At 36.9% G+C, this 144,179-nt stretch overlaps 3 protein-coding genes across 7 annotated transcripts in view; 2 read left to right on the top strand and 1 right to left on the bottom strand.

Annotated features, from left to right (window-relative positions):
* Positions 1 to 51,201, bottom strand: part of RBM27 (RNA binding motif protein 27) — a 63,726-nt gene extending 12,525 nt beyond the window's left edge. Inside the window, exons 1-16 of one of the 4 annotated variants that reach the window (XM_045551125.1) lie at positions 50,929 to 51,201; positions 40,537 to 40,655; positions 35,641 to 35,765; positions 31,128 to 31,219; positions 30,271 to 30,464; positions 29,255 to 29,518; positions 27,521 to 27,808; positions 24,644 to 24,778; positions 16,517 to 16,681; positions 13,314 to 13,463; positions 9,897 to 10,041; positions 9,171 to 9,324; positions 7,113 to 7,409; positions 5,630 to 5,770; positions 908 to 1,027; positions 1 to 2 (exon numbers count right to left, since the gene is read on the bottom strand). The exon at positions 1 to 2 is cut by the window's left edge and continues 73 nt beyond it. In XM_045551125.1, the coding sequence (XP_045407081.1) occupies positions 1 to 2; positions 908 to 1,027; positions 5,630 to 5,770; positions 7,113 to 7,409; positions 9,171 to 9,324; positions 9,897 to 10,041; positions 13,314 to 13,463; positions 16,517 to 16,681; positions 24,644 to 24,778; positions 27,521 to 27,808; positions 29,255 to 29,518; positions 30,271 to 30,464; positions 31,128 to 31,219; positions 35,641 to 35,765; positions 40,537 to 40,655; positions 50,929 to 50,987 (2,450 nt within the window). In that variant the 5' untranslated portion in view covers positions 50,988 to 51,201. The remainder of the gene's footprint in view (positions 3 to 907; positions 1,028 to 5,629; positions 5,771 to 7,112; positions 7,410 to 9,170; positions 9,325 to 9,896; positions 10,042 to 13,313; positions 13,464 to 16,516; positions 16,682 to 24,643; positions 24,779 to 27,520; positions 27,809 to 29,254; positions 29,519 to 30,270; positions 30,465 to 31,127; positions 31,220 to 35,640; positions 35,766 to 40,536; positions 40,656 to 50,928) is intronic. The other 3 variants (XM_045551126.1, XM_045551128.1, XM_045551127.1) reach the window with 3 other exon arrangements.
* A 14,974-nt stretch (positions 51,202 to 66,175) lies between these two features.
* On the top strand, positions 66,176 to 124,080 carry LARS1 (leucyl-tRNA synthetase 1). Of its 2 annotated transcripts, XM_045551122.1 has the most exons (32): positions 66,176 to 66,440; positions 74,585 to 74,703; positions 77,846 to 77,933; positions 78,332 to 78,412; positions 81,117 to 81,254; positions 84,100 to 84,261; positions 86,548 to 86,660; positions 87,592 to 87,655; positions 88,949 to 89,016; positions 89,126 to 89,351; positions 93,163 to 93,250; positions 93,333 to 93,409; positions 93,901 to 93,954; positions 94,858 to 94,998; positions 96,567 to 96,644; positions 98,248 to 98,333; positions 98,419 to 98,484; positions 98,582 to 98,664; positions 99,397 to 99,535; positions 100,486 to 100,698; positions 102,257 to 102,314; positions 104,047 to 104,110; positions 107,588 to 107,771; positions 109,228 to 109,318; positions 110,182 to 110,322; positions 111,207 to 111,347; positions 111,583 to 111,693; positions 113,887 to 113,997; positions 116,618 to 116,722; positions 118,100 to 118,195; positions 119,567 to 119,699; positions 123,689 to 124,080. In XM_045551122.1, exons 1-32 carry the CDS (start codon positions 66,435 to 66,437, stop codon positions 123,892 to 123,894), a joined length of 3,531 nt encoding a protein of 1,176 aa, XP_045407078.1. In that variant the 5' UTR covers positions 66,176 to 66,434; the 3' UTR covers positions 123,895 to 124,080. The 2 variants fall into 2 exon arrangements, with proteins under 2 accessions (XP_045407078.1, XP_045407079.1); XM_045551123.1 differs by lacking the exons at positions 66,176 to 66,440; positions 74,585 to 74,703; positions 77,846 to 77,933 and having other exon boundaries at positions 78,398 to 78,412; positions 81,178 to 81,254.
* Positions 124,081 to 127,879: 3,799 nt separating this feature from the next.
* PLAC8L1 (PLAC8 like 1) lies at positions 127,880 to 143,837 on the top strand. The gene is made up of 4 exons (XM_045551124.1): positions 127,880 to 128,029; positions 132,881 to 133,017; positions 141,699 to 141,835; positions 143,568 to 143,837. The coding sequence occupies exons 1-4, from the start codon at positions 127,908 to 127,910 to the stop codon at positions 143,706 to 143,708; spliced, it is 537 nt and encodes a 178-aa protein (XP_045407080.1). The 5' UTR covers positions 127,880 to 127,907; the 3' UTR covers positions 143,709 to 143,837.
* Positions 143,838 to 144,179: the final 342 nt, after the last annotated feature.

Here is a 144,179-nt window from a genome sequence, read left to right as displayed (position 1 = left end):
TCCTGTATGAATATGTAAAGAAATTAGTTAACAGATAACAAAACTGCCAATGATACATAACGGTCCTATACTCAACTCATTTCTTCTGGGTCATCCCTATCCAAAACAGATTTTCCTCATAATCAAAAATTAGCTGAAACCAGAGATGAAACCTTTGAATATATTTTCCCCAACACTTCCAATACAATAGAGTTTACATTTATAACTATACTCAAAAAATATTTAAAATACTGGACACTAACTAGCTTTATCTATGAGGTTTACTGACTGCAATGACCTGAATGTCTTTATGAAGAAAAATAGCTGTTTAAACTTGCCAATAAGCCAAATCCTTATTTTTGAAGTTTAAAGTTTAAAAATTTGAGATGCAGCTATAGATTAGAAATGATAGCAAAATCTATGGATTTGGCCACAGAAATTTTGCCTACCACCCTCCTGTTAATTAAATCTCTAATTATACTGAGATAATATATATAAATATTTTATCTGAAAAACCCTATGTGAACTTAAATCTGACAATAAAACTCTGAACTGAATCATGTTAATACCTATTAAAACATAAATGTTACACTTTATGTGAAACATTATTTAACTTACAAAACCAAAAAGGAATTTAAAAAGAAAATAAATATTGAAAAGTATCTGCTTCTTTTCCTTGGAGAAATAAAAACATGACAGGAAAAAATTTTAATCCTTGTGTTTGATGTGGCCACTGAACGGCAATTGTGAAATACTTTTTCAGTATGTTCATCCTTTTTTTTCAAGTGTACATTAAATAGAAAAGAAGCTAAATAACATTATGATGCAGTTTCACAACAACATGAATTGATTTAAAGTTGTTAACTTAATCACTTGAGAATTCAATGGGTCCTTTCCTCTGTAAGGCAAGAAGAAATACGACTGTTACCTGTTTTTTCTTAAGAACTTCTTGAACATCATGAGTTTTAGACCCTGAACAAAGTTTTGAAGGTGTCTTTAAGTTTGAGGAACTGTAAATCATTTTTTGATGGCCTGGAGATGCAAATATCTTAAAAAAAAAAAAAGCACAAACAAAAATAAATTTTAGAAATGCTTAAATAATTTTTTAGAAAGACTGCATATATTTCTACTCTTGTTAGGAGTTACATTTTCTTTTCACATTTAAAATGGCATTATAAAAACTAGTTCCTTATATATAATTCAATTGTTAATTAAAAGATAAAAGCAAAAGTTATTTTTAGCAACATTTTGCTTCTGAATGCAATCCCACATTTTTCTTCTCTTTAAATTTTATTTTATTTTATTTTATTTTTGGAGACAGAGTCTCACTCTGTTGCCCGGGCTAGAGTGCCATGGCGTCAGCCTAGCTCACAGCAACCTCCAACTCCTGGGCTTAAGCAATCCTTCTGCCTTAGCCTCCCGAGTAGCTGGGACTACAGGCATGCGCCACCATGCCCAGCTAATTTTTTCTATATATATTTTAGTTGTCCAGCTAATTTCTTTCTATTTTTAGTGGAGACAGGGTCTCGTTCTTGCTCAGGCTGGTCTTGAACTCCTGACCTGGATCGATCCTCCCGCCTTGGCCTCCCAGAGTGCTAGGATTACAGACATTAGCCACCACACCTGACCTATTTTATTTTTTTAATTGCAAGAAAAAGAACAGCAGTCCCTGGCTGGACGGTATCATTGTTAGTTATTTTCCGTAAGTGAGATGCCAAATAAAAACCCATGCTTCCCATAAGTGGAAACCCTTCTAAGATTTAAGCTACTTTACAATCATAATCTCAATATTGTATTTAATCAAATGCTATGAGTTTATATTCAAATATAAGACAATAGTTGGTTCACAGATCTGACTTTGCAAGCAACCAAGAGGTGGCCATTGTCCCTGTGCTGGTTTTGGTATTTGGATTCCTTTCTTCTTTTGAACAGATGACTCTCCAATTAATCTCCCGTGTCTTTAAGGCACAGTAGAGCTACATGGTACACTACAATCAATCCAGTTCAAGTCTTCCCTATCATATTCTGTTCTTTTTTTAACTTTTTATTAATAATTAACTTTGAATACATGATACAAAAAATGCAGAAAATAGTATTAAGAAATTCACGGAAAATTCAATCACGTAAACAATATATTCAAATATAAGGTCTTCTCTCAATCACTACAATACTTAATTATCCTCAAAATTAAGTTACTTTGGCTAGGCACAGTGGCTTACACCTTCAGTCTTAGCACTTTGGAAGGCCGAGGTGGGAAAACCGCTTGAGGCCAGGAGTCTGAGATAAGCCTGGGCAATAAGTGAGACCCTGTCTCTACAAAAAATTTAAAAATTAGCTGGGCATGGTGGTATGCAACTGTAGTCCCAGCTACTAGGGAGGCTAAAGCAGGAGGATCACCTGAGCCCATGAGTTTGAGGTTGCAGTGAGCTATGATGAAACCACTGCACTCTGGCCCAGGCAACAAAGCAAGACCCTGTCTCAAAAAAAAAAAAAAAAGCTACTTTACACAGGAAATTCCCTCAAGTACTGTAAGAACTCTGCATAGCTGATGTTCGTTATTGTTTATTATTAAAATTAAAATGGCAACACCTATAATTTACTGAGCACTAATTATTTGCCAAGCATTTCTCTTTTATGCTTTACTAACATGAAAGTTTTAATCCCCATAGCAACTCAGTTTATGAAAATGAAATTTAACCCAAGTTATCTAACTAACATAGCTAATAAGAGGCCAAGTCAAGTCAGTCAGGGCTTTCTTCAGTTCAAAGTTTGCAATCATTTTTTTCTCGTTTTTAATAATGAAATTTTTTAAACAGACAAAAGTATAGAGAATTGTATAAAACACTTGATATATCCATCATCAAGCAGCAACAATGATCGATACATAAAATAATCTTCTTCTACTTATATCCTCAAAACTACATTCTTACCCCAAATACCGTATCAACTGTAATATTTCAGTTGTGTCTCTAAAAGATAAGGACTCCCTTCATTTTTTAACATAAAACATAATACCATCATCACACTTAAAAGATAGTAAAACTTTTTAAAATATCATTAAATATTCACATCTCTAGCTTGTACTATACTTTTGTAAACAATTTTTCCCACTTGTCTGTTAAGGTCCATGTAGTGCGACTGGTTATGTCACTTTAACGTCTCCTTTAATTTGTCTCCTTTAATTCGTAAGTTTCCCTCTCCATCTCTTTCTTTTCCTTGTACATTATTTATTTAAAAAACCAGGTCACTCTTGCAGTAGTATCCCCCACAGGATTCTTTGGTAACCCCTGAACATGTTTTTCTGTCCCCTAAATTTCCTTTAAATTGGTGGGTAAATCTACAGCCTTAATGAGATTTGTTTTTCTCTTTGACAGGACTCTAATAACCTTTGACAACTTGCTGGCTTTCTGGTTTGACAAAATATCTAGGTTCATCTGTAACACTTCCAATCCCAAAGCTGGAGACAACCATTTCTTCAAGGATTCCTGGTTCCTCTGAGTGGTAGGGGTGCTCATTGCTCCTGGGCTGGTCATTGTTTCTAGATCTTTTCCGTGAACAGAATTAGGAAATTTGGGGAGTTTATTTTGTCACTTTTTTAAAAAAAAAGATAAAATACAACTTGAGTTTTTACTGATACTTTAAATTCAAATGCAGGACTGCAATGTTTTTACCTAATCTCATTTATCTTTCATCTCTCTTTTCAACCACAATGAAAATCTCAGTTATCAATGACATCACACAATTTCTCATTTGATTTATCCTACGATGCTCACAAATCAGTTTCAGAATACCAACCACTACCAACAACATGACAGCTAAAAAGAGCTTTTTTTAAAATTGCTTTTTGTCTTCAGGGTATATTCCATTAGAAATATATAGCCGAATTACTGAGTTTTAAAGCACTCTCTATGCAGATATGCCAGTTCACTTGTTTCATTTTTCTTTTCAATTTCTAGGGATTACCTCTATTTCATTTAATTTTATTTTATAATTACATTCAGTATTTAAATGATTCTAAGCCATATCTACAAAACAAGACATAGTCAAAAGTTGTCTAACTTCTATACTTGCCATTACCACCATATATAAATTATATGAATTATCTTTTTGGTTTTTCTATTATAAGCCAATATTTGTATTTGTTCACTGCCTCTACTTTCGCTTCTTTACATCAGCAGTGCCCCGCTATACATTTTCTTCTTCCAATTTGCTTTTTTTTAAATTTAGTATATCCTGATAATCATTCCATGGTACATATAAAAATGTTCCTCATTCCTCTGTAAGGTAGCATATACTCTACTGTGTGGATGTATTACATTTTAAGTAACAAGTCCCTTACAGATGAGCATTTGGGTTGTTTCCAGTCTTTTGCTATTATAGAGTCTACACTTACTAGCCTTGCACATATGTCTTTTCATATTTTGGCTAGGATACCTTTGGCATAGATTCTTAGAAGGAAGATTATTTTAGAGTAAACACATACATAATTTTGCCAGATATTACACTGCCAAATTTCCTTTCACATGGGTTGTATCATTTAGCATTTCCATCAGCATCTAAATCTCAGATACATTTGGAATTTATCCTGGTTTATGATGTAATTAAAAAATGGATCTAATTTTATCTTTTCCACATGGCTATCCAGTTATCCCAATATTATTTATCAAAAAGTCTATAACTTCCCCACTGATTTCGGATACTCTGTCATGATTTAATAAATTCCTATTTGCAGTCTATTTCTATAATTTTATCTTCTGTCTCACTGCTCTATTCATGTGTCAATATCCAATTGTTTCAATTATAGTAACTACATAGTATTTTTGGGGCTAGCCCCCATTGTTGCTCTTCCTTTTCAGGATTATTTTTAGCTCTCTTGAAATAATCACCACACTCAAGAGTCACTGTACAGATATATTACTAAAAGCAAATGTAACTGCTTAATACATATTTCAAAGTTTGTTTTATTATGACAGAACACACCTTCACTACATTCTTAACCATATTAAAGAATAACTAAAGAAATGGACTAATAAAAACATTTATCTATTAATAGCTAAAATTCTCAAAGTCCTACTTCGCTTTGAGTAGAAAAAAAATTTATTTTTTTATTTTTTTTTATTTTTTATTTTTTTTGAGACAGAGTCTCACTCTGTTGCCTGGGCTAGAGTGAGTGCCATGGTGTCAGCTTAGCTCACAGCAACCTCAAACTCCTGGGCTCAAGCAATCCTACTGCCTCAGCCTCCCAAATAGCTGGGACTACAGGCATGCGCCACCATGCCCAGCTAATTTTTTCTATATATTTATATTTTAGTTGGCCAGATAATTTCTTTCTGTTTTTAGTAGAGACGGGGTCTCGCTCTTGCTCAGGCTGGTCTCGAACTCCTGACCTCAAGCGATCCACCCGCCTCAGCCTCCCAGAGTGCTAGGATTACAGGTGTGAGCCACCGTGCCTGGCCGAAAAAGAAATTTAACTAGCAAATTTCTGACTGGAAATTAGGGAAGTTTATATGCCACACATAGGTCAGCTATCACACTTGTCTTGATTAAGGAAGTAAGACGTTACAAATCTGGATGATAATCAATTTTGTTAAGTTCCTTGTTAATTCACTAAACGACTCTAAATATATTTCAGATTCACAGAAGTGCATACCTGGCAATCCTCTCCAGCACCACCAGACTGATTCAACAAGTGTGACGCATCACTCTGGTTACCACTTGCATGACCAAGACGATGTTTAACAGGAACTTTATTAAGAACATATGCACCCGATGTCTGTGGTTTGTTAATTATCTGGATATACAAAATAAACACTTATATGGTGAAAGTTTAAAAGCAAGCCTAGGAATGGTATAAATTTAGGGTAGTGATTACCATGGGGAAGAAGGTAAGAAAATGGGAATGGGAGGGTGCTTCAATTATCTGTAAAGTTTAAGTGAGGTGGTGATTATATTATCCATACTTTTTTGGATGTCTAAAATATGTCACAACTGCATGGATATATACGCGTAAAAATTATTATTTTTTAATGTTCCCTCTAATTTGTAATGTTCTGAAAGAACTTAAGTAAGAGGTCTTAATTGACAGTAACTTAATAACAGTATGAAATGACCACCTCAAAAACATAATGCAATCTTGGGGTGCATTAACAGTACATAGTCTAATAATCACAGAGGTGATGGATGATATTACTCTTTTCTACATTATGTATCCAACATCTGGAGGAAGCATTCACCTCTGGGCTCTAACATGAAGTAGGATACAGACAAAACTGAATGAAAATTTAGATGTAAATGAGCAGGATAATAAATGGAGTTGAGGCTATGTACTAAAAGGAATACTTTTTTAAAAAAAGATCTAAATGTATTTAATCTAAACATAAGAATACCTAGGTGGAAATTATAATTATTGTCACTATCTGAATGGTTCTAATGAATAGTGATTTGTTCTTTCCTTCCTTCATCTTTTCATGCAAATCTATTCATCTGAGTAGTAAGTACCAGGCATTGTTTTAGGCACTAGGGATAGAATGAATACAACAGTCAAAATCCCAATTATCTTGGTGCTTCTACACCAGTTTTAAAAGGAACAGAATTTTTCTATAGGGGAAAAGTAGGATACATGGGTGGATACAAGGGAGACTGATTCTAACACAAAATAAAGAAGTAGTTCTATATCAGAGTTGTTCAGTGGTGGATGTTACTATACTTAGTGTCCACAAAAATCACTTAAGAGTACTTTTTAAAGATGTACATTATAGGCCCCATATCTAGAGATCAACTATATAGGTTTGGGAAGGTGAGGTCCAGGAATTTGCACCCAGGTAAGTGATTCTGAATAGAGTAGCACTTCTCAAATTTTGGGGTCCATAAGAATCAACTGCAGAGCTTGTTTAAACACAGATTCCTGAGCACCACCCATAGGGATTCTGATTTAGCAGGATGAGGTAAGACCCAAGAATTTGCATTTTTTCCCAAGAATCTGCATTTGTAATTAGCTTCCAGGAGATCAGATGCTACTGGTCTGCAGATCAAACTATGAGCTCTGATGTACTAGACCTAAGGACCAAGAATTGAGAAATACTGACCTAAAGGGCTGGATGAGAGGAACTTTTATTTCCAATGAATCAGATTACCTTTTGGATACCTCCATGTACCGTTGAGGGGGTAGACTGGGCCACCAGCACCTGCTGCTGATGAAGATGCTGTGGCAGGTGATGGTGCTGCTGTGAGAGGTGACTAAGTGTTTGCTGTTGTTGCAGGAGCAGCTGTGCTGGGGATTGTAGTGCTGGTTGCTCATTATTTTCCCTATGCCACAGAACTCGAATGAATCGGTTGTTTAGAACTGCTTCTGTGCTAGAGATGGCTTTCCTGGCCTCCTCGTTGGTAAGATATTGAATGAGGGCTGCTTCTGGATCACCCTTAAAAGCAACCTTTAAGAAAATAATAGAAACAACATAAATTCCCAACAACAGAAAATAGTTAAATAAATTATGGTCCATTGCTATGTAATAAATTGTGTCCCCCCACCCCCAGATTAATATGGAGCCCTAAACTCCAATGTGACCACATTTGGACATGAGCTTTTAGAAGGGAATTAAGGTTAAATGAGGTCATAGGGATGGGGCTCTAATGGATATGATTAATGGTCTTAAAAGAATTGGAAAAGATCTCCCTCTCTGTCTCTCTGCCACGCGAGGACACAGTAAGAAGCCAACTGTCTGCAAGTTAGGAGGAGAGCCCTCATCACAAACTGAATTGCCCAACACTTTAATCTTGGACTTCCCAGCCTACAGAACTGTGATAAAATAAATTTCTGTTGTTTAAGCCACACAGTCTGCCAGTCTATGGTATTTGTTATAGCAGCCCAAGCTGACTAATTATACCTAGCTACATTAAGCTATCTAAATTTTTCTAAATGCCATAAAGAATTATGACCCATGAAAACTTTAAGAGAAAATAGATATAGACATTTGGGATGATTATATCTTTTATATTTTTTAAGCATGTGAAGCATTTTTTTTCCTGTGACTCCACTGGGAGCAGAATGTGAAGCATTTTTAAAAAGAGAATGGGTAAGTATATACATTCTTCCATATAAATACATAAAAACATATGTCTTTTAATTAAGAGATGCCGGTTACTTGGTAGGCTGAGATGGGAAGATCACTTGAGGCTAGGAGTTCAACACCAGCCTGGGCAACACAGCAGGATCCACAAAAATGAAAAAAATTAGTTGGGCACAGTGGCACATGCCTGTAATCCCAGCTACTTGGGAGACTAAGGCGGGTAGATCCCTTGAGTCCAGGAGTTCGAGACTGCAGTGAACTATCATCATGCCCCTGTACTCCAGCCTGGGCAACAGAGCAAGACCTTATCTCAAAAAATAAATAAACAAACAAACAAAAGATCAACAGTCATTACTGCCAAGTGGCAAAATTTGGGTGATTTTAATTTGTGTTTAATGTATTTCCAATTATTTGTAAAACTAAACATGTACTACTTCTGCAGTCAGGAAAAAAACTGCATAAAAACCTCTCGAACACTTTGGTTCAATTCTTTGAAATACCAAGTACCCCAATACTACCTTCTTAAACTAAGATACATTTTGATTTGATGACAACACTTAAGTATAAGGGGTAACTGAAATTCCAACTTAATCTAGTCATCAAGTACCCTCAGTTATAGCATAATACCCAACCACAAATTCATAAATTCAAATATCTAACTAGCAGACAGTGAAACATAAAAGTTACAATTTATTTGATCTTGCATAACACATTACACTGCCTAAAATTCTCAAGATTAGAATCATCCTCAACAAATTACTATTTCACACAATATAAAAATCAGTCAGAAATTACCAAAAATCTCAGCTACCTAGTTATTAGCTACCTAGAATATTAATGCAGGTTTAAAAAAAAAACCCATTTGTTCAAAGACAGAACTCTGAACAAAAATACAGGAGCTAGCCCAATGTCTTTCAGGAACAGGTTGCAGAAAAGAACCAAATGAAGGCAATTTAACAATTTCATAATAAAGGTGGGTATACAGATACACAGTGGAGTTTACAATACTTATCAGAGATAATCAGAATAACGACTGACTCATTTGAGCAAGCTAAGCTGATACAAATACTTTTCAAGACCCACAAAATGCCTGGATTATGACACAGACATAGCCACATTTTTTACCTGGATGTTAACAATAGTTCCAAATTTGCTGAAGTGTTCATTGAGCTTGGTAATGTTGTTTAATTCCTGAGGGATTTTCTTGACTTCTAATTTGGTGTTTGTATACTGATTCTTTCGCAAGAACCCTGGTTTATTCTGATTGTTATTCCCTTGCCTGAAAGGAATATTAATAGATCTTGATTAATTCCCCACCTCATGCCTAGCCAAGAGATACATCAGCAAAGAGTGTAAGTTTATATTTATTTAAAAGTACCTTTCGTAAGCTCTTTAAGATTCTTAAGATATTACTAAGCAATTTTCACATCATTCTTCTTATATAGGAATAGAACAGGTAGGAAGAAAAGAGGTCCAATTGACAGCAAAATTCATATGTTAAAAAAGCTACCACAATTATTAAGGAGTCTAATATTAAAGTAAGGAATGACCAGTCTTTTTCAACATCTGCAAAGGTACAGAACTATTTTTCTTCTTTTCTATTTATTTTCAGTTTCTTAATAATTTTTAATATTAGGTTAGGTGAAGAAATACATAGGTACAAATTACAAATATCTATTATGAATATTCTGTTAATTTTTAATTTTTAGGACATTCTAAAGATATCTCCTGGAACCCTAACTTTGAGACACATAGTTTGAAAATTATTGATTAGTGACAACTCTTAATTTTATGAATAATACAAAAACCAACGACACCAATTAGACGTTACTAATTAGCAAGTTATCTTACTTTCCCAGCCAAGGTTTCTTTGTGAGCGGCCCTTCCAAACCACTCATAGCTCTTTTTCGGCTATCTGGTTCAAGAACTACTCTGGTTATGTTGCTATTAATCGAAACAGGAACTGGTGGTTCAGTCTGGATCACAATGTTAGCAGCTGTTGGAAAGAAAAAATCACATTGTTGGGTTTCTGAGGAGTTTCAAATGATTAAAATATTTAGTCTAAAAGCTAAAAAGAACTACAAATAGCTCAACTGCTATCATTTCCTTTTTAGAAATGCCTAACATTCAGAAAAAATTAACAAATGTCTCCTTTGCAAATGTCTTTCTCCTTTTTTAAAAATATAACTCCAAGTTTCAAAACTTAATGGTAACCCCAATGTAATAAACCGACTCAGGCATGGATCAATCAATGGATGCAAAAAATTACTGGCGAAAGGCTGTTGGAGAATAACGTATTTATATGGTACCAAAGTACTACTCCATAAATTACTTACTTTTGCAATGGAGAGATCTAAATTATCACCTTAGGCAAGCAATCAAACTTAGCACCATTAATAGAGGGACATTATTTGCCTCCTGATGTGATATAACAAGAAGTTCACCACGTCATAAGGATTAAATATTATTATGGAATTATGATTTTCTTATGTGTGACAATAATACTGTGCTTACAATAATACTGTGCTTATACAGGACTATCTTATTCTTTGGTGTAAGCTAAAGGACTTAAAGTATTACAATGTCTACCACTTACTTTCAAGTGGTTCAAAAAAAAAATGTGAGGGAAGGAGAGGGAAGAGAGAGACAAGAGAGAACACAAGCAAGCATTCATGACCAAAGGTGACAAAGTATTAACAACTGAACAACTGGTAAATCTAAGTGAAAGCATTCAGCTGTTATTTCCAAACATAAAAGTTGGGAAGAAAATCCAAAGCCAGTGCTACAAATTAGCACATTTCACTCACAACAGTTGAGACTAAAATACTATAAAAAACTGACTTTTTAATAGATTACCTGTGGGTAGGGAGAGGTGTATTGAACAAAAAAGTAAATAACAACACAAAATTATACCTCTTATGCCTGAGTATTTCCCCTAACTTTAGCAACTCAACCAAGCAAATAACAACATATGCAGGGCTGGACGCTGGGATAGAGACATGGTGGGGAGCAGTCTGTTCCATTTCATCTGTGTAACACAGTCAGGGAAATTACTATGTAAAGATTCATTCATTTAACATTTTGCTATTTTACAGCTCAGCAACTGTAGTAGACCTTGGGTATAAAAAAGTGAATAAAATAGACATGATCCTTGCCTTTGTAGGACTTGTGTTTTTAGAAAGCTAATGGATGAGGTAGAAATTGTGATGGCATAAAGCATTCTAGAATTTGAGATGCCATTATGTCTTTCTTAAATAGTTGTTAACACTACCACTTCATATTGCCTAATGCTTTTCTTTACTGAAGTACATTATTAAAAAGGAAAGACATATAGCTAGAGGTTAAGTGATTTGCCCAAGATCACAAAGCAAGTCTGGAGAATATACAAACCACATGACCTTCTATACGGAGAGAGATTATCTAGGGATTACAGTGTATTAATGTACAGATAAACCAGATTAGTGGCAAAAGGAAGACTTGAAATCATTGAGAACATGATCTTTCCACTAATTTCAGGTAATTCAGCAACAATATATGCATTACAGCATAGAAGGTAAGAATATATTCTTTGGAATTAGATTGGGTTCAAATTCTAGTTCTGCTACTTAATAGCTGTGTGACTTTGGGCAAGTTCTTTAACTTTTCTAAGCCTCAGTGTCTTCACTTGTAAAAAGAGAACAAAAATAGGCCGGGCGCAGTGGCTCATGCCTGTAATCCTAGTACTCTGGGAGGCCGAGGCGGGTGGATCACTTGAGGTCAGGAGTTCGAGACCAGCCTGAGCAAGAGTGAGACCCCGTCTCTACTAAAAATAGAAAGAAATTATCTGGCCAACTAAAAATATATATAGAAAAAATTAGCCGGGCATGGTGGCGCATGCCTGTAGTCCCAGCTACTTGGGAGTCTGACGCAGTAGGATCCCTTAAGCCCAGGGGTTTGAGGTTGCTGTGAGCTAGGCTGACGCCACGGCACTCACTCTAGCCCAGGCAACAGAGCGAGACTCTGTCTCAAAAAAAAAAAAAAACAAAAAAAACAAAAATAGTACCTCTTCTATGGAGTTGTAAAGATGAAAGATAATATAAATAAACATACTTAGTGTAGTCCTGACAAAAAAAAAAACTGTTATCTTATAGTTGTAATAGTATCATTAATGACAGCAAAAAAGAGTGAATAAAGTCAGGATAGAAAAGAAGGTAAGAACAGAAAAATGTTCACCATGTGACTATATCAGAAAACTATTTTCAGTATGGCCCATTGCCAATCACTCAAATTGGAATTAAATATTGGAAATCTAACTATAATAAGTTACCAAAATGAAATCCCATCAAACTTGTTAACCACTCCTTTTTGTGGGAGATGAGGAAGGAGGTTATCAACCTATATTAAAGGTAAATGCTGGCCAGGCACAATGGTTCATATCTATAATCCTAGCACTTTGGGAGGCTAAGGCAGGAGGATTGCTTGAGGCCAGGACTTTGAGACCAGCCCTTGAGATCAGCCTGAGCAACAAAGCCTGACCCTGCCTTTACAAAAAAAACAGAAAAATTAGCTGGGTGTGGTCATGCATGCCCGTGATCCCAGCTACTCAGGAGTCTGAGGCAGGAGAATTACTCAAGCCCAGGAGTTTAAGGTTGCAGTGAGCTATGATACCATAGCACTCTAGACCAGGAAACAGAGTGAGACTCTGTCTCAAAAAACAAAAACAAAAGTTTGCATTTAATCTTTCTTGGTTTTGTGTTTAATTTTAAGGTTTGTGCCTAAGCTTTGTAAAAGTCCTAGCTAACATATAGTTGCAATTGTAAGTGTTAAAAATGGTCAAATGATAATTTTATTACAATGTTTTAGGTTCTCAATATTATTAGCATGAAGCACAGCTCTCAAGATACAAGGTAGGCACTGAAATGATCAGTTCTTGGAGGGCAAGGGATCAAGGGAATCAATGGATCAGTCATTTCATCTTTCTATACCCAGTATCTAGTACAGTGCCCCGCACAGTTAAAACAGCCTAAAATCCTACCAAGAAAAGCAATTAAATAATATTAGTATTATTTGTATTTAAAAATAAACATATTCTAACTATAGCTTTAAAATGAAATTTGGAGACAAAGTTATTTAAAATATTTGAGATAATTATATGGCACCTTTCAAAGAGATGGTATATAAGTAATTTAGACATTAATTTCCTCAAGCCAGGTCAGAAATGCAAATGTAATAACTATATCAAACTATTACACAACATTTAGCATCCAAAAAAGCTCAATGCATTTTTACCTCTTGGATTTGCATCCATATCTCCAGATGTTAGGCCAATCAGGTTGGGGCGCTGTGTCTGTGTTCTTGAAAAGAACTGTCTGTACTGAGATCTACCAGAACTGGTAATACTAGGAGCTTCTGGGTTATAACCATCTGGTTCATAGGTATCTGAGGGAAAATAACAAAACACATAACAAATCAGTCAGGTTAAACTATTTCTCAATGTTATAAAATAAACTGCTAAAAGATGTATATTCTTCAATAAAATTACATCAACTCATACATATATAGCCATCCCTCACTATCTGCAGGGGATGGGTTTCAGGACTCTGTGCAGATACCAAAATCCATAGATGCTCAAATCCCTTATAGAAAATGGCATAGTATTTGCATATAACCTATGCACAACCTCCTATATACTTTAAATCATCTCTAGATTATAATACCTAATATAATGCAAATGCTATATAGTTGTTATGCTATATTGTTTTTTAATTTATATTATTTTTTATTGTTGTATTATTTTTTGTTCTTTTTCCCCAAATATTTTCAATCTGTGGTTGGTTGAATCCGCAAATGTGGAACCTGAGGATATGGAGGACCAACTGTATTTCTCTTTGTGTTACAGTACATACATACACATTTTGGAAGTGGAAAAAAATGCTAATATTACAAAACACAGATACATGCATCCATTCTTAAATATCAACGTATTTGCAGATTCATTCACTCAGTCATTTCTACCCTGTGTATTAAACACCTAATCCAAACTTCAATGGACATTTTTAATATAAATTTTCATGTACGCAAACACCATATATGAAGAGTTGATTGAATTTCCTTGGTTATCTATCATGTCTCACCAATTTCTACACACTTTTTTAACTAAGGGGAAAAAAACCCCAATCTATTCATTTGGTTATTTATACTTTAAACTGGCGAGGTAACAGCTAGTCTCATACATAAAATATATTTCAAATAAAACAGCTAGATAAGATAAATTTTATATCTATAAATGTAACAATGATTTTACCACCACTCCCCTCATCAATGCACTTTTATCACATTTCCTGTGTTTTCTCTCCAAATAAAAACTTAATTTTTAAAATTCTAATGCTAAATAACTATTTCGTTAGTGTTTAAAAAAATTCTGAAAGCATTTCTCTCCAAACAGTATACAGCCTCTTCATCCCACATAAAATGAAAGGGTTAAGATTGACTGAAGACACTGATTTTTCATAACAGTGATTCAGAAGTCCTTCCATCTGTTTATTTTTCTTAATGGAAAAATTCTTTATGGAGTTAATATTAAGTTTCAGCTAAAAGATAAGGTACATTCAGATCTTTATTACTGGTCAGTCACATCTGTGATTCAGAGTGTAAGCTCAGAAAATTATCCACATTTATGGGACCTTCTGGGCCACTACAGACATTTAACTCTGCTGGCTAAGTAAGCACAACTAGGATTCAGAGAAGTCCTCAATCCAGCAAATTTCTCAGCCTCTTAGATTAAACCTCTCCCCAGAATACTGTACTTCCTCTAACGTTAATGAGTGAACAGTCCTCTTGCACAAAACATCAACAGGCCACCACAAAGCTAAAACAATAAAACGCTATTAAAAGCACAGGCGATTCTGGGATATTTGGTATCAGAACCAGAATTGCTGATCAGCATTCTCTGGTCCTCCCCAAACCCTCATTTTTCCCCTTTCTTCTTGTTTTTGAAAATAGCTCATGGAATTGTATTAATATATTAAAAACTGTTTCCCTGTAATAAAATGTTAAATGATGTTGAATATTAAACACCAGGGCTATTTGTGCTGCTCTCCTCAGAGGAGGATGGCTCAGGAAATACAAGAAACTATTATCACAATGATGTTCCTAATATAGATTTTTTTTTTTTAAGAGACAGAGTCTCATTACGTTGCCCAGGCTAGTCTCGAACTCCTGGGCTCAAGCAACCCTGCCACTTAAGCCTCCCGAGTAGCTGGGACTAGAGGCCCACATCACCACATCTGGCTTCTATTATAGATTTTTGTATTTTCATTCCCAAGGCTCGCGCTGTCTCAAAGTTGCTTGATGATGATTAATAAAACCAAATAAAGTCTTTCACCTCAATGGTTATAAGGCTATGCTTACAGTTTTCTGCCAAAAAGTGTTTTTTGGCTTCCTAATTATTTCAGCTTTTGTTCCAACACCCCTCTTTATAATACTTATTTAAGACAACCAGAGACAGTATTTAATCATGAGCATACCCTCCTGATGAAAACATGCACTGTAATGATATGCCTACCTTAAAAGCAAATCTAATATACTTATTAAATTTAAATGTGTTTAAGGCTGATATGATTGGAAGTGATATATAAAATAACAGCTTCCAGGCTTATTAATGTCACCTCTAAAATTTATATGTAGTATAAAATACAAAATAAATGCTGCTTCATTTTTTAAAAAAATTATCAGCAAATTATGACAAAAAAAGTTTTCAATTACCACTTGGTACTCTTCACAGAAAATCTCCAACTGTTTAGGCTGCAGAAAGTTTTAAAGAAGTTACATAATTAAATGACCTTATTCTATAATTTCTGGAAATACAGAGAACTCCAATCAACTTAAAAATCCTTTAGTTAATTATGATGAACTGAAATCTAAAGGCAAAGTGAGAAATATTAAAAAAAAAATTCATGTGACATCCACAGAACAACTCCACAATCTTTGAAATACACATGTCAACAGGAGGAGAGTTTTCAAGAATCACTACATCATATAATAACTAGTCCATACAACAAGGGGCAGAGGGTGAAAAGGACATGTTCATCCATGATCAGCAAGAAACCAGATGTTTGTTTTTGTTTTATTTTAAAGAAAAATTAACCTAGTTTTACTTGTAATGCATAATTAATTAATTAGAAAATATTCAACTAGATATTACTTTCCTATCTACCTGATTAGAAACTAACTCAAGGAACTAGCATGACTTTGTTACTGAGGCACTGAGAGTAAATATAGAAGACACCAGAGATGACAGACACACAGGAGGCCTAATCATCTAGCAGCCACTAGGGACAAACCAAAGAAGCAGAGGAACAGAAAAATAAAACTACCTAAGAGCTTTAGGGAATCTGTGACAGCAGATCAGGATGCCAGGTCACCCCTTAGGCTGGGCCAGCTTAAGGTACAAAAGATCAGTGAGGTGGGTGGCCATTTGTAGCAAAGCTTACCTGGGACCAGAGGGGTGGGGCTGGAGACTGAGGTATGGTACCCAATGGAGGATCCCATGAGGTTGCGAGGTGGCACCAAACGAGCTGCCAACAGAGGAGGCGGTGTCCCCAACTGAAGTCGCTCAGATGCAGCAGCACCATGTTCACGAGAGTACATGGGCTGTCCTACAGAGGAAAGAATAGGAGGCCAGCTGGGAATGAGAGTCACAAGCTTCTCTTAGGTAATGATGTACTTCCAGAGACTTTGAGCCAAAAACAGAATTTATATCAACAGAAAAAGTAGTTGAGAAAGATGTTGCTACAATTCTAACTCAAGAAAGAATAGACATGCAACTGGTGAGGATGCATTTAGGTGCAAAGAAAGAGTAAGAATTAGGTTGTATGTATAGTCTCCATCTTTTATGATCTTAAATGGAAAAAACTATGTGCCAATTTTATTCAAAGTTGAACATTCAGTCACATCAAGTTATTAGGCAAAGGAGCCTTGAGAATTCATAGAGAATTTTGTATCCAATGAGATATGCAGGTGTGAAGGTGGTCATATCCATTGAAAAACCCACCTTCCCAACCCTGCATAATTTCAGGTTTACATATACTCCTACATCTGGCGCAGAAAAAATAATGATAAAAGCATTAAAAACAAACAAGCCACCATAAGCATACCCTCACAGAGAATAAGAAATATTCAAAAAAAAAAATTAAACAAGATAGTGAAAATTTGTTATCCCTATGAGCAGATGGATAACAAGTACAGAGAAAGGAAAAAAGGACAAAAACCCAGATCAATAGACCAGCACTGGACACATAAAATTATCCCAGATATAAAGAACCACATTTTGAAAGAAAGCAAATCTAGGGTTTATCTATATATGCGGATGTAAGAATGTAGACACAATGAAGTCAAATTCTGAAGTACAGAATTTTAAAAAGACAAAGTATCAAAGAGAAAAACCTCCCTTTGGTTGTCCATTTAATAGTATCTTTTTACTGACAACCTCACTTGAGACATAATTAAAAGACTTAGTTAATATTTTATATTCAAAGTCACACATTCACTATGAGATACAAGACAAAATAAAGTGAATTTAGAATTTTATTTACATCTACTAAAATGTCCTTAAAAGTTATAAAATTTCTCAAGATTTTAAACAGACTTTAATAGGACAGGCTACAAAGCAACCACCTGATTTTGTATTAAATGTTGAGGGAAAATAGATATGCTAAACTTTACTACCTTTCTCTTTTTACATATGGGGCAAAGGAAGAGGTGACATCATACTGTATAGCAGACCACGTAACTGTGCAATTAGCACCAACCCTTTTAAAATCTACATTTAAAAGGATCAATCATTACATTGCAAAAACAATTTCACATATCCTCAGTGATCTGAAAATAGCTGTAAGCATGACCTACTGCACAGAATTACTTATGACGAGCGACCTATGAGCAGAATTAAGTAACGTACAAGAGAAAAATGGGAAGGACATACAATCTCAGTCCATATGATTACTTTAAATTTATGATACAGCACTCAATGTACCAAATGTATCTAATTAATAACTGTCCCAAAGTAAGCTGGAAACTAAAAAGCTAGTTTGCTCAATGTCTACATTGATACAAACCAATGACAAAGAACATGCAATTCAAACACTCCAGAAAGATGACTGTTTATTCAAGTGAAGCCAAATTTTCTTACAAATGACACCTACTGAAGTCTCTAAATACTACTTCTAAAAGAAATAGTGTTGTTTAAACAAAGGGCTGATTCTAGAACAGGGCAAAAAATTTATGAGCTTGGTACACCTTGGTATACCTTGTCCTTTCAGAAGCTATCAAAGACTGGCACCTCAAAAATAAAGAAAAAACCATCAGGAGCCAATAGGAAGAAACGTCCACTGATCAAAGATGAAACAATCTGAACACCAAAGACTGTAATGGCCAGGTGTGATGGCTCATGCTCATAATTGCAGCACTTTGGGAGGCTGAGGCAGGAGGTCCACTTGAGGTTAGGAGTTCAAGACCAGTCTGGGCAACATAGCAAGACCTCATCTCTTGGAAAAAATGACTATAATGGAGTGAAATGTATCAAACATGTTAAAAATTCATGAGTTCATAACGATACTTAAAAAAAATTACAGTGGTCCCCTTTGTAAAATATTAGGGATCCAATTCTTTCTAAAAACTGATAAATGAAAGGAAATAAACATCTATCTTGCCTTTTCTGTAAAAACTGCATTTCAGGTTAACCAAAGGGTTGTTACTGCCATTTTATGGAATGCTGGCAATAAATGCAGAAAAAATTATAGAATTAGAGTATAACATGAAACAAGAGATCCAGTCACTGACCAAAAAATGGTGGCTGAAACCACGAGCAACTTTTAAAATGGACAGATCAGGATAAAAACACTTGTACACACTGATCAATATTTATAATAGAGAAAAGAGACAACCAGACATCATAAGCATTACAATATACTGCGTAGGAAGTAAATAACCCAATCTATAAAATGTTCTTACCAAAAAAAGAAAAAAAACCAAATGTGAATCTAATTAAATACCTAGACCTAACTTCAATTTATAGGAAATACAGGGAATAGAGGAATATGTTAAATGACATACAAAGGGATGAATCTGCCAAGTCCAGAATGTGAGAAAACTCAGGACAAATGATCTGTTCCTTCAACAAATAAATGTGGAGGAAAAAAAAGAGGTAAAGGAAATTGCTATAGATTTCAAGACTTAAGGAACGTTTCAACTAAATGTATAACTCTGTTTAGATATAGCTTCAAATAAACCAGCTAGGGAAGGACCCTTCTGATACAAATGAGAAATACGAACACTATCCAGATATTTGACAATCAACAGTACATTATTATCATTTTTTGGGGGGGTGTGGTTTTGTATATGTGTATGGTTAACTCTTAACTTTTAAAGATAGGTACTTAAGTTTTCACAGAGGAAATGTTATGTTTGGGACATTTTCTAAAATAATCAAGTCAGGCATAGGTTATAGATGAAGCAAGATTAACCACATATTGATAATTTTTTTTTTTTTTTGAGACAGAGTCTCCCTCTGTGGCCTGGGCTAGAGTGCATGGCGTCAGCCTAGCTCACAGCAACCTCAAACTCCTGGGCTCAAGCAATCTTCCTGCCTCAGCCTCCCGAGTAGCTAGGACTACAGGTGTGTACCACCACATCCCAGCTAATTTTTTTTTTCTATTTTTAGTTGCTCGGCTATTTTTTTTTATTTTTAGTAGAGATGGGGTCTCATTCTTAGTTAGGCTGGTCTCGAACTTCTGAGCTCAAGCAATCTTCCCACCTCAGCCTCCCAGAGTGCTAGATTACAAGTGTGAGCTACTGCGCCTGGCCCACATATTGACAATTATTGAAGCAGGAAATGAGTACACAGAGATTCACTACACTATTTGCTCTCTTTTTGTGTATATGGTAATTTAAATTTTCCATAATAAAAAGTTGTTAAAAATCAAACAGATAACAACGGTAAAGATGAACCTCTCAGAATTTATATTCATCCAGTTCAGTTTTGGTCAGTATAAAGAATGACTGTATAATCCCTAACTGCAAACATCCCATGTTCATGTTCCATTTTAAGTTGTTCATATACCTCAAATGTCTGATGGTAACATTTTCACATTCTTAACATTAACTCTAATCAGTTGAAGACAATCTTTATTCAAACTTTCAACCACTCTTTGCAATTATCCTGATTTTGTCTTTAAGATTACTCACAGGGGAGAAAAAGAAAATCTGTAAGGTAAGTTTTAAGATAACAGTTCAAATCTAAAAGAAATAAAAAGCTACATCTTCCCAATATCGGCCATATTTCTCATGGGTCTACTCTATTAGAATACAAGGTCCCTGGTACACTTCAGAAGTTCCAGGGCCGAAACAGTGCCTGGTGCATTAGAGGAACCCAAGTCACATAACGAAGGGATAAAAGCTTAAAGTACCCAAATAACAATTAAGTATATCTTTGGATGAATAACTATATGTTGAAATAGATAATATAACAACTAATGTGATATGAATACAAGTAAAACACAAGGGGGAAAAAACTCTAGACAATATACAAGGATTCTATTAGACATTGATTCATTTTTCTGGACATCAAATCCATTATTCCATACAGAGAAATGTTATGCATTCACAAAATTAAAAGGGCAAAACTCAATGGTAGGAATATAGTGTAGTGTTTCAATAATTTTATATAGTTAATAATAGGAAAAGTATTTTCTGAAAGATAATTTATTTGAATTCATATGAAGATTAAACAAATACCTTCAACCTAAGAATCAGTCTCTAAAATCTAGAATTTATATACTATTACATTTTCACACATCCAGTACAACAAGCTTAGCAGTTATAAAATATTTCTACTATGTCTTCTTCAAAGAAACAGACCAAATTCAAGGCAGAAAAGACAGTATGTCTCACTTAATGACGGTCTTTTGAAAGCCAAAGAATATACATTGAATTGGTGACTTCAAATCTGGGTAAAATGTTCAAGTACTTCAGAGGAAAAACTGATTTTAATGGGTGTATGATACTGCTGTCTTTCCATAAAACTCTAAAAAACACCTCAATATTTAAGTCATTTTCATAGCATCTATGACATTTTAACTTAACAAAAACAACAAAATTTCAGAGAGTTTTTACTAAATTATAACCATTTGATGTTAACTTTTAAATACATTATCATGAACCATGTATGTCCCATCCCGTTTTATAATAGGGCAATCCTTTTTCTTCTTTTAACATTTAATTGTCCTCTTCCAAAACAAGTAATAACTGCAGACTAAATGAACGCTTTATTTTTGACAGAATTAGTTCCTTTTGTTTCTGAGGCACTCTATTCACTTAGCTATATTAGCAAAATACACTGTAATTGGTTTTTGTGGTTTTTTTTTTTTTTCTAACATTTCTTTCTCACTATTAGACACTTAGGAGATGAATCATTTCTTATTTATCTTGTATATCCCCAGTACCCAGCATTGGGCAGACTCGAACTCCTACCTTCAAAAATCCAGATTTCATTTTTCGGTGTTTATTCTGGATCCCTATTATACTCGTTTTGGCAGCACATATACTCTGGGTCCCTACAGACATAATTTTCACAACCAAATACCACTTGATATGCTGTTTTAAACTACATGTATTTTCTGTGCTGTGAATTTTAATAGCAATAAAATATCCATAATTTTGGGATAGTTCAATTTCTCTATTGCATTGCAAACATGCATATAGCTTTTTACTTCATTTGAACTGAAGCAAGTTCTAATTTATTCGAAATTACCATTTATAGTACAGGTTGAGTATCCCTTACCCAAAATGCTCAGGACCAGATGTGTTTCAGCTTTCAGATTTTTTTTAGATTTTGGAATATATGCATTACACTTGCTGGCTGAACATCACAAATCCAAAACCCCAAATCTAAAATGTTCCAATGAGCATCTCCTTTAAGCATCATGTTGGTGCTCAAAAAGTTTAGAATATTGGAGCATTTGGGGTTTGGCATGCTCAACCTGTATCTAGAAAAGTAAATCCAAACAATTTGAAGGATTCAACATATCTGTCTCAAAGACAATAATTTTTTAAAAAACTATTTTAAAATCAACTGAATAGAAAGATTTTAAAAAGTTATGACTGGCCGGGCATGGTGGTTCATGCCTATAATCCTAGCACTCTGGGAGGCCGAAGTGGGAGGATTGCTTGAGCTCAGGAGTTTGAGACCAGCCTGAGCAACAGAATGAGACCCCATCTCTACTAAAAATAGAAAAACTAGCTGGGCGTCATGGTGTACACCTGAAGTCCCAGCTACCCTGGGGGCTGGGGCAGGAGGATCGCTTGACCTCAGGAGTTTGAGGTTGCAGTGATTTACAATGACGCCATGGCACTCTAGCCTGGGCAACAGAGCGAGACTCCGTCCAAAAAACAAAACAAAACAGAACAAAAAAACAACCAACAGCAGACCTACATGTACGTATATGTCATATATGTCATTATGTAACACATGCTTTTTGGTTCTGTAGGAGCTTAGAACAGAGCAATAACGTTTTCCAAGTATTTAGAAGATTTGGGCCTTCAAAGACTAGGAGACAGAGCACACTGTAGGAGTGAAAAAGGTTGAGTCATTAATAGGAGCACAGAGAGAATATAATTGGCCTGATCAGAGAAGGTGCATGTTTGGGAACAGTGAAAAAAAGATTACGAAGAAGGGGGAGGCAGATTACAGAAAGAGTTAGAAGCCCCATAGAGAGGTTCACTGATGGTTCACAAGGAAAATGGTGGCCACTGAGGAGTTCTCATGAGGAACTGTCATGGTTGGTTTTCTCGGGAAAATTAGCATAGCAGCATTATATGGTATGACTTGGGGGAGTGAAAAATAAAACGTAACGGTGTCAAGAAGGTTGTAGCAATAATCCAAATACCACGTGATTCTAGTGTGGATGAGAGCCGAGGACACAGAAGAAATAGAAAGGGATACTTCAAAGAAAGAGAGAAGGGATTTTTAATTAACTCAATTTAAAAAAGCAAAGCAATGAGTCAGTCCTGTGAAGGTTTCAATTCTAGACGACTAGGTAGGTGTTATTTCCATTCACACAGAGAGGGTTGGTGGAAGGTAGAAATTTAAGTAGAAGATAAAAGGTTTGATTTCAGAGTGGTTGAAATTTGAATAGACAGTCATAACTATATTAGTATAACGAATCCTTATAGCCTACTAGTGCCAGACAATTTTTAGATGCTTTATATGTATTAATTCATTTATTCCTCTAAACAATCTTAATGAGATAGATAATACTATTACTCTCATTTTAAAGAAGAAGAAATTGAGATACAGAGAGATTAAATAACTTGCCCAAGGTCACAAGATAGTAAGTGATGAAACCAGGATTTGAACCTGGACTCAACTAGTTTGCTGAATAGCCTCTCATAACATGAAAGAGATGAAGACACGTTTAGGAGGCACAATAAACTTAAACAATTATGTAAAAAATGAACATATCCATAAAGTTACCTGGCTCTGTACAGACAAACTTCATAATTTGACATTTTTAATAACCAACTACCTTTTTTTATGTTTTGAAGAAAGGAACTTTTTTCCTTTTTAAAAAATTTTTTATATGAAGGGGTGGGGGGTTGTGAGGAGGGGTGCTCAGTTGCCTTGTTTGTTTTTGTTGAGACAGAGTCTCACTCTGCTGCCCTGGGTAGAGTGCAGTGACATCACTATAGCTTACTGCAACCTCTTGACACCTGGGCTCAAGCCATACTTCTACCTCAGCCTCCTAGGTACCTCGTACTAAAGGCATGAACCGCAACACCCAGCTGGGTTTTTTTTTTTTTCCTTTCTTTTTGGTAGACACGGGATCTCACTCTTGCTCAGGCTAGTCTCGAACTCCTGAGCTCAAGGGATCCTCCTGCCTTGGCCTCCCAGAGTGCTAGGATTATATAGGCGTGAACCACAGCACCCGGCCACCACGCCCGGCCAGAAAGGAACTTTTAAAAAAGCTTTAAGTAAACTAAACAACAAAAACACCTAAGAAATAAAAGTGAACTAGGATTCAATTAAAGTGCATCATCACAATTAAACATGAATGTAACAAATAGCTAAACCACTAAATAGTACAATTTAAATGATGCTCTCTACCAATCTCAAGTGTGTGTGGAAAATTTATATAAAATAAAAAAAAATAAATAAATGATGCTCTCTATCTCGACTTCAGCATGCAAGTTGTTACTAGGCATATTTTACCCAACTTTTTGTGCACTTCTTAGATCAGTCTAATGTTTCAAAAATTCAATCAGAGAAACAATTTTTTAACAGAAATTATACATGCATTTCCTTTAGAGAAGACTCAGTGTTGCTACTCTATAGCATAAAAGACTTCTCCAAAACAGAAAGGCTTCTCTTTCTCTCCCTGATCACACAAAGTTAACATATGGCTATATAACATAACCACACAGCAAAGTGCATTGTGAATACAAATATAAGTTTTATAGTTAGAGTCCACAGAACAGAAATTATTTACATTTTTTAAAAGGGTAACACTGATAAAGTTGGGCTTTTCTCTATTTTATCAATTTCAAGTCAAGTATCATTTACTTACGTTCTGACACTGTATAAAGGAGGTTCTGGGGTAAAGGAGGAGGTAGTCTTGCTCCCACTGGTGCAAGATTGGGCACCGCACTTGTCCCAGGCTGGTCACGGCTGTTTATCAAGCTTGACTGTGTTATGGGTGGTCCTATAGATAACAGAAAGTGAAAGGGACAGCATTAATGTTGCCTAATAAAAATATCTACTATACTAGTACTAATTTGGATATTCATACTTAAATTACCTACTTCGGCTTTAAACAGAATTAAGGAATTTTGAAGGAGAGTAGGAGGAGGGGGGCAAAAACCTACCTAATGGGTACAGTGAACACTATTTGGAATGATGGGCACATTAGCAGCTCCAACTCAAGCATTATAAAAGCTATCCATGTAACAAAAACATTTGTACCCCCTTAATGTTTTGAAATTTAAAAAATAAAAACAAAACAGAGTTTTGTTAATAGTGGAAATATTATTTTTATTAATGTAAGAATAAAAGATTCTAATCTGAAAATGTATCCAAATAAAATTTTTAAAATGTTAAAAAAAGGAATTTTATATATGCAGACTTAAGCACTGTGAGTTGTACCATTAATTAAATGGACATTCTCAGTTCTAAAACAGACAAAACTAATCTAGGGTGAGAAAAGCAGAACTGGCTGCCTCTACGGGTAGAGGGGAAGAATGACTGGGATAGGGCTTGAAACTTTCTGGAGGATGGTAAATTTCTATAGAACTCTTAAGTTAATGATAAGCATGCTTAAGTGTACTGATGTCTGCAACATACTGTGAAAAGTATCAAAAATTAAAATGGAGACATGGAAAGATATGTGATAACGCAAATATAATAAAATGCTAACTGTAGAACCTAGATGGTGAGTATATGAGTACAATTCCTTCAACTTTTCTGTTTGCTTGAAATTTTTCATAGCAAACTGTTGGGGAAATGGAATTATTGGATTTAACATTTAAACAGATATGTTCCTACATTGAGATAACATCTTTTATTGTTAGAATTTTGATATATAACGATGCTTCTTTATCTGGAGAATAAAATATCAGCTTGAGCTTCACAATTACATTGTTCACGTGGTAATACTAAACATTCACAAACATTAAGTTAAAAAAATATATTTCTATTGACCAAAACTATGCATTATGTTCAATAGGGCATAATAAAATGTAGATCTATAGAGTACTTTACTGCAGGGAAGCCAGATGATGGATACATGGGATCATGCTAAACTATTTTTATAAGATCTTGTGATTCGATAATTATTTCAAAATAAAATGTAAAAAAAAAAGAAATTGATAAAAAGTACTGCTTAAGGAGTTTGAGGTTGCTGTGAACTAGGCTGATGCCACGGCACTATAGCCTGGGCAACAGAAGGAGACTCTGTCTCAAAAAAAAAAAAAAGTACTGCTTAAATAAACTGAATGGCAATAAATTTTTTAACACATTCACTGCCACACTAGAAAAAATTTTTTTTTCTTTGGGCCCTAGTATTTTATTATGAGAACAGAATAAAAACTTTGAAAATAAAATGATCTTTTCTAATTTAATGAAATTTGTTATTTTTTATTATTTTCTGTGAGTTATATGCAACTTGAAAAATAGTTTATACAGCTCCCAAGGTGAAGAGACATGTGAGTTACATATGCTTCACAAGGCCCCGGACTCAAAACTAGCGTGAGTTAAATAGAACTCACATGGCAGTTAATGTATTCAATAATAATTTGCCATCTTTTAATAATGTTATGTCTTCAAGTAGATATTTTTTATAATTTTTGCATACATGTAAATAATTCATTCCATATTTTTTTTCAGTTACATTTTAAAAATTTAGTCTTACTTCTGTTTCTGCCATATTAGCAACTATTACTGTTTTATACATGACCATTTCTAAACATTCCTCACTCTTGATTTTAGTAGGTATGATAATAGCATATTGATTATTATTTTTAAAACAAACAAAAACAGTCCTTATCAGTAACGAGATCCACACTGAAGCACATACTAGTAAAATGACATTCGGAATTTATTCCAGCAGAAAACAAATCAACCCAAAAAAGTGCATGGCGGGGGAAAACAAAGTAAATGAGACAAAAACAACTACTGAAGCTGTTTGATGTACACTGAGGGTGGATGATGTACATGCAGCACATATACTATTCTTCTACCTCTAAAAATTTCCTTAATAAAAACTTTTAAAGTAATATTTCAGTGTTCCTTAAGAGATTGTCTTCAAAGATTGGGAAACTTCATAAAACTACTGACATGTTCTTTGACATCTTAAAAACTGGCTTTCTTTTTTTTTGTTTTTTAAGAGACAGGGTCTTGCTCTATTGCCTGGGCTAGAGTGCAGTGTCGCAATCACAGCTTATTGCAACCTCAGGCTCCTGGGCACAAGCAACCTCCTGGCTCAGCTTCCCAAGTAGCTAGGACTACAGGCATGCACCATCATACTCAGCTAATTTTAAAAGTTTTTTTGTAAAGATGGGGATCTTACTATGCTGCCCAGGCTGGTCTTGAACACCTGGCGTCAAGAGATTGTGGCCTTCCAAAGTTCCAGGATTACATGCATGAGCCACCACACCCAGCCAAAAACTATCATTCTTAAGATGCTATCAAATAGCAAGATTTTGACAACAGGTCAGTATAGCTTAGGCCACTATAGATAAAATTTACACTGAGAGTAGTAGAAATAAAACCATGTAATAATGGATGGAAAAAAAGAAAGAACAGCATCTTAATTATGAGAATATATTCCAGATTCTATTATTATTTTTCAAACACTTTAAACAGAGTGTCAAGTTAGCTAAAAGAGATGAGGTTCTTCTAAATAGAATTCTCCACTAAAGAATGAAAAATTCAACCAACATGTACTTACTTGGTATGGGAAGCACAACAGAAGGTGGAGGTTGACCATGTCCTTGGGGAACAGGAAGTCTCATACTATGGCCAGGACCTGGGCCTGGGCCTGGGCCAGGACCTGGGCCAGGACCCGGGCCTGGGCCTGGCATTGGAGGCATTAACATTCCAGGAGGTGGTGGAGGAGGAAGCCCAGGCGGAGGGGGTGGGAAAGGAATCATACTTGGCAGAGCAACTTCATCAACAACCAGGGGATCATTTCCATGATCAAATTGACAAAGGTCTCCAAGTACACAAAATCCTCTTTCTGTAAGAATAAAAAGAGAATCTTGTTACAATCTACTTGAGAGTTCAGAAAACAAATAAAACATTTCCCTAAAAAAACCCACCAATCTGATTTCCAAAGCGGTTTCCTCTAAGGAGTCTAAAGCCTTCTTAGTGTTATTCTGTTAATCATCATTATCTCTCTGAGGTAGAAGCAGGTATATTCCCTACTTTGCATACTATGAGATTATGACTTGTTGAGATAGCAAAAAACAAGGTCAAGAGGAGACTACTAGCCACTATTAAATTAACTAATTTGCTATTAAGTTTTCAAAATAAAAACTCAGATACTTTAAATAAACATTGATTTAGCAAAGGCTGGGGGGAGGGGGGAATAAGGGCATTGACCTAGACGATTTAATTTTAATGATCTACTCTCATTATTCTAAAGCAATTGTTCTTGCTATATCTGGAAAATAAAACTATAGTTTAAAATATTCAAGTGGACATCATGTACAAGGTTATTCACTGCAGCACTGTTCATAAAAGAAAAATATTAGAAACACCCCAAATATCCATCAATAAGAAACAGGTTAAATACATTTTTGTACATAAAGAACGCTAAGAAGCTTAAATAAATATTGAGGAACCTCTTTACATTTTAAATTATAGGAAATACGGCTAAATGAAAAAAATATTATGCAGAAGTATGAACAGTATACTAGCATTTATGTAAAAAAGTGGGGAAGAATATGTACATATATTTGTTTATGTATATATGCATAGACTATACTTGAAAAGAAAAACAAGAAATTGATAATATTAAGTTGGCCTTGGGAAGAATTCTGTGGGCAGGAGATCAGGATGAGAATGAAGTAACACTTGAATTATGATCTGACTCTATTCCCCACTTAAATAGAATATAAAAATATATGCATTCTATATGTATAGAAAAAAAGTTATGATGTCTATTATTTGCTTGATATAATATTAATACAAGCCAGGGACAAGGGGATGGGAGTGTAGATAAAAACAAGATTGCCCATGTAACTGTTAAAACGAGGTGATGTATATGCTGAGGTTAATCATATTATTTTGTTAACTTATTTCCATAATAAAAAATTAAATACACACATACTGATTCATTTATTCAAATAAAGTCAGCAAATCAAACTTCTAAGGTTATACATGTTTCAATTCCCAGCACCAAACACTACAAAAAGAAATTACAATTCCTACTGTCCATCAATTTTATGGTATGACTATGAGTGTTTGAAGGAACAATGAAAACAACAAAAACAAACTAAGAGTCAGATTTAAACATTCCCTTGAATGTTACACCATTAACTCAAACATATGCCAAAAGAGATTCTCTTCCTCATTCATCGCTTTTAACAAAATCTGGACTATAATTAAAAGGCATGCAACATACGCAACATTTACTTTACTAGGACTTTTAGGTACAAAATGAGAAGGTGGTGATTTTTACCATCATAATCTCTGCATCGCCTCTTTGGTGGTGGGTTTCGACCAAAAGAATTGGAAGAGCTATGATTGTTATAGTAATTAGACCAACTCTCAGTCGTGTTTTCAGAATGGTGAGCAGGTGCGATCACAGTAACAGTGCTGGGAATAGACTGCGCCCCGGAGGAATACTGCTCAGAAGAGTTCGGAGGTGGTGCAGACGCAGGCACGTAGGAACTCTCCAGGTCATTCCTCTCACTCTTAAACTTTGATCTCTCCCTGTGCTCTGCTTTAGAGACAAAATAAAAACAAGATACAGAGAGATGAGACATTTTATGTTCTTAAACTAGGTTTATTTTGTCACGAAAACAGAATATTGCTTAAACTTAATGAGCGGTCCATATTTCAAACTGTCATTATTAATATATCCTAAAAGCAGGAACATCAACTGTCTAATATATCTTGACCAATAACTTCTGCAAAATCATCTTTTGTAACAGCAGCATCATTTACATTTAATGAAAAAGGTTCAGCTTCTCTATTGATATTTAATAAGAATCTTATCTAAGAATTGACTTCCAAGCTGACATATCTCAGGAGATGAGTAGTTGGGATCCCAGAAATCTACTTAAACTTTTTTCCTTTTTAATTTTAAAAACTTTAGAAAACCTTATTAAGCAAATCAATTACTTTTAGAACACAAAACAAAAAATGCAAAAGCAGACAACCCTCTTCCTTAACTGATAGCTTTGTTGATTAAAGGACATTTGTGTCAATTATATAAAATGAGTTAAGTCTAGACATGTACTATAATACACTTACAAATACCTTCTTTTTAATCAAACTCCCTTGACTCCATCCCAAGAACAGAGCCCTGTCTTTGTAACAAAATCAATACTGAGTTTCTTGAGACAATTCCAGCTTTTATAGTGCTTAGACATAATAAAGGTACATTTACCTTTAAGGGAATTACTTGTGCCCTCATGATAGAAAAAGATAAGCAACTACAGAGTTTTTAGGGGGGATACTTCATCTACTCACCAACATTCCTATTTGGATCCCGGTCTTTGCTGCGCCCCCTACTTCGGCTTCTACTACGACTCAGGCCTCGGCTCTTACTCCGACTCTTACTCCTGCCTCTTCTCCAGTCATACTTCTCCCGGTATAATTCATTCCGCTCATAGTACCGGTCGTAGTCTCTCCACTTGCCATCTTCTCTTTTTTTCTCACGTGTTCTATAATACACAGATATAAAAGCCATAGAAACCACGTCTGCAAACAAATCTACAGTATGAAATACTCTCGAGTCATCAAAATGCATAACGTCTATGCTTTTTTAGAAAAGTTACAAGACCACCACATAATTCCTCTAAGCCAGTATACAAAAAGGAAAAAACATTCCCACTTCAAGTACACTGGGTGGGGAGGAATGAAAAAAAAGAGGAGAATCCAAAGTATGGGAAGGGGTAGAAGGAAAACAGAAATTTAGAACTGGAAAAGAAAAAAGGTTCAAAACAAAGTTCTCTTAAACAAAGACAGATATTTTTGACGGTAGGTTGATGATTCAATACACAAACTGCACTACTTACAAAATGACATGGATGATTTTAATACTGAGCACCCCTAACCAAATGGAACATTTCATTAATATTCTCTAAGGAGACTGCTCCCACCCCTGAGCTCTTGGGGAAAGCACATAATGATGACTGTTTATAAAAGCAACAGAAAGTAAAACAAAGACAAAAAACAGAGAATGGAGGGAAGAAAGGTAATGTCCTCTTTTTTTAGAGTTTAGAAAGAGAAGCATCAGTTCATATGTTAAAAATCCCTTTAATGCCCTTGCAAGGCAATGGAAAAGCAAGTTATCAATGTCTTCCTAATTAAAGATAAACACAAACCTTCGTTCACTAGATTCTGAACGAGACTTCTGGGGACTAGGATATTTCTTTTTTCTGCCATCTCGTTCTTCCTCCACTGGCTCCTGAAATACCTAAATGAAAACATTCATTAGAAATAAGATCAGAAGATACCAAGAAACCAACAAAAAATTTTAAAATTAAAAAAAGAACAGTTCTTCTATAAATTATGAAAAACATTCACCTAGTATTTCTGGCATGAAAGAAGGCACAAATAAATATGCTGGAATACTAAAGTCAAATCACATTCAGAAGAGTTAGACATGAACAACAAAAAAGATGCTCAGGTTACTTTAACAAGCATTGTGTTAATTTTTAAACGTTAATTTAAGGTAAGAAATGGTAGTGTAGAAAAAAACAAGCAATTCATTCTTTAAGTTGAAATAGAAATAGCAAATCTCTAAGTATCAAAGGGTAAAACAGTTTATATTTTCCTAATTATGAAATACATTCACACATAAAATTCATTTGAAGAACACTTAAGATTTAATTCACAGAAAAAGTTTTGGAACAAATGGTTAGGTTAATAAATACTATAAAACTATTTCATGTAAATTATGGAAAAATGTTATTAGAATTAGTGGAAATGTTAAGACTTCTCTTAATGCCTAACAGTCAAGAGGGACCAGGAATTTTTTATTTTTATGCTTTTATTGTTGTCTTTAAACAGAAGTTGATCTCAAACCAGATATATAGCCTTTACTAGAGAAAGGTGAAATAAAGTCATTTGCAAAAGCTAAACAAATGTCCATCTAAGGGAGAAGCTCACTTACAAATACCCAAATCAGGAAGTGAATGAAGGGACCAGGAGACAACAATTTCAAAAAATTCAGGCAACATAAAATGGCAGCCACAATATGACAACCATATGGTGTTGGCAAAAACACTACACAGTCATTAGACTGTATTTAAATACAAAGGATGTATTACTCCACTGTGATGCAATCAGCAAAATCCAGATAGTAAAAAACTCTACAAGACAAACAATTGGGTTTTTCACAAAATAAAATTTAAGGAAAAAGAAGAGGTAAAGAAAAGAGGAATGGACGCATTGTGCTTCATAAATCATGGCACATATCTACCAAGTTGTTTTTCTGGCCCCAGGATGAGTTGTGCCAGTGATTCAAATTCTCTCACCTGGCTCCCCTTGTGACCAGTAGTCTAATTATAACACAACTGATGGAACAATATAGCTGAGGATCAAGGAAGAAAGTTAAAATGGATAGTCCTTAGACAGATTTGCTCCTCCATATCCTGTTCTGAGCAACTGTATCAACTGAGCACAGACCAGAAAAAGATATTTTAGCCAAAGATACGTCACCTCAAACTCCCTTCCTTCCACATGATCTAACAGAATTACTATAAACTATTATATTTATGCACCATTAAATGAACTATGTCAGTAATTAGAATTAAGTTATATAAAAAAATCTTAGAAAATGAGAAATGTCAGAAAGCCTCAGTGGGGCAGCTCTACACAGAAACAGGTTATTATCCATTTTTCACAATCCTCAAAATTAGGATTTACTACAAAGATACAAATAAGATACTGTTAACAATTTGGGTTTTTTAAAAACTGTTCTTTCAGGCTGGGCCTGGTGGCTCATGCTGTCATCCCAACACTTTGGGAGGTCAAGGCAGGAAAATCATTTGAGGCCAGGAGTTCAAGACTAGCCTGAGCAACATAGCAAGACTCTATTTCTACAAAAAAAATAGACAAATTAGCAGGGCATGGTGGTGTGTGCCGATGGTCAGGAAGATCACTGAGTTTGAGGTTGCAGTGAGCTATGGATGATGCCACTCCACTCTAGCCAGAGCGACACCCAGTTTCAGTCAGTCAGTCAATAAACTGTTCTTTCAAAACTCAAGATAATGCAAATTTTCTCTTATATTTAAATCAGCTGCCTTTCAAACAGAAACCTCTAAACCACTGAACTTCAATGACTGTGAAGGACAACACACACATGCTGTAAAAATTCTAATTTATTATAAAAGATTTAGCCTATACTGCAGACAAAAATTATATACTATAAAGTGCCAAAGAAAAATTTCTATAAAGGTAACAAAAAGGTTTCTTCCTATTTCCATTACTTGAACAAACATACAAGCAGCCTCTCCTATTAAATTTTATTAGATAAGTATAGGGCATGATATAAAAACAAGAGAGCGCTGATGATAGTGAAAGTGATAGTGATTACTCAGCTGATCTTAATTAAATATAGCCACATTTTCCTTTAATGTTAGATCAGTTCAATCAGCCTACCATTTAAAAATGAATCAGAAATGGCAACTAAATGAAATGTAATCCTTAGAATGAATTGTAAAAATGGATAATATGCTATAAAAAAGAGATAATGTTGGGCCAATTGAAAAAATTGGATGCAAACAGATTTAAGTGTTATACGGATGCTAAATTTACTAAAATTGGTAACAGTATCATAGCTCCCTAAGAAAATGTCATTATTCTTAGGAAATACACACTGAAGTACTTGGGAGTGAAAGGAAAAGATGTATCTGACTTACTACCAAATGATTCAGAAAAAAATAGTCATGACTACGAACATACAAAGAGAGCAAATGGGACAAATCTTCAATAAGTAAATCTAGGCCAGGCAAGGTGGCTCAGGCACAGGCCTGAGCACGCGGAGGCCAAGGCAGGAGGATTACTTGAGTCTAGGAGTTTGAGACCAGCCTAGGAAATACTGAGAACTGGTCTCTACAAAAAATAAAAAACTTAACTGAGCATGGTGGTGTGTGCCTGTAGTCGCAGCTACTCAGGAGGCTGAGGCTGGAAGACCATTTGACCCTCGGAGTGGCAATGATGACACCACTGCACTCTAGCCCAGGCAACAGAATGAGACCCTATTTCAAAAAGTTTTAAAAAAGGAAATCTAGACAGATGTCTTATTATTCTTGGGTACTATTCTTGTAATTTTTACGTAAGTTTAAAATTATTTACACGGGAGGCTGAGGCAGGAAGACTGCTTGAGCCCAAAGTGAGGCTGCAGTGAGCTATGATGATGTCACTGTACTCTAGATGGGGCAACAGAGCAAGACTCTGTCTCAAAAAAAAAAAAAAAAGGCTGGGCATGGTGGCTCAGGCCTATAATCCTAGCACTCTGGGAGGCCAGAGGACTGCTTGAGCTCAGGAGTTCAAGACCACCCTGAGCAAGAGTGAAACCCCACCTGTACTTAAAATAGAAAAATCAGCTGGGTGTGGTGGCGCTTGCCTATAGTCCCAGCTACTTTGGGAGGCTGAGGCAGGAGAATCGCTTGAGGCCAGGAGTTTGAGGTTGTTGTGAGCTAGGCCGATGCCATGGCACTCTAGCCCAGGTGACAGAGTGAAACTTCCAAAAAAATCATTTTGTCTTGGCCGGGCGCGGTGGCTCACGCCTGTAATTCTAGCACTCTGGGAGGCCGAGGCGGGTGGATCGCTCGAGGTCAGGAGTTCGAGACCAGCCTGAGCGAGACCCCGTCTCTACTAAAAATAGAAATAAAAATTATCTGGACAACTAAAAATATATATACAAAAAATTAGCCGGGCATGGTGGCGCATGCCTGTAGTCCCAGCTACTCGGGAGGCTGAGGCAGAAGGATTGCTTAAGCCCAGGAGTTTGAGGTTGCTGTGAGCTAGGCTGATGCCACGGTACTCACTCTAGCCTGGGCAACAGAGCAAGACTCTGTCTCAAAAAAAAAAAAAAAAATCATTTTGTCTTCAGAATAAATGTAATAAAAACAAATATTAGAAAATATTTATGTGTCAAGCACTAAACTAGGAACTACTTATATGTATGTACATAAAATCTCATTTAATCCTCAATAAGTACTACCATAATTCTCATTTTACTGATGTGAAAATGAGGCAGAGAAGTAACTTGTTACAGAGCTGTTATTTTAACTCATGCAAACTAATTACAGAATACACATTCTCATTGTATACTATATTGTCTGTATATAGAAAGAATTACAAATGAGCTCTAAAATTTTCTTCTTGGTTCAAACAATTAGGTTACCATCTATAATCATGTTTTTATACTTTAAACATTATAAAAACACTTTTTAAATTTTCCTTCCAATGTTCACAGTAATGCTTATAATTCATTTAACTATTTTAAAAACTGTACGGTTAAAAAGAGTAAATGGTTTCTCCATATACATGAAAATGTGTTACCTGATGATTTCTCTTGAGGTTTCATTAATCCTTTACTTTCAGTTAAGCGTCTATATTTAACAAAGTTTTCTTTTTCTAGAAGTCACTGGATAAGATTTCTTTGAACTCTTCAATATTACTAAAATATTTCTTAGATTTCTAAACAAGCTATCTGAAATTTTTCCAACTCTGTAAGTCCAAGGAACTAAAAGAATCATTGCCATACCTAAAACTAAGAAACTTCAAGCAATAGACAATTGCTTCTAAAGGGCTCAGCTTCCAACTAAGGCTACTGGTGATAAGATATAAGAAGCCCTCAAAAGCACAAGAAAAATTTTGCATTACCTCTTCTTTAATTTCTTCTTTCTCTTGGACCAGTGGTTTTGGCTCAGGCTTAACTGGTTCCAAAGGTGGAAGGTAGTTCTTAGTATAGAGACTTTCGAATAGCTTGTCCACAAAACCTGAAGTTTCTAAGTAGAAAAAATAATATTTAAGTGTTACACAAAAGAAAACAAATGTTTGACAACAAAACTGTTACAAAACCTTAGGAAAACAGGACATCTCGTACACTGCTGGTGGGACTAAAATGGAGTCCTACATTATGGAAGAGAAATCCATTTGCAGGTTTTTAAATCCTTCTAAAATACCTGCAAAATGATATAAATGTAAGATTATTTGTTGGAGTATGTTATAGCAAAAGGTCAGAAACAACTCAAATTTCCATGAATAAGAGTCTGGTTAAATAAATTATGGGACAATCATACAACAGAATAAACAGCAGCCATAACGAGTGCTGATAATCCTAAACCTCAAAGGATATAAGTAAATATGTGTGTTTTTATCTATATAAAGAAACTGAAAGGATACAGAAACTGACAAAATTGTGTACTATAGGTGGGAAAGGGGCAAATGTGGAACAGGTAAGAGACTTTCATGGTGTACGTTTATATTGTTGGATTAAATGCACTGCCTACCTACTCAAACAACTTAACTGAAAACTATTAGGTCATTAAATATGAAATGTCTGATTTCAAATTAAAAGTGTAGTTTATTATATCTCAAAACAAGAAGCAGTACAATTAATCAAAGTATGTGGCCAAACTATCAGCGATTTTGCCATCTTAACAGTAGCTTGTGCTAGCAGCGAAGAAGCCTACAGAGTGGCAATGAAATCACAAAAGGTGTTCTCCACAGCTTGCTAAGAATTGAATATTTTTCCTTGCAAGAAGTGGTCCGAAGCCCGAAAGAACTGGTAGTCTGTTGGTGCAAGGTCTGGTGAATATGGTGGATGACGGTTTCAAGTCCAGCTTCTGTAGTTTGAGCAGCGTTGTTTGTGGGACATGTGGTCGAGCATTGTCTTGCAAGAAGATCAACCTGTTTCTAGTGACAAATCTCAGTTGATTAATCGCAAGCATCCTCATCAATTTTACCCACTTGGTTGCAGGAGACATCCACTGTAATCGACTGACCAGATTTCATGAAGCTGCAGTGGATGATACCAGCACTGGACCACCAGACACCATTAGGTTTTTTTTTGATGAATATTCAATTTTGGACCATGTTTCAGCACTTCATCTTTATCCAACCATTGTGCCAAATGCTTGCAATTGTCAAAAAGAATCCATTTTTCATCAGACGTAACAATACGGTACAGAAATGGCTCACCTATATGTCGTGACAGCAAAGAAAGGCAAGCTTCAAGACAATTTCTCTTCTGACTCTCCTTTAATTCATGCAGAGCCCATTTATCCAGCTTCTTTACCTTGCTAATTTGTTTCAAATGGTCCAATATTGTTGGAATAGTAATGTCAAACCTTGCTGCTAATTCACGCACATAGGTTGAGAAGGATTCACTTCCACTACAGCTTTCAGCTCATCATTATCCACCTTGGTCTCAGGTCACCTACATGGCTCATTTTCAAGATCAAAATCACCACAATGGAACTTCTCAAACCACCAATGTACTGTACATCCATTTGCCACATCCTTCCCAAACACTTTGTTGATGAATTTCAAGCTGTCTGCGCTGCACTGGTTCCAAAACGGACTGAACTCATATTAGAAAATAATGTGAATTTTTTTGACTTATCCATGCTTTCACAAAAATTGCTCTAAAAATATTTTGAAAGATAATCATAAGCTAAAATCTGCATTTGTAAGACTGAAGATGTCCCTTCACAATAAAAATAAAACAAGAAATGTCAAAGTGAAACGTCAGATATCAACTGTCAAACTTAGTACTTAAGGCAATCAGACATTTCATACTTAATAACCTAGTATATTATTTTTTTTTAAATCAGTTGAAATATATATTGACATGAAAATTATATGAAAGTAACTTTTTGTGTTTTACTTCAAAGGCTGCACTACTTTAAAACTTTTTCATACTAACTGAATGGGAGAACCACATGAATTTACTAAAAGTATAAATGTCAAAATATTTATACTGTCTTATTAAAACCAAATTTAAATAACTTGTATTGGTCCTAACCTAAGGAACAGCTAAACAGTATATTAAAAGCATAACACGGGCTCTACTCATACTGCAATTATTACACTCTCTACATAAAAGCTATTTCTGAATTACCTGCTCTTCAAAAAAGCATCTTCTTATACACTTTACACTACTAATTTGTGTAGTAAGCATTATTTCATGATTATAAAACTGTTAGCTCTTATTATATATCTTAAGACAAAAACTTAATCAGGCCCTTCAAAAGCCTTTCTAATCAGAAGACTTTTTTTACACTTCTTTATTTAAAACAAAATTTATAACATGCATTACTTTTGTAATTTGGAAGACACACAGCCCAATTTTTAGAAAATCAAGAAAAACATCTAATACATCTAACATTAATATTCAAGATATACTATTAAGATTTTTAAAAGCATATTAAAATAGAGTGTATTCATTTACCACTACCTTTTTTTATTTTATTTTTTAAAGAGTCAGGAGGTCTCACACTCTGTTGCCCTAACTAGAGTATGCTGGCACAATTAGCTCACTGCAGCCGAACTAGGCTCAAGCAATCCTCCCACCTCAGCCTCCCAAGCAGCTGGGACTTGTACAGACATGTGTCATCACGCCTGGCTAATATTTTTATTTTTTGTACAGAATGGGTCTTGCTTTGTTGTCCAGGCTGGTCTTGAATTCTTGGCCTCATGTGATCCTCCTGCCTTGGCCTTTCTCTCAAAGTGCTAGGATTATAGGTGTGAGCTACCTTGCCCACCGCTAATACTACTTTAAAATGTAATATAAACACAGGTATAAGTCTAGAGCTTCACTGTCCAATATGGTAGCCACTAGCTGCATACGGCTCTTTAAATCTCAGTTTAAAATTTAATTTAATTTAAAATTAAATTTAATTAATATTGAATTAAAAAATCTGTTTCTCAGCCATATTAACTACATTTCAAGTGCTCAATAGTCACATATGGCTAATGGCTACTGAATAGGAAAGTACACATACAGACCATATCATTGCCCAAAGTTCTACTGGACAGTTCTAGTAGAGAAAGACATACACAAGCAGATAACAGTGACTTTGTCTCTGGTGGCTAATTGATGATTATTTTCTTCTCCTTTTTAAAATGTATTTTATAGTTCTTCCTCATTTACATTGCTTTTGTAATTAAAAAATACTAAAAACATTTATGGCTTTTTATCACAGAAATTCTTAGATATCTAAACATACATTTGCCTCTTATCCCAAGTATATTTACTATGTTTTGCTTTTTCTTTTTTCATGGCTCTACATTTCACATTACTCAACTTTAATGTAAACTAAGTAATGTTAATTAATGTATTTAGAAAAGAAAACATTCATTTGTACTGGGGAGAAATTCTGTAAGTATTAGCCATTGGTTTTGTTTTGTTTACAAAGAAAGGCATAAGATCCATGAAAAAATAGGTAATCCTGTGTTTTAGATTAAGAAGCCATATTTACTCTTTTGTTCTGCAGTAAAGGATATCTTCTCATCACCAACAGCTCGTTTTTTCTTTTTTTTTTTTTTTGAGACACGGTCTTGCTTTGTTGTCCAGGCTGGAGTACAGTTGCCAAATCATAGCTCACTGTAACCTCAACCTCCCGGACACAAGCAATCCTCTCAGCTCAGCCTCCCAAGTAGCTAGGAAAACAGGTAAATGCCACCATGCCTGGCTGATTTTTTTAAATTTTTTTGTAGAGATGGGGTCTTGCTTGCTGCCCAGGCTAGTCCCAAACTCCTAGCCTCCCAAAGCACTGGGATTACAGGCATGAGCAATCACATCCCGCCACCAATAGCTAGATTAACCAATAATTATTATTCATATTCTTGTTCATCCATTCAATAATATTTACTAACATCTTCTATGTGCCAAGTACTGCAGGTTCTAAGTCTCCACTCTCAACAAAAGGAAAGACAAACAAGGGGGGTGGGGGAGGGGCAGATAAACAGGCAAATAAACATATGACAGGAGTGACAAGTGCCATCAAAAAAAACAAAACAGAGTTGGAATGAGAAAAGAGTGAATGGAGACATGGGGTATACTATATTGCATATAGGGCACTCAAGGGAAACTGCTCTGAGAAGATGACATTTGAAAAGAGACCAGAAAAAAGCAAGGAAGGAATCCACATTTCAGGCAAGGGTAAAATGAGTTCAAAGGCCCTGAGTTGGGAACATGTTTGCCTTATTCAAAAAACAGTCAGGTAGTCCAATGTGGCTAGAGTGAAACAAGTGAGGGTGAGTGGTAGGAGATGAGGTCAGAGCAGCAATAGGGAAAACTTCAAGAAAGCTCTCTAGACCACAGAAAGGACTTTGGTAAGAAGATGGGATGTTAAAGGCACAAAGAGATGAAGATCATGCCCATCTCTTCTAAGATATCAAGAAGCCCCAGCAAAGAAGGGAAAAAATAGATGGGTCCATAGTCTTAATGAACAGCAAGAATAAGCAGCTTCATTATCCTTAAACTGTTAGCCCTCAACTATCAGGTAGGCTCTACCAAAAGCTGCAAATAACCTAATCACCTAAAAAGCATCAGAGCTACCACTGCCTCAATATAGGAAAGCAGCAAAGAAGGGAAAAAATCAGTTCTGCCAAAACACATGATAAATAATTAAGCACGAGTGGGTATATTCAAGTAGTCAAAGGACCCTGACTACCTTCTTTCCTGTCAAGGTTTTATCTTCAAGACTTTTCAGGAAGTTTTAAATTCAAAATCTTTACCTAAATACTTGGTTGAAGGCCCATAATAATTACCTTTTTGTAAAAAGACATCAAGTTGATCAGCACAAAAGGCTTTCAATTCTTTCTCAGGTTTGTCCTTCTTGACCAGTGCTACAACATAGTTGGCTAAGGCTGAAGGGTCAGCATCACATCTATTTAGACAAAGAGAAAACAAAAATTTAAAAATACATTTTTTTCAAACAGTGATATCATTAATGAAGTCACTCCTATTTTGGAAAACCAAAGATCAAAACTTTATTTTAAAAAGTGACTGCAAACACAGGCAACTAAAATAATAAACAGCTTATCTATATGCAAGTGAGATTTTCCTTTTCATTCTACAAAATAACTAGTCTGTCTCCCATTTTTGAGGTTCTCATTAAACCAAATATCATGGACCAGGTCTACATTTATTTGCTCTCTCAATGGTAGTAGGGAAAGGGTGGTAATTGACCCCTACAGGTTGCTGTTTGGTTCCCAGCCTCTAGAAGCACTGTCAACAACACCTTCAGGAAATACCTGTTCCATGTGACCAATAAGGAAAAAGCAAGGGGAGGTGATGGGACAGCTTTCCCCTCTCTTCAAGGCAGGAGCATCTAAAAATGGCTATCAATACCACTGCTAATCTCTTAATGAGTATCTTAAAGATCCTTTTTAAAAGGGAGAACATGAGAAGGATGGCATCTTAAATATTACTAGGAAATGCTTTAGCAGCTGTAAGTAAGAAAGAAAACATTTAGGGATTAGAAACAGAAAGGAGAAGAGAAGTGGTGAAAGGGAAGCAAACATAACCTTTATCTACCTCACATTTTTTTCAGTCAGTAGTGACCTATGACCTAGGTGACTTTGATGCTCAAAATCATCTCCCATCCCAGGGCAGCACATGATCTTTGGGTTGTCAACTCCTGATGTATAGAAATCTGTCAGACATTTCATCTACATCACATGAAACTAAGTTTTCATGGTGTAAATATACATTTACATGTAATATTATATTATATATATTTAAAATTCCAGATTTCCCCATAAATGCATATTTATCTAACATATATCCTTTATGGCAACGGTCCCGAACCTTTTTGGCACCAGGGACCGTTCTCATGGGAGAAATTTTTCCACAGACTGGGGAGGGGGGATGGTTTCAGGATGATTCAAGTGCATTACATTTATTGTGCACTTTATTTCTATTATTATTACATTGTAATATATAATGAAATAATTATGCAACTCACCATAGGTTGAGGACCCCTGCCCTTATGGCTTCATAGGGTTGTTATGAAGGTAAAATTTAAAAATTCAGAATGACAGTAAATAAAATCATTATGCAAGGAAAGTGATTGTATCCCTATAAAACACTATTCAAATCCAACTAATCTTGCTCTATAATCCTTGGGCCTCCACTGTCAACCAGAAAGTTAAAAAGTTTCAGCTCAAAGCTGTCAATCACATTTCCAACAACTTTACGAGATTAGTAAATAAAAGAAAAACCAAGCACCAGCATATTTATTACTTCCTTCTAGTTTTTATCTTTAAAGTTCATAATTCAACAAAACAGTTTTCATTGCCAATATTAACACTGTCATGGCAAAGGCTGGCTCTTTAAATGTTCAAGCACCAAATTCTAACAGAGAGAAAATGTTAATGACTGCCAATTTTACAAAACTCAGATCTAATTTAAAAAAATTATGAGCAATGGTCAAAGTGTCAAAGATGATGAGTTATATATTAAAAATATGCAATTTAAAAGGAAGTCAAGATTTTTCTTAGGTAAAAAATATAAATTACATTTTGGAGAATTATAAACAGATCACCTTAGTAAGTCCAAATGCTAACTTTTAAAAATCAATATATACATATTATATAGTTGAATTTGCTACAAGTATAGATCTTAAGTGTCCTCGCTATAAAAAAAATGGTAACTATTTGAGCAGATAAATATGATAACTAGCTTGATTGTAGTAATTATTTCACAATGTGTATATCAAAACATCACATTGTACACCTTAAATATGTACAATTATTTAAAAAGAAAGCTTTTAATTAAAAACAGAAATAGTGGATATGTAGCATTTCTATCTTTAAAAAATATTACACATGCTATGCTCACTTTGGCTATTCTATAAACACCTTAAAATAGAGACGTGTAGGTAGATTTAGTTTTACTCCTGAGAAAGATAAGATATTTGATCAATATAGTTCTAATCAACATTCATATGCAGGGGAGAGGGGGGAAAATCACATTTCCACCTTTAAGTAAGTTCAGATCCTGGATAGAGATATTCTACCATAGAAGAGGATTTAGAAAAATAAATAGGAATGGTATAAAATGGCAGTGTTATTTTCTTTGGTGTTGTAAGAACCTTCAAGGAGTCTCATGATCTGGAAGGTATAATGCTAGGTATGGATACAAAACACAGGCAAACATCCAGACTACTAGATAAATGGAATGGTTTTTAACAAACCCAGATATCTTTTACATATATTTAGTATTCAGACTCTAAAAATTAAATGCAGATTTTGGTTGCTTCTGATGAAATACATTCTGATGTGATGGTGTTAAAAATCAAGATGAAGAGTTACAGGAAGGTAAAAGAGCAGAAAAAAGACCAGACTCCAGAAAAAAAAATGATCACAGAATCTAAACATTTGTTTAATGACTGTTACTGATACTTAGAATTCTGCACCAAATACAAAAGCATGTTGACAGGCAAAAGAATAGGACCATTTAAATTTAATAGCTCCTAACATGTATCCACAAAGTGCACTATGAAGAAAATCATCAGTCTAAAATAGTAAGTCACACTAACTGAATGATGAAACTTAAATACGTTGGGGAATTCTGTACCGTAATTTTCTAGACTTTTAAGATTATTCTTACTTATGCTTTCAACATACTGACCTCTTCCTATATAATCTTTAAAAACTAACAAATATCATACTGTAGTTATGGTACTAATGCTAATATAGTAGCTCAACAAGACTTCCAGAAGTGTGTCACAAAAATCTGAGCATAAGACCCTTGGTAGAGTACAAGACAAATGCAAGACTGCTTTACTCCCTCCAAAGTCATCACTTCTTACTTCTCTTACCCAAAAAGAAGTATTCAAGAAGAGTACTTAAAACCTTTTAGCTATTTATTTGGAACCAAGGCTCACTGGAATGAAAGAGATTTTCAAACTTTGGATCCATGTTAATTATACATGTTTCTAGACATGTACATGTTTCTATTATAAGAAAGAGATTAGAAAAGGTAATAATACCCATCTTAAATTGCTAATCTACTATAGAGTCAACTAAATTTGTAAATTTGTAAAGATAAATTAAGTGATCCTCTCAAGACCAGCCACACAGCACACCTGTGGAACTAAAACTCAGCTGCAATTCCACACAAGTAAAATCTATTTTATAACACATACGTGTCTCCATGAAAAATTAATGTATCCTAAGTTTCAACTAATAGTTGAAGAATCAACAAAAGAAATTTCCTAAAGCTTAATGTTAAGTTACAAATGATTCCTTAATATTCACATCTTGTATAATAACATTATAAGAACATGTTTCAATTATCTTCGAAGTTATTTAAAAAATAAAATCAATTAGAATGAATTTTTATTAGGGGAAGCTGACAGAAATACTGCCCTAAAAATGCCTTATCAGTACAAACCTCAAATTTGTCTTTTCCCCCTTTTAATGAAATCTCCATTGCACATATATTACACATCTGCTGAACTGGCACATCAGCTTTACGGAAGATTTCAGATATATATTCAATCCTAAGATCAAAGAGTAAAGGTCCTACCTTTGGCCCCAAGCCAAGAAACACTACTAAAAAACCATTATAGTCTATTTGGTTTAGGAAAAAAGCCAAGACGACTTAGACCTTTTTCTCTTTCAGAAAAATTTACCTATTTCTGAATATGGGCCAAATTTTAAGTTCTTAGTGTGATCTTTGTTTCAGAGGTGAGACAACTAATAAATGTGCTAATGAGTCACAGAAAAAAAAAAATCTCCTGATCCTAATATGTATCAACAGCCATTAAAAATGTCCATATTCTTTGGTCAGTAGTTACATTTATGGGAAACTAGACTAAGGAAATAAAGGCAAATATAGGAAATACTACTGGCACCTTCAGACACTAAAAAATACATATTCATTGTATAAAAATAGCATTACTTTTAACAAAAAAGTACAATCAAGATAACCATTCTCTTATTGTTGGATGTTTGTGAAATATTGGGCATCCAAAGTGATGGTTATAAAAGCCATACACAAATATGAAAAATGCTTCTGACGTAGTGTCAAAGAAATTAAGATACAAAATTTTACACTGAGTCCAATGATAGATTCATAAAAGTCCACACACGGAAGAAAAACTGAAAATAAATATCCACAAATAATTTTCTTTTCTCTTTTCTGTATTTTCTGTAATGCAATAAATGTAATAAAGGTAATGTAATACTTTTATTTTTAATTTAAAATAATGAAAGTAAATTTAAAAAAAAGTCTGACTCTGAGATCTGTGTTCAGATTATTCCCTTGATAAGACAGTACTGGAAAAAAATAAGTGAAAATGGACCTGATTTTAGAACTTGTTAATACATATTAAAGATATTTAAATATTGGTACTTCTATTTCTTTTCAAATGAAGGTTTTCTGTCTTAGTCCATTTGGGCTGTAATAACAAAATACCTTAGACTGGGTACTTTATAAATAAAAATTTATTGCTCACAGTTTTCAAGGCTGGGAAGTCCAAGATTAAGGTGCTGGCAAATTCAGTGTCTGATGACGGCCCATTCCTCCTAGATGGTTCCTTCTTTGTCCCCATATGGCAACAAGCAGGGGTGTCTCCAGTCTCTTTTACACAGGCACTAATCCCACTCATGAGGGCTCTGCCCATTGATGACCTATCACCTCCTAAAGGCCCTACCTCATTTTTTCTTTTCTTTCTTTTTTTTTTAAGAGATAGTCTTACTATGTTGCCCAGGCTTGAGTGCAGTGGCATGAGCATAGCACACTATAACTTTGAACTCCTCAGCTCAAGCGATCCTCCCACCTCAGCCTCCTGAGTAGCTAGACCTACAGGCATGTGCCACCATGCCCAGCTAATTTTTAATTTTTTTGTAGGGACAAGGTCTTGCTATGTTGCCCAGGCTGGTCTCAAATTCTTGGCCTCAAGCAATCCTCCTGCCTAAGCCTCCCAAAACACTGGGCTCACTGGGAGTGAGCCACCACGGCTGGCCAGAACCTTACTTTTCTAATTGTCAACTAATCTAAATATACATATGAAGATGTTCATTTAAACATTTACTGAGTGTTTACTAAGTGTCAAGCATCTTGCTTGGTAATGGAATTACTTTGAGTAAGACAGACCTTGCCCCGTAGTCATGTGGCCAAGAGATGGGTATGAAGACAAATAATTACAGTACAAACTAACAAATGGTATAAAAAGAGATTAATAATGAAGTAAGTAACAACATTGTGAGAGAATAAGAGAAGACAGTGGTAAGAAACATAAGGCTATAAAAGTAACTCTGGCTTCCAGCCTATAACTATTGGGCCAGGAAGAATGAAGTCAGACATATTTAGGAAACAGACCAAAGGACTGAAGAACAAATATGTTCTTAACTTAGTAGACTAAAACTTGCCAACTGGTCTTCTGGCCAAAATGTGTCCTTTTCTAAGAAAAAGTAAATGGTCTCCTTAAACAAGTCCCATAGCACTTTAGAAGCATGTTAATTCTTTGAAGCCACTAAGTACACTTTAGTAAATTATCAGTACTTCTCAATCTTAAGAACATGCCTCCAAAATACTCATTTAACCCTAGCAGTTTATTTATCAGGAGGCCAGGTCTAACAAGTGCTAGATGGTGATTTTTCCTCCCATTTGGGCAACTGCAGAAATTAGTAGCCAGAGTTTAACTTGGTAAGAACTGCTAACCTATAGTAGCATGTAAACTCTAGAGTTCAACCAAAGTATACCTTCCATGACCACTGAACCAATAAACATGAACCAAGAAAATAATCTTAGTCTGTGAACTTTACTGCTGCTCTTGACATCATATACTTCAAGATGACAACATATTCTATCTCCTAGTGTGCTTGCAAGGACCCTGATATGGCTAGGACTCACAGAAAAAAATCCTGCAGATCAGGTCTATGACTTTCACTACCAATTCCTATTCCTGCTTTTAGGACCTGCACTGAGATTTTGGATCTGTCCCACATTAGACTATTATTTTGTAAGTGGCAGTGGTGCTTAGTATTAATTAGCAAAATACTTTCACAGAGTTTAATACATTTTCATATTCCCAAAACCATAAAATTTCATTTATATTTATAGAATGATTCTGAGGTACACAAAGTATTTTTTATAGTCTGCATAATTAATACTCATACCATATTTGCAAGGTAGGTAAAAGGCTAATATAATTTAGCTCCGTTTAAGAGAGAAAGGCTAGACAATTTCTCCAAAGTCACACAGTGAATCAGAGACAGATATGGAACTACAAACTAAATGCCCTGATTCATACAATGCCCTAGTAAAATAGACAGATAGATGCAACTGTCCACAGAGTTTACAAACCCCAACACTCTTTTTAAAATATACACCAAGACAAATTTTTACAATAAGCCAAACAACTCAGCAGTGAATGATACATGTTTACATCTAATTAACGTATATACAAATAACTTAAAATATTCCCCATTAAATAAAACATGCTTTGGTAGAAATTCAGGTTTGTTATTGAAGAATGCTTGCCTGAAGTATTCCTAAACTTGCAGAAATTTCTTCAGTGATTCATTCATCCTCTTGATTTACTTAGAACCTTACTTTTAAGGCAGTAGTCCCCAACCTTTTCAGCACCAGGGACCAGTTTCATGGAAGACAATTTTTCCATGGACGTGGGGCGGAGGATGAGCTCTGAGGCCCTGTCCCTAACAGGCTGCGGCCTGGGGGATGCGGACCGCAGTTTTAACGGGTTCACATACTTAAAACAAGCAGTCATTTCTGATAGAAACCACGACATTTCCAAATTGTGCATAATCTCTACATAGTCTCTACAACTATCACATCTAGGATATTTTGAAAGAGATAAGGACCCCACACAAGAGGTGTAAGGTCTAGTCTGTTCACACAGCTGTAGGGAAAGAGACATAAATTTCTTGACTGAGATATTGGTTTCCCTCATTTTACTGTACTGCCAACAAAAATGGTGGTACTGTTTTTATTTTCCCAGCCGGCTAGGAGTCATTTCTTCCAGGCTCCCTCATTCTGTCTTTTCTCTAATAAAAGTAATAGATATGCTCCACATCTACAAAAGGAGTGGAAGGTACTAGATAAGCTCTAATAGCCCATGACATTTCTAACTTGTCTATGGGGAATAATCACATGTAAACTAGATTGGTTTAGAAATACCTCTTGTTGCATGCCTTTGTTTCACCAGTGACAAGATGTAACATCTTAAAAATCCCCCCAAATTGAAAGCTTTTATAAATTTAATCAACTGTAAATTAAGCTAAATAAGAAAAAGCGACAGGAAATCATGTGCACAGCCATACTTTGATTCCAACCTAGCCACTGCAACTACATTATCTCAAAGCCTAACAACTGCTCTGAAATGCTATGTTGTAGCAACATGCCAATCTGCTATGAAAATTTTCTTGAATCTGGAATATGCAAAAAAGTAAATTTACAAACACAATCCACTTTAGCATAGCATTTATTACACTTTAGGATATCTAAACAAACAAAAAATAGTTTACCATAATGACATACTAAGGATGGGAATATATATGATATCTGTATTTGCATTTTCTATTTATTAATATCTCCATCCAAAAACATTACTTATGTGAGCTAAAAATAAGTATTTTTATTTTGTAGCTCTAGGAAAGCCACCTACATTGTTAAATTCTAGTGCTTTTAGGCCTTTTTTTAACCCCAAATGAGTAACAAAAATTTTTTTAAAAGAAAAGAAAAGAAGCATATGTGCTTTAAATTGAATATATAACTCAAACGGAGAAAATAAATAAGTAATCATTTTCAAAGACAATTTTTACTTTTGAAAATCACAGAATAACACTTAGCGATTAAAAAGCAAGCAAACAAACCAACCAACCCTAGCACAAACAGCCTTAGCAAGATGAAGCACCTACCCAAACTAAGTTTTTACATTAAGAAAAAAAAAAAACTACCCAGAGTAAAACATTTTAGGGAGTTTAAAAAAAAAAAAAAAGAAAAAGCAAATAAGTGTAACATTAAAAGCTGTTACCTTCTACTCAAGACATAAAATATATATTTAATACTTCTAAATGGATCTCTACCAACAAACAAAATCACAGCTTGTGTGGAATATTGTTGAGGAAAAAAAAAGGCAACAGGAATAGCAGGTGTACAAAATAAAGAGTTAAGTCTTTTCTTTTTTAGTCTTAAATAACAAAGACAAAGAATTTTTTAAATATACAGACCTTTTTCTTTTGTCAGCCTTTTCCATATATGGTCAATTTCACTATATCTATCTTATTTCCCACTTTTACCACAGTCCACTTCCATCTTTGTGTCCCAAAACTTTTTATTGTAAGGAGAAAAAAGCACATTCAAGAGACCCATACACATAACAAATACATAACATATACCAAACTTTCAAGTGTGCCCAGAAGTCATTTTCACTTTAACTAGACCACCACTAATCTAAAACTCAGAAGCCCTTAGTACACATTCATTCATTCATTTATACCTGTGCTCTACTCTCACACTTCTCATCCTTAGAATGTAAATGCCACTTCAGACATCAAAATTCCCCTAATGCTGCGTCCATCCCTTAGGCATCTTGTCTTCACAAGGCTAACACACTAGACTATATAGATGACTCTCTTCCTCTATGCTACCTTCCCACCCAAAGAAACCAAAGTAGCAAAAAAAAAAAAAAAAAAAAAAAACCCAAAAGTTAATTAACAAGGTTTCTCAGAAGAACCAGGAAATAGATGACAGGGAAGTACCTTGACATTGTCTCCCAAGAGCTCCAACTTCATCATGCCTCCACATCTCCCAAATTACTCCCTATTTTCACCTCTGAAAAACACTCAATTTTTCCACTAATGCGATCTAATCTAATGAATCAATGCCTGCCCATCTTTTCATCTACCCCTTTTCTTTCAGGCAGAAAACCCTAATCCCCAGTAAGAGTATAAGTAAGAAACACATATGTGGAAGGAGCAAGAAATGATCCTTTCCCTTCCATTCCCTCTTTCCAAAGAGTTGGTTAAAGACATCTCTCTCCACCTCATCATCCTCCAGTCTTTCCTCTCCCCTACCTAGGAGATCTGTTCCAGAAACTAGCTATACCCCAGATCCCCTAAATCAACACTCCACAATCCTACATCCTTAAAATGGTTATACAACAAACAGAAAGTTCCTATCTCTTGCTACCCCTTTCAGGGGTACTTCCAGTGATACTTCCACAACTATCTAACATTCCTCAAAATATTTTAAAAAGACAGGTCTCTTTTCAGCCCTTAACAATAATCCTACACCCCAATTATCTTCAGCTGTCCTCTAAAAACCCTTATTCTTTCTACTACTCCTTTTATTCCTCCAAAATCTGTATCTAAAAATCCCCAGATGCTCCAAGTATACCCCTTCCAAACACCACCAATAATATTACATACCAGTGTAGCCCTTTGAACCCTCAAATAAACTTATAAAAACCTCAATTTTCTTCCCAACGTCCAATGATATCTAAAGACCGCCAGTTCTCCTAGCACTATCAACTCCTCAGTAATACTTTAAAATCCTTTAATATCCTTGCTCTCATACTTATCAGCTCCCCGATAATTTCTAAAACCCTTCAATGCCCACACATCCCTTTCGGCCACCCCATGGTATTTTTTAAATCCTTCGGTATTTTTGGACCCTCAGAGCTCACCAATAATTGCTGTGCAGCGTCCACGTCCCTGCCATCCCTGTCCGCCCTAATATTTAGAAAGGGCCCTCGATACTCTGCTTCTAGATCCAGACCTTTTAGTGCAGGAATAATACTGTTTGTAAAGCACTCGATAGTCTGCTATTCCCTTCAAGATTCCAATATTCACGTTAAAAAATACCTCGACAGCCCGCCACCCCTCATTCTCAAACAGCAATATTTTAAGTTCCCTCACAATCCCAGCCACCCCTCCTAGCACCCCAATATTTATATTTAAAAAGCCCTCGCTGTCCTTGCCCCCCCCCAGCCCAACATCAACACCGCCTTTACGTCCCCAGCTCTCCCTCCCCCCCACGACGGTGCGAGTACTACACAAGACGTCGCCGGGACCTCCGCCCCGCGGCCCCTCAGCACCGCCCCCCGGGCGCCTCCCCTCCCCCCACGCCCCCGCGGGCCCCCAACGCCCACGTTCGCCCGCCCCGGCCCAGCCTGCCTCACTCACATCGGCTCCAGTAACTTGGCCAGCCAGGACTTGAGGGCATCCACATCCTCTATGAGCATGGTGCAGGGAAGGCGGGCTCGGCCGCCGCTCTTCTTCAGGCCTGCCGTGGGTCTTCACTCGCCGCCTACTCACGCTCTCTTCACAGCTCCCGGTGTCCCAGCCCACCGGGCATCTCAGGAGACTTCAACCTACTCCCCCGGCCGGGGCCTAACAGGAACTAACCCAAGAGCCCTCACTCAACCTAGCCCGAAGGCTCAGAAGGGCGGGAGAGAGCGCCGAGTGGCGGGCTTGGGAACCAATAAAAGAGAGAGGGCCGTGCGCGCACGGCCAATGAAAACGCTCGCTCGCCCCGCCTGCTGGCCGTACCCAGTTAGGGAGGAGGGGATATAGCAAGGTAGGTGGAGAGCTTAAGTGAGCTCCTGGTGCAAGATGGTATCTTGGAGAAGGTGCTGTGCCTCTTAAAGGGGCCGCGGCGCCTTTTTTTGACCACGCCGCCGCCCGCCGCGGAATACCGGTGTCTGCTGCTGGGAGTGCCCGGGGGAACCCGGCGAGCCCCTCAACCTGGTTTCTTCCTCTCGTTTTTCCTGGAAACACACACTTGTGTCCCGAAATGACTCAGCTGTAGTAAATCTGCAACACAAAGTGCAATACGTTCACGTTCGACACATTGCACAGAATGTAAAATTTTACTTTTTTTCTTTACACGCTCATTTTGATCGGCACTCACGCTTGTATTTTTTGCGCTGTGCTTTCATTACGCAGAATGTTTCTGACAACCATGCCTTGGAATCCAATAACCGTCATTTTTAAAACGTGGCGCACGGATGTAAAAGCCAGAGGCCGTTTCAATTTTACTAGTATTATTAATAAATGCTTTATTTAGGAAGAACAATTATTTCAATGGGTTTTTTTTAAAAATTAGCTTTTCATTGCATATCTAAAATTTAGTGAGGTTTTGGGAGGTTTTTTGATCAGAAAAATTTTAAAAATAATCTTTTTTTAAAAATTAGAAATTACCAAAATGGGCAACTTAGTTTGAACTGGATGAAAAATCCTTTTTGGAGTTTTCAAATCACCAACTTAGCATTGATGTGAAAATGTTTATCCCACAACAAATACTGATTTGTGCCAGCACTGTGCAAGGTACTAGGAGTCTAATGGTGAGCAAAACAGTGCCTCCTCTTAAGAAGCTGAACATTTTATGGGGTTATGAATTCTAATAATAACATTTTGAAAAATACCTGATGAGCACACACTTCATATAAAGGAGATGGATCAACCCCAAATAGGCAGGTATACTACGTATGTATAGAACAGGTGTGAGCAAACTTTTTCTGTAAAGGGTCCCATAGTAAATATTTTTGGTTTTGTGGGCCTTGCGGTCTCTGTGGCAACACTCAACATGCAATCTCTTGGCATGAAATTGGCCATAGACAATGTGTAAACCAAATGACTGTGGCTATATTCCAATAATACTTATATAAAAATTTCAATTTATGTAAATTTTCACATATCAGAAAATACTATGCTTTTAAGTTTTTTTCAACCATTTTAAAATGTAAAGCCATCATAACCTTACGGATGTGCAAAAACAGGTTCCAGCTGGGTTTGGCTTGCTGGCCAGCGCAGTTTGACACCCCTTACATACAGTAATAAAAGCAGAAGTGCACTTAGAAATCATCTAATGAAACTCCCTCCCTAACACTCTCCCCACAGCTTTGCAAATGAGGGGAAGAGCCCAGAGAGACAAGTGTTTTACATAGAATCACACATCTGTAGATGGAGCATAAGTAGTATCCAGAGCTTCTGACAAGAGCTTTCTCACATCCAGCCTGTCTCCTCCCCTCTCTCCTCCTCCCCTCCTTCCTTTATGCTTATCCACATTTTCCCTCCAAAGGAGATGAAGTGTTACCCCCCTAATGACAGAAATTTAAAAAGAGAAATGTGAAAGTGTCTTGCTTAGGCCTAAAGCTAGGCAAGAACTTGATAAAAATGGAACAGAAATTGCCTTTATTACAGTAAATTACTTCTCTGCAAGAATTTTAAAGTACTCTTTAAAGGTATTTCTGGAACAAATTTTGCAGGCCTTATTTCAGAGATGAAAACACTGAAATATCGACTTCCTAGTGACCAAGCACATTACAGAGAGTAGAACAGACATGATTACAATGATGAGATTTGGGTTCAGGAACCTTGGGTAATTTTGTTTTCTTTTCTCTATTTTCAAACTGCAATGTTATTATATTGCTTTTCTGAATTGACTACATTATATATATGTATATATATATGTATATACAGACTATTCCTTTGAATGTAGATATTATATCCCAAACTGTATCTTGAAGAATTAGCTTTTGTAGAAGAGTTGTTTGTGCAGAAGTAGAAGTGGGATACAATATCCTACCTACTTCCATGCCTGGCTCACTCCATTTACTGAATGTTTCATATTTGGTCAGTAGCCATGGGCCAGAATTTTACCATGTACTTTATTCAGTAGTATTCATTGTGTGCACAAAATTGACTCATCTGCAGTCCATGAATGGGGCAGTGATTTCAGCCATACAGTTATTAGGCTACCCTGAATGCAATGCATATATATATGTATTAATTCAATACTCATAAAAAAATAAAAAAAAATTCAATACTCATATACTGAGTGCTGGTGACTATATGCCAGATTCTGTGCTGGAGCAAAGACAAATAAAAGTTGGAAGTTATATCCATTCACTGCATTTTGGGAGCTCAGATTCTGATGGCCTAATAGACATTGGAAATAATAATCATAGCTAAAATTGCTTAGCACATACTCTGTGCCTGCTCTATGCTAAGTATTTCAGTGCATTATTGCCTTTCATGCTCACACTACCCCTATATAACGGACACTATTCAAAGAAAAGAAAATTGCATCCCAAAGAGAAAATCGCATCCCTAAGCTAATGAATGGAGGGGTCCAGCTTTGAATATACCTGTTTGACTCCAAAGTCCACACCTCTAGCATTCACTAAAACCATCTCACTAACATTGAAATATGAACTATGTGATTTTATTCAAAATTTATTCAACAAATATGTGTTCAGCCTATTACCATCTGTTAGTTACTGTTCTTAGGTCATAGAGAGTAGGATTGATTGTAAATACATTTTCTTTCCTTTGTTAAGGTGAAGGTTAAGGTGGATACTTAACAAAGAATGACTTAGAGTTCTCGTAGTTTTATCTTCACAGGGACAAAGAGAGAAAGATGCCAATTTATTTAAGAAAAGAGAGATTCTTTTTTTTTTTTTTTGAGACAGAGTCTCGCTGTGTTGCCCGGGCTAGAGTGAGTGCCGTGGTGTCAGCCTAGCTCACAGCAACCTCAAACTCCAGGGCTTAAGCGATCCTACTGCCTCAGCCTCCCCAGTAGCTGGGACTACAGGCATGCGCCACCATGCCCGGCTAATTTTTTCTATATATATTTTTTAGTTGGCCAGATAATTTCTTTCTATTTTTAGTAGAGACGGGGTCTTGCTTTTGCTGAGGCTGGTCTCGAACTCCTGACCTCAAGCAATCCACCCGCCTCAGCCTCCCAGAGTGCTAGGATTACAGGTGTTAGCCACCACACCTGGCCAAGAGAGATTCTTAATAAGGGGCATTGAAAAGAGATGACTATGAGAAAAACAGACATCTAAACTATCCTCATTCAAACCAAATTCTTGTCTTCGCTTGAAGGTAACTGGGCCTAAACCAGGAAGAACTGTCAATGTTGGGATTTTATACAAGGGTTGACAGAGATAAAAAGGCCTTCCAGAATCAGAGTGGATCATGCTAACAAATTGACTTTTTTTTGTTCTTATTCTCCACCCTATAGCTAAAAGCTGACCCAGATGTCCAATAAGAGGAGTTGAGGCCGGGCGCGGTGGCTCACTCCTGTAATCCTAGCACTCTGGGAGGCCAAGGCGGGTGGATACCTCGAGGTCAGGAGTTCGAGACCAGCCTGAGCAAGAGTGAGACCCCCATCTCTACTAAAAAAATAGAAAGAAATTATCTGGCCAACTAAAAAAATATATACAGAAAAAATTAGCCGGGCATGGTGGCGCATGCCTATAGTCCCAGCTACTCGGGAGGCTGAGGCAGGAGGATCACTTAAGCCCAGGAGTTTGAGGTTGCTGTGAGCTAGGCTGACGCCACGGCACTCACTCTAGCCTGGGCAAGAAAGCGAGACTCTGTCTCAAAAAAAAAAAAGAGTTGAGAGTCATTTTTGAGTTTTCTCAGTGAAATTAATAGTCACAACATGCTCCCCTTACATGCAGTTAAACTAAGTTTTGATAGGATTTCAAACTAGGAAGCTCATGCTTATAAAGAGACCCTCTCTTGTCTGTGCATTTGTGTATAATCATTGAATTAAACAACATATCCATTAAAACATCAATGTCTCGTGAGTCTGAGTCACCTGGAGCAGCCTATCTGGGTCAGAGGAAATTCAATAAAAGCAACTAGAATCTTAGTTACAAAAAGGCAAGGTGAGTTGACAGACATATAGTGAGTCAACTTGAAGAGTCTCTCTTCATTCTGGAAATGTAGATTTGTTTTTCTAGGAGACTTGTGTTATAAGGGCTTTTTTTAAAAAAAAAAAAGTTGCTTCATACTACATACATATAAGGATGGCTAATAAAAAAACTATTAATAACAATACTGAATGGTGGTAAGCATGCAAAGAAACTGGATCACTCACACCTTGCTGGTGGTAATATAAAATGGTATAGCCACTCTGAAGACCAGTTCGGCAGTTTCTTAAAAAACTAAATCTGCACCTATTATAGGACCCAGAAATTGCACTCTTAGGCATTTATCCCAGAGAAATGAAAACTTATGTTCACACACAAAAACCTGTACGATGTCCAAACACAAAAACTTCCACACAAATGTGCATAGCAGCTTTGTTTGTAATAGCCAAAAACTGGAATCAGCGCAGACATCCTTTAATGGGTGAATGGGTAAACAGATACAAACCTATCATGGAATACTACTCAGCAATAAAAGGAAATGGACTATTGATACATGTAACAATGTGGATGAATTATATTAAGGGAAAAAGCCAATCACCAAAGGTTACATACTTCATGGTTTCATTTAGATAACATTTTGAAAATGACATAATTTTAGGAGTGGAGGGTAAAGATGGGAGTGGGGGGCGACTTCTGAGTTTAGGCCATAAAAAGCATTGTAGCTTCTGCCCTGGATCTTTTGTTCTGGGAAAGCCAGTTGCCATGTCGCAAGGCTCCCATGGAGAGGAACTGAGACCTCTAACCAACAGGGGGAATGTGGGAATGGTTATAAAAGGGCAACGTGTGGAATACTAGTGGTGTTGGAACTGTTCTGTGTCTTGGCTGTGGTGTGTGGTGCTGGATGCAGGAACTACAGGGGTGATAACATTGTATAGAACTAAACTTATATATAAAATTGAGTTCATAGCTGGGTTAAAAAAATAGAACTGAACTTATACACATATGAGGGAACTTCAAAAAGTTTATGGAAAGATATAATTAAAAGATAAAAAATACAGACTTTACTTCTCAACATAAGCTTCATTGAGTTCAAGATACTTTTGTAAGCATTGATACCAGCCATTTAGTCCATCCTTAAGGAATGGATCAGGGCCCTGGGAATTTAATCATGTCAATGCAGTCTTTTTTACACTATTAACTAACGAAAAATGGGTGCCCTTTAAAGAATTTTTAAGATCAGGAAACAAAAAAAGTCAGATTGGTCTCAGTGCAGTGGGGGTTTACAACTAACTGATCATAACCAGTTACAGATTTCTTTGTTCCTTCTCCACTCCCGCTGTTTCACTTGACTAGCCTTAAAAAAGAAAAAGGGTCAGAGTAAGACTATAAGGTGGATGCCTAATGATTTCCCATCAAAACTCTTGCAAAATTGCCCGTTTGATGAGAGGAGTGCAGGACAATGCAGGAGCATTGTCAAGGTGGAGAAGGACTCTGTTGAAGCTTTCCTGGGTGTTTCCCTGCTGAAGGTTTGGCTAACTTTCTCAAAACACTCTCCTAATAAGCAGATGTTACAATTCTTTGGCCTTCCAGAAAGCCAACAGACAAAATGCCTTGAGCATTTCAAAAAACTGTTGCCATGACCTTTGTTCCTGACCAGTTCACTTTTGCTTTGACTGGACCACTTCCACCTCCCAGTAGCCATTGCTTTGATAATGCTTTGTCTTCAGGATTGTACTGGTAAAGCCATGTTGCATCCCCTATTACAATTCTTCAAAGAAATGCTTCAGGATCTTGATCCCACTTGTTTACAATTTCCACTGAAAGCTCTGCTCTTGTCTGCAGCTAATCTGGGCACAATAGTTTGGCATCCATCGAGTGGAAAGTTTGTTCAACTTTAATTTTTCAGTCAGAATTATGTAAGCCGAACCAACTGAGATATCTACGGTGTTGACTATTCTTTCTGTTGTTAATCTTCAGTCCTTTACAATTAAAGCACAAACAAGATGAATTTTTCCCTCACAGATTTATGCGGATAGTCTGCTGTGGCAGGCTTCATCTTCAATGTCATCTCATCCCTTCTTAAAATACGTTATCCACTTGTAAACTGATTTCTTTGAGGCATTGTCCCCAAAAACTTCTTGTAAATCATCAATGATTTTACCATTCTTCTACCCAAGCTTCAGCGTAGATTTAATGTTTGTTCTTGCTTCAATTTTAGCAGAATTCATATTGCTCTGATTGAGGCTCTTTTCAAACGGCTGTCTTATCCTTCTTAGTGCCTTAAACTAGATCCTGTTCAGATATGTTATAACAAGTTAGTATGAGTTTATTTCGGTGCAAAAAAATTTAAAATCCATGCATAGCTTTTTCATAATAAGCATTCTTCATGAGCTTTCTGAAGACCCCTCATATGTGTGTGTGTGTGCATCCTAAAGGCATATGTATATATACACACACAAATGAACACAAATAAAACTTGTATCAATGTCAACATTCTGGTTGTGATATTACGCTTAATAATATAGTATACATTATGCTATGTAAATATAATAAAAATATTTATTCTATAACAAACATATTTATTATATTTTATATTTATATAATATATGCATATACAAATATAATAAACATTTGCAAAATGTTGCCATAGGAGGAAACTAAGAAACCAAGAAACCAAGAAAAATACGCAAGAGTTCTCTGTACATTATTTCTTATAACTACACATGACTTTACAAATATCTCAATATTTTAAAAAGTTGCTTCATACATTGGGAGAAGTGTCACCAGGGAGAAAAGGTTGAAAGTGGCATTTCTGGGCCTGTGGCTACTGGAAATAGTCCTTACTCTATTCTCCAAGGTCTTTATGGGTTCCCACTGGACCTGCAGATTAGAAAACCACCTAGGAGAAATATGCAAAGTTCCACTATAGTAGTGACTCTTTTTTTTTTTCTTAAACACAAAACAGCTACGGTAGTGTACTGACCAAACTCCAGTTCCCTCTGGTTATCCTTCTGATGTTAGAAGAGAATTGCCCACTTTTCTTTGGATTAAATAAACCTCTTAGGATTTGGACACATCAAATAATAATAACTCATGCTCCTTGTGTGCCCGGTACTCTGCCATGAAACTTTTCATGGATTAGCCTTTTTCAGTTCCTACATTCAGCCTTTCTTTCTTTCAAGGAATATTGATTGAAAACCTATCATAGGCAAAGCGCTGTTATAGGCCCTGGGGATATAGCAATGAGGAAAATTGACATTCTCTTGGAGATCCATTTTAGCAAGAGGAGAATAATGACAAACAAACAACTATATAATATGTCAGGTGGGATACATTCTGTAAAGAAAACCAAGGTAAGGTGATGGATAGAGAGTGATGGGGAAGGTAAAAAGACTGAGCAGTGGCCTAAAGGTCGTGAGGGTGTTCGCCATGTCGATATCTGGGAGAAGAGCTTTCCAAAAAAGTGCAAAGGCCCTGAGGCAGGAGCTGGCTTGGTTTGTTTGAGGAAAGGAAGGAGGCAGTGGGGCTGGAGCACAGTGAGGTATCACTATCCGAGTAAGGGTAAAGTAAGAGAGGCAGTTAGAGGCCAGATCATGAAGAACTTTGTCATGGTAAGGACTTGGGATTTTAATTGAGTGAGGCTGGAAGACACTGAATGTTTTAAGTAGAGAAATGAAATAATCTCACCTACTTTTTTTTTTAATGGGATCACTATGGCTGTTTTATGTTTAGTAGACTGGAGGGGGCAAAAGTAGAGGTAGAGAAACCAGTTAGGAGGCTAATGCAATAATTCCAAGAGATGATGGTGGTTTGGACTGATCTCATGGTGAGAAGTAGGATTCTGGATATATTTTGCAAGTAGAGTCAACAAATTTTGCTGACACATTAATTATGGGTATGAAAGACAATAAGGAATCAAGGATAACACCAAAGTATTTAGCATAAGCAAGTGGCCCGAGATGGGGAAAAAATGAGGGAGGACAGGTGTAGATAATGGCCGGTAGATCCGGAATTCAGTATTGAACATGATAAGTATGAAATGGCTCTTCGACGTTGTGAGAGCCGGCCTCAAGATTGCCCCAGTGATCTTTACCTCCTAGTATTCATACTCATGTGTACTTTCCCTCTCACCCTGGATTAAGGCTAGTCTGTGTGACCAATAGAATATACTGGAAGTGACAGTTGGTGACTTACAAGAATAGGTCTTAAAAAGCATTGTAACTTCTGCCTTGAGTCTCTTGTTCTACGAAAGACAGTCACCATATTACAAGATATTCGAGCAGCTCTGTGGAAGGGCAAACACTGAAATAAACTGAGAACTCTTACCAACAGCCAGGACTAACATTCCAGCCTTGTGAGTGAGTCATGTTGGAAGAAGACCCTCCAGCCCCAGTCGAAGCTTGAATTGAATGTAGAACTGGCCAATACCTGACTGCAACCTCCTGAAAGCCCCTAAGTCAAAACTGCCCAGCCAAGCTGCTCCCAAACCCACTGAAACTTAGAGATGATAAATGATTATTGCTGTTTCAAGCCACTACATTTTGTGGTAATTTGTTAGGCAGCAACAGAGAATTAATACCAAAATCCAAGTGGAGATGTCACGTAGGTAGTTGGATCTGTGAGTCTGAAGTTCCTAAGAGGAGTTGGGCCTGTAGTTAAAATTGGAGATTCATCAGCATATACATTGTGTTTAAAGCCACAGGCCTTTTCTAGCCATCAAAACTACAATAAATAAATACACCTAGGAAGGGAGTATGCCTAGAAAGGAAAGGCCATGAGAAGAAAGGTGAGGAATATTAAGTAAACTGGAGAGGCATGGCCAGTGATGCAGGAGGAGAACAGAGAGAGAAGAAATTTGTCTTCAGAAAGATGGAGTTTGCAAATGTCTCAAATGTAGTTAGTTCACAGGACAAGTAAGATGAGGACAGAGAATTGACCATTGGATTTGGCAGCATGGATGTCACTGATGACCTGGACAATTCCATGAAGTGGAGGAGGTGAACACTTGACTTAAAAATGTTGAGGAGAGAAAGGGAGGAGACCAACTAAAGAAGGTATGACAGTTTCCCTGAAGAACCTTATTGTAAAGCGGGGTAGAGCCATGAAGGTACTGGAAGGTGTTGTGAGATAGACAGGGAGAAGGATGGGATTTGTTTTCATTTTGTTCTGTTTGGTTTTGCTTGCCTGTCTGCTTGCTTGTATTAGGTTAGAAGATAGGCGTAAACTCAGATGAGTATGATCTAGAGAGAGAAAATCTGATGACGTAAGAGGTGAGGTGAACAACTGCAGAAATAAAACCTTAGTGGGCAAAACACAATGGGATCTAGTACAAATGGAGTGTAGGTCTTAATAGGAACCCTGATTCTTGTCCATCGTAAGTGGGAAAAAGAGCGCATGTTAGTGGACAGAGGCACGATGGTAGTTGCAATAAAAGGAATTTGTGGAAGTTCATTACTGATTGCTTCTATATTTTCAGTGAATTAAGAAGCTATCATCAGTTGAACATGAGGAGGGGACGTTTGAGAAGAGAGACATGAGAAAGTGTATTTGGTTTCTCAAATATTTTAAGCTCCTTCCCACCTTGGAGCCTTTGCACTTGGTATTCCTTCTGCCTGGAACTCTTTCCCACCCATCTTTGTACAGCTTGCTTTTTCTTGTCCGCTCAAATATCATCTCCTTGGGAAGGCCTTCACTGACTATGCAACCTAAACTTACACCCCATTTCCCTCCCTTAGTTAATCTCTATCACATCATCCTGTTGTATACTCTTGAGCATTTCTTACTGTCTGAAATGGGCTTTTTCATTTATTTGTGCTCTCTGCCTCACCCCCATTAGAATATAAATTTTCATGAGGTCTCTTTCTGTGTCTGCAAAGCCTGGGAGGTCCTGGCCCGGCTGAAGATGTCAGATCTCATCATCCCACACCCTTCTTTGCTCCCTAACCCCAGTTCCCCTCAATAAAGTGGTTTAACCCTCCTCCCCCTCAAAAAAAAAACATGAGGCCAGGGATTTTTTCTTCCTTGTTAAGTTAAATTGGTAGCACTGAGAAAAGAAACCCCTAGCATACAATAGATGCTCAATAAATATTTAATGAATAATATAATCATCACAACAATATTACTAGATAAGTACTATGATTATTATCATGTTACAGGCCCAGACAGGTCAAGTGATTTGCCTAAGTTCACACAACAAGTTGGGGGTGGGGTGAGGTCCATGATTCCAAGTCAGGCAATTTGACACCAGAGCCCCCACTCTCAGACACTATATGAAATAACATCTAGAGGAAGATACTGGACTTCTGGCTAATAAGATGTTGAGCACATGACCAATTAATAGGAAAAAAAAGGGTGTTTCTCCAACTTATATAGTTTAGACCAGTCTAATCTCATTGAAACAACAGAGATAGGAATCTTAAATATTGTAAATGCACAAAATAAACTTTTAAAAAAGTCATTGAGATTGGAATCTCAATAATATGTGATTGGTTGTCCTTGCCTGTTTTTTTCCCCTTATTTGCTTTCTTCTTTTGCCCCTTTCCTCCCTCCCTCCCTTCCATGTCTTACGGAACCTTTGGACAGCTCCATAATGGCAATGGTGGTGGCAATGTGGGCAGGTAGGCTATTTAGGAACCACAAGCAGTGTTTTGATGACTCAGCTGTCACATTTCCCATATGAGCACATGACACAGCCTTGGATGCTCTGTGGAATGTTGATGAGATGGTAGCCTGAATCTTATGGAGCCTGAGTCTGGAGCAGTGTAGCACGAGTGACTGATTTTTCTTTTTTTTTTTTTTTTTGAGACAGAGTCTCACTCTGTTGCCCAGGCTAGAGTGCCGTGGTGTAAGCCTAGCTCACAGCAACCTCAAACTCCTGGGCACAAGCATCCTCCTGCCTCAGCCTCCCGAGTAGCTGGGACTACAAGCATGTGCCATCATGTCTGGCTAATTTTTTCTATATATTTTTAGTTGTCCAGATAATTTCTTTCTATTTTTTTAGTAGAGACGGGGGTCTCGCTCTTGCTCAGGCTGGTCTCGAACTCCTGAGCTCAAATGATCCGCCTGCCTCGGCCTCCCAGAGTGCTAGGATTACAGGTGTGAGCCACGGCACCGCGCCGAGTGACTGATTTTTAATCCTGGATAATCACAAATACACCACTTTAGGAGAAAGCTAGATAACAGGACTTTTTTGGAATTTTGACACCTGAGAGGTGCAACTTCAATGATTTGGTTACATTTGTCTAAATAAAAAAGCTAGTCTCCTAGCTCATGTCAATCTGACTTAGAATTTTCATTAATAAATTGACCAACTGGTTTCCAGTGGTCTCCACTTTTCCTTGCTCCTTTCATTTCTCTCTCCCTCTCCTTCTTTCTAGCTTAATATTTTGTGAGTACTTACCCCATACCAGGCATTGGGATAATCACCTTGCTTGGCATAGCTCATTTTATTCTCACAGCAAGCCTAGGAGATGAGTATTATCATTAACTATATTTTACATCTAAGGACCCAGAGGTCCCAAGATTGAAGGAATTCGCCTAAAGTTATAGAGCTAGCATGGTGGAGAGCATCAATTCAGATCCAGGCATCTGACTCCAAAGCCTGTGAACACAACTACCACACACCTGCCTTCTTTCCCTGACCTGTTAACTTTGTCTGAAGTTGCACACAGAGCAACTCCCAGCATTGGCTAAGCCCATAAGGCCTAAAAGGATTCTGCCTTCTTCTCTTTATATTTCTAATCTTTCATTTCTTTAAAAATGAAATCTGTTTACCATTCAGGAAGTGTGCAAGTAAAGGTAGAACATGGATGTAGGAGAAAAAATCATTTAAAAACAATAGGTGCCTAATAGGATAGGGAAGTAATAACAATATTCATTGAGTGCCATACGCCCGTGGAACAGAAGCAACCAAAGAAGTGCCCACACTTTTTCCTCAGAGGATCTTGTCATCTAAAGGCAGAGAAGTTAGGTAAATATGCATGAAAAACAAACACAAAAGGACATGGAGACAAGCTGAAACTAATTATAGCCTTATGGATCTAAATTTAGAAATGCTGACAAATTACTGAATTGAGTAGAGTGACCAGTGGGGTGTGTTTGGAGAAAAAAATCAGGGAGGAATTGAGTTCTGTTGTGCGGTTTTGAAGAATGACCATGATATGATCTGACAGTAGGAAAAGGTATACTGTTACAGCAAGTGTTACAGCGAGTGGTCCCGAGGATAAACTGAGTGGCTCACAGAGAGTCGGAGAATCAAGGTTTATTTGCCAGCGGGCTCAGAGGGGTCTCGTCACCAAATTCTGAGCCCTGTCTACCCAATTTTTCCCACTTTAAGTTGGGGTGATCCAAGGGGTGGGGTCCCAGGTGAGTAATGCCTGCCAAGTAATAGGTTAGTTGATATGTCAGGTAATAGGTTTAGTGTTACGCTGATGTGCCAGGTAATAGATTAGTTGATGGGCCAGGTGTTAGGTTAGTATTATGCTGATCTGGGGTGGGGGTCTCAGGTGGCTGCTGTGCTAAGTAATAGATGGGGGTTTTTCTTATCAATACCACACAATTACATGGTGGTAACCTGCTCAGGTAGGCCAGGGAAGAGGTTATTATGGGGCACAAGTAAGCTTTTTCCATTTTAATCAGTCTAATGTTTATAGACCAATTTTCCTAAAACGATATTAAAAATAGCTGACATTTTAAAGCGCTTACTGTATGTCAGATATACATATATACATAAATAGGGTTTATATACATATTATTTCTTTAATCTTCATAGCAATCCTATGAGGTACATACTATTATCATCCTCATTTTACAGAGTGGTTAGTTGAATTGCCTGAGGTTACCCAGCTAGTAAATGATGAATTCTGTCTGATTCAGAGGCTGAGCTTGTTATCCACTATGCCACCTTTCTAATTTCATTTATTTAGAGACGGTATTCCACATGGCCTAGCAAAGAATAGACAATTCCCAATTAAAAAGCCATATTACTAAGCCGTAGTAAATTTTATTTTCTAAATATCTCTTGAATCTGTTCACCTTTCTCTATCTTGACTGTCACCACCATAGTCTAAGACACCATCACTTCTCACCTGAGCAACTGCAATAGCCTCCTGTTTCCACGTTTGCTCTTTTCCAATTCTTCAGAATGATTCCTATAAAACACAAAGAGGACCATGTCCCTTCCCTGCTTAAAACACTTTGATGGGCCCCCTTGCTCCCACTGGTCTAATGTCTGTCCCTTCCACTGGACTGTAGGAGGTAGCTGTGCCTGTGTCTTGCAAGTGTTGTTATCTCCAGCATTTAGAATAGTGCCTCATACACAGTAGAATGCAAATACATTTTTGTTGAATGAGTGGAATCCAAATGACCTAAAAAGAGGATTATTAGTTATTATACTGAAATAGTAAAATTAAAAAGGATAAATTTGGAGGCATGAAAGCAGGTTTTCATAATCATGTAATTACTTGTTTACCTCCTGCTTTAATCTCATGCCTTTAGACTGTGAGCTCCAGGAAGGCAGGGACCCTGTCTGTCTTGTCCCCTACTCTATCCCAGCTTTAAGTCAGGTTCGTGGGAGGTGCTCAATAAATATTTGTTGTATGAATAATTTTGATTACCAATGTGGATTGGAACGTGATGAATTAAAGATGACAAATAGTACTAGAACAGGAAAGTATAACCACAGTTATAAGTGCTGTGGAGGATGAAGATTCTTTCATTCACTCAATATATATTTATAAGGCACCTACTATGTGCCCAACATAGTGGTAGGCACAGTCTCTGCTGTCATGGAACTTGCAGTTTAGCGATAAATAAATAGGCAATTCAATATGGTGAGACAAATTTTCCAAGGAAGGGCAGGAAGGGGTTGCTTAAGGGAACATCTAGGAGGGGACATTTCATCTGAACCTGGGCTGTCAGGAAGTGATGGTTAGTAGCTAAAGAAGAGGGTGAGGAAAGTGATGGAGAATATGTTATGTTTAAGAGCCCAGAGGTAGGAGAGGCACGGGTAAAGTTTCTTTATAGCCTAAAGTTCTTTCTTAACTTTTTCTTTCAGCCAACAAATTTTTGTGCCCATATCATGTGCCAGGCATCGTTTTAAGCCATCGTTAAATTTGTATGCCAAAACGAGTTGTTTAAAAATGTAAAAAAAAGTATGAGTAGTTCAGAAAGTAAAAGCCTTAGAGGAGCACTGTTCAGCAAATTCTGCGATGATGGAAATGTTCTATATGTGCACCACCCAATACGATAGCCACCACCCACATGGACTATTGAGCTTGAAATGTAGCTGGTACGACTGAAGAAATGAACTTTATTTACTTTTAATTAATTAAAATTTAAATGGTGACACATGGCTAGTGACTACCGCATCGGACACTTCAGCCTTGCATGGTAGCGCAGTCTACATGGTCTGAGCCTGGTACTGGGACCAGGTAGGTTTTCAGTTCTTCCCTTAAAAATGGAGATTGTTAATAAATCGTTATAAAATGTCTAAATGCTGGGCTGTAGAATGTCACCGACAGTAATAAATATCTGTGTGTACGGGCAAACCGTAATTAGCACCTCAGTCACCAAACAGCGATTAACTTCGTATCCCGGCATCCCGAAAACCAGCCAGCTCCACAAGGTGAAAAGGTTGAAGGTCAGGGAACTCCACGCTAACCAGGACGCACTTACGGCATTCTGCGACCCCGAACTGCATCATGGGCTTTGTAGTTCAGCGTGCTAGGGTCGCCTCTCAGTGGGCCTATCGAGTAGACTTCCGGTGTCCCGTTGTCCTCTGGGAATTGTAGTTCATAGGTGCCCGCTGGGCGCCGGCTCTCGTAGACTAGGAACTACAGTTCCCGGCGGGCCACGAGAAGCGCCCGGGTGTAGTTAGTTGTGAGCCGGGAGATTGCCTCAGCAGGTGTGAAGCGTGTGTCGTGGGAGGCCGGCTTCCTCAAGAGGGAGGGGAAAGGTTGTAACCACTCCTTTGAGGGGGTCGCCGGGGTCACTGTCGTGGATTTGTACAGTCTGCTGGGCGGCGCCATGGCGGTGAGTTTGGGCGGGAAGAGAGTCCGCTGGGCCGGGCCCTGGATCCGGGCTGGCTCGCTTTGGGGGCTCTCCATGTGCTGCTAATCGCTGACCTGAAGGGAAAAATCCTTTTCTTTAGGAGAGGACTCCCCCAAACCCCCACACATTTAAGGCGTGGCTGTCATCGAGAATTTGCTTTTCATGCTAGCTGATGACCGAGGAACTGATGTCTTTAAGTTTATGGAATATTTGAATGCCATTTTTATTATTTCACTGAAGATTCTAAAACCGACGTGGGGAGAGAGGAGTATGTAACATGGATTCCTCCCTTCAGCAAAATGTAGAGCACCTCTCCGTAAAACAGACAAAAATATGTTCATGGTGTTTATGTATGTGTGTGTGCTGCGTACTAAAATACACGGTAGAATATTATGTCAGGTGGTGATAAGTGGTATGGGGAAAAATGGAGCAGGGAGTGGGGGTGGGTAGGAGTACAGCTGCAATTTTAAACAGGGTGGTCAAGCAAGGCTTTGCTAAGAAGGTGGCACAAGGCAAGTATGGGAGCAAGCCGTGCAACTGTATGGAGGGAGAGATTTCCAGGCAGAAGCAACAGTGTGAGTGAAAAGCAAGGAGGGTTGTATGGCCAAAGGACAGTGATCCAAGGGAGATGTGTGTGTGTGTGTATTGAGGGGAGGGGCATTGGTGGTGGTCAGTGGGTGAGTCTTGTAAAGCCTTGTAGGTTGCTGCAAGAATTTTTTTTTTTTTTTGAGACAGAGTCTCGCTCTGTTGCCCGGGCTAGAGTGAGTGCCGTGGCATCAGCCCAGCTCACAGCAACCTCAAACTCCTGGGCTCAAGCAATCCTCCTGCCTCAGTCTCCCGAGTAGCTGGGACTACAGGCATTCGCCACCATGCCCGGCTAATTTTTTTTTTTATATATATGTATATATATTTAGTTGTCCAGCTAATTTCTTTCTATTTTTTAGTAGAGACGGGTCTCACTCTTGCTCAGGCTGGTCTTGAACTTCTGAGCTCAAAGGATCTGCCCACCTCGGCCTCCCAGAGTGCTAGGATTACAGGCGTGAGTGAGCCACCGCGCCCCGCCAAGAACTTTGATATTAACTCTGGAAGCCATTGGAATGTTTTGCATAGATAAGTGACAGGACCCAGACCTGATTATTTAAAAATTGCGACTCTGGCTGCTGCTGTGTTGGGGGATGGTAATTAAAGGTGAAAGCGGACAGATCAGTAAGAGTTCTGAGTAATCAGTTGAGAGAGGATAGGGGGCTTGGGCCATGGTAGAAGTAATGGAGGTGATGACAAGTGGTTGGATTCTGGATATATTCTGAAGGTAGAGCCAACGAGATTTGCTGATGGATTGGGTGTTAATGATTTGGAAAGCTGTGGGACGAGCAGGGTTTGGTTGGGGCAGATGTGGGATCAGAGGTTCTTTGTACTTGCTAAGTTTGAGACACCTGTTGGACATTTCAGGTGGATCTCTGTGAATTTGGAGCTCAGAGGAGAGAAATTGGGTGTAGAGGGGAATATTGATGATATTTAAAGCCATGGGGCTGGGTGAGGTTACTAAGGTAAGCATTAGGTATATATAGAGTATACAAGAGATCCAAAAAATATGATGAAGAATATCCAGCAAAGGCAACTGAATAGGAAGTACTAGTGAGAGAGGAGGGCACTTAGGAGACTGTGGTGTCCTGGAAACCAGGTAAAGGAAGTGTTTCAAGGAAGAGAGTGTCAAGAACTATTAGTTGATCAAAGTAATGAATGAAGACTGAGAATTGACTATTGGATTTAGGAACATGGAGGTCATTTACACTGTTTCTGAGAAGTGATGGGCAAAAGCCTGATTGAAGAGTGATTTCAATAAAGAATGAGAAAAGAGAGACTGGAGATAATGAGTATGGACAACTTTTGAAGAATTCTGCTATAAAGGAGAGCAGAAGAATGGGGTAGTAGATAAAGATCAAAAGAGGGCTTTAAAAAATGGGAGAAATTACACGTGCTTGTGTGCTCATAGGAATTATTCTGTAGAAAGGGAAGATTGATGCAGAAAAGAGGGACAATTGCTGGAGTGATGTTCTTGAATACAACAGAGTGGATGGGATCCAGTGCATCAGTAGAGGAGTTAAACAGGACCACACTCATCTGAAGTAACAGGAAAGAAGGCAGAGTATATGGGTACAGATGTAATGAGGGAGCTTGTAGAAGTTTTCTGTTCACTCCTGTTTTCTCAGTGAAATAGGAAGCAGGGTTGTCAGCTAAGAGTAAGGATTGGAGAGAAGGTGTTGGAGGCTTAAGGAGAGAGGAGAAGGTATGAAACAATTTTCTAGGACAGTCCTGTCAGTAGGACTTTCTGTGGTGATGGAAATGTTCTGTGTTGGTACTACTTTGGCAGCCACTAGCCACACGTAGCTATCGAACATTTGAAATGTGGCTGGTGCAACTGAAGGGCTGGATTTTTAATGTAACTTTAATTAATTCAAAATTAAATAGCCATATGTGGCTGATAGCTAATGTATTAGACAATATGCACATTAAAGTTTAAGGAAGACTGGTGACTAAGTGAATTTCAGAAATTGGTAGTATTTTTTGCTCTCACTTGAGGTTAGTGGTCACGAATTTAAATTGAGACCAGTTAGTGACCATGGTGTAGTGTTCTTTTCCTGCCACTTTCAGCTGCCTAGGTGAAAGAGCAAAGAGAGTGGATAGAAGGTTGGAGTATTTCCAGGTAAGAATGTTGAAGGACAGGTCAGGAGCCAGGAGTGATTATACAGATGGACTTAAGGTAGGGGAGTATAGACATGGTACAGGGTGGAGGATTAAGGATTGTGAAAAAACGGTCAGGATCATTAGGCCCCAATAGAATTGAAGAATTATTAGAGTTGGAATTCTTGAAGGGTCATCTATGTATTACATTAAAGTCTTTTGAAATGATCTGTGTGACTGTTGAAACTGCCAAAATGAGGAGAGAGGTAGTGGAAAGAGTGACCATGAATAAGGAATTAAAAATCTCAAGGAAAGAGAGTGTAAGGCAGAAATTATTATCTCCTTTTTACACCAGAGGAATCTGATCCTACAAGGTCAAGTGTCCTTAAGTAAAAAGCAATATATTTTGTATTTATATAGCATTTAGCAGCTAACAAAAGACTCCTGTGTGCAGAATATAGACTGGGGCAATTGAGAGAGACTGAAAACCTGGGTAGAACCTATTCAGGATTCTATAGCTAGTAAGTGGTGGAGCCAGGATATGGGCAAAATACCAAAAGAAAGGAAAAATGGGAATCAGAAGATGAAGATGTTTGCCCAACTCCACCATTTGCTGGCTTGATCTCTGAACTTCAGATTGATATCCTTTTAAATGGTTATTGCTTCTCTGCTCACTTCTTAGGGTTGTTATAAGTGAATAAGTTAATGTTTATAAAAGTGCTTTAAGAACTGCATAATGCTATGAATGTATGCAAAGATTTGTTATCTAGTTCAGTGGCTCTGTGCCGAGGGTGATTTTGCCCCCAGGGGATATTTGGCAGTGTCTGGGAATACTTTCGATTGTCACAACTGGGGGAGTGCTACTAGCATCTAGTGGGTAGAAGCTAGGGATGCTTCTAAACATCCTACAGTGCACAGGACAAAGAAGTATTTGGCCTAAAATGTCAGCAGTGCCAAAGTTTAGGAACTCTAGTTAAATAACCTTTTTTTTCTTCCTAAAAGAAATAATAAATAGGCTAGGCACAGTGGCTCACACCTGTAATCACAGCATTCTGGGAGGCTGAGGCAGGAGGATTGCTTGAGCTCATGATTGGAGACCAGCCTGAGCAAGACCCTGTCTCTACAAAAAACAGAAAAATTAACCAGGTATGGTGGCACACACCTATAGTCCCAGTTACTCAAGAGACTGAGGAAGGAGGATCGCTTGAGCCCAGGAGTTTGAGGTTGCAGTGAGCTATTATGACGCCAGTGCACTCTAGCCAGAGAGATGGACTGAGACTCTACCTCAAAAAAAAAAAAAAAAAAAAAGGAAGGAAAAGAAAGAAATAATAAATAACCTTTTATTACCAATAAATAAGTTGAGGCTCAGATTGATCAAGTGACTTGCTCAGGGTTATGTAACAAGTTGGTGCTGGGGCCAATATCAGATTTCATTACAGTCAACCTTTGAGGTTTTGAGGAACTAGTTTTTCTGAGAAGCAGAAAACAAAAAAAAGAGCTTTTGTGTGTTTAGCAGGCTCTCAGTATGATGAAAAGAAACACATAGTTCTAAATAAGTTGTGAAGACTTGCTTTCGTGTTCTTTTTTAAAGTGGGTAATATCGTCATTTTTAAGCAAAAAATATTTGTCATGTAACTTCTGTGTCAATGGCATTGTATTTGGTGCTGAGATGACTATAAAAGATCTAAAAGTTCCTGCCTGTAGGGAGTTTGCAGCCCAACTGGGTAAATGTCTTAGGGATCATTTGGTTGCATGCAATGGAAAGGAACTCAAGTAGGTTTAAGTAAAGAGGAATGTAGTAATGATACAATGGAATGTCATAGGACTCACAGCTGTAGGGTAGGAGGTACAACTAAGTTTCATGAGGCCCTAGATACTTTTGCCTTTGTGGCTCTTTCCTCTGTAAAAATATTAAAAATTATATTTTACAGCATATTGATATAAAGACATACTATATATTAAATTTTTTTCTTTGGCCTCCAAGTTCATTTTTTTCTTTTGATTTAAAAAAAACTAAGACATTTTTGTGAAGCCCCTAAAAGTACTGTGGGCCCTAAGCACTGTGCCTACTGTAACTATTGCGTAAGTCAGCCATTAGGAGTTGCACAGGATGTTTTAAGGGCTTGGTGGAAGTAACTTAACTTTCTTCTGCCCAAAACCACTTTGCCAGAACCCAATCACATCTCTACAATCTAACTGTGAATTCATCTGGAGATGGAGAAGAGTGTGCTTAATTGGATTTGCTGCACTACTGTAAATAAGTTTGGCCTCTGTTACTAAATTAGAAAGGGGAGGTTGTATATGCTGTTGCTGCCATAGTTATTTTAAAATGGTAGTCCTTATATATTAGAATTGAAAACAGGGTTTAGCATATACTGGAATAAAGGGCCTGGAGGCAGGGTTACCTACTAAGGAGAGGTTTTGCAGTAAGAGAGGGCAAAGGAGTTGCAACTGTAGTCTAAATGAAGGTGGTTGGTAGCAGGAATGGAAAGGAGCGAACAGATGCAGGGGCTTATTCATTCTCAGAAAAGGAAATAAAATTACGCAACCACACTTTTTTTTAAATGGAAACTTAAAGAAGAATCCAGATTTCTTACCACCTTGATTCAAATATACAGCCCAGTTCCTAGTTCATGTTACTTCTTTATGGCCACAATATGCAAAAGCTGGCAAAGTGTTATTCACTTCTTTATTAAAATGTTTAAATATTCAACAAATATTTATTGAGGGCCTACTGTAAGGTAGACATTGAGGGTATAATGAAAAATAAGACAGAGTCCCCACCATGAACAAACTTACAGTCTGGTGGTGGAAACAGATAGTGACATCACTGTGTGATTAGTACTATCATAGGGGAAATATTGGTATATAGGAACGTACTAAGAGGGGCATCTCATCAATTCTTGGGAAGTTAAGCTGGGTGACTATATGAGACCTGAAAGATGAGATAGCTGGGCAAAGAGATTAGTGGGGTATAAGGGCAGAGTGAATAGCTTGAATGAAGGCTCAAAGGTGAGAGAGGGAGCTTGGCTGGCACATTTGGGGAAATGCAGGTGGTTTCATAGGCCTAGAATGGTAGTAGAGGAATGGAAGGGAGGGAAGAAAGGAGTGGCCTGGCAGAGATGAGACAAGAAGGGCCTTGAATGGCAGGTTTAAGAGTATGGACTTGATTATCCTGGGAGCAGTAGGGGCCTCTGAAAGGGGATTGACTTGGTCAAATTTGTGGGGTTTTTGTTTGTTTGTTTGTTTGTTTTGTTGAGGGTAACTTTAACAGGGCATGGGCTGACTCTTCCATCTTGGAGTTAATGACAAAGAGGAAGGGTATCACATCTCTCAGTTGCTGGGGGAAGAGGCAAACCTCTTCCACGGGGGAGACTGCTTGCTGGATGGAGGAAAGAGGCAGTGATTCCATCCCTGTGGCCTCTGAGCCATTGGGATCATCCTCATTCTGAGGTGACTGGGAGTGTGCTTGTCAGATCCTCTCTCTTACTAGGTTCTGGGACCTCTAGCTTTCCGGGGGGATACACAGTGTTGAGAGGTACCCACATCTACAAGTTGGGCTCAAAACCTGGACTGTGTTCATCAGCGTTGGTGTTTTTCCTAGGGGTAATTTCAGTGGATCACCTATTCAGAGTTTATATCTGTTAAGGTTCTGCCCCGCTACGGGAAGGTGTGCTGTGGTAAAGGCCGAAAAGGACTTGTTCCCTATGTCCCAGTCCTGCAATCCTGGGACCTGGCCATGGAGGCTGTCCCAGAAGTTGAGATGTTGGAAGTTTCAGGTCCACCTTTAGCAAGAGGAGAGATAGACTGGCACAGGATGGGAGAGTTGGAAGAGACTAAGGAGATTTGTGTTTTAATATGATTTCCACCGACAGCAATTATGATCTGGTCAGGATTTATACAAACGAAAATTTATTTGTTACCTTTATTTTCCTTTGGTTCTTAAAATAGCTTGTTATGTCCATGACTTTTTCATATTGCAGAATTCTTTCTCATTTCCCGTCTGCTTTTGTGGCGAGGTTCTTCCTTAACCCATCATTTTAACGCCTCTTGTAACTTGGCACTTCATTTTTCTCTGCTTCCCCTTCTCTTCTATCTTATACTTGTCTAAAAAATAAAAAGGAATAGTAAACCATTTTTTGATTTAAAATACAGAAAAGTAAAAATAGTCAAAAAGTTGACAGATTTATGGTTGATTTGTACTGATTTTAATACTATTGTACTAATTTTAATACTATTAATTATTTTTCTTAATATGTAGGTTGATTTAAGACAGTTATTGGAGAAATAGTGATTGAGTTTTTTTTTTGATTGCATAAAATTTCTCTTGGCATAATACTTCAAATTTATGTAATCATTTAAAAAATAGCTAGTATCTTTGAACACTTTACTAAAAAAATAGCTAAGAATGCAGCATATCTGTGATGTGAATAGAAAGCATTTTTAAAATTGTTGGGTGGAGAGAGGGAAGGTGTGATTAAAGGAGACTGAGATCCAAAGGTTAGGTATAAGATGGTGTGGATACTCGTGTAGTAGGTTGAAGAAATATGAGTGGAACCCAGGTATTTTCTCATTTTAAAATGCTACAGAATCTGGAAAGGTTAGCATGTAAAAGGGAAAGAAAACCTAATTTCAGTTCAGATAATTTTATACCAGAAAATAAAATTGTAGAAACTAATATTATTTTTCAAAACAGAATTGGCTTTGTTTGTGTCTGGTCCATTTGTATCCTAAGCTTTCACTCCTGCCTGTTCTGTAAGTGCTGTGTTCCACTGCTATTAGCAGTTAATTCTTTTTCATGTAAAGTAACAAACTGGGAAATCAGCTGTAACCCTTCTTTTCCAGAGGTATAGTGATCCTGCATGCTCTTTTCTTCCACTTTCATCCAAGGGTAGCTTAAGGGGTGATGGGAATGTTGCCAGGTAGGTCCAGTATACTAGAGACTTGCTTGTCCTTTTCTGTGTCATTTTAATTGCACATTAATCTGTTAACCATTTTGGAGAGTTCTTTATCAATGTCCTTGAAAAAACACACATAGATGACTAATCCTCCCTTAGCCTCCACCTGTTAGTCCTCAGTGTTCTACTTTGGTGGACATAATTGTAGATTGACTAGTAGGCACTGCTGCATCCTGTACTTTTCTAAGTATTCATATATTTTAACTAAATGGGAACATTTGGTGACAGTGTTACATTGTAGTATCTAATTTTAAAAATGTATTTCTAAGCATTTTATGTATTTAAGTAATATTTTCACCATTCCTTTGATGTTTGAAGTAGATGGCATATGATAACCTTAATTTTTAATCTAGTTGATTTAAATTTCAAGATAACCATGGAAGAATCTATCAGTGAGCATCTCAGTTCTGTGTGAACCCAATTCTTTTTTAAAGCAAGCCTGCTGAAGTGCAGAGTGAATTATTCTATATCTTTTGTGTCCAATAGGAAAGAAAAGGAACAGCTAAAGTGGACTTTTTGAAGAAAATTGAGAAAGAAATCCAACAGAAATGGGATACTGAGAAAGTGTTTGAAGTCAATGCATCTAATTTAGAGAAGCAGACCAGGTGAGTTAATAGTTTGTGAAGTTCTGCACATTGCATTTCTGAAACCATTGGCTTTACAGCACAAAAACTGCTCAGTGGAACACATAAGGCGGATTGTATTTATAATGTCTGAAATAGGCTGAATGAGGTGACTTTCCCTTTCTGCATTCACATTAGGATCTTTTCTGTTTTTGAAACAGGGTCTTGCTCTCTTGCCCATGCTGTAGTGCAGTGGTGAGAACATAGCTTACTGCAGCCTCAAACTCCTGGGCTCAAGTGATCCTCCTGCCTCAGCCTCCCAAGTAGCTGGAATTGCAGGCATGTGCTACCATGCTTGGCTAAATATTTAAATTTTTTGTTGAGATAAGGTCTTGACGTATTGTCCAGGCTATTCTTGAAGTCCTGGCCTCAAGCAATCCTCCCGCCTCAGCTTCCCAAAGTCCTGGGATTACAGACATGAGCCACTGCACCTGTCCTAAATTTTTAATTTTATTTTTTTGAGGTGGGATCTTGTTGTGTTTCCTAGGCTGGAGTGCAGTGGCGCAATCACAGCTTACTACAATCTCCCACTTCTGGATTCAAGAGATCCTCCTGGCTAGCCTTCCAAGTAGCTAGGACTACATGTGTGCACCACCATGGCTGCCTAATTTCTGTTTTTTTTGTTGTTGGATCTTTTTTCTTATGGAATTCTTAAAGATTTTTTTTCTACATTTTTTTAACTAGTATTTTTAATATTTAGATAAGGGAGGATGTTTTGAAGTTTTGTCTTTGCTGACAGATAAAAGAAAATTATTCAATTAGAGTCATAGTGATTGTTATCTTCAAAGACAGAAAATATAAATTTTTAAAGTGCTTGTATATATGAAGATCTTATTTCTTAAATACTGCATTGCATTGATGCTACGATATCATTGATTTTAAGACAAACCATAGATAATGTTATGATACTGGGGAAAAACAAAAACAAAATAACTGCCCGCAAAACAGTGCCACAATAAATATATGCATAAGATGTATCCTAGCTTCAGGTATGCTTAAATGTAGGAAAATATGCTGTTTTGAATTAACAAAATATAGTGATAACGATAACATTCATAGTAAGCTAACATTGAACACTTAGCTTGTGCTAGAAAACATGCCATGGTTTTTACATACGTACTCACTTAATCTCTCAATAACCCTTTAAGGTTAATAATTTTTTAAATTCCTGTTTTATAAATGAGGAAACTGAGGCACAGAGAGGCTAAGTAACCAGCTCAAAGTTACATCGCCAGGAATTGACAGAGCCTGGACTTGTTTTTAAGACTTTCTGATTCCAAAGTCTGTCCTTCTTGCTATTAAACTACACTCTGAAGGATTTTTCTTTTTTAAAAAAAGAAGAAATTGGTATAATACAGAGTCTCTAGTGTTACACTTTAGACCACAATTTGTAGCTTCTGTTTGGTTCTCGAATTTTGGTCAACTTTAAGGTAATTTAAAATAATTGAGAGCCAGGTGTGATGGCTAGTGCCTGTAATCCCAGCTACTTGGAAGTCTAGGGTGGGAGGATTGCTGGAGCCCAGGAGTTTGAGGCTGCAGTGAGCTGTGATCACGCCACTGTACTCCAGCCTGGGTAAAAGTGAGACCCTCTCTCAAACAAACAAAAGCAAAACAAAAAAAATTGAAAGCGAGCTGAAAAGGCTTCTTTGTTCAATAAAAGAGAATGAACTATAGGTAAATGCAGTAACGCTGAAGAAACCTCGTAATGCTAAGTGAAGAAAGTAAATTACAGAAGTCTATATGAAATACACATTTTTGGTATAAAGCTCACAAGTGAGGGAAACTAAATAATAAATTATTTAAGGTCAGAGACATGCAAACTATTTGAAAACAAGGGAGTAGGCTGAGCGTGATGGCTCACACCTGTAATCCTAGTACTTTGGGAGGGTGAGGTGGGAGGATTGCTTGAGGCCAGGAGTTTGAGACCAGCCTGAGCAATGAATGAGACCCTGTCTCTACAAAAAATGGAAAAATTAGCCAGGTATTGTGGTATGTGCCTGTAGTCTCAGTTACTCAGGCGGTTGAGGTAGGAGAATCACTTGAGCCCAGGAGTTTGTGGTTGCAGTGAGCTATGATGATGCCACTGCACTCTGGGCAACAGCGAGACCCTGTCTTAAAAACAAAAATAACAGCAACAACAAAACCAAGGGAATGGCAAAAGTGAATTTCAGAATATTGGTTATTTCTGGTAGGAGACTGGGGAGGAACACAAAGGTAGTTTCAGTGGATTCATAAGTCAGATGGTGTGTTTACAAGTGTTCTTTTTATTATACTTCATAACATATGTGAGCTACACATCATCAGAAAAAAGAATAAACATCTTTGAAAAGATGCTTTTTAAGTGAATCTACCACATCATGTAATATTGAGGATGTTTTATTTTACCTGAGGGACTTTGAATTATTTTGTACATATCTAGTGAAAACCTCATTTACTTAATAAAACATTAAATTAGTCCAGATTCCTAAGAGTATTAAAGAATTTTTTAAAATATTTTATCTTTACTCAAGTATTTTCTTTTTTCTTTTTTTTGAGACAGAGTCTCGCTCTACTGTCTAGGCTAGAGTGCCGTGGTGTCAGCCTGGCTCATAGCAACCTCAAACTCCTGGGCTCAAGTGATCCTCATGCCTCAGCCTCCCGAGTAGCTGGGATTATAGGCATGTGCCACCATGCCTAGCTGATTTTTTTTTTTTATTTTAGTTGCCCAGCTAATTTCTTTCTATTTCTAGTACAGACGAGGTCTCACTCTTGCTGAGGCTGGTCTAGAACTTTTGACCTCAAGCCACAATCACGCCTTGGCCTCCCTGAGTGTGGGGATTACAGGCCTGAGTTACCATGCCCAGCTTACTCTAGTATTTTAGCATAAGTTAACTAATATTTGCTACAAGGATATTTATTTCTTAACAGCCACCTGTAAATGTCTTATTCTTTCTGAATCAAAAGTAAGTTTCAACTTTAGAGAGGTTTTAATTTCTGAGTTTATAAAATTTGCTTTTAAATGTCTTTTAAATAACTAAAATTTAAACAAGTTATTTATATCAAGCGTTCTCTGCTCTACTCTTATTGTAAAAGGAACTTAACATTTTCTCTTCTGTACTTTCTTTTTCACATAATTGTTTTACAGCAAGGGCAAGTACTTTGTAACCTTCCCTTATCCATATATGAATGGGCGCCTTCATTTGGGACACACGTTTTCTTTATCCAAATGTGAGGTAAACCTTCTATGTTTACTATGATGGGATGGAGGGTCTTTAATAAATATTATTCTGAAAAAAATTGTATCTATAGAATTTATTTCCTATTAAGGGAACTTAGAATTCCTTACTGTAAAGCATGATTTTTATATTTAAGTAATTTGATTTTTATATTTAATTTTCATATGCTGTGTGTGTATGTGTGTGCAAGGGCCTGTACATGTTCAAAAGTAATTCCTAGGTTGGTGAAAAGAGGAGAAAAAGGACAGTGCACTAGAATTTTGTAATGACTGAAATCTACCTGGTGTTCTAAAGGAAGATGTGAAGAGAAAAACTAAGGCTTTTTGTGAAAAGTCAGCATTTTGTATTTGTCTAGCATTTAAATTTGTGATTTAAATTTAATTTTCTTTCTGTAGTTTGCAGTAGGGTACCAGCGAATGAAAGGAAAAAGTTGTCTGTTTCCCTTTGGCTTGCACTGTACTGGAATGCCTATTAAGGTAAAATTGCTATAGGATTGCTTTCTACTCTTTTACCTTGGAGCAAATAGTAATATCCAATTTAAGAGCTTAAAACAGGATTTTCAAATACTGCTATGTTATATTAAAGTTTGTGCAATGAATTGAATTTATTATAGTGAAAATTAATTAAAAAAAGAAACAACATTTGAATAAGTGCTTAAATAAAGGGCATGCATTATATAGTCTAAGTGATTTTTTTTTTTTTTTTTTTTTTTTTTTTTTTTTTTTTTGAGACAGAGTCTCACTTTCTTGCCCTGGCTAGAGTGAGTGCCGTGGCGTCAGCCTAGCTCACAGCAACCTCAAACTCCTGGGCTTAAACAATGCTACTGCCTCAGCCTCCCGAGTAGCTGGGACTACAGGCATGTGCCACCATGCCCGGCTAATTTTTTTTTATATATATTTTAGTTGGCCAGATAATTTCTTTCTATTTTTAGTAGAGACGGGGTCTCGCTCTTGCTCAGGCTGGTCTCGAACTCCTGACCTCGAGCGATCCTCTCACCTCGGCCTCCCAGAGTGCTAGGATTATAGGCGTGAGCCACCACGCCCGGCTGGTCTACGTGATTATTAAGTAAGTTTTACCTTATATGTTCATGTCTATTTTAGAATTAGGTAATAACTAATTGTATTTTACTAACAAGTAAAATGCATAGCAGTTTGTGCATTTGTGACATATTTAGAATGTTGGCGTAAAATAAATAGTTGTATCATATTTTGGTCATTTTTGCAAAAATCTTCATTTTTCCATAAATTTACATTAGAAATAATTCTCAGTGAAGAATGGGCCAAAAAACTAGAGTTGAAAGGATTCCTTAAATGTAATAGGATTAGGAAATTTAACTCCCATTTCTTTTTATTCTCCAACCTTTTATTTTGAAAAATGTCAGTCCTACAGAAAAGGTGAAAGGATCTTATAATGAACACCTATATACCCTCCACCTGTAGTTACCAAGTATTAACATTTGCCACATTTGCTTTAGTTTTGTCTCTTAACACATACATTCGCACATGCATGCTTTTCTCTCTCCTTCTGTGAACTTCTTGAAAATAAGTTGCAGGTATCATGACATGTCACCCTTTAGTACTTCAGCATGTTATCTCCTGAGAACACGGACATTCTTCTGCATCATTGAAATCCCATTATCCTCTCTAAGAAATTCAGCACTGATGTAATATTACTGTCTTTATCTAATCTAGTCAAATTTCTCTAGTCCCAAAATGTCCTTTCTGACTGTTTTTTACCTTTTATTTTGTGGATCGCATGTGGTATTTAGTTATCCGTTCTCTTCAGTATCTTTTAGTTGTTTGTCATGATGGTACTGATATTTTTGAAGAGTCTAAGCTAGTTATTTTGTAGAATATCTTATGATATGAGTTTTCTGGTCGTTTCTTCATGATTAGATTTGGGCTAAATATTTTGACAAGAATACGTCATTGATGAAGTGTAAACTTCCCATTGTATCACATCAAAAAGTGGATAATGTCATTTTGTCCCATTTTAGTGATTTATGTTAATCTCTGCCAGATTTCTTCATCCTACTGGTGACTTTTTCCCTTTGGAATTAAAAAGTAATCTATGGGATAATACTTTGAGAGACTTTGTTTTTTTTTTTTTTTTTTTTTGAGACAGAGTCTCACTTTGTTGCCCGGGCTAGAGTGAGTGCCGTGGCGTCAGCCTAGCTCACAGCAACCTCAAACTCCTGGGCTTAAGCGATCCTCCTGCCTCAGCCTCCCGAGTAGCTGGGACTACAGGCATGAGCCACCATGCCCGGCTAATTTTTTTGTATATATATTTTTAGTTGGCCAGATAATTTCTTTCTATTTTTAGTAGAGACGGGGTCACACTCTTGCTCAGGCTGGTCTCGAACTCCTGACCTCGAGCGATCCACCCGCCTCAGCCTCCCAGAGCTAGGATTACAGGCGTGAGCCACCGCGCCCGGCCGAGAGACTTTGAATATCTGTTTCTCAATAAGCCAGTGGTTTTAGCAGCCTTTGGTGATCCTTGCCTGTTTTGATTGTATTAGTGATTACAAAAAGATGACTTTCTGGTAGTATCATTCTTCCCTCATTTAGTAACTGAAATGCTTCTATATGGAAGAGCCCCCTCTTTTTAAAAAATTTTCAATTCTGTGTTTGTATTTTTCTTATAACTTTAACACTGTCTACTTGGTGTCATCCTTATTTTTGACAGTAGACTCATTATCATATAATTGATAAGAGCTGGGGTAGAAAGTCCAGGTTCTTTATAACCTAGGATAAATCATTTCATATCTCAGCATTTGTTTTCTATCTTAATACCTGTCCTGTATACCTAGTAGGCTTGTTATGGTACCTAACAGAGTATATTTGACAGTAATCTTTCGATTGATAAACATTGTTATTACTGTTGTTATTCAAAGTGATAACATGTTTTATATATCTTTATACTTCTAATGACTAGCATATAGTATATTACACTGAATACTCTGGGTATTGAATAAATGCTTGCTGATTAAATGAGATAAAATATTAATTTATAAATTAGTGAATTTTGAGGTATATGATTTGTACCATTTGTTTTCTATAATTATGTATAGACATATTGCAAAAATTTTCAGAGTCAATTTTAGTTGACCATAAAAACAAAAAACTTAAGTTGTGTCTACCCTGAATTTTGAACTTTACTATCTCTAATGTTGTATTATAGGCATGTGCTGATAAGTTGAAAAGAGAAATAGAGCTGTATGGTTGCCCCCCTGATTTTCCAGATGAAGAAGAGGAAGAGGAAGAAATCAATGTTAAAGCAGAAGATGTAATAATTAAGGATAAAGCTAAAGGAAAAAAGGTTTGGTGGTTGTTGATATTTATGTTGGTTGAAATTTTATATTGGTCTGATTTATATGTGCATTTCCAATACTAGCACAGTGCCTGGCACATAAAACGTACTTTGTAATTTTTAAAAAGTATCAGTGCAGAAATTATCTTCCTCACTTTCTCATTGCCTTTCCACCTTCTTCCTTTATTTTGGAATAATTTTAGATTTACAGAAGAGTTGCAAGATAGCATAGAGAAGTTAATTGCCTTATAATCTTCACCCAGTTTCCCTAATTTTACATTTTATATAACTATGATACAGTCATCAAAAATGAGAAATCAACTTTAGTATAATACTACTAACTAAATTACAGACTTCGTTTGGATTTCATCAGATTTTTCACTAATGTCCTTTTCTGTTCCAAGGTCCAATCCAGGATTCCATGTTGTATTTAGTTGTTATGTCTGCTAAGTCTCTTCTGCCTTTCATTGTCTTCCATGAACTTGACGCCTTTTTTTTAACCCGAGGCTGAGTCTCGCTCTGTCACTTAGTCTAGAGTGCCCTGTCATCTGGCTTCACCTGTCAGCCTAGCTCACAGCGACCTCAAACTCCTGGGCTCAAGCAATTCTCCTGCCTAAGCCTCCCGAGTAGCTGGGATTACAAACTTGTGCTACCACGTCCAGCTAATTTTTCTGTTTTTAGTAGAGATGGGGTCTCCTTTTTGCTTAGGCTGGTGTTGAATTCCTGAGCTCAAGCAATCCTCCCACCTCGGCCTCCCAGAGTGCTAGGATTACAGGCGTGAGCCACCACGCCCAGCCTGAACTTGATGCTTTTAAAGAGTACTGGTCAGATAATTACAGACTGTTCCTCAATTTGGGTTTGTGTGATGCTTTCTCATCGTAAGATTGAGGTTATTGATTTTTTTGAAGAATACCTGAAAGGTGATGTGTGCTTCTCAATGCATCATATTAGGGAGTATATGATATTGATATGTCTTATTATGGGTGATGTTAACCTTGATCGTTTGGTTAAGGTGGTGTCTGCTAGGTTTTTCTACTGGTGAAGATTCTATTTTTCCCTTTGTGATTAATATATATTTTGGGAGAGGTACTTTGAAGCTATGGAAATAATATCCTGTTTCTTTTTAAATATTTGCTCATTAATGTTAGCATTCATCAGTGGATCTTGCCTTCAACAGTTATTACTGTGGTGTTCTAATGGTGATTTTCATTTTCCATTTCCCTTCTTTCTACATATATTATCTAGAAGTCTTCTGAAAGGAAGAGTTGTCCTTTCTCCCTCATTTACTTATTTATTCCATCTTTTTTATATCAGTATGGATTCATGGATATTTACTCTTTAGGTTATAATCTAATACAATTTTTTTTTTTTTTTTTTTTTGAGACAAGCTCTTGCTGTGTTGTCCAGGCTGTCCTTGAACTCCTGGGCTCAAGTGATCTTCCCACCTCAGCCTGGCAAGTAGCTGGGACAACACTGTGCCTAGCTACTATGAGGGTTTTTTTGTGGTGGTTGTTAACAACACTGCAATTTTTTGTCAAATTGTTCTAGTTTTGGCCATTGGGAGTTCTTTTAGGTTGACTCCTGTGTCCATTTGATATTCCCCATCTTTTTTTTTTAACCACTTTCTTACTTTCTAGTGTCACAAGGTGCTCCAGGCTTACTTTGTAATTTCCTTGTTTGAGCCCTGGAATCAACTACTTCTCCAAGGAGCCCTGGTTCCTTTTATTGAATAATGATACTCAGAAATTAAGGTCTGAGTGCTAGGTGTGCTCATTGCTACTGGGGTATCACTGCTTCTAGGCACTCTCAGTGGAAAGAGAAATGAAATATGTATATATGTATATGTCTACTAACCCATGTAATACACACATCTATATTTATTCATTTATATGTATATATTAAAAAACAGATAAGTTCATGCTGATACCCCGGCTCCATTTTAGCACCACAGGGCTCATTTTAGCATTTTCCCTTAGCTTATTTGTGACTTCTTAATTATAGCGGTAATTTGCCTCTTCTTATCGATGGTATAGTTATTTATTTGTTTAATCCGAGTCTACTAAAATAGTTTTAGCATTGCTAACCTATATCCCTGGGAGAAAGAGTTTTACAAACTAAGGTACAATGTTTGTGTATAGTTCTTTTTCTTTAGAATCTAGTCAACCACTGTTTTCCAAACTTACTTAAATCACCTCCTTTCTCCCCCTCCTCCTTTAGTGTGGTATGTCATATATTTGTAATACAGTGAGATACATTTATCACAGTCTGCATTACATCTTAGGTTCCTCCAAAATTCCGGTTGAATTTTAAAAAATTTACATAGAGTAAAATTTCCACTTTGTAGTATGTAGTTCGGTGGGTTTGACAAATACATGGAGTCATTTGGAGCACAGTAACATACAGAGCAGTAATATAACCCCCCAAAATCTCTTGTGCTGCAGCTTTATAGTTTTACAGTTTAACTTCATTCCTTACCTTCAATCTTTGGCATTTGATTGTCTTTTTGGTGTTAGTAAATATTGGAAAAGGAAGAAACCTTGTAAAAAAGATGCATGTTGTATTAGAAGAAAGCAAACAGAGAACGTTTGGTACTGAGATCTTCACAACTGGTAGTTCCTTATGGCTCCATCCATTTAGCTATCATTGTTATTAGTATCCTGGTGAATATCCTGACTACATAGTTTGGCAGACAAAATAGTACATCTGACTCCTTTAGTGTTCTGATGTATCAACAGCATTGTTTTAGTATTTAAAAAATTACAAATGGGATTATTCACTTAAAATTACTGTGCCTCTGGAATGTTAAGCAGTTGTTGGTTATTATTTGATGAAATTTTTGTTCATTTTTTTTCAGAGTAAAGCTACTGCTAAAGCTGGATCTTCTAAATACCAGTGGAGCATTATGAAATCCCTTGGCCTGTCCGATGAAGAGATAGTAAAATTTTCTGAAGCAGAACATTGGCTTGATTATTTTCCACCACTGGCTATTCAGGATCTAAAGAGAATGGGTTTGAAGGTATGTCCATGGTTAAAGAAAATATGAAGAAGGCATTTATAGGCATACCTTGTTTTATTGTGCTTTGCAAATAGTGTGTTTTTTTTTACAAACTGAAGGTTTGTGGCAACCCTGTGTCAAGTCTTTTGGGCCATTTATCCAACCATGTGCTCACTTCTTAAATGTTTAAAGTTTTAAACATTTTTATTATTGTTATATCTATTATGGTGATCTATGATCAGTGATCTTTGATGTTATAATTGTAATTGTTTCAGGGCATATAAGATGGTGAACTTAATCCATAAATGTTTATGTTCTGACTGCCCCAATGACTAGCCATCCCCCCATCTCTCTCCCTATCCTTGAGTTTCTCTATTTCCTGAGACATAACAATATTGAAATTAGGCCAATTAATAACCCTGCTATGGCTTCTAAATGTTCAAGTGAAAGGAAAAGTCAGACATCCTTCACTTTAAATCAAAAGCTATAAATGATTAAGCTTACTAAGGAAGATGTGTCAAAAGCCAAGGTAGGCCAAAAGCTAGGCCTGTTATGCAAAACAGCCAAGTTGTGAATGTAAAGAAAAGCTCTTGAAGGACATGAAAAGTGCTACTCCAGTGAACACATGAATGATAAAGCGAAACAGCCTTATTGCTGTTGTGGAGAAAGTTTGAGTAGTTTGGATAGAAGATCAAACCAGCCACAACATTCCATTAAGCCAAAGCCTAATCCAGAGCAAGGCCCTAACTATTCATTTCTATGAGAGCTGAGAGAAGTGAGGAAGCTACAGAAGAAAAGCTGGAAGCTAGCAGAGGTTGGTTCATGAGGTTTAGGGAAAGAAACCATCTCCATACCATGAAAGTACAAGGGGCAGAGGAAGAGGTTCTTTATGGACTGACAAAGTTCCTATTAGGACGGGGGATTTTGAGAAATGTCTGAATAGTAAACAGAAGAAATTCTGTAAGTTTGGGAGCTGAATGAGGTGGGTTTTTTGTTTGTTTTTGGTTTTTTTTGAGACAGAGTCTCGCTTTGTCGGCCAGGGTAGAGTGCCATGTCATCAGCCTAGCTCACTGTAACCTTAAACTCCTGGGCTCAAGTGATCCTCCTGCCTCAGCCTCCCGAGTAGCTGGGACTACAGGAATACACCACCACACCTGGCTAATTTTTTATTTTTAGTAGAGACAGGGTCTCGCTCTTGCTCAGGCTGGTCTAGAGCTCCTGACCTCAAGCAATCTTCCCGCCTTGGACTCCCACAGTGCTAGGATTACAGGGGTGAGCCACCACACTCAGCCTAGAGTAGTTTCTTGAGATGGAATCTACTCCTGGTGAAGATACTGTGGACATTGTTAACATGACAACAAAGGATTTTGAATATTACATCAACTTAGTTGTTAAAGCTGTGGCTGGGTTTGAGAGGATTAACTCCAATTTTGCAAGAAGTTCTGTGAGTAAAATGCTATCAAACGGCATTGCATACTGCAGGAAAATCTTTCATGAAAGGAAAAGTCAATCAATACAGCAAACTTCATTGTTATTTTAAGAAATTGTCACAGTCCCCTAACCTTTAGCAGTCACCACTTGATCAGTCAGCAACCATCAACACTGAGGTAAGACCCTCCACCAGAAAAAAATTATGACTTGCCAAAGGCTCAGGAGACCATTAGCTTTTTGAGCAGTAGGTACAGCATAATGCAAATATAACTTTTGTATGTACTGGGAAACCAAAAAATTCCAGTGACTTGCTTTATTGTGATATTCACTTTATTTTGGTGCTCTGGAACCAAATCCATAATATTTATGAGGTATGCCTGTATATTTTTGTGATTATATGAGATTTGGGGTAACTCAAATTTAAAATAATGTATTTTACTTGTGTAACACTAAAGAATTGGTACTGCTGCTGTTATATTGGAACCTAATTAACCTCAATATAGGCAACGAATACTTTAATATTTGTTTTGTTAGAATGTGTATTGATATATTGCTAATTAGTAGAAAGGAGTTTTATTCAAAAAATATGAAGAAGCCAAAGTTTTACTTGAATATTTAGGAATACATAAAGGTAGTATTTACATATAACTTCTGTATGTCAATATAGAAAGGTATATGTTTAAAAACACATTAATTAAACAAATAATTGTGATATACATGTAGTAAGTGAAACTTGAAAAATTTTTCTTTTAATAGTTGATACAATTGTAAGTTGGAAAGTAGAGTAGAAAAGTAAATAATTGATTCATAGGAATTCTTATTCATAAAAATTTTGCATATTTCTCAAAAATTACCTTTTCCTTTCTCTTTCTACAGGTAGACTGGCGTCGTTCCTTCATTACCACTGATGTTAATCCTTACTATGATTCTTTTGTTAGATGGCAGTTTTTAACATTAAGAGAAAGAAACAAAATTAAATTTGGGAAGCGGTAAGTTTGTTGTCCATTAATAGAATAAAGTAAAAATCATGTAATTCTTGTACTATAATTCAATACCCTATAGCCCACTTTTTCCCACAATCCTTTCTCTTTTTATCATTTTTTTTTTCATTCTCTGGTATCTTTTGTTTTCCTTTTTCTCTTGCTAGTGTCTTAATTTCTGTGAGCTGTGTTTGTGACAGCTAGAACCAGAGCTAATGGGAATGTTGCCTTTATGATCTTTTTTTTGAAACAAGGTCTCACTCTTTTTGCTTGGGTAGAGTGCAGTGGCATTATTATAGGTACTGCAACCTCAAACATTTGGGCTCCCGTGACCCTTCTGCCTCAGCCTCCTGAGTGGCTGGGACTACAGGTGCATGCTACCATGTATGGCCTTATTTTTTGTGGAAATAGGGTCTTGCTATTGCTCAGGCTGATTTTTTACTCCTGGCCTCAAGTGATCCTCCCACCTTGGCCTCCCAAAGTGCCAGGATTGCAGGTGTGAGCCACTGTGCCCAGCAGCTTTTATGATCTTACTGAAGATCCTGTTCAGTATTCCTTGCCAAGCAGAAGAATAATCATTTTGTCTTTTATTTTATACTTTTTTCTGTAAATTGTTTAAGATTGTTTCCTGATTATGTAGGTTAATCAATGATATTTGCATTTCATAAGTGAATTTATATTTTATAGTCTTTTGTTTCATACTACAAAGCCAAGATCAGTACATGTTTCTCAGTGTTATTACCTTTGATGTGGGTAGAAAACTGTCATTAAATAGCTGGGATGACAATAGAACTATTCATCAGAGTATACATAATGGATATGGATGTTTACTTAGAAGTTTCAGTTAGAATACACAAGAGATACTAGGAGCAATACTGGCAAATATGTTAGGATAAAACTTGAATATTATAATGCTTGTCACTTATTGTTTATTTTTTAGGTATACCATTTATTCTCCAAAAGATGGACAGCCTTGCATGGATCATGACAGACAAACTGGAGAGGTGATTATTTGTGAAATGGAGTAGCTATTATAATAATCCTTAAAATGGACATAGAGTGTAAGAAATAGATTAGAATCCTAAAAATAACTTCATTGCAGTGCTGAGTTATATAGTCATGATACTCTGGTGTGTGGAGTACAATATCAATATCAATACAGGTACTTGTATCTTGTCTAGGACCTTGCTACTCTAAAAGAGGCCTGAGGACAGCTGTATCAGCTTGTTACAGAAAAGCACATTGTTGAGCCTCATCCCAAAATTGCTGAATCAGAAGCTCTTGGGGTGGGGCCCAGGAAATCTGTCTTTTTTAATACGCTCTTACTGTGATTCATATGTATGTTATTGTTGCAAAGCACCATCTGGAAAACACACAGCTCTAAAAAGAGAGTGTGGGGAAAGGTAATGAGATATGTGGTTAACATTCAATGTACACAAATTTCAGTTATACTTGCTTTGATCATGTACTTGCTTATCTCCAAAGTACTGCTAGCCATGCATAACATCAGTTCACTCTACATTCCTGTAGGACACATTAGTGACATTATTCCCTGAAATACTTGAGTAAAGCAAAGGTAAGTGATTTGTCTGAAGCCTTGGCACAGTAAATAAGTGATAATGCCAGCATCTGAACTTACGAACCCCTATGAGTGCATCATTCTTTATGACTATCTTCGAACATATTTTTAAAATCAGCCTTCAGTGTTGATGTAACTTGTCTGATAAATGAGTGTTGATCTAAATTTTCAAAGATTTGAGAGACTTCAGGAGATTCAATAAGGTTTTAATATAGCCAGTGGTAGCAATATCCTAAATTTCAGTAATACTTCATAGTTTTTCAGTGCTTTTTCTTACTCATTATCTTATAGATTCCTCAGGACAGTCCTATGTTAGGCACAGCAGTTATTTTACAGATGAGAAAAGAAAGGCTCAGAGATTGTGCCTCCCTCAGGTCAGCCATTAGTGAGGGACCAAGCTAAGTTTAGAATGCACATCATCTGATCTCTGGTCCAGCATCTGTCTTTGATGACTACACTGTGGGACCTGTCTTCAGGGACAGGGTTAGTGTTAATTGTATCTTCTCACCCCTGTTTTGGCAAACAGGATTTTGGCTGGTTAACTCCTTGCATACAAGGCTTCTATATGGTCAACTTAGCATTGGCAGTCTCTTCACTGGAAGAAAAGTATTCTAACAATGCAAGAACTCATTTTAGAAATTTGAATCAGATATCTCACATAGATTAGTAGGTTTAATATAAGTCTTTTTTCCTTCAAATTTTTGTTTTGTTTGTTTAGGGTGTTGGACCTCAGGAATATACTTTAATCAAATTGAAAGTGCTTGAGCCGTACCCATTCAAATTAAGGTAGGTTTGCCAAAGCGTTACTGTTTCATCATTTCTGAATTATCAGATAGTTGTGATAGAACTATCACAGCTAATATTTTTACATAAATATTGTGTTTTTTCTTCTTAGTGGCCTGAAAGGTAAAAATATTTTTTTGGTCGCTGCTACTCTCAGACCTGAGACCATGTTTGGACAGACAAACTGTTGGGTTCGTCCTGATATGAAGTACATTGGATTTGAGACAGTGAATGGTGATATATTCATCTGTACCCAAAGATCAGCCAGGAATATGTCATACCAGGGCTTTACCAAAGACAATGGTGTGGTGCCTGTTGTTAAGGAATTAATGGGGGAGGTAAGTTGGGTAGCAGACTTTTTATTTTAGTCCATAAACTTAGAGGAAAATTTCAATAATGGATCTTGAGAAAAGAGCATTTTAAAAACTTTTCAAATGAGATGTACAGGCAGTAAAGTGTGTAAGTCATTTAAGTGTATATTTTGGTACATTTTCATATGTGTATACACTCATGTAAGAATCATCGAAATCAAGATATGGAATAGTTCCAGCAGTCCAGAAGGCTCTCTCCTGTCCATTTCATAGTCAGTACTCACTCCTCTCCTGCAAAGGTAACCACTGCTCTGACTTCACCAAAGATTAGTTGTTGCTCTTGAACTTTATGTAATAGAATTATAGTTATGTACTGTTTTGTGTCTGGCTTCTTTTGCTCAATATTATATTTTTGAGATTCATACATGTTATAGGAGTAGTTTTTTTTATTGTTGTGCAGTGTTCATTGTATGACTGTATCAGTAAAATAGCATTATTGAAACTTATGTTTCTACTCAGTAAATATCTGGTTGAAAAATATAGTCCTCTTCAAGAGATTTAATGTTACATTAGATATTATATTACTTTTTGAATATTATTACCTGCATTCCTGGTAAAACTAAATTTGGAATTGCAGCTACTTTTTTCTGAAAAGAAAGTCTTGGTTGATGTTTATTAAATTTGGGTAGTTACATAGCTCATCTACTTAATTATCAGTGTTTCTGAGTGTGTTTTATTCATTTAGTAAATGCTGATCGTTGGTGTTATTTGCTTTTTTTCCTCTCTTTTTTTTTTTAGACAGGGTCTTGGTTTGTTGTCTGGGCTAGAGTGCAGTGGTGTCATAGCTCACTGCAGCTTTAAACTGCTGGGCTCAAGTGATCCTCATGCCCCAGCCTGCGAGTGACTGGGACTATAGGCGCATGCCACCATACCTGGCTAATTGTTTAATTTTTTGTAGAGAGAGAGTCTTGCTGTGTTGCTCGGGCTGGTTTCAAACTCCTAGCCTCAAGTGATCCTCCTCCCATCTCGGCCTTCCAAAGTGCTAAGATTATAGGCATGGTCCACTGTGTCCGGCCTAATCTTTGGTATCTTTTTTTTTTTTTTTTTTAACAATTGGTAATCAATTTATTAAAACAGTTGACTTAAGCATCTGCGATGGTGACTTCAGCCTCAACTCCTGGCTCCATACTGTTGGAAGTAATCTGCTTAACAATCTCACAAGGACTGTGCAAGTCAATGAGTTGCTTCTGGATTCTCATCTGGAGGCGATCCCAAGTCTTAGAACCCTCACCACAAGGAGCTTTTTTGGTAGTGATTCTCAAGGTCTTGGTAGGCATCCAATCTGATCTAATTCAGTGAATTGCCAAGTCTGGCTGCGCGGGTGATTTTCTGATATCTTTAAAAGCCACGGGTGCAGTGCAGCTTCCTGACCAACTTGTTCCTTGGCCAGAGTGAACGGTGGTGAGTAAGGAGCTCTGCTGCACCTGCGAACGCATCTTCCTCAAAAAAGCTGATCTTTGGTATCTTTTTTTTTTTTGAGACAGAGTCTCGCTTTGTTGCCTTGGCTAGAGTGCTGTGGCATCAGCCTAGCTGACAGCAACCTCAAACTCCTAGGCTCAAGCAATCCTCCTGCCTCAGCCTCCCGAGTAGCTGGGACTACAGGTGTGTACCACCACGCTCCAGCTAATTTTTTGTTTTTCTATTTTTACTTGCCCAGCTAATTTTTTTCTATTTTTAGTAGAGATGAGGTCTTGATCAGGGTGGTCTCTATCCTCCCACCTCGGCCTCCCAGAGTACTAAAATTATACACGTGAGTCACTGCACTTGACCCTTTGGTATCTTAATAAACAGTCTTTTAAAAGAAAAACGTGAGTAGAGTACCATCTCAATTCCTTTTTTAAAATTGAACTCTATTTCTTATTCTGTAAACTTATTTTTTGATTAGATTATTATGTATTTGTAAGGCTTGAAGTTCAAAAGACACAGAAAGTATAAAAGATACCCCTAGTCAGTTCCCCCTTCTAGAGGTAGTCAGTAATATCTGTGTGTTATCTGTTGTTCTAGAAATATTTCATGTGCACACAAGCAAATACATAGTCTTTTTCTTACACAAATGGCAATATACTTTATATACATTTCACTACATCTTGCTTTCTTTTTTACTTAACTGTATCTTGACAATCCTTTTATCAGTACATAAACAGCTTCTTTGTTCTTATTTTTTATAGCTGTAGAGTATTCCATTGTGTAGCTGTACCACAATTTGTTTAACCATTCTCTATTAATGGGTATTTGAATTGTTTCCTGTCTTTTTCTGTTATAAGCAGTGCTCCCACATCTCATTAGTTCCTGATGTTGGAGTTTTGTCTGAGAACTTCTTGTGAATAGTATTAGTGACACATTTTTTCCTGTTCTTAATGTAATTTCTCTCCATGTTAATTTGAACAAATTCTGGAGTGAGGAAAATGGTATTAAAAATTTTAAAACAGCTTTCAACCTTTAAAACTGCTAAAATATTTAGCTATCACCTATATGACTGCAGATTCTGTAAAGGCAGCTTATATAGATATGTGAATAAAGTCTGATGGGCTGGAACTGTGTGGAATGGAAGTGTAGCTAGGGCACTCAGCTGCAAGTTGTTTGTTGCCATATGAGAATGTGGGTCTGATATTGCTGCATATTCTGGATTTTTTTCAAGTTAAACTAGAACTATCCTTTTACTTCAGTTTGTCTTCATAATTATTTTAAATAGATATGTAGTATCCCATCTTGTTGATGTAGCATATTTTATTAAATCATTTTTCTGTCCTTGAAAGCTTTAGTTGTTAATTATACTGCTAGTATAATTAACTCAGCATTGGGTAGATTTCTCTAAGAAACAATTTTGTTTTGCTAGGTCCAAGTTACGTGAACGTTTTGTGGCTCTTGCTATGAATCCTATATTGTTTTTCTCAAGGAGTACAATATCATAAGCAATGTATTAGTGTACTAATTTCATTATAACATTGCCAGATTTGAGTATTATAATTATTTAAAATTACTTTTAGTCTGGTAGGTATGAAAGAATGAGTTTTGTTTTACTTCATATATATTTGTTTTTATTTTTTAATTGACAAATAAAAATTGCATATATTTAGGTTGTATATTATGATGTTTTAAAAAGTGTATACATTGTGGAATGGCTAAATTGAGATAATTAACTATGTATTACCTCACATACTTATTTTTTGTGACAAGAACAATTAAATCAAAGTGGCATGTGCATATAGTTCCAGCTATTCAGAGGCTGAGGTGGGAGGATTGCTTGAGCCCAGGAGTTGGAGGCTGTAGTGTGCAATTATCATGCCTGTGAATAGTCAATGCATTCCATCCTGGGCAACAGAGACCTGTGTCTCTTAAAAAAAAAGAATCTCTCTTAGCAATTTTCAAGTATAAAATACATTGTTATTTCCTGTAGGCACCATGTTGTGCAATAGATCTCTTGAACTCATTTGCTTATTTTTTGATTTCTATCTTCTTAGGGCATAAAATATTTTAAAAATTTTAAAGGTTAAACCATTTAAAACATTTTAAAGTTTACAATTAAGTTTCTTTCTCTTTTTTTGAGTCAGTCTCACTGTGTTGCCTTGGCTAGAGTGCAGTTGCATCATCAGAGCTCACTGCAACCTTAAACTCCTGGGCTCAAGCAATCCTCCTGCCTTAGCCTCCTGAGTAGCTGGGACTACAGGTGTGCGCCACCATGCCCGGCTAATTTTTCTATTTTTTGTAGCAATGGAGTCTCACTCTTGCTCAGACAAATACATTTCTTTACCTTTTATACTTATCTTTTTTTATACAGGAAATTCTTGGTGCATCACTTTCTGCACCTTTAACATCGTATAAAGTGATCTATGTTCTCCCAATGCTAACCATTAAGGAGGATAAAGGTAAAAAGTTTACTTATTTCTAGAAGTACTTTGGTTATCACATTTTGTTTCTGTTAGTTAATTTTATACTTTCTGTTATAAGGTACTGGTGTGGTCACAAGTGTTCCTTCTGACTCCCCTGATGATTTTGCTGCCCTCAGAGACTTGAAGAAAAAGCAAGTAAGTATCTGAGTTTTGTGTTCTTACTTCCTCTTCACCATCTTGTGGCTTAGGTAAAGCTGAACTACACTGTGGGACAGGCAAAAAAGTTATGCATTTATCTTTAAACTGCTATCTCTAGCCTGTTTTTTGATGTTTATATATTTTCTGTAGTTTGAATTTTGAATTAATGTTTCATAGAATTTTGAAAAGTTTTCTGATACATTCTCATTGAAATCTAGAATATGAACCTCGGTTTAATGTGTATATGTACATTTTTGCTTTTGGCTGTACAGTTTCATCATGTAAGCTGTTCACTATAACTTTTAAGCTATTAAGTTTTTAAAGGTCACAGATCCCTTCTCAAGGTATTTGGTAAAGTTAGAAAATTGCTCTGTATGGAGAAGAGAAGAAATAATAGTTTAAAAAGTTTAGAGCTGGATTTTGCTTTTCTGAATGATTATATCAATAAAGTGTTGCTCATTAGTGTTAACTTGCAAACTTTTTTGTAGGCGTTACGAGCAAAGTATGGAATTAGAGATGACATGGTCCTGCCATTTGAGCCAGTGAGTACATAAATAATTCAGAATATTCATATCCATCTTTTTTTTTTTTTGAGACCGTGTCTCACTCTGTTGCCCTGGGTATAGTGCAGTGGTGTCATGATAGCTCACTGCAACCTGAGACTCCTGGGTTCAAGTGATCCTCTTGCCTCAGCCTCTCTAGTAGCTGGGACTACAGATGCACACCACAATGCCTGGCTAATTTTTGTATGTTTAATAGAGGTGAAGGTCTCACTCTTGCTCAGGCTGGTCTCAAATTCCTAAGCTCAAGCAATCCTCCTGCCTCAGCCTCCCAGAGTGCTAGGATTACAGGTGTGAGCCACCATGCCCAGCTCAGATCCATCTTTTTATCAGAGGAAAAAAAAGAGCTAACATGTTTTCCTTGTACCAAAATTAAATAATTGGTGGAGTATGAACATACAAGAGGGAGTTTGCTAAGGCTTCACTTACTTTAAGTTGATATCTGCTAGGGCAGATAAGCGAGAAAAAACAGCAAGCATTTTCTTATAACCTGGCACCTATAATTCTGAAACAAACAGCTTTTTAGTGTCACCAATTTTATGGTAGCTTGTTTTGCTAGTACGATAAGTTTCCTGGCTTCTAAAGACAAAATTTTGCCCTATTAAGCATGAATGTTTATTTGTAACCATGATAGTCTGTTTTGTGTTTCTTACGTTTTCATATTAGTGCCTACAGAAGAAAAAAAATTAAGTTACTACCAAATAACTTTCATGAAGAATCCAGAAGACTTAATATAAACCAAAAACGAGATCATCCACAAAATTAGTTATTTACATCATTTTGCTAGCTTCAACATCAATTATTTAGTTAATTATATGCCACAGGAGGATTGACAGCTGGGGAAGTTGTGTCTTAGGGGGTTCTTGACATTGCTGTTCTCTGCAGGTGTCAGTCATTGAAATCCCAGGTTTTGGAAATCTTTCTGCTGTAACCATTTGTGATGAGTTGAAAATTCAGAGCCAGAATGACCGAGAAAAACTTGCAGAAGCAAAGGAGAAGTTATATCTAAAAGGATTTTATGATGGTGTAAGTAATAATTTTTTTATTTGATTTACTCCATGCTCTGTGGTTTTCTTCTTAATGATTTAGAATATAGAAAATGTCAACATAGTTTTAGCTATACATTGACCTGAGAGAGAATATGAGAATGTATTCTTCATTTTCCAATTTTCTATTTTTTAAAATCATTTCCTTTGTCTAAAAGCATTTTCAGAAAGTGTGTTTTTTTGGCCCTCTAGGAATAGCTAAGGAATTAATTTCTTGAGAAGGTATTAGTTCATATTATTATGCAGTAAACTTAAAAGGTTTATTACATAGAGAATTCCAGGGTTCTTCTTTTTCTCTTTTAGTGAAGGGGTTCATATTTTAGATAAGCAGTTTCATCCAGTCTGTTAATTTATTTGTTAATGCCTACTAAATGGCAGGTAAGCACAATAAATAGGTTCTGAACCTCTCTCTTCTCCTCAGTTGAGCATATGTTAATGTGGCTTACATGTCCGTGGAAAGAAGACTGGGCTAGAGAAAGTAAGAATACAAACAAGTTGTCAGATGCTTGAGGCTGAAATGAAGATTTCTTAGGACACTGAGAATGTTTTTTATTTTTCTCTTTCCTTCATTTTTCTGGATAACCAAGAATTGGTTATATATCCTTTCTTAAGTGACATATATTTTGGGTGATAATAAAAGCCAACTCTTACATAGAACTTATATATTAACTTATTTATGATTCTGAAAATAATCCCATTCTGAAGTAGGCACCACTATCCCCACTTTATAGATAAGGAAATTGAGGCGCAAAGAGATTAAGTGATCAGCCAGATGGCTAACCCATGGCAGAACTGGGATTCAAACTAGGCAGCCTGGCTCTGGGATTTGTGTTGTTAACCACTATACCATAATGATCATTAAATATAATTAATGATGTTGGATTAAATAGATACGAGGCATTTTAGTATGTTAGAGTATTCGAAAGTCAAAAAAAGAGCACATGTGTTTTCTACCTAAAATAGAAACTATTTGAGAGAAACACAAGAGTCAGCTAAATGGAGGTTAAAACTTTAGCTTTATCACCTAAGAAAGCAGGAAGGAGATTATGGCTTAATCGCTGACAACAATGGGTAAGCTCATACTTTGCCCTATCATTAAATTTGCCCACTGAGTAAAAGGTAGAGTTGAAAAACAGTTGCCTTATCTCTAAGAGCAAGGTTTATCACATGCCCAACCAAAGGAGAATACTCACCTGCAGTAGGCAGGGTTGGAAAGAGAAGCCTAAGTGGGGCTAAGCCAAGTATACTTAGTTTTTTCTAAAACCATCATGAGTGAGGTGAGTTAGTGTAGTGGAATTCTCTCTACGTTCCTATCTAATGCTCACACTAGCTATCCCAGTTATGCTAACAGAGACAAGTGTGTTATAAATATTACTTGTCAAAGCTGTGCCAAAATAAAAAGTTATGATTATAAATGTGATAAATTTCACAGGAAAAATACTTGGGTGGTGGGCAGAAGTAAATTTAGTTAGGGAAAATTTGGGAAGAAACTCAAAGCAAGTTCTAATTGTTTTATATGTGTTTTTTCCCCCCTTCTCATCCTTTTAGATAATGGTGGTGGATGGATTTAAAGGACAGAAGGTCCAAGATGTAAAGAAGGCTATTCAGAAAAAGATGATCGACACTGTATGTAATAGGTTATCCTCTGAAGGCCGTTTTAATTGAAGAGCTGTTATTAATAATAGACAGACTTTACGGTGTTATAAGCAGTGAGTTCTGTAGTAGAACCTAGAGCTATATTAAAGATGTCATATAGTTTTGTGGCAGAAAATAGACCTATTTAGCAATTCATTTATTTTGAACATCCCACCTATAATGTTGATAAAGACAGTGTTCTAAAGTTGATGTATGCATAGCACACAGAGAAAACTTAAATGATACTTTCTGCAGTGGCTATTTTAGGTATAGGTAGTTACAAGCCTCTCTTTCTAGGATGCTTTACTTTTTACTTTCATCCTCCCCTTACCCCTTCATTTCTGTCATAACTCTCTTCTATTTAGCTACTTTAACTCTTTAAATTTTTATTGTTATTTTTTATTTTTATTGTATTTTTTTAATAGACAAGATCTCACTCTGTCACCCAGGCTGGATAGAGTGCAATAGCAGGATCATAGCTCACTGTAGCCTTACCTCCTGGGCTCAAGTGATTCTGCCTCAGCCTCCCAAGCAGCTGGGACTACAGGTACATACCACCACACCTGCCTTATTTTTTCTATTTTTTGTGGAGATGAGGTCTCACTGTGTTGCTGAGGCTACTTACTAACCTTGTCTTTACCAGACTTTGTTCAGTCAGTTTTGCTCTTTTCAGCCTCACTTAATCTCCACTTCCAGAGGTATTTAATACTATCTATTTCTAAGTTTTTTGGAGGTTCTATAGTGCAAACTGAATTGTTTTTCAGCTTTCTCTATTGCTGGGTTAGAATTCAGCTTGCTTTCTTATTTCTGCCAATATGGTTATCACTCATCCTTTTTTTTGGTTTTCAAAATTTCGTTGATATTTTTTCTTCCATTTTTTTTCTTTGTAGATTCATGCTATTAAAAAAACTCTCCTCACATTATAATATGTGGATTTTTAAAAAATTTAAAAACCTTTCTTGTCATTTTATTGGAATTTTGAGAGGGAGTCTGTTTTTAATCTATCATTTTTAAACCAAAATTCTAGCTATTTAATGTCAGCATGAAGAATTGCATTAAAAACAGAACAATGAATCATTTTGTGAGTAATAATGCTGAATTTTATTTTTAAAAATTATTCTAACCTAAAAAGTTTGGGAACATGATGCTATAAATCTTTAGTAACAAGGTTTTTCCATGTTTAGTCTTTGTATATCTATTTTTTTTAATAGCAGTGGTTCCATGCATTTAATTTCCTATTTTCTTTATATTTTTATTATAACAGGGACAAAAAGCTCCCATAGGAAGCATAACCTTCAAACCATAGGACTAGAAACTGCTAAACATCTTTAATTTTTCACTGAAAAGGAATAATCTCTTGTAGTCAGGGAAAGTGATCCACCTGATGAAGATGTATGCTTTTTGAAAAGCACGTGTGTTTATAGAAGGAAAGGCAGATAACCTTGACCCTGGGAAAGGGGAGAAGACATAATGAAATGTGGAATTTGTGTTATTGGTGATACAGTATTTTTTTTAAAAGTATTTTTTATCATCCTTGAGGAATGGAGATTGATTTGATATGATATCTAATATATTTTTATTTACCTTCATTTAGGGAGATGCACTTATTTACATGGAACCAGAGAAACAAGTGATGTCCAGGTCTTCAGATGAATGTGTTGTGGCTCTTTGTGACCAGTGGTTAGTCTCCCTTACAGCCAGAAAATTCCCTTAGTCACTTTGCTCATCTCTGACTTAAAAAAAAAATCAATTTGTCTACTCCCAGGTACTTGGATTATGGAGAAGAGAACTGGAAAAAACAGACTTCTCAGTGCTTGAAGAACTTGGAAACGTAAGAAAGGAGAAAGTGATGAGGGAGGGGAAAAGAGTTGGGAAACATGGAAATGATAAAGGTGAAGAGAGATACTTTATGTTTTGCTGTTTTCTAGATTCTGCGAGGAAACCAGGAGGAATTTTGAAGCTACCTTAGATTGGCTACAAGAACATGCTTGCTCAAGAACTTATGGTCTAGGTAAACAAACTTCAGATTTTTCTGTTTGGATGCCTTTGCCAATTACATGGCAAATATACATTTTTACATTTTTGCTTGCTCTCTTCTAGTGTTTTTTGAATTGAAAGTAAGAGGTTTTTGTTAGAGGGTGAGGAAAACTAGGATGTGGTCCCCTACCATCTACCTGGTGGTAGAAATATGTCCTTTCTAACCCATATAGCTTTTATGGTGTGACTTTTTAATAGAGAAACTCCAAAGCTTCAACCATTTTGTTATTATATCTACTATTTTATTTTTATTAATTATTCAAGTAGAATTTAAGAATTTCCTAAATAAGTAATTTTGTAAATGCTATAGCCTTCTTAAAAATGTAGATTTGGGCCGGGCATGGTGGCTCACAACTATAAACCTAGCACTTTGAGAGGCTGAGATGGGAGGATTGTTTGAGGCTAGGAGTTTGAGACCAACCTGGGCAACATAGTGAGACCCCATCTCTACAAAAAAAAAATGAATTAGCTGAGTGTCACATGCCTATAATCCTAGCTATTCAGGAGGCTTAGGTGGGTGGATTGCTTGAGCCTAGCATTTCGAGGCTGCAGTGAGCTGTGATTGCCCCACTGCTCTCCAGGTTAATTGCACCACTGCTCTCCAGAGGGACACCCTGTCTCTTAAAAAAAAAAAAAAAAGTGGATTTCATAGATGAAGTACCTTTTAGGTTCCTCATGCATTACTTTTCTTCTTTTTATTTTGCAGGCACTCGCCTGCCTTGGGATGAGCAGTGGCTGATTGAATCACTTTCTGATTCCACCATTTACATGGCATTTTACACAGTTGCACACCTATTGCAGGGGGGTGACTTGCGTGGACAGGTGGAGTCTCCCCTGGGCATCAGGTAGGTAAACAGATAAGGGAAAGGAGCATAATTTATTAGCAGGAGTTGAGGCAGGCCTGTCACTTTGGGAGGCCAAGGAAGGAGGATCACTTGAGGCCAGGAGTTCGAGACCAGCCTGGGTAACATAATGAGACCTTGTCTCTACAAAAAAATTTAAAAAATTAGCCAAGTATGGTGGCAAAAACCTATAGTCCCAGCTGCTTGGGCCCTGAGGCCGGAGGATTGCTTGAGCCCAGGAGTTTGGGGTTATGGTGAGCTATGATGGCACCACTGCACTCCAACCTGAGTGACAGAGCAAGACCCTGTCTCCAAAAAAAAAAAAAAAAATTGTGGCCGGGCACGGTGGCTCACGCCTATAATCCTAGCACTCTGGGAGGCCGAGGCGGATGGATCATTTGAGCTCAGGAGTTCTAGACCACTCTGAGCAAGAGCGAGACCCCGTCTCTACTAAAAATAGAAAAAAATTATCTGGACAACTAAAAATATATATAGAAAAAATTAGCTGGGCATGGTGGCACATGCCTGTAGTCCCAGCTACTCGGGAGGCTGAGGCAGGGGGATTGCTTGAGCCCATAGTTGGAGGTTGCTGTGAGCTAGCCTGACGCCACAGCACTGTAGCCCGGGCAACAGAGCGACACTCTGTCTCAAAAAAAAAAAAATTGTGATTGTTTGACTTACATATTGAAATATTTCTTTCACTATATTTAGTTTTCATAAGAATTCATTTAGCAAAATTTTGTCATGATGTTTTTGCTTCTTTATTATTGCATTGAGAAAAATTAATGAATAGGTTCAACTATTATCATTATCCATTCTTCATTCTTATGGGATCCTATTGTTCTTATTTGTTATTCTAACTACATAAAGAGATTCCTAATTCATGATTAAAGTATTGATTCTTTCTAATAAATTATATTTATATACAATAGTTTGTTTTATTTTTAATACAGACCACAACAGATGACCAAGGAAGTTTGGGATTATGTTTTCTTCAAGGAGGCTCCGTTTCCTAAGACTCAGATCCCAAAGGAAAAATTAGATCAGTTAAAGCAGGAGTTTGAGTTCTGGTATCCTGTGGATCTTCGAGTCTCTGGCAAGGATCTTGTTCCAAATCATCTTTCATATTACCTGTATAATCATGTGGCTGTGTGGCCGGAACAAAGGTGAATGCTAAAATAGATGTGGACTAGATTTATTGATGTCAACATGGTGTCTTATAGCCTCAGATATCTACAAAATTATTATGGAGGTTATAGCTAGATTTGCCCAGTACATTCTTTTTCTTCTATTAAATATAAACTAAAGCAGAAAGCTCACCTCCTCCTATCTGCTATATCCAGATATCCTCTTACCTACCCTAGGCTACCAAACCATGTCATATTTCAGGTGCATTGATGGTTTGCCAGTAATTCATTTGACCTCTTAGATACAAGAATAAAGGCAATTTAAGACAGGTCTTAGAATGTTAGAAATGGAAAGAATCTTCCATTTAGATTGGGGAGCCGCAAGGATCCAACATTGGTTGGTAGCAATGTTCTTACTAGAATCTGGGTCCAGCAGAGGCATTTTTAATCCTGTGTGTTTGCTCTGTAGTAACCCTTCCATCCTCTTCCCTCTTGACCCAGACATGTCTCTGCTTTTCCCTCTGGTCCCTCAAGTGGCTGAGGAAACAAACCCTTCAGTCTGTTCAAATTTTATTTCATAAAAGTAAGACAATCTCGTGTGACTTCTTGTATTTAGAATGAGATTGTATTTTTTTTCTCAAGAATAAAAGGAAGGTTTTGAAGTAGAGGAATAAAATAAATCTAATGTGGTTCTTACCTCTATTTGTCATCCAGTTATTTTTCTTTATTGTTTAAAATGTATTTTTAGAGAAATTGGTTATCTCAGAAGTACCCCTTACTAATAAGTTGAGTCTTCATCTCTTTGCACTAAGTTTTTTATATTTTTTAGGTTTTTCAAAATTACAGATAAATAATATCAAGTGCTGATGCCAGGCACTGTTCTAATCACTTGTAGTAATTCTTTTATCTTTCACTACAACTTTTCAAGGAACCTTACTGAGGCCTAAAGAGGTCAAATAACTCATCCAAAGCTACCGAGCTAATAAATGGCAAAACCAAAATGCAACCCCAGAGAGACTCCAGAACTCTTGCTCTCAACCACCATGCCCCACATGATGTCATTGCTAGAATGAATGAATGATGTGTACGTAGTTTTAAAATTCAAAGACTACATAAAGGCAAAAAGTTAAAAGTGAACTTTAATCCTTGCCCACATACCACTTTACTTCCCAAAGCTCTTCACTGCCATTGGTTTCTTGGGATTTTATATACCAGGATCAGATATCTATAGTTTTAAATTTACACAAAGATACCACATTGTTCAGAGTGTTCTGTCTCTTGTTTTTTTCACATAACAATATATTGTTAAGATGTTTTTATATCCATACTATAGCCCCACCTTTATTTTTAAAATAGTTATATCATTGGATGCCTGGATCATAGTTTATATAGCCAGTTCTCTGGTTTGTTTTCATTTGTTTCCTGTTAGAAACAGGACTACAGTAAATATTTTTGTACACATGTCTTAGCAAACTTCTGTGTTTTTATACATTTTGTACATTTATCTTAGCAAATGTCAGTGTTTTACCTTAAATTTTTAAGCCTAAAGCCTAATCTTTAATTTTTATTTTCTATCTTTAAACATTTACCTGTAAAGTGAGAAATGGCCTACAGCTGTGAGAGCAAATGGACATCTCCTCCTCAACTCCGAGAAGGTAAGTCTCATTTATTGCCTCTTGAAAGTTTAAAATTCTTTAGAAGGCTTTTCAGATTTAGAAAATTGCTCTTTATATATATATATATATATATGTCTATGAATCAATCAGAGAGTTTAAAAACCTATTGAAAATGTTTAGAACTAATAGCATAAACTAACTTTTTATCTTTGAGCAAGTAGAGTAGATAGTATTAATTGAGGGAGGAGAGAGGGAAGAGTCGCCTATTATAACATATGTATTTAGAGTGGCAAAAGGTGTATGGAGTAGTGTGAGAGAGGAAAAGAGAGGAAGAGGCAGGGATAAGAATCATAAAGGTCTTAGCATTGTGACCCCAGAAGATCTTTCTTACTAAGTTGAGAAAATGGTTTGGTGCTGATTATTTTATACTTTTGCCACTAAATCAGTAAAATAATAGAATTTTGGAGTTGTAGAATTTTTAGGTGTCATGTAATGCTTCTTCCCAGGCAGTATAGTAGTCCTTTCTATACTACTACCACCATCACTACTGTTACTATTAATAATATGTGTGAATTTTTTACAGGCTACATCGTACTTTATCTCATTAATCAATATCCTTAACAGGAGGTTATGCAAACTTGACAGAGCCCTGGCATGTCCCTATGATACTTTTATGCAAAATAGAGGACACCCCCTCCTCAACTTAAAAAAAAGTCACAGTATTGCTTATTTCTCATTAATAAAAATTATTACAAACTGGATTTATTACAACCAGTGAATTCTGCAACCAGTGAAATAGTAATGTCAGAGTATTTGTCATTATGACTATCTATATCATAATGGAAATAGTGACAGATTTAATAAAATGGCAGATGATATGAATTGCAAGTATGTAACATCAGATTTAGCCAGTGCCCTAATATTGCAAGGTAATAAAAAGTGCATTTAAGGTAATCTTTACATTAGACTGAAAAACTGCTTTTTAGAACTTTGGGCTTTTGTAGGTTTTGTTAGATCAATAAGGACTTTTCATTATTGAATTCATTTCTTTGTAAGTCAAAGTAGAACAATATATATTAATCCTGTTAAAACATGACATTTTTTTTGGTCTGTCTCAACATTGTTGTACTATACTAATTTTATTAGAACAAGATGCCTATTGCCATGTAGTAGAAGATTGATATAATCATTACTTCTTTTTGGTATTGGCAAAGTTATGCTAACAACATAAAAATTTTTAAAACAATAAAGATTGCTAGTCTGTGAATGGTGACTCTTTAGATGCATTGCCGTAAGGCAAAGCACAACTTGAACAACCAATTAGTGACCCTAATGATAGGAAGATTCTTAAAATACTAACTCTAACCTTGTGAGCTGGTCCATTCCATTTCTGAATGACTCTCATTGCTATAAAGCTCATCCTTATGTAACCTGCTGAAGTGTTCCAGAGTTATGCTGGAATCATTCCATATGTCTAACCCAATTACCGGGGGGCAGTATAGGCTACATCACAGTGGATTGAGTGTCACACTGGAGATCCTGTCCTAGGTCTGTCACTGATAGCTGAATAACCCAGACAAGTCACTTTATTGGCTTACCTTCAGTTTTTGCCTCTCTAAAATTAGTCTAAAGTATCTTTTCCTTTCCATATTTCTAATTCGTTTTTGTTTTTATCTGATCATAGCCAGCCTAATTCATTTGATTTGGCTGAGTTGGTCTATTTATTTATATATATTCTTATTAATGCTTGATCGTTGACTTTATATTTCAGATGTCAAAATCCACAGGCAACTTCCTCACTTTGACCCAAGCTATTGACAAATTTTCAGCTGATGGTGAGTATGCTTTTTTGTTACTGCTGTTGCATAGGGTCCATTCTCCTCAGATTACAATAGGTGTTTAAATTTTGTTTTCTCTTTTGCTTTTAACAAAATGTTAAAATATTCATTTTTTCTTTGTGGACAAGTAATGTTAATATTTGAAACATAAGAATTGCTGACATGATATATTTAAGAACAAATTTGAGCTGAAGTTACTTAGAGTCTTCTTTTAAATTAAACTCACTGTAATTGCTAACATTCAGACTAGTTTTACAGAGATGTTGAGTATGTAGGAAGCTTTTCCAAGATATTTCTTCTGTATTTGATATTCCCACAGGTGACCTAAACCTGGGAACATTGATTTTTCTGTAAATTTTTTTTTGCCTGGCCTCAGTTCTGTTACATTTTATTATTATTACTTTGTCAGGAGAAGAATGCACTGTCTATCCTGAAGGAACCATTCCTTTTTAATGTAACTATAGTCATTGTTAATCATGATACTTTTTATTGATCTTGGCTAGCACAGTTTGTATTCTCAATTTCTCTTAATTGGAATTAAGTTGTTTCTGACTGTCTCTTAGAATACTTTATTTAAAGTGTTATTCGCTTCTGAATAAGTAATGCATTTATATGGTTCAAAATTCAGAAAGTATGAAAAGCCTGTGCAGTAAAAATACTCCCCTCTCACTCCTATTCCCTAGCTACCCCTTTTCTCTCAGAGACAAAGTTATTAATTTCTTCACCTTTCATACAATGCTAGTGGGAATGCAAATTGGTACAACTCTCCTGGAGGCAAATTAGATAATATCAAACAAAACTTACCTTACTTTTTTGGACCAGCAATCCTACTTCTAGGGATTTACCCTGAAGATATACCTCCAACAATACAAAAATATATGTGCACAGGACTATTCACTGCTGTGTTGTTTGTGCTTGCAAAATATTGCCATAAACCTAAATGTCTTTGTATAGGAGAGTGAGTGAATAAATTATAGTATAGTCACATAATGGAGTACTATGCAACTGTAAAAAAAAAAGCAAGAATGAGAAAGATCTCTACGAACTGATGTAGAGTGATTTCCAGGGTATATTTTTTAAGTGAAAAAAACCCAAAACTGTGCAAAAGAATATTTAATATATGTACTCTCATGTAACAAAGTAAGAGATAGAAGACTATATATATATGTCTGTTAATTTTAAAAAGTACAGTTAGCCCTCCATATCCTCAGGTTCTGTATTCACAGATTCAATCTACTGTGGATTGAAAATGTAATTAGGCCTACGATAGTTGCTTCTGTACTGAACATGTACAGATTTTTTTCCTTGTCATTATTCTCTAAATAATGCAGTATAACAACTATTTACATAGCATTTATATTGCATTAGGTATCATAAGTAATCGAGAGGTGATTTAAAGTATATGGGAGGACTTGCATAGTTGCAAATACTATCCCATTTTATATAAGAGACTTAAACATCTTGAGGATTTTGATATTTGTGACCCAATCCCCCACAGATACTGAGGGACGACTGTGTTGGAGTGATAAACTAGAAACAAGAGAGATTAGTTACCTATGGGGTGCGTGGGAAAGTTGTGGGAAGAGTGGGAATTGGGAAGTAAGGATTAGGAGGCAGCAGCACTTCCCTTCCTAAATCTTTTTGTATAGCTTTGATAGTAATATTTCATGTACCAAAATATTAAATACATAATTAAAATCAATCAGGACGTGTAGAGGGGACTCCAAATGGAATACATACAGTAATAAATGGACATAACTATATTGCGAATGAAAGCATGGAAGTAGTGAAGGGATAGGGAAGAAGTAACCTAAGTAACTTTGAAAAACAGTATTTTGATTGGACACTAAAGCTAAAGACAGAAAGAACTACACACAAATACTGTAGTTAGTAAGTCTCTTACAGGAGATATAAGCAATTATGAAACTACTTTGTGTATTTTAGGATTGAATAAATAAGTAAATATATGGTAGATAATGAGAACCTCTGCCTCAGAGAGCTCACTGTCAGAAAAAGAAGGAATATTATAAGTAAAGGAGGAATGCTATTAATACAGTGAATTCTGTGGTATTGGATTGGAATTGGTGGTATCAGTATGAGCTTAATTTGTTTTGTGTACAGGTATATAGTATAAAAATAAACATAGATGGATATGTATGTATGGGTTAGTATACATACATATATTTCCCTAGTTCTGTCTGCTGAGAGGGCCTAGGAGCAGTGATACCCCAGTAGCAATGAAACACTTGACATTCAGATCTTGGTTTCTAAATATCATTTTCCTATAAAAGGAACTAGGGCTCCTAGGAGAAGTGATTGATTTGAGGTCTGAGATAGGGAAACTACGAGATGAGTGTGAAATATCTGGTGGTGTCAGAAAATACAGAAATACTTTAAAAAGGATGGGGACATGTCAAAAGGACACAGGAGCCGACTTGAAGAGGTCGCGGTAGCCTAAGCTAGAACAATTTTATCAGCAAAGTAAATAATGAGGGTATTGGATTATAACCCAAAAAATAAAATAAATATCCATGAGTCCATACTGATGTATATTAATAACTGGATAAATAAATGAGTGGGGGAGCAGGGGCATTTTATCTTTTCAATTTCAATTAATAAATGTAGAAATATTAAAATTTATTTCAAAATAAAAAGCTAAAAAATGTTTATAACTTCTGTGTATTCTAAGGATATTTAATGCATACATAACTTACTGTTACATGTTCTCATATTCCCCCTTAAGACATAGAGGGTAGCATACTGTTCTGTACTTTTGTCTTTTTCACTTAACAGTTCATATTTGAGATCAGTTCACATTGGTACATAATGAGTTTACTCAGTTTTTTTTTTAAGCAATATAGTGTTCCATTATGGGGTTATCCTGTAGTTTATTTAATTAGGCTCGTATTGATAGACATTTAGATTTCTTTCTAATATTTTAGAATGGAAGATTTTGATAGTACTAAAAGATGAGAATTGAAAAAATGAAGTTTTATTAGTGGAAAACTTAGAAGAACGTAGTTTTAAGACTGAGAAATTAAATGTGCATTTCTACACATAAGGCACCATTGTGTGTTCTCATGCATTAAAATATCGTAATATTTTACCACCTCTAAATGAGGCTGAGATGTTGATAGAGAAATCAGAAAATGACTGTATATTCCCAGCTTATCATTTTCTTCCTCTGTCTCATTAAAGATCACTTTATCTCATTAACTCAACATGCATGAGAAGAAACACATACTGATGCTAAACGTATGCAAATTGATATGGATGGTTCAAATATTTTAACATCATAGTTAGGGATCCTACTTTTGGTGATTTTTATTTTTGTTGTTAATCTAGGACCGTCCTTTAAAGCATCTGTTGTTTTTAAATTTATATATGGGTTTTGCAGTGTACCCACTGGACACATAGTTGATACTCAATAACCATATTTTTAATTCACTGATTGATTCTTTTCCTCTTCTCCAGGAATGCGCTTGGCTCTAGCTGATGCTGGTGACACTGTTGAAGATGCCAACTTTGTGGAAACCATGGCAGATGCAGGTATTCTCCGTCTGTATACCTGGGTGGAATGGGTGAAAGAAATGCTTGCCAACTGGAACAGCCTAAGAAGTGGTCCTGCCAACACTTTCAATGATAGAGTTTTTGCCAGGTAATCTGTGGATCCCAACCACTTTATACTGTAGAGCTGCTTAGTCCTGGTGCATTTTTAAGTTTTCTTTTTCTTTGTTTTTTTCCTAAAATAAATTAGATGATAATAGCTAGTATTCATTGAAGGCTTACTTGTGCGAGGCACTTTGCTAAGTATTTTGCATGTGTTTTCTGACTTTAGCCTCAAAGCAACCTTATATGATAAAGATATTACTAGCTTAATTAATTAAGAGACAGGGTCTCACTCTGTTGCCCAAGCTGGAGTGCAGTGGCGTGATCATAGCTCACTGTAGTCTCAAACTCCTAGGTATAAGTGATCCTACCAAGTAGCTGGGACTTGAGGCATGTGCCACCACACTTGGCTAATTTTTTTAATGTAGAGATGGGGTCTTGATATATTGTCCAGGTTGATCTCAAACTCATGGCCTGAAGGGATCCTCCTGCCTCAGCCTCTCAAAGCATTGGGAATCATAGGCATGAGCCACCACTGCTGGCAGATTAGCTCTATTTTAGAAATAAAGAAACTGAGGCTTAGAAAAATTAAGTATTTCATTAAATGCCTCGAAGTTAGTAATTGCATACTTGGGATATGAACTTACTTCTGTCTCCAAAGCTTGTTCTCATAACCATTTTATCATGCTGTCTTTCTTTAGAGTGGGGTAGAATGATTAAAAGAAAAGTAGATTAAAAGAAAAGGAGAAATATCTTTTTTTTTTCTCCATTCAAAAGACATTAATTAACCTCTCTGTGTCGGGAGCCATCCTTAGCACTGGTGTTACAAAGATGAACTAAGACATGATACTTCCTTGTTATCCAGCAAGAGAGACAATCGCTTACCCGACCAATTATTAATATAAATACAATAGTAAGGATAAAGAAAATTCAAAGATATCATGTGAATTTTGGGTTTCTTGAAAAATAAAAAGGAGTTTTGCAGGGAGAGAAAAAAGTGTGTAAAAGCCATGTAAAGGGTATGATATTTATTCAAAGTGCAGTATCTGGAGGGTAGAGGTAGGAGATGAAACAGGTTGGGGCCAGACTGAGCCAGAGTAAGAAGGGCCTGAGTTGGTATGAGAAATTTTTTCCCTAATATCCACTATTAGTTATTTAAAATGCAGTGGTTAAAACCTGGCTACAACCATAGTTAAGCTATTTTCATATTGCATTTTGGGCTTGAAACAAAGTTTTCATCAAGGAATTTTTAAGCAAGCGTCGTTTACTGTATTTTCATAAGCAGAAGTCATAAGCATTGTCAGATGACAATACTTAAGGCTGGATAGACAACTGACAGACTGCAATAATCAGTGTTAAGGAACACAAAGATGATGTTGTGTTGAGCAATTTTAAATGTTTCAGGGATTGTTCTCATTTTACTGCTTAGTAGTATATGCAGCAGCCTGTTATACCTATATGTAATTGCTTTTAAACTCAGTGACCTGTTTTTGCCTATTCAATAGTGAAATGAATGCAGGAATTATAAAAACAGATCAAAACTATGAAAAGATGATGTTTAAAGAAGCTTTGAAAACAGGATTTTTTGAGTTCCAGGTAAGCTGTTAATTCTTTTGGTAGGTATAAGGCATGCCAGTGTGAATATGATGTATTTTCCTCCTTTTTTTCTTCCTGCTCTCAAATAATTACTCATCTAAAGTATAGACTGTGAAAATTCTGCCAAGAAATCTTTAAATTCTTCATTAAATTATGGTTTTGTTTTCTTTGGCATTTTTTCTATTGTGTCCTTTTAATATAAATAATTCTATTCCTAGTTAAGCTATGAGCATTAATGTAAAGGAGATTAAATCTAAAATTCAGCCATACTTTCCAGGAAAACATTTTTAAATTGATAAAAACAACAGCAAAATTGTAATTAATTGCCATTAGTTTGAAAGCAAATGTTTTTTGAGGTGTTCCACAAGATGTCAGTATTTCCTCAAGTTTGGCATTTCAAGTGCTTAAAGTAAAAATGTAGCTTTACTCAATCAGCTTTGTAAAATATCACATTGGGATTTATGTAACTTGGTTTTTAGAGATGTGGTTAAATAAGGATAAGTGCTTAGCTTAGCAATGTGTTGTATTTATAGCCTTTTTGATACTTAATATTTTTCTTATATGCTGCTCAGAGCATTCACCCTAGTACACAGTTAAAATTGTTCAAATTTTATGTCTCAGTTACAAAATATCTTTAAAAATTTTTTTTCCTTGAGAGTGGTTAATATAAAACTGCAGTATCCTTTGAACAAAGATATATACTTACTTCCAAATTCTTAAAAATAAAACTTTACCGTAATTCATTATGGAATTTTAAAAGATTAAACACTTAAAAATGCATTAAAGCCAAGACACTGAAATCTTTTTACTTTATTTTAAAGAAGTAAGATGAGGGAAATGGTAATTAATTTCGAATTTTATAGGCAGCGAAAGATAAGTACCGTGAATTGGCCATAGAAGGGATGCACAGAGAACTTGTGTTCCGGTTTATTGAAGTTCAGACACTTCTCTTGGCTCCATTCTGTCCACATGTGTGTGAGCATGTCTGGACACTCCTGGGAAAGGTACCTTTATACATCTAAAATGTTACGAATGGTTTTGCTTTTGGCTGCAGTGTGATATTGTTATTTAAGAGAAAAAGGCTGAAAATGAGTATTTTAGGAATAATGTTGATTCATTATCATCATTACAACAACTTAACCCAGAGCTGCCTCCTGTTTAAATGGATATATCATATATATACCTTTATTTATATATGCACAGTGTATTTATTTTAAAAAGGTGAAAATATTGAGAAAGATGTAAACAACTGTTAGGAGCTGCTTATAAACAAAGATAGAAGTGTATATTTGCATAAATATTCTTATTTTATATAAAACTTCAGGCATATATAGGATTTCATATTCAGAGATATTATATTAGCATTTTTACTGTGAAGATAAATTCAATTATTTCTCCTAGGCTTGCAGATAAATAGATTGGCTGGTTTAATAACTCCTCTCCAACTTTATCAGCCAGGCTCTTTTGTATTTTTAAATGCATGAACAATGCAGAAATGTGCTGATGATCTATATACCAAATAGCCATACTTTCAATACTGGATGTATTAACAGGATAAAAACTGAGAGTATGCATAATTTATATAATAATGATTAAATTTAGGCAAATTAGCATTACATAATTTTCTTTGAAAGTGAGCATATGTGTGTGGGTATTAATATGCTTGTACAAATGGATGCTAATTAAGAATGTAGAGTCAGACTTCACAGCTTGAATTCCAGGGAACATTAGATCAGGGGCTGTGGAAGTGTGTTATGTGTAGTCAGGTTTGAACTTTGAGCACACAATTACAGATGGTAGTCTTGGTATGAAACTGCAATCAAGAATCATAAAATAGTTGTGTTGTCTAATCTCACTGCACCTTTTTTTGGTTTTGTGTTTTTAAAAGCCTGATTCAATTATGAATGCCTCATGGCCTGTGGCAGGTCCTGTGGATGAAGCCTTGATACGTTCTTCACAGTATCTCATGGAGGTAGCACATGACCTTAGACTACGGCTCAAGAACTATATGATGCCAGCTAAAGGGAAGGTAAAGTCATTTTTTAAAAAAAAATTTCTTAGAGGTTATTGGTCAACATTTAATAATAATGAAAATTTTAAAAAGACTTTCATTAAAATGTGTAGGGCTAAATTTCCTGCTAATGTAGTTCTCTAGCATGTATAATTTTAAATGTTAGAAGCAGTGGTGGTATATATTGCAGGGTTCTCATTTTTGGTTTACATAAAAGCACTGAAATGTTTTTCCCTTTTGTTTTACCATGTAGAAGACTGACAAGCAACCACCTCAGAAGCCCTCACACTGCACCGTCTATGTGGCGAAGAACTATCCACCTTGGCAACATACCACCCTGTCAGTTCTACGCAACCACTTTGAGGTGATGCTCTCAGTAGACCTTTTCTCCCCAACAGTGTTGCATACTGCCTATGTTGCTTTTGTTTTTAGGATGTTGACAATATCTGGGGAAAGGAAGACAGGCAGCTTTGTTGGATTCCGTCTGGGCAGGGAGTGTCTTTTGTTATCCTTGGTGGCTCATAAATGGACACTGAGGGAAAAGCTGCTGTTTTTTCATCATTTCTGAAACTTTCATACAAAAATACATTGGATCTAGTTGTATGTAATTAAAAGATGTGTGGATTTTCATATATGTAGTTGAAATTATGAAACAGTTTGATAACAGGATAGAGTTTGCCTTTTGAATTGGTTGTGACTTGAACAGTGGGATTTATGAAATCTTAACCTTGTTATATGTGAAAAAATTGAAGCTTGGATCTTGAGTACTTTAAAAGAAAATGTTGTTCAGTTTGATAATTACCTATAGAAATGTATAGCCTGAAGATGTTTTTGGCTCTGTCAGGTAATGATAGTTCTGTTTAAAAGAAACTTAATATTTAAACTTTGTTCTAAGTTTTCCTACAGAAGAAAATCCATTTTTCTTTTACATTCAAAATATGGAAACAAAGTATGTTATGGAATTTTGGCTTTTTTTGCTGAGGTTATTAGAACAGTTATTGCTAGACACAGATCATTAAGGTGCACTTAAAAAAGAGAAAGACAGTAGGGTTTATGGTAAAAACATAAAGCAGAAACATAAAGGAAAAATCCTTAGCTTTGATTTTCCAGACCTTTATTGGAATTTTGCCTCAATACTTTTCATAGTTAATTAAGAAATACTAGGAAAAACTGTTAAAATTTGATGGAGAGAGAAGAGCAAGTTTTTTGTATTCCTGGTTAATCTAATTTTTTTGAGAACTACCTCCACCTTTGCTTGTGTGTAATAGAAATAGAAGGTAGCCTTTAGAATGTGCTTGCAGACTTTGAATTGTGGTAAGTAAAAGATAAAAGCTACTTTGGTTGGTAGAAAAATGAAATTGTGCCTCAGTGGATTATGTATTCATACCAGCAATTTCTAGGAAATGGTGGAAAAACCAAATATAGTATGTAGTGTCCTAGGTATTAAAATTTTCTTTACCTCTGTTCTTTTAGAAGTTATATTTTTACTTATATTCATTGACTAGATATATTGTTTCAAAACAGTGTCATCTTTTGGCAGTATCATCTTCTTTTTAAATTTTTATTTGTTTTCATCCAAAAGAACTAAAAGAATGTTTGTTTATAATCAAGAAGAGTGTTCTTGTGTTAAATATGGCATCTTTTTGGTGACATAAGGGAAAGGAGTATTACCCGTCCTTTCCTTTTTCTTTTATATGGTTTTCAGAGAAACACATTGACAAGTAAAATATTTTTTTCCCCATATACTTTAGTAAAGGTTAGAGTTGAAAGTAAATAGATTATTTGAAATCTTACTGTGTGTTACTTTTCATTTAGATTCATCCCCAGCCCTTCGCTTTGGTGCTATGCATTTATTAATAAAACAAAGAGAAAATAAATCACCTAAAACTCTAAAAAGATCAGTTTCTTTATTTCTTACTCTATTGAAGGGAATCTTGATGTTTGTAGAAATGAATTTAAATTCATTCAGCATATTTGGAATTGTGTGCATTTTAGTGATATAGGCATTTATTTTTGAGTAGATAAGGATTAAACTATTTTTAATAGGTCAATAACTGGAGATGCTTTTTTGCACATTTGTGATAACAATTTATAAGGAAGAATGTTCCAAGGCAAACATCATATAAATTTTGTATGATAGTTGTGTAGCTTTTCATTTTAATGTGACTAATGGAATGCAATTAGAAGTTTGAAGACAAGATTTTTATAAGACCATGTCAACTTCTTACCAGGTAAAATCTAATGTTACAATCCTGGAGTTGCTGTTATTGTAAGGAAAGATTAAATATTCAGCAAAAATCAACCTGTTTCTTTTTTTAAAACTAAAAAACATGTATCCTCTGAATTTAGAGGGAATTAGGGAGACTCTCTTCTGTGTTGTTCATTCAGCTTTGACTTTCCCATGATGTTAGAGGCTGGACATTCTTCCTCTATTTTCTACCAGACTCACAGAGGCCACCATTCTGTGTCTGGCATACTTCCTAAAGGCACATCTACTATCCTGCTTTATTTTAAAAGTATTTTTCTCCATAGTCCTCTCCCTACTCCCTTTTTTTAGGCCAACAGTGGAAAATTGCCTGATAACAAAGTCATTGCTGCTGAACTAGGCAGTTTGCCAGAACTGAAGAAATATATGAAAAAAGTGATGCCATTTGTTGCCATGATTAAGGTAAGCTGTGGACCTTATGCAACTGTGACCACATGAGTAATGGTTAGATGGGACAATATACATACAGAAGGGGAAGAGCGTTGGGCATAGTCTTCCCCCAGAAATCTGCTAAAATAGCACTTTTCAATCAATGGTGGTGAGAAATGAGCTATCAGATTTGGGGTTTACCTGTGAAATTGCTGAGCATGTAAAAATATGTATTGTGGAAGAAAAATTGGTTTAGAATCACTGCACTGAATTATTCCCTTCATGTTCTGATTTTCTTTCTTTTCAGTTTTGGGAGGAAGCATATTCTTTTGGCTTACATTAGGGTGTTTTTCCTAGAATTACTGGAACCAAGATTCTATGTTTTTATAGGTTTAGCTTAGCAGGATAAGGATAGTGGTTAGACAAGGGTTTGTCAGTAATGGCTCTATTGATATTTTGTGCCAGATAGTTCTTGTGGGGTGCTGTCTTGTGCATAGTAGGATGTTTAGCAGCATCCTTGGCTACTACTCACTAGATTCCAGTAGAATCCCCTTTATCCCCTGTTCTGACAACCAAAAATATCTCCAGTCATGGCCAAATGTCCCCTGGAGGCAAAAATCACCTCCCACCCTCCCACTGTGCCACCATTGAGAACTACCGGGTTAGACTCTTGGTTTTCTTCATATATGTAACTGATCTGTTGGATTTTTTTGACAAAGAGAAACTGAAAGGAGGATATATATTCCTTAAGATCTCAGGCTATGGGGTTAGACAAATCTTGATTCAAATCCTGCGTGTTTGTCACTTATTAGTTTTGAGACCTTAGACAAATCACTTAAATTTTCTGGGCCACAAGGTTTTTCATCTATAAAATGAGGATGAGCCTACTATTTAGGAGTACTGTGAGGAATTAATGAAGATATGTACCTAACACACTTAAATAGTGCCTGTCAAGAATTAGGCTCAGGATACGTTTAAAAATGTAAATCAGTGTCTTCCAGCCTGGTAGGCATACAGTGATTATTCTTGTACTGTATTTTAATTTTTGTGTCTTCTCAGCTGCAGATGCCTAAGATGAGAACTCAGCTTCTCCATTATTGAAGTAGATTGGTATTCTTGGGAAAGCCTTTTAATTCTCCCAGAGCGAAGTCACTATATGATCCTCAGAGTATTTTTAGTTTCAGAAATAATTTAGAATCCTGTGTTGACCTACACCAGTCAAGTTGTATGCTCATAGTTCATTGGTTCCCCAATGGCTAGTGCCAGGTCCGTTGTCAACGTGTAGAGGCAACAAAATATCCCATTGGTGGTTGCAGAGGCAAATAATTTTGATGACATGCTTTAAGAGAATCTGGTGAAACTGATTTGAAAAGTAGTTATTTTCATATAAAATGATATTACATTCAAGAGTTGAATTCTTTAGGATCTCATTTAAATTTGAAGAACTAGTGTCAGACTGTTCAAGTGGTAATATATGTTTTTCATAATATTGTTGATTTGCCAGGCAGATTAGTGGTTTTATAAACTTTGAAAGTGATTAATAAATCTGGGAATAAGAAAATGGCTTTCTAGAACTTTTTCATGGGAAAAAGAAACAGAACTTGGATGGCAAACTAAAACAATGTGTAGTAGGAATAATGTCAGGTTATTTTTATATAAGTAAAATATGTTCTAGGCAGTTAGCTGTATGCGTGTGTACTTGGATCTCTAAAAGTACATTTTGAGCAGAAATATTTAATGTTCAAGAAAATTAAGAATAAATTGTTTTTTATATGCCATGGGATTATCTGAGTACCCCATATAGCATAATTTTTTCTTTTTTTCTTTAAACTTTGCAGGAATATCTTTGGGCTTTTTTTTGTTTGATTGTTATTGGTTATCCTCTGAAATAGCTTTAAGAAGGTGGTATCTTAGAAAACTACATTTTTTTTGTTACCTGAAGGGATATCATTTGTTTGATTCCTTGTCAGAGTAAATTTTGTGGGCTTGCATGTTAAGTCAGTCTAAATAAACAATGATAAAGCCATATTTATTTTATAAATCTGAACACTTTGTACATTACAGTATTTTCAGTGCTGCCTTACTTTTATCATACTTTAAATGATAATTATGCTGAGCTAATAAATTTCATTAACAAGCAAACATGGATAAGGGAAACCATGAGTCAAGGCCTTTCCTTTAACTGTTGAATTTTTTTTTTCTTTTTTTTTTTTTTATTGAGACAGAGTCTTACTCTGTTACCCGGGCCAGAGTGCCATGGCGTCAGCCTAGCTCACAGCAACCTCAAACTCCTGGGCTCAAGCAATCCTCCTGCCTCATCCTCCCGGGTAGCTGGGACTACAGGCACGCACCACCATGCCCGGCTAATTTTTTCTATTTTTAGCTGTTTGGCTAATTTCTTTCTATTTTTTTTAGTAGAGACGGGGTCTTGCTCTTGCTCAGGCTGGTCTTGAACTCCTGAGCTCAAGCAATCCTCCCGCCTCGGCCTCCCAGAGTGCTAGGATTACAGGCGTGAGCCACCGCGCCCAGCCTTTAACTGTTGAATTTTAAAGATTGTATCAGTTGAGAGAAGAGTGATTGCTTTGGAGGAAATACATTCTTTTCAACATACTCTTTATGTGATTTTGTTTTTCCACACCATTTTGGCTATTAGGAAAATCTGGAGAAGATGGGGCCTCGTGTTTTGGATTTGCAATTAGAATTTGATGAACAGGCAGTGCTTATGGAGAATATAGTCTACCTGACTAATTCCCTTGAGGTAAGAGGGCCAAGGATTGTAATAATTAGTCAACTATAGTAAACTGTAATCCAGTTCTTTTATTTTAGAATAAACCTTTTTATAAACTTCATCTTCTATGTTTAGTATCTTTGCCAAATATATCAGTCAAAAATATTTTTGGAGGGAAAGAGAATGGGTGGGAATAAGAATTACAGGAAGAAAAAAATGATCTGTCATTTTATTTCATTTATCAATTATCTTTAATTTATGTATAATTATTCACTTACATATTAAAAAACTAACTGTATATGTCTGGGTATTGTCCCCAAATTATCTTAAAGAAAATGAAGAGAGACCTTATATTCAAATGCTTTCTAAGTCTCTCATATTATGGAGTACTCTGAATTGCTTCTTTTCCCCCCTCCCTTTCAGACCTCAAATTCATATAATTGGGTTAATTATAATCTGTGGTTCATGATATATTATCATTGGTCCATGCCTGGCTCTGTGTTTTTTAAATTGATAAATAATGAACATCTATGAATCTACTACCCAATCCAAGAATAGAACAGTACCAATGGCTTTCACGTATCTGTGACTTTCTTCACATACCCTCTTTCTGCCCCAGTCATAACTTTATATATAGATTTTAAATATGTTTCTCTCAGATGACTTAGGCAGAAGGAAAAATAATTCACTCTAGAGAACTGAGAACTCAAAAAGTGGTTCTAGTGATAGTGAAGACCCTAAAGTAAAAAAAAAAAAAAAAAAAAAAAAAAAGAATGCAGGTTTAGAGTTTGAATAAAATTGTTTCATCAAATGTGGAGATAGAAGAAAGTTATTTCTAAATAAGCATTTTATCTTAAATGAGTTAATGAAATTGATAAATAGTAGTAGATACCTGTTTTATGTGTATCTCTAAATGTTCATGTATGTTCATGTAGATTAAAAAAAACTCTTCTTAGGTCTTCTCACTTGGACAATGGGGAATATACCTTACATTGAGAGTCATCTTGTATTCAGGCATGTGTAGGATGCTATATTTCTGAGCTTTTCTTCCATTTATTTAAGTGGAAACCTTATATTCTCAAATGATAAATTTCTGAACTTCTGTTTGTCTCAATGGAAGGCCTTTATGCTGATTTCCATTTTCTCTTATATGGCAGATAGACACCAGATTTCATTATAGAAAATGGTAAACATGACTATATAAATAATACTATGAAACATCTAAGATGAGTATTAAATAACTGATTACAGATTGCATTTACTGTTTATATGGAAAATAATAAAATTGCACAGACCGTTTCATGTTAAGTGGAGAACTTAGTTTTGCTCTTAGTGAAATGAGGTGATGATTAATTTCAATCACATTAAGTAATACTAATGACTTCCATTTTTTCCCCCTCTATTTAGCTAGAACACATAGAAGTCAAGTTTGCCTCTGAAGCAGAAGATAAAGTCAGGGAAGACTGTTGTCCTGGGAAACCACTTAATGTTTTTAGAACAGAAGTAAGTTGAAGGAATCTCACTTGAATCATTGCATTTTAGAGCTAGAAGAGACCTTAGAGATCATTACATCTAAATCCACCATTTTAAAGATGGAAGGAAGGAGGATACAGAGAAATTAAGTAATTGGTTTGTTCCAGGCCATGTCATTTGTTAGAAATGAGGCTAGACTTGAGGTGTCCTAATTCCCAGGTTGGTACAATACTTACTTTTCCCTTACTTTATTATTATGGGTGTTATCAGATGTTATTTGTGGGTTTAAAAAATAAAAATATCATTTTCAAACCCTAATTTTTATTAGAAAAAATACAGTGGGAATTGAAATGTAAGACCTTTTTAAACAGTGAAAAGGAGCTTTCAAACTTCAGATGAGTCTTGGTTTGATTGTTTTTTAATGCTTTTTGGTTTTTGGTATAAACCAGAGTGATGTGTGATCTTAAGGTATGCTAGAATTCCTTTTTTCTCTTCTTATTTTTTGGCCATTATTGGTGAAGATAAATAAGTTTTAAAGGTTTTGAAAATTCTGTTTATTTAGTTTCAAAGTATCCATTCAGATTGGCAGCATTTGGCAAAGTCCAGGGGACTGCAATCGTGAGAGTCCATAAAATGCCCTTTTCTTGGTAAGCAGATGACTTAGATATATTCTGTTACTTTTACCATATTTAATTGAAAATCTAGCAAACAGAAAAAGTCTATTTTGAAAGAATAAGGTAATTGTGATCGTGGATACTTCCTGAATTTTATCATCATGTAGCGAATATTCTCATTACATCAAGATATGGTGACTTTTTTTTTTTTTTTTTTTTGAGACAGAGTCTGCTTTGTTGCCCAGGCTAGAGTGAGTGCCGTGGCGTCAGCCTAGCTTACAGCAACCTCAAACTCCTGGGGCTTAAGCAGTCCAACTGCCTCAGCCTCCCGAGTAGCTGGGACTACAGGCACGTGCCACCATGCCTGCCTAATGTTTTCTCTATATATTTTTAGTTGGCCAGATAATTTCTTTCTATTTTTAGTAGAGACGGGGGTCTCACTCTTGCTCAGGCTGGTCTCAAACTCCTGACCTCGAACGATCCACCCGCCTCGGCCTCCCAGAGTGCTAGGATTACAGGCGTGAGCCACTGTGCCCAGCCAAGATATGGTGACTTTTTAAAGTACAGTCATTTGGGCCATGGAGATAGGTTAACCTGTAAGCATATAATACCTATAAGCATGAACTTGTGCAGCTTTTCTTTTATATTTGAGTATGCCTTGGTCATGATTTTAGGATACCAGAATTAGATCTGTCTTTCATTGGGCATTAAAAATGTAGCAGAGATTTCCCCTCACTTGTTAGTATTCAAGTTTGATTTTCTATAACAATGATTTTCTCTTTCCTAGCCTGGTGTGTCAGTTTCCCTACTGAATCCCCAGCCATCCAATGGCCACTTCTCAACCAAAATTGAAATCAGGCAAGGAGATAACTGTGATTCTATAATTAGGCGTTTAATGAAAATGGACCGAGGAATCAAAGGTAAGTGGTTTTGCTGAAACTCACATTTAGCAGTAGCTTGTGGATTTGATGAGTTTTAATTAGGGGGTGGGGGAGAAAGAAAAGTAACTAGCTTCTTAGGGACAGCTGTATAATATGGAAAGAACATTGCACCCAGAATCTGGAAACCTATGTTTTTTGTGGAATTCTATGGCTAGGTAGCTTGGTGACTTTGCCATGTCACTTAAGCTTTTTTTTTCTTTCTTTTTTTTTTTTTAGAGATAAGGTCTTGCTCTGTCACCCAGGCTGGAGTGTAGTGGCATGATCCTGGCTCACTGCAGCCTTGGAACTCGGTCTGGGAACTCCTGGGCTCAAGCAGTCCTGCCTCAGCCTCCCAAGTAGCTAGGACCACTGTGCATGACTAAGTTTTTCAGTTTTTGTAGAGATAGGGTCTCACAGTGTTGCCCAGGCTGATCTCAAACTCGTGGCCTCAAGCGATCCTGCCACCTTGGCCTCCCAAAGTGCTGGAGATACAGGCATGAGCCACCATGGTTGGCTTAATCTTTAAATGGATTTTTCTTTTAGTATATTGAGGACACTGGGTTAGATAATTTTTCCAAGACTCCACCTAGCTATAAATTTATAGCAAGTGATTTCTGTCTCTCAGAAGTATATGGAATTAAGGAACATATACCCTTAATATTCCAAACTAACCTGCCCAGCTCGATCTGTTCCTGGGAAAGGAAGAGAAACAGAGTAAAAATTATTGATTGTGTCATGTATTAGTCATTTAATCCTTTTACAACCCTATAATGTAGGAGGTATTATTATTTTTTCCCTTTTACAGATGTTGAAACGAAGGCTCAGAAAGGCAAGTAACTTGAAAAGTTCGTTCAGCTAGTAAGTCCTAGAGCTGGAATTCAAACTGAGGTCTATTTGACTTCGAAGCTCATATTCTTTCTTCTGAAGTCTAAACAGTGTGCCTAAATAATCTTAATTTCTTATCAATTTTAAGCCTGCATCTTCTGTGATTAGATTCAGTGTAATAATTTATGGCTTCCTTTTTCATCACCCAGCCAAGTCTTAGGCTGAGCAGAGTGTGAAGAGACTTAGTGTGTCTCTGTATTATATTTCTTCTGAACTCTGAAGAAAAATTAATGTTGAGATTCTCTATTTTGCATTATCTTTCTTTTTTCTTTTTGATAGCAATCAAATTTGATTAAGTCACTTTCTATCACTATAAAAATTTTCTACTAAAATTCTCAGACAGTGACCTAATTTATGGAACTATATTCAGGGTAGTAATAATAATCCATTAAAATAGAAGACTTGAAATAGCCCTTTGGAATTCATTCTACCATTATTTTGTGTTCTATTGAAGTTACTCATCTCCATTCTGTGGACATTTATTGAGAGACTACCACATGTAGTATACGTAGAAACAACTGTGTACATAGAAAGAGACTCCTATGTATGTACTGGGGACTTGGGGAGTCCACAAAGGCATTGGGAGCTGCATCTAGTGAACGGATAGGGGACTCAGCTATTCTGCACATAATCGTAATCTGAGGAGAAGCTACTGAATACAATAAGAAAGGTACAGATAAAATGTACATTACAGAGAAAGGTGAGATATTTTCCAGCTGTGGTAATCAGGCATGAGTTTATAGATAAAATATTGTTTGCATGGGGCCTTGAAAATTATACCTGTGAAGGTAAGGGGAAAGGGTGTATTAATAGGAAGGAAATACCAGTTGCTTGTTTCATTGTGTATGGATCATCATCACTAGTAGTATACTAGGGTTAGAGATTTTATTGTTTTTAGACTTTTTTTTAATTGTGGGGAAATATACATAACAAAATTTACCATTTTAGTCATTTTTAAGTGTGCAGTTCATTGGCTTTGAGTACATTTACATTGTTTTGCAACCATCACAACCATTCATCTCTAGAACTTTGTCATCATCCCAAACTGAAACCCATTAAACAGTAACTCCCCATTCTACCTCTTCCCAGTCCCTAGTAACCACTGCCCTACTTACTTTTTTTATTTAAGTTTTATTTTTTTTATTTTTATTTTTTTTGAGACAGAGTCTCACTCTGTTGCCCGGGCTAGAGTGAGTGCCATGGCGTCAGCCTAGCTTACAGCAACCTCAAACTCCCAGGGTCAAGCAATTCTCCTGCCTCAGCCTCCCGAGTAGCTGGGACTACAGGCATGCGCCACCATGCCCGGCTAATTTTTTCTGTGTATATTTTTAGTTGTCCATATAATTTCTTTCTATTTTTAGTAGAGATGGGGTCTCACTCTTGCTCAGGCTGGTCTCGAACTCCTGAGCTCAAACAATCCACCCAGCTCAGCCTCCCAGAGTGCTAGGATTACAGGCATGAGCCACCGTGCCCGGCCAAATTTCAATGTTTTTAATAACAAGAGAGATCTGGGATAAGAAAAGATAGTAAAATCACTAAGAAAGCTCCAAGAACTTATTCACTGTAATGAACTACATAGTGAAACATCAAAGCAAATGTGTTTTGTCACTTAGAAGTCTGATCGAGTATTAAGGTTTCTTTGAAATAGTTTGATTCAGAATTGCTTGGAATGACGAGGGAGGTCTGTTTCAGAGAGAGAGAGACAGATCTACAGTAAAAGACCCTATGCCTAAAATCTGCTGGCAGGACTTGTCATTGCCTCTATAGTGAAATATTTGCTACTCCTGATGTGCAAGTTGAGTTGCAATAGCTGTTAAAATGAATTGTATTCTTCCCAAAATAAGATTATGGCTGTCATCAAAACTGTGGCTGCTCCTTTCCCATTTTAATTTTCAGGGCTGTGCTATGTCAGGGAATGGATTGTATGGTCTCTGCAGAGACTCTCAGATAGGGTTTGCTTTTGTGGTAGTTGCAGGTAATTGCTCTATAAGCCCCAAGATCCCATCTCAAAACTCGTAGTCCTTTAGTTTTTGTTTCCCAAAGAGAACAGAGTGCATGGATATCTTACATGTCTGGCAAGCTGCCAGCTGCATTAATATCTCCTTTTATCTCTTATCCCTCTCATGTTAAGCTTCATACTCTTGAGTCAACATGGGGGAGTGTAAGCTCACAGACCACCCAGAGATCTGTTTCAGAAAGGAGTAGGAAGTAATTCAGGAAATATCTTCTATTTTTATGTATCAGGTTAAGCATAACTAGCCATGCTACTCTTAGAATGAGGTATAAACCCAGAATCAGTATTTTTAGTCATTTCTGGTGTTTTTCCACCATCTGAAATAAAATTGTTGGGAAGTCTCTGAATTGCTGAAATAAATAAATTTCTCTTGGGCTCAGTTGTTGGCAGAGTTGTTGGATCATAAGTTTGTTTAAGAGACAGATGCTTTTTTTTTGCCAGGAGCCCTCTTATCAGCTTGCACAAGAGCAGATTAGGAAAATCTCAAGCAGGATAGATACTGGAGCTCATTCTAAAGCTTAAAATTCTAGAAGCTGTGCCCTTTCCTTTGCTGTCCCCCTCCTCTCCTTGTCTGTCATCAACTTTATACAAATGCTTTCATCTTTTGGGCAAAATGAGAAACTGGTAGTGCTATTTCTTAGAGTAGTAATTATTTCTCTAAAAGGATCTCTAAGAAAAGCTCCAATTCTTGCAGGTTTAATGTATTCCAGGAAACACAAGAAGAAAAGAAATAAATTTTAGACTTTTTGACGTTCTGTAGAATGGTTAATTAAAGCATATAAAAAGTGATTTGAGAGACCATATAGGATGATGCTGAAAAATATACTCAACTCTTTCTCTCTCAGGTTATAATCCAAGAGATGTGTTATACAGAATCTCTGACGATTTGATATGGGTAAAAGCCAAAAGGGGATAAAGATTTGTTATATTTTGGCTTTGTTTGTGAGATTGAGTCTCAATTAATAATTTGATGAAAATATTTTTGTTTAGATATAACAGTGTGTTTAAAACGTGAATTGTTAGACTCATTCATAGGGTTGAGTCAGTGACTATAGTTAAATGCTCACATTGATAATCTCTTTTGCTGTAGACCTTTCCAAAGTGAAACTGATGAGATTTGATGATCCAGTGTTGGGACCTCGACGAGTTCCTGTCCTGGGAAAAGAGCACACTGAGAAGACGCCTATTTCTGAGCATGCTGTTTTTGATGTGGACCTCATGAGCAAGAAAATTCATCTCACTGAAAATGGGCTACGGGCAGATATTGGTGATACAATTATCTATCTGGTTCATTAAACTCATGCAAATTGGAGATTTATTCTGGTTTTTAGTGATACTACTACTCCTCTGATTGTGCCTACTGACCTGCTATGAGAACTGTAGGCTGGACCAAACAGATTTCATGTCTGACCATTTAATTCTGCATGTAATCACAATTACACCAAGTTATCTTTGATTCCCAGATCTAATAGATTTTTTTTCTTCTTCTTTGGGCCTCTAAGAGAAATGGTTTGTGCCATACTTTTTTTTTAATGATGTATACTTTACACTATTTATGAAGGCTAAGGAGTATCTAGCAGCTTTTTATAGTATGTTCATTTGTGGAGTTAGCTGTATTTCTTTTTTTTGTTTTAAGTAATATTTCTTTTTTTTTTTTTTTAAGTAAATTAGACAGTTCTGTGTTTTTATGAAAGGAAATCTCATGATGATTTAAATGAGAATATTTTGACTTAGCTATGATCACTATTTTGTATGAAGAACAAATAGGTCCTGCATTCTGTGAGACTTTTTGAAGCTTTAATATGTTCAAATAACAACCAATATTCAAGGCTAATATCAAGTTTATACATTTATTTCATTTACACTAAATTTAGGCATTTTAAAAGAAGATTTCCACCCCCTAGAAATCTGCATTTACCAAATTTGTCTTGAATCCAGTTGTGTTTAAGGATTATGCTATGATTATATTAAAATTTTTTTCTTTTATTCTTGCTGAAATGTGTTTTAATATTCTATGTGCCATCTATCTTTCATATGAAGAAAAAATATAAGGTGTTGACTAACAGAAGAAAAATATTTCTTTTTTTGATGGGTTTAATTTGGGGAAAGACCCATTTTGATAACCCAAGGGAACCTGAATTCTGACTTCTAGGTCATGTAAACAGATTTTATTGAGCTTTCTTATTTTTTCTCCACAATTAAAGATTACCAGTCCTAGATGAATGTTTTATCATAGATTTATTGAAGTAAATCATAGAATGTTAGAACTGAAAGATCCCTCAGAAATTATCAAGTACAAATCATCTTTATCTGCTGGGGGCAGGCTATATCGCATAGTGGGGTAAGGTTACATACTCTGAAGTCAGAATAGCTAAGTTAGATTTCCAGTTCTTCCATTTGCTAGTTGGGTGATCTTGGCCAATTACTCAGAGCCTCAGTGTCTTCATCTGTAAACTGGAACTAATAATCATACCTGCTTTGTAGGCCTATTGTGAGATGTTTAGATGAATTGATCTAGGAAAATCACAAATGTAGTACAGTGCCTAGCTACCAATGATGAAGAAGACGACGAATATACCAGGGTGTATTGGCTTAAGATTACTGTAAACTATAATCATGTCCTTTATGTTGGTTCCTTTGGGGCAACTGTTTCTTTGCATTCTTCTAGATTCTTTTGCTGCTTTCTTCAATCTGCATAGCCTTAGTTCCCAAAATCAAGCAGTGCTTCCTAATGTGTAAAAACAAGCCTACTTATGTTTAACTTAAGTGAATTAAACTGTATATGCTTGGCCAAAAAGAAAAAAGGGAGAAAGGAAACTAATTTTAATATTGTGAGTGATTGTGCCCATTTTATTAAATGAGCCTATGAACCTATACTGCTTTGGATTAAATGTGAGTTGGGATTCATGGATCCCCTCTTTTCAGAGTCTCAATTCCTGTGTGTTTCTCTTAAAATGAGCTTCTTGCTAGGCTGAGTATGCTTCTCATGTTTAAAGATACATAAGTTTTGTACAAGGAGGCCTCTACAGATAAGCCCATTATTTCATCTGGTACTCAACTGAAGAAACAGCAATTAGTTGAATGCTGAAGGAAAAGTGGGCTACTTTGGGCTTATTATTTTGATAGTATGTTAGTGCCTTTTTAAAGGATTTTAATGCTTTTTAAAAAATTTGAAATATAATGTACATACACAAAGAGTGAACAACAAAAATATGTAATTTACACATAAAAAATGGACCCTTTTTCTCTCCCACCTCCAAAAAAGGAATTTATCAATAAAGCAAACACTTGTGTAACCACCAACCAGTTGAGGATTGGCACAATGCCAGCACCACAGAAAGCCTGTGCTGTGCCTCCTTCGGTCACTGGAGATAAGCTGTATGGCCCAGTATATGGTCAATCTTTACTAACGTTCCAGGTAAGCTTGAGAAGAATGTGTATTCTGCAATTTTAGAGTCCTATATGTGTCTTTTAGGTCAGAGTTGCAGATTGAATTGTTCAAATCTATAGCCTTATTATTTTGTTTTGTTTTGGTGCTTTGGGAATATTCTATTCCAAATCTTTTTTATCTAATGGTTTTCATACCCCTTGAAGATCCTTTCCTAATAAGTTATAGTGTTGGGGATTATCCAAAATGGTGATTTTCTAATGCTATCATTTCTTTTCCATAAATAGTTGGCATTCTTTTATAAAGAAAATTCTTTTTTCTTTTTCAATTAATTTTAAGTGAAAGATGTGTAGCATGTGGATTAATCCCTTCATATGTTTGATTAGAAAAGTTGGATATAAATGAAGTGTTAAAATATGGAATCAAAGTTTACATGTACAATGTTTCTTCAAAAGAGTCTTACTGTAAATTTTTTTGCAAAGCTAGTGATCACCTCTTAATTTCTGTTGTTCTTATAAACCTGAGTTTTCATGTACAGTACATTTATTCAATAAATTATTGAGAACGTATGTGCCAGACACTGCGGTAAGCCCTTGGAATACAGTGGTAAGCAGAAGAAACAGCTATCCTTAATGTGGGGTGCATTCTTATAGTGAAGAAGACAGAGTTGCCCAGAACCCTGAGAGTGAAGGCAATTATGAAACAGTGTCTGAGGAATCTTGATTTGGAAGGTATTATAGGCTTTTAACAACCCTGTTCAAGTAAATGCTTTGAAGTTCAAAACCCTAAACAGTCATTCTCTATGGGTCTGATGAAAGGATAATGTCTTTCTGTTGTCTTTTTAATGTAATGTTGAATTATGATCACAGATCCCTCCCCTCAGTGTGCTATTTTGCCTAATTTTTTGTCTTCTAAGGTTGTTTCCCAGTGTTTCTGGGGTTCACACATCTGTAGGGCATGTCCTAGAGGCATACTTCAGAGGCTCCTAAGACCCTGAGAATTCAGAGCTGTTGGGAGGCCATGAGCAGCCAACTCCTGATTTGTTCACTAGATTCCATCTGGGCTGGGTAGAAAAGCAGCATCACTTTCCTACCATCACTGAAGTTTATGGAGGAGCAGATGATTTCTAGAACTTCTAAAAAGGTTTCAAAGGTTGGGGCAACCTAGCATAGCTCAAACTTGAGGAGACCACTTCCTGTAGGATGGATTCAAATACGATACTTGGGCTGAAAGACGTTTCTGTCCCTGCTTCTTGGATTAGCTACAGGACTTACACTTGCTGAATTGCACCGGTAGTCCCCGAAATGAGAGAGGCCCCTGCTGCTTCTCAGTCACATGGCATGGCAGAAATCTACAGCTTTCTGAATCTTCCAAGGAAAGGTTAAGTGACACCTAGCTAGATAAATCTTTACTAGAGGCATCTCTTAAAGCAAAGGGATTTTTCCACCAAAGGTAAGTCTTTTTTCTTCTCTTCTTTTTTTTTTTTTTTTTTTTATTTCAGCTCATCATAGGGGTACATAAGTTCAAGTTATATACAATGTCCATGTCCAGCCCATCCCCCCGAGTCAGAGCCTCAAGCATGTCCATTCACCAGACAGTTCGCCTGGCACTTACCATGTAGTCATACCTCTATCCCCTCCCCCCACCCCCATCTTCTTTTTTTTTTTTTTTTTTACTTACATTGTATCTCCTGCAGTATCTCCCTTCAGATTAGTAAAATAAACAAGTCCAGATAGGTGTGTGACTGTCTATAAAGAAAAAAAAAGGTGTCTGGCAGTTACACTGCTATGACTTCAGGTTCCAGAATATCAAGGCAACATTCTTTCAAGAGTTGTTTCACTTTGGATTGAACCTAAGTTTAGAATCAGTTTATTGCCAAAGGATAAAGGATAATCCAAGTGACAAGAAAACACTTCTTATTATGAATTGGTTTGGAAGTTACTTCTCTAAGCGTCCTGAGGATGTTTCCTTACTCAACATACACTCACCTCTGTTGTCACTCATATCATCTGAAGATGAACAACGTTTTATTTCCAACTTGAGGTAGGGAGTAGGATGAATTTTTTCCCCCCAGCTTTTGCTCTTTGGTTGGAATATCAAATCAATCTCTTCTTATAAGGATGCAAAGAAAAAGAAAACTGGGCCTGGGCAGGAAGTGGCTGGTGTCCTTTCCCGTGTGTACTTGAAAAGGGGGCAGCTGATTAGCTCCTTTTGGCCTCGCTTGGCTAGTGAGAAGAAAAGGGCTGGCTTGGGTGAAGGGGTGTCTCTTCGTTCTTAAAATGTTGAACTCTGACAAAGTGAAACTTTATTTTTGTTGACTGCCAATAATTTCCACCCTTTTGAAATAAAAACTCAAAAATTTTGGCTTCAGTTAAGAGTTTGAAATAATCAAAGAGGCCAGAGTGGAAGGCAGAATAATTTCTTAGTACTTCCAGTTTGATTAAGGAAGAGAATGACATCAAACACTCTAGGCCGAAGTACCAGGCATGTGGGACATGTGCTTAGCTGCTAGAAGAAGCGGAGGAATGCTAGAAGAAAGTGAGGTCAAAAAAGGGGAAAGATGTGTTTTTCATGAAACTCCTAACATGTTACTCAGTAGAGCAGATCAAACTTTGACAGGCGTCAGCCTCTTGCTTCCCACCAGTTAAAGCCTCCCTGTGCATCTGAGGATTAGGGAGCCTCTTGATTTGCCTGGGACTGTCCTGGTTTTAGCACTGAAAGTTCCCCATCCTGGGAAAGTGCTTAGTCTTGGGCAAACTGAAATGGTTGGTCACCCTGACTGAATTTTTTTTTTTTTTTTTAAGAGATAGGAGTCTCACTCGGGATGTTGTCCTGGCTGGTCTCAAACTCCAACTCCTCGGCTCAAGTGATCCTCCCACCTCAGTCTCCAGAGTAGCTGGGATTACATGCGTGCACCCCTGTGCCTGGGTATTACCCTGACTGAATTTTAAGGCATTTGGGTAGCGCTTATGACGATTGAAAAACTGGCCCAGATCTTTCTCCTTTCTTTATTTCTCAGAAAAGTGTACAGAATGTCCTAGGGGGTGTTCAGGAGCCTGAAGTTACAATAGCAACTGCCACTGACTGTATGCCTACTGTGTGCCAGGTACATGATTTTGTTTAATACTCATGCAACTGTGGAGCGAGGATATTTTAAATCCAGTTTTATGGAGCGGGAGACCAGAGCTGAGAGCTGTGACAAGTTGTTTCCCAGGGTTAAACAACTAGAAAGTAGCTGAGCCACATCTGAACTTTTGTGTACCTAGATCTAAAATCTGTGCTCTTTCTACTACATAAGGTGTTGAATTTGTTGATAAATGGGCAGCTTCCCTGATTTAGCAAAGTTCTGTGGCCATCAGCTTTACCCACTGTTTGCAAACTCATTCCTATTCATGGCGGCATAAGATTCCCTGGGGTAATACATAGAAAATTGTTCAGGAAGCCACGATAGCTGCTTTAGTCTGATACCTGTAGCAGCCCCTGAATAATCTTTCAGTTAATGGGACCAGTGGCACGTAGAAGGTGCTCAGTGGAGGGTAGCTATGGTGGTTATTTTAATTATGACACATGAGCAATAATTTTGGATTGAAATGTCTTAGCTAATGTATGTCAGTTCAAACATTTTAATATAAAAATCCTTAAAGATTCAGGATATTAAGGAAAGAAATAATGTATTTCTTCTTGAGTCCAAAATTAGGCAAATGCAGAAATAAGCAACTTCTTCCCACCACAGAAAAAGCTATCCTCTTGGTTATTTGATTTGGAATAGATAGAAAACAGGCTTCCTCACTGTATTGAAAGGCGTTACACACATAATGTTGAGACAGAAGCAAAAAATGTTATTCTAGGGCTGTGAGCTGTAAATGGTTCATTTCAAGGAAAAATCTAATCCAGGTGCTCATGCCTAAGAAATTCCTATACTAAAATCAGAGATGATTTAAGCTCTTAGCCTAATAGTGGAAGCCCCAACTGTGGGCATCACATCGAGAGGTAAGTGCCTTGGGTTGTGTGGAGGGATGCAGAAAGCTTTTAGGCTACCTTCTGCTTGTATTTCATCAATTCACACCTGAAAGTTGTGCCTTTACTTGAGAATGATACACAGTTATTAAGGTCACATAATTTATAGCTAGATTTGAGGAGGACTCAGATATGACAAAAGAGACACGTAAATCCATTTGATTCAATTCGACAAATATTCATCACCCACGGGTTTTCAGGGTAGTGGGCTACGTGCTGGGTGTGCAGGGAGAAACAGCGTATGTCCCCAACGTCTAGGAGCTCACATGGAGGTAGAGGAAACAAGATATGTGTAAAAGTAGTTTCCTTAGGGCCAATGTTAAATCTTCATAGATGTCTTAGTCTACTCAGGCTGCCATAACAAAATACCATAGACTGGATGGCCTAAACAAGAGAAATTAATTTTTTCACAGTTCTGGAGGCTAGAAGTGAGACCAGAGTGCCAGCATGGTTGGGTTCTGGTGAGGGCTGTTTTCTTGATTTGCAGTGCTCAGATGGCCTTTCCTCCGTACATGCAGGTGGGGAGAGAGATCTCGTTCTCTTCCTCTTATAAAACCACCAGTCCTATTGAATAAGGATCTCACCCCTATGACCTCACTTAACTTTAATTACTTTCTAAGACCCCTGTCTCTAAATATAGTCACACTGGAGGCTAGGGCTTCAAAATATACATCTTGGGGAACACAATTCAGTCTGCAGCAATAGGTACTAACTCACATCACAGCAAACATATTAAAATGTACCCACACCATACATTATATCTATCTATATTTAGCTGTACAATAAGTGAAAGGATTTTTATAATTTTGCTTTTGAAATTATTTGACTATGAATAATTCATTTAATTTATGAATGGCTGCTTCTCAGCAGCCATTTATATTTGGGAGTTTTTACAAAACAAGAGAACTTATAAGTTGTTTCCAAATGTAAAATATTTGCGAATTCTTAATCTGAAAATAAAATTGACGTATAATGCTAGATTTTTGTGTTTACTTGAGCATTAATTTATGTTTTGCATTTCTAATGTTTTAGAGCCAATACTTATTCCAGGTCTCAAACAGTTATGCAGGCTCTTGAAAAGCTTGTTAGACCCTGTGTATTTCTATACTGCCAAATGGATGGAAGGGCCAGGGGTGTTTCAAAGCTCTACTTCATGCTTCTAGACAAGGCACTTCCAACTCTTCGTCTCTTCCAAACTTTGCTGCTGCATTTCCAGCCCTTTGTTAGGTATCCTCTTAATGTCTCACTGGCACTTTAAACAGCATGTTCTGAACATTCTCATCCCTCCCAACCTACCTCCTAGTCTATTTTTTTCCATCTCTGTTACATTGTCATCACCACCTAGCCAGTGGGATACTTAGAAGCTATTGCAGTCACCATCAGTGGTCTCCAAATCCACTGGTATCAGGGTATCAGGATGACTGCTTAGGAGTTACTGGGAAACCTTGTTATGCTGCTGATTTCTGTACCTCGTCCTTCCTTGGAAATCTGTGCAGTTGGTCTGGGGTAAGACTTGGGCATTCGTTTTTTTAACAGGCTAATGTGCTGTCATGTTTGGCAGGGTGTGAACATGAGCAGTACTGATGGGATGAAAAAGAGATGTGGGTCTTAGTAACAAGAACAGTGTAACCCATGTTATACTATGAAATCCCATTGACTTTATTGCCAAAAATCAGAGGTAAAGGGCTCCCCAGCTGGCTTCAAGGTGCCCCCAGGGTGTTGCCTTAAGGGTGGTTAGTAATGTTCTACTTTGGCCTCCAGGCTGTTGTGTCCCAGGTGCTGAACTTTGGTGATTATTAGTGCAACAACTATTACAGGAAGAAATGCTGCTGTCTCTTGTTTATTTTGTCTCAAGTGGGAAGCAAGCTCTTTCTTTAATTCTTCGTAGCACACCAGAAACCAGATGCAAATCCTTAATGAGGCTTGCCAAAAGAGAAGCACAAAACAAAATAATTACCATAGTGTATAGGCTAAGACACATTCTGGGGCCCTTCTATCCCACTCCTGACACACTCCTTCCACGAGGCCAGGTGTGGCTTACCTGTTACTATGGCAGACACTCCAGGTATCCCTGTGGTTGAAGTTCAGGCAAAACTGACTTTCAGCCTCAGAAGGAGAAGGACATTTTCCCTCACGTAAGTTTTGAAGCCCAGCCCTGTGCCTTCATTTCCTAATTCAGAATGATCAACACTGGGAATATCCATTCCTTTCTGGGAAAGTCAACCCAGAGTTACACTTTGTGGTCCCACTAGGTCAATCATACAGTAGTTTGTTATCAAGACATATTCTGAAGTCTGGGTTATTCACTTCAGTGATACTGCATGTGGACTTCAGTAGCCTAGTCCAGGTTTCAGTCTGCCCACTCTGTCCAATTCGTCACCTGTGTCTCTTTAACAAAGGTTCCAAACCCTTGGGGTGCAGCTCACTCAGAGTCACCTTGCTATACACCCTCCAGGTGCAGTAAACTAATCATATATCCTCTGATCAATACAATAACCCCATGAGGTAGTTTTTTCATCCGAAACAAAGGAAAGCAGAGAAGTGCAGCCCCTTAACCAAGGTCAAGCCTCCAGGAAGTGGAATGCTGAGATTTGAAGTGAAGCCTCTTGGTTCCAAATTTGTGAATTTATTATGAAATACTGAGAAACACTGAAGAAGTAGACTGGACATTGGTGCCATTAATAGAGATGGGGCAACCAGTCAGAGCAGAAGGATGACGAAAGAAAGGAGGGAGACAGTGCAGTCTGTTTGGGCTGTGAATTATGAGCCTCTTGGCATCACTGGGTCTCTATCTCCTTTTTAACACTCTGTCTTGGCCTAATGGCTATTGTTTGAAACCTCTTTGTTCCATGTTAATCATCATCCTTGATGCTCCAGGAGCCATGGACCAGCCCGCGTGGTGGTGAAGCAGCCTGTCCGGGGAGCCAGCAGCAGGACCACAATCACAGCCATTGTCCAGACTGGTGGAGACTGGAAGACTGGCCTCTTCAGTGTCTGCAGAGATAGGAGAATTTGTACGTTTTGCCTTTTCATTTAAGTTCCTCCTTATTTTCTTTCCCAAGACATCAGTGAGTGGTCAGACACAAGGACAGAAATTGAATGGTTTCAGAATAAATAGACTATTCTAGTGACTCCAGTGAATTCCTTGACTGGAAAAATCTTGCTTTTTAGCAATGTGGAGGCTTTCATAGAACAAGCGGTGCCTTCAAAGATTGTTTAAATGACAAAATCCACTGTCGGCAAAGGTGCACAAAGTGGGCTTTCTCTTCTAGTGCTGGTGGGAGTGTAAATCAGCATAACCTTCCCGCGGGGTGGTTTAGTAATGCATATAGAAAGAACCTTAAGTGTTACATAGCTTTTGACCCAATAATTACATTTTTAGGAGTTTAGTCTAAGGAAATAAATCCTGTGCAAAGATTTAGCAGGAACATTAAATTTTGTAGCATTGGTTATTACAGCAAAAAACTGGAACAATCTAAATGTTCAACAGGAGGCATCCATACAATGAATTATTACACAGCTGTGAAAAGTCATGTTGTAGAATGACATTTAATTAGATGAAAAGATGTTTTGGATACATTTTAGGTTAAAGAAGCAGATTGCAAAACTATACACAGTAAATATTATTTTTCGAGGGGAGACATGTAGAAAAATGTCTGAAGGATACAAATGCAAATGTTTACAGCACATGTCTTCAGATGGTTGGCTGATGAATAATTTTTATTTTGTTTTTGCTCTTCTCTTTTCAACAGTTCTATGAAGGGTATGTAGTCCTCTTATAACAACAAGAACAATCACAAAAAGAAACTCCCTTTGTTGACTGAAATCTTTTCAGACACTGGTTCAGTTATAAAGAGGTACAAATAACACTGTCCTCGAGCTACATGGTTTTTCCCTGGGTTTAGAGTTCAAAGCACATGGATTCTATCTTTGCCTTAGGACATTCTGACCCATCTTAGTACCACGTGTTGGGATCCCTTTCCAGAACCTGATGCTCTTGCCCCAGGGAGCAGTTGGAGCACAGAATCTCTCTTGGAGGAGGGGAGACTGTTTGATGGATGAGAGTCAGTCTCTTAAGTTCAAAATCCAACAGACCCTGGATCTAACGTTTTTGAAGAATATAGCTCTCCCCATCCTCTGCGGGCTTCTGGGAAGATCTGAATTTGTCCTGAAGCCTCGCAGGATAGATCACCCAGAGAGCTCTGAGCAAGTCCTCATTCAGCCGAGAGTCTTCCCTTTGACCCAGAGCTTGGCAGGTCTCTTCCTGCCACTGCTGTCCATGTGGGTTTCTGACCGGAGAATTATGGAAGCTGTTCTCTGGTTCTCTCAGGACTCTTCTTGGTTCTCTGTTCTTTTCGTGACTTTGGTTGTCATCCAGTACCAAGGTACAGAAAGGGTAGAGTACCCATGCAGAAATGTGGAGATCTGGCTCCAGATTGATAGATAGGTGGAACATTTTCCTTTCATAGCTTATGGTTGAGGGTTGGGGGAACATCAGTGCACTTCTAACTAGGACAAAGCTTAGAATATAATGCAGTGATTGAGAGGACACCTTTGTACCAGCTATAGACCTCACCTTGAATCCTAACTCTGCCTCTTACAGGCCATGTAACCTTGAGCAAGTTCTCTGGGTCTTCATTTTTCCACCTCTAAAATGAAAATAATAAAGGTGCTTACCTCAAGGGTTGTTGTCAAGATTAAAGCAGATTTGCTGCTGAGACTTCATGTTAAGAAAAAAAAAAAAAGATTAAAGCAGATAATATATATACCCCACTCTTAACACTGGTTTGGAACGTAACGATCATTTAGGGATTTTTGGTTTCAAGCCACCCGAGGTTGAATAGGGTCCCCTTAAAATTCATGTTCATTTGCAACCTCTGAACGTGACCTTTGGAAATAGAGTCCTTGTAATGTAGTCAAGTTAAAATAAAGTTATACTGTAAATTAAGGTGGGCTCCAACGTAATGACTGGTATCCCTATAAGAAGAGGGAAATTTAGACACAGACACACAGGGCCGAAGACCGTGTGAAGACAGAGGAAGAGACTGGAGCGATGCAGTTATAAGCCAGAGAACACCAAGGACTGCCAGCCACCCCTGGAAGCTAGGAAAGAGGCAGGGAACAGATTTTCTTTAGAACCCTCCAGAAGGAACCAATCTGCCAACACTTTGAATTCACATTTCCAACCTCTGGAGTTCTTCAGTGTGAGAATAATTTCTGTTGTTTTAAGCCGCCCAATTTATGTGGTCTTTTGTCATGGCAGCCCTGGGAAACCAACACACAAGGAAGCATTGGATTTCATTAGCAGGCTATGGGGTTGCTCACAGAATCAGAGAATCTGCTAGAAACCAAGCCCAGGAGGGACATTATTGGTGCTAGCTGACAGCCTGGTCAATGTCAGATATCTTTATCCTTGCGTTATCCTGTCTGAAAATTGATGTTTCAGCAGAAGCAGCTCAATTTACCTAGCTTGGGTCAGGTGTCTACTGCTTGGCTAGGCCAGGGCACTCTTAATGACAGTCCCACCAACATTGTTCACAACAATGAAAGGATAATTTACTCAATTTACTATTGGGGTGCTGTTGCCAGGAAAGTTCCAGCAAATATCATGACAATTCACTTAGTGAATCTTAGCTATCCATATTATTGTTTTTATATGTTTTTATTATCCTTCACCATGTTGAGAGTAAAGAGTAGAGTCAGGAGGCTTAGACTGGATGCTGCAGTGTGATTTCTACCTAATCCCAAGACCACCTAAAAAGCTGGTCAAAGAAATGCTCACTCCTCATTCTCTTTACTTTCAACATTGCTGCATTGCTCAGTTCTGCTCTCAACCCCCAATCAATGCGCAGGGCACCAACCACACTGAGTTTCCCAAGGAGTCCCTGGTTGTTCACTTGAGAGTTCATTCTAATGACAAGGGGAGAAGGAAGGATATGTGTAAAAATACAATATTCTTTATAATTGGGCATGAATTATGAAGGAGACACAATGGATAGAGTGCAAGGTGATCTTGAATGTTATGTCCTAATTTTTGTTCCTTAGATGAGCTTCCATTTTGTGACTGCTCATAGTGTCTTTAAGTTAATCGTCTTGGAAGAAAATTTAAAGGTAATATTGCTTTATACACCATTATCTACACCATGATTCTGAAGATGCAACTGGAATATAAGTGCTATAAATCTTACATTTCTTCCTACCCTTGTTTAAAAAGACTTTTACTTGTGGATTGTTTTATCTACGAAGTTTTATTTGAAATAAATCACTGTGCAAAGAGTTGTGACAGACTTGGGAACAAAAGGAGAGCTTCTTCCCATGACTGCTCCATGCCAGATTCCCATCCTGGGACATTTTTCCATCAAATGCTGAGAATTATTGCTATAATTTGTCATCCATTAAGCAAAGGGTATATTATTAACAGCAGTCATTTCCATTTCTTTTTGACATTTTGCTTCTTCATTTTCTTGTAATTATATTTTTTCAGCTGCCTCCTTCTTCCCACCTCTGTGCTTTTATCTGAATCCACCCTGCTCTGGGAGTAGCAAATGGGTGTCTCTGTGTCCTTTAAAGATAGGGTAGCTGAGAGCTCGGATGTGAAGATGAAACCAAGGTGAAATAGTGGCTGCTAAATGCCATCGTAGGTAAAAGACATCATGGGTAAAAGACTGGGTAGTCCAGCTTTGGCAATGTTTGTGATGTTGCCCCGAAGAAGGTTTATGTGGCAGGTGTAATCGCCATTGGTTTGTAATTCAACCAATATTTATTGAGTTCCTACCTATGCATAAGCACAAGATATTAAGTGTTATGGACATATTAGTGAATAAGACAGATGATTTCTTAGAGGAGATGGACAATTAACAAATTAATAAAAAATAATTACAGTTTTGATAAATTCCATGAAGGAAATAAAATAGCAAGTTGTGAAAGGAAATTATGGAGGGTAGGGTAAAGGATGGCCTCTCTAAGGAACTGAATTAAGCTGACATCTGAAAGATATGAAAAAGCTAGCCACTCAAACAGCTTCCCTATAAGGGCTCTATAAGCACCAGGCAGTAAAGAGATTGATGTGTACTAGGAACTAGATGCCCAAGGTGGGTAGAAGAAAGCGAGCCAGAATTTTCTTTGGTTTTCTGAAAGAGGAAGGAGGCATGAAAAGACATCAGCCTAGGATTCGTGTCCCCACATTGTATCTCAGGTAAACTGTAGGCTCCCTGAAAGCAGGGACCACAGTTGTCTTGTTCATTGCTCTGATGCCCAGCAGAGCACCTGGCCCCTAGAAGGCACTTAAAAATATTTCCTGAATGACACATAAATGAATGAATTTTAACCTGTATTCTTGCTTCTTTCTTTCTTGCACTTGTTTGAAAGAATCATAGAGCCTCAGAGTTAGAAGGGATATTGGGGCTCAGCTGGTCTGGCCCCTCCTCTGTTTGCCTAAATCCCTTGTGCAACATGCCAGGCAATGACCTGGCAGGCACAGCATTTTGAGTACTTCAGGGATGAGGGCTCATTTCCTTGGAGCCAGCTCAGTGCTTAAAAAAATAGTTTGAATAGGTTACTATGCACATAATGCAGAATTTAAAAGTACCTACCCGTTTTGTATATGGAAAACAAGTAGTGCTCCATTCTTGCTCTCTGTCCACTTAGTTTTTCTCTCTAGAGGCAATTGTTCTTACCTGAGTCCAGATATAGACTGTGTACTTGTAAGGATATAGAAATTTATATAATGAAAATAGATTTTTATTATAAAAGGATTACATAATCATTGTAAAAAGAAAAATGCAAAAGGCTATAAAAGAAAAAAGCAGCATCTTGTAATCCTAGCTTTTGAAAATAATTATTGTTCATATTTTGGTATCTCTTCTTCCAGGTTTTTTGCTTGTGTGTGTGTGTATAATTTACACAAATGGTAAACACTGTTCCGCATCTTTGTTTTGTTTTAATGTAACAATGTATCTGGGTGATCAGATCATAACAGCATATCTAGAACTAATTTCTTAAATTGCTACAAAGATTCCTTTGTATGAATATATCATAGTTTATCCAGAAATCTCCATTGGTGAACCTTTATGTGGTTTCCAGACTTTTTGCTTTTCAAACCAATGCTATATGAATATCCTTGTACAGATGTCATTTCACATGTGTGTGAGTTTATCTGTTGAGTAAACCTGCTGCTCAAATAGTACGTGCTATTTTAAATATTAATAGCTGTTGCCAACTGGCTTTCCATTTAGAAGTTGTACTAATTTATATTCCCTCTGGCAATGCATGAGTGGGCCCCATTTCTTTTATGAGCATCTCTTATTGTTAGAAATTCTACCTTTTCGTAATAATTGATCTGAAATGTGCCTCATTGCAATTTCTACCTGCCTTTCTTACTTCTGCTCTCTGGGGTTCCTCATTCTGGTTTTGTGTAGGTTTCTTCTCTTTATCTTGACTCCCCTGTGCATTAGAAGGATGAATAATGAGCCACATTCTATGCAAGAGGGTGCAGCCCATCTGAGAGAACAGGCCAGGATCATTTAGGTTGTGGGTGCTTACCTAAACACCAGGCTTTTAGGTGTAAGAGGAAGAGGCTGAATTTACAGCTCAAATTCCCTTTGAACCTCAGTTCCTTAAAAAAAAAAAAGAATTTTTTTCATTAATAACACATGAATACATTTACCTTATAAAAATTGAAACATTACAGAAAAGGGAACCATATTCCCTCTCTTTTAAAAAATAAACCTGGAGGCCGAGCGCGGTGGCTCACGCCTGTAATCCTAGCACTCTGGGAAGCCAAGGCGGGGGGATCCTTTGAGTTCAGGAGTTTGAGACCAGCCTGAGCAAGGGCAAGACCCTGTCTCTACTAAAAATAGAAAGAAATTAGCTGGAAGACTGAAAATACATAGAAAAAATTAGCCGGGCATGGTGGTGCATGCCTGTAGTCCCAGCTACTCTGTAGGCTGAGGCAGGAGGATACCTTGAGTCTAGGAGTTTGAGGTTGCTCTGAGCTAGGCTGTTGCCATGGCACTGTAGCCTGGGCAAAAGAGTGAGACTCTGTCTCAAAAAAAAAAAAATCTGTATAAGTATTAGCATTATATAATAAAAATTTGTCCTTCCTAGTGTTTTTTGTAATCACATCTGACTTCTGTTTCAAAGTACAGTAGTTGAATTTGAGGTGTGTTTCCTTCAGCATCCAGTACCACTTTCTAATGAACACTTAGATAACATGGTTATATGACAAAAAAAGATTAAAAGTAAAGATAAAGGCATGTGCTTTTTAAAAAGGCATATGAGTCATAAAAATATGGTACAGGAGTTCCAGTGCACATAAACAACTTCTTTACAGTATACTTATTAATGACGATGGGCATTTCTCTTTACCAGTTAAAGCGGTGCAGCTGAGGCAGTTGTGTAAACAGAATTTATTATTCACTTAGTTTGCCAGCTTTACAATTGTCAGCTTTAACAATTTTTGATTAATTTTTTTATTTGCAGGGATTTACACTGTTTTGCAATCCACACATAAAGTGAGAGCTGATTGATTTTTTATGTGCCATTAATCCCAAATTCCCCTAATTCAAGGTTGCATACAGTGTGAGCACTGTAGGTTTAGGGGACTGTTTGCTGTCCTCTAAGCTGTCCATACCAGCTATTAGTGCACAGTGGGGCCTGTTGATCTCTCTGGGATTGTTTTTACATGTGGGGTGAAGTATCCCAGACTTTCTAGGGGCTGAACTCAGAGGTTGCTTTGGGCCAAGTGATGCCTACAGTAGATGATTTAGTGATTGTCTTGAGATTCCTGAATAGATGAAATAGATGTCCTGACCCTTGAAGGTAGGCTCCTCCTTTCCCTCCCCTGTGCCCGCACGCCCTTTGTGCTCTTGTGTTACTTTCTTCCACTGTGCACCCAAGTGGAAGAAGTCCAGAGTCCTGGAGCATGCTTGGGAGGTTCTGAGGTAAAACAGCATTCCAAGTTTTCTGCCTCTTTATCACTGAATTTGGGAGTGGGACTTTGTGGCACCTGCTCTTGCGGAACAAGGGGTAGTCGGAGACAGTCCATCAACAGGAAGTTCTTCTATGGAGCTGGTGTCATGGTGTGTGAGCCTTTGTGTCTGCGACTTCACACTCACTAGAACAGCTAAAATAAAAATGATGGATGATGGCAAATGTTGGCGAGGATGTGGCACAATTAGAACTCTCCACATTGTTGGTGAGGGTGTAAAATGGTACAAATACTTTGGAGAACTGTCTGTCATTTCTTGTAGAGTTAAACATATATCTACCCCATGATTTAGCAATTCCCCTCCCAGGAATCCACCCAAGTGAAATATAATATATGCCCACATAAAGACTTAGAGATGAGTATTCATAGCAGTCTTATTCATAATAGCAAAAAATGGAATAATCTAATGTCTATCAATGGGATAATAGATAAACAATTTGTGGAATAGTCATACAAGGGAATACTATTCAACAATAAAGAAGACAATCTACAGATTCACATAACAATATAGATGAATCAAAAAACATGATGTTAAATGAAAGAATCCAGAAACAAAAGTAAATATGATTCCATTTATATGAAGGGCAAGAAGAGGCAAGACTCATCTATGAGAACAGAAATCAGAACAGTGGTTGCCTTTTGAGTGGGGTATGGGAGGGTTGGAATTGACTGGAAAGGGGCATGAGGAACTCTGGGGTGAGGTCGATATTCTAGATGCTTAGTTACTTGGTTGAATATGCTTGTTGAAACTCATTCAACTGAACACTTACGACTTGTACATCTTCTTGTATAAAAATTAGGACTCAGTAAAATATTTATTGAAATCATTTTTCAAAGATGATGGTTATCTTGGTATTTTTGCTGTTTCATAGTCCTCGTTATTTTTGTTCATCAGGGCTGTCATCTTTTGCAATGATAGATGACATAACATCTTAACTGTATATAAGCGGTTCTTAACCGGCGGTCCATTAATAGTTTTGAATGGATCCATGAACCCCATGAAATTGAATGCACAATTTTTCATGTCTGTGTGCGTGTACTTTTCTTTTCCCTTGTGGAGTGAGTTCAAAATTATCATCATATTCTCAAAAGAGTCTGTGACCCAAAACATAATTAGAATAGAACTTCTGTGTTAAAAGGTTCTTGCAGAATGTGTAAGAAACAATATCAGTGGTTAAAGATGAATGAACTAATAAATGACAAATTGTTTCCAGTTGATGTTCAAGGAACCAAGCCCCTAATAGTTTGCAGATTAAAACTGGCAGATGTTAGTGGCTCCATAAAACCAACAAAAATTAGAGTAACCTTCTGGTCTGAGAAATAGAATAAAGCCCTGATCAGAATAGGAGGCAGAATCCGTGTACCATAAAAGACCTTTCAATCACATTTAGAGAAAAAAATGTCTGTTATTCAAAAGCAGCCTATATACTGTATCTATTTTAAATACTGAAATTAGACACATGCAACAGCTATGATTCAACTGTTAAAAATTATTTAATGCTTTTCTCTTGACAGGAAAAAAAACAATTATCATGGTCAATGCTAGAAGACAATTTTTATACACTGAGTTTTGAGAACTTGTTATTCAATCCCAGTCCCTGATTTCAGCATTAGATTGATGCAAAGGGTTATAAATGTCCTCTGAGATGTGAAGTTGCTTCTAGAACGTCTAAGAACCTTGGCTTTATTTTCTGTGGTTATTGACAGGTTTCTGTGGTCTATGTTGTCCGATATGTCTTGAGTGTGACATCGCCAGGCGCTATGGAGAGTGTCTTTGTTGGCCATTGTTACCTGGGTCCACATTTGCACTGAGAATTGGCACCAGGGAGAGACATAAAATACAGGTAAGTGTGTTTGAAGGTATGTGTGAATCTGAATTTATATGAGAACTTGAATGCCTTTCATACTTGTGATTTTCCAAAAAAAAGAAAAAGAAAAAAAAACACAAACAAAAACCAAAAAAGATGTGCAGGCGAGGATGCTTAAACATACCACGCTTAGGGGAAACTTTGAGAAAGGAAAGGAAAGAAATGTTTTGATTTCATTCTTTACCAGGAAGTATACGTTAACTAAAATGCCATGTTGTGCAGGGTATTTCTAAGAGGAAATTATGATGCACATTGTCCCCAGCCCATTGGACAAATTGTGCTCCCTGAGCTGTGCTTTGATGAAGAGTAGTAGGAGCATGTAGCCATGATTAGTCTTACTCCTTAAACCAGCACACATCACCTTCCATCTATAGAAATAAAACCACACTTCTGTCTCTTATTACATCAAGAGAAGATGGCAGGTGTCATTACACCAAATTTGGAGAATATACCTAGGAGGTCTGACTTAAAATATAGCCTATGTGACACATGCAGATTTCACTGGTGGGGTTCCCTGGGAGCCCTTCAAAGGGCCAATTTCCAGCACAGCCGAAACTGAGGTACATGAGAGGCTGGGGAGAGACAAGTTACATATATTGAGATGTGGCTAATTAAAAAAAGGCATCTTTTTGTATATTCTGTGAAATGATCTCTGAGATACATTTTTTTTTTTAGACAGAGTCTCACTCTGTCACCCAGGTAGAGTGCAGTGGCATCATCATAGCTCACTGCAACGTCAAACTCCTGGGCTCAAGTGATCCTCTTGCCTCAGCCTCCCATGGCAATAATTTTAAGCTTACATAAAAATTACAAGAATAGTACCCAAGAATAGTATGACATCTGTCTAGATTTCCTTTTTTTTTTTTTTTTTTTTGATTTTTGAGATAGGGTCTCATTCTGTTCCCTGAGCTAGAGTGCAGTGGTATCATTATAGCCACTCCTAGGGTCAAACGATCTTCCAGCCTCAGCCTCCCAAATAGCTGGGACTACAGGTACATGCCACCATACCCAGCTAATTTTTCTATTTTTGGTAGAGATGGGGTCTTGCTCTTGCTCAGGCTGGTCTCAAACTCCTGACCTCAAGCGATCCTCCTGCCTTGGCCTCCCAGAGTGCTAGGATTACAGGCGTGAGCCACTGTGCCCAGTCTCCCAAGTTATATGTTTAAGTGGAAAAAAAAGGGCGCAGAAGTATGCAATTATTTACATGAAAAGAATATACTTATGTAGACATAGAATTTATCTGGAAGTGTCTACAAGAAAGTAGTAACAACAGCTACCCCCAGGCAGGTGACTGGATAAGTTCGGACAGCTGTAGAGGGGGGTTTACCTTTTACTTCCTGTCCCTTCTTACTGTGGGAATTTCGGACCACATGCATTTATTATATCTACTCCAAAGAAATAAATGAGATAATTATAAATATTAGGTCCTAAGAGAGAAAAACAAAGACATCAATAGAGAGATCAGTGGTTTCAAGTCTGAGACCCATATCTAAGGACAGGGCTCTAAATTGCAGGTGTTGATTAGCAATTGAACTGCTTGGCAGTTGGGCATCCTGGGGTCCCGGGGTGTTGACTTAAGGAGGCTGGTGGATCTTAGAAGCAGTGGGCAATGGGCCAGCAGGTAACACGGTATAGGTCCCTGGGGGAGTGGGGACGAGTTTGTGTGATTGTGAACAGAGACTGTCATAGAATCCTGGTCTTGCCCTAGGGCACTCTGTGCGAGGATTGGCTGGCGGTGCACTGCTGTTGGCCTTTTTCCATCTGTCAGGTGGCCCGGGAACTCAAGATGAGGACCTCCCAACTGTACGAAATCTGTGCAGTCTCTTCCACTAAGGACACAGTCATTTGACAAAGCAAGACGGCTCCTTCTCCTCACTCCCCCAAACCATCCTCTCAAACTCCTTTGGTAGAAAGATTGTGTTTCTTCTTAAGTTTTCACTGAAACAGTATGAAAATAAATTATTTTCCTCCTACTGTCTCTACTGTTGTTCTTTCTTTATACATTCCCCTGATAAAGACATTATTAGCTGTCAAGTTGCTATTCCAGTCCAGCTGTATATGGCAGATCTAAAGGTGAGTTTTGTGCAGCCTGGAGTTTTGGAAGGTTGCATCCGTGCACTGCCCAGATTTCTACTGCCATCCTTTCATGAGGGATGTCTAAAAGGCTGGAAGAATTATTATTGGCTTTCTTATGCCAAGCTGCTTTTCCCAAAGTATCAGTGGTGGGGCAGGAGATGGTTAATTTTAGTTAGCATCTGGAATGGGCACTGAATGTCACTGAAACATATAAGCCATTGTCCTCTCCTTGTCCTGACTCTTC

Source organism: Lemur catta, chromosome 5 (genome assembly GCF_020740605.2).
Source record: "Lemur catta isolate mLemCat1 chromosome 5, mLemCat1.pri, whole genome shotgun sequence".
NCBI lineage: Eukaryota > Metazoa > Chordata > Mammalia > Primates > Lemuridae > Lemur > Lemur catta.
Note: the sequence above shows the minus strand (reverse complement) of the source record. Positions and strands in the feature narration are given on the sequence as shown.

Coding starts and splice junctions, on each gene's coding strand:
- LARS1 (XM_045551122.1), top strand. Junction 93,251..93,332: donor AACCATTAAGGAGGATAAAG/GTAAAAAGTTTA, acceptor TTCTGTTATAAG/GTACTGGTGTGGTCACAAGT. Junction 98,485..98,581: donor TGCTTGAAGAACTTGGAAAC/GTAAGAAAGGAG, acceptor GCTGTTTTCTAG/ATTCTGCGAGGAAACCAGGA.
- PLAC8L1 (XM_045551124.1), top strand. CDS start 127,908: ATGAATTGGTTTGGAAGTTACTTCTCTAAGCGTCCTGAGGATGTTTCC. Junction 128,030..132,880: donor CGTTTTATTTCCAACTTGAG/GTAGGGAGTAGG, acceptor TTGATGCTCCAG/GAGCCATGGACCAGCCCGCG. Junction 133,018..141,698: donor CTGCAGAGATAGGAGAATTT/GTACGTTTTGCC, acceptor GGTTATTGACAG/GTTTCTGTGGTCTATGTTGT.